The sequence below is a fragment of the Rana temporaria genome, chromosome 3 (genome assembly GCF_905171775.1).
Source record: "Rana temporaria chromosome 3, aRanTem1.1, whole genome shotgun sequence".
NCBI classification, from domain to species: Eukaryota; Metazoa; Chordata; class Amphibia; order Anura; family Ranidae; genus Rana; species Rana temporaria.
The window spans coordinates 455900974-456012742 of record NC_053491.1 but is presented as its reverse complement, the minus strand read 5'-3'; the positions used below and the strand labels follow the sequence as shown (position 1 = coordinate 456012742).

Genomic DNA, 111769 nt, shown 5'->3' with positions numbered 1-111769 from the left:
AGAGTCTCCGCTGGAGGCTCTTTACCGAGATCGGAGATGCAGGGTGTCAGACTGACACCCCGCATCACCGATCGCCGCGCTGCCCGCTCCCACGGGCGCGCGCGGCATGAAATCCTGCAGGACGTCCATGGACGTCCAGTCAGGATTTCAAAACCACTTCCCGGACGTAAATCAGCCATAGGCCGGGCGGTTAAGGACCCATTCACGCCGATATACGTCGGCAGAATGGCACGGCTGGGCATAATCACGTACCTTTAAGCCCAGCCGTGGGGTCGCGAGCGCAGTCCGAAGCTCTGTGACTGCGCCCGCGGGACCCGCGGACCTGATCGCCGCTGGTGTCTTGCGATCGGTCACCGGAGCTGAAGAATGGAGAGAGATGTGTGTAAACACACCTTCCCCGTTCTTCATTGTGGCAGTGTCAGCGATTGTCTGTTCCCTGATATAGGGAAAGACGATCACTGACGTCACACGTCCAGCCACGCCCCCTACAGTTAGAAACACATATGAGGTCACACTTAACCCCTACAGTGCATCTTTATAGCACTTTTTGCTGTAAAAAAGGCAATGGTCCCAAAAATGTGTCAAAATTGTCCGACGTGTCTGCCATAATGTCGCAGTCACGAAAAAAATCGCTGATCGCCGCCATAAACTAGTAAAAAAAAAATATTAATAAAAATGCAATAAAACTATCCCCTATTTTGTAAACACAATAAATTTTGTGCAAACCAACCGATAAACGCTTATTTTTTTTACCAAAAATAGGTAGAAGAATACGTATCGGCCTAAACTGAGGGAAAAAAAAAAGTTTTTATATATTTTTGGGGGATATTTATTATAGTAAAAAGTAAAAAATATTGATTTTTTTCAAAATTGTCGCTCTATTTTTGTTTATAGCGCAAAAAATAAAAACTGCAGAGGTGATCAAATACCACCAAAAGAAAGCTCTATTTGTGGGAGAAAAAGGACGCCAATTTTGTTTAGGAGCCACGTCGCACGACCGCGCAATTGTCAGTTAAAGCGACGCAGTGCTGTATCGCAAAAAGGGGCAAGGTCCTTAACCTGCATATTGGTTCGGGTCTTAAGTGGTTAAGGAGAATCACCTCCGTTATCTCAATCCTAAGGAGGGTCTGTGGCAGAGACTGTTCCACTAATTTCCGAGTGATACAGTGAGAGAGGCCTGTCCAGGTACGCTATACCCACTCTGCCTGGAGTGGCGCAAGAAGTGTTACACGTGGGAGCAGGACTTCCCTATTGCTACTCCTGAATCTGCTGTTCTCCTTCTACTTTCAACTCTACCTTTCACCACCAGTTTTATTGTTTTTCCCCAGCTGGGTAATAAAGAGCACAGAAAAGACACCTGTCGTGGACATTCCGTTACTACTACATTCCCCATACACCCCTAGACGGCAGAGGAGCCACGAGGTAACATGCCACCCAAAACAAACCAGCAGCTCCTCCGGTGGTGTAAGGCTACACAAGTTAACCACTTCCTTACCGTAGGATGTCATATGACGTCCTGGACTCTAGTGTAGGGTGCCCACGTGTCCCGGATTGCCCGGGACTGTACCGCAATTGACATGTCTGTCCCTGGTCCCGGGCACCTTTATTCCGGGACAATACAATGTCCCGGAATAAAATAGAGGACACAGTCACCCCCTAGTAACTAATAACTATATTTCTGGAACTGGTTGCTAGGGCCAGCGCTGTCTGGCATCTTGTAACCGGTGACAATTTACTCTCAGACAGTGAAACTGGGAGCGAGGCCTGCGCCTAGTGCAGCACTGCTGTCCCCACCCACCTCGGCACCTCCTCCTTTTCCGGCACCCAGCGGCAAGCAGCAGGGACTGGTGTGATCTTCACTCTCCAGATAGTGATGCCACTCCTTTCCTTCTACACACATGGCTCATGCAGAGGGAGCGACAGAAGCACTGCATCTGGTGGCAGGCTATGGGTGGCAAGCGTCACTGCATCTGGTGGCAAGTGGCACATTAACCTGACAAATAACCTGCCGCCAAATTCCCCATCAACCCCCGAGACTACATTTCCCCCCGCCCCCCCCTCATCTTTTATTGGGGAAGGTGAGAGAGGGGGTGTGTCCCTGAATGGCAGTTTGGAAATGTGGTAACCCTACTTTAGTGGGGGATATCTGAATGATCTGGATATTCCTCTCCCCTCCCAGCCATGGACCGTATCCCCGCCCAGCAGCGCTGACAAGCGGCAGTCCCATAAAACGCTCAGCCAGGAGATGATTTAACCTTTCAGTGGCCAGACCATCAGACACTACGAGATCTCTTTCTTCTCCTATACCCTTAAAGTTTACACAGGTCGCCCCACCATTCCAGAATTGTATAGAAAAAATAAACGTGAACCCGCGCTTAGGAAGTGAGAAAAAAGGCTGCAGCCCCCCCTAATAGATCCCCAGAAGCAGATTCTAGAAAGTGTGTCAAATAATGTGGGGGTGTTGGCGCTGCCTGATCCTGAAGAGTGACCTACAGGCCCCCAGGAGGGATGAGAGTCGTGAGACTCTGATCCCTAAACAGTATATATGTGATAAATGCAATAAATACAGTCATAAAGATTAGCTGTGCATGCCAAGTGACTGAGCTACGTGCTGAAAATAGTGCAGGATGTCTAGCAATAAAATTCAACAAGGAAAAATATATAAAATATAATAATAAGTGAAGAAACAATTGATGTATGAATAATGTGAACGGGTTCTGTAACCACACCACAAATGCGTATCCAAAAAGGTCCAAAAAGGTTAAATAAAACAGTTCAATAAAATTTGTGTCCAGGAATGGTCCAGTTGTATACCTCCAAAGGTGTAAGGAACCAAATCTGTGCGTAGTCCCTCAGTGATAGGTGCTCTGATACGACAAGGATCTTGAAGTGACTAAAGGTGCTCCCCCACAAGGGTCCCCACTCACCAGCTCCAATTACCCCTACAGGGGTTGTCATGCCTTCATTAATAAGGGACGTAATCTTCTCATTGACTTTTGGTTTTAATTAGATTAAATCTATGCTGCCATCTAATGGCCATTTTGTATAACTGCGCTATTTCTATTTCATTGCAGTCATTTAGAATAGTTTATTAGATTTGGTACATGCAAGCCTCCATACTTTCAATCCCATCAGGCCTTGCATCAGCCTTTTCAGTCATTCCTTTTCCCCTTTCACCCTTGAAGCAAGCACATGGGCTGCTGAGTTCTACGCTACCCATCCAGATTCATCTTCAGTATATCTATCATTTGTGTCTTCAGCTAGATAGACAGGGAGGCACTAATTGTATGATTGATTATTAATTGCATTTTGTTTGTATCTGTTACAGTTTTACTCTATCTTGTATCAATAAAAGTTCGAAAGGATTCTGCGCCTACAGGAATACATTTGTATGAGAGGAGTTAACAGTGTGCCCGAATACACCTCAGTCACGTGTAGTGAGGGGCATAACAGGGGTAGTCAACGTATAAGATCAGATCCAGTTGGTATCCAGCACTTAGTCCCACCGCTCACTGGGTCATCCAAATCCAGGCGTTTTCACAAAAATCAAAGAATAAAAAATGGCACCAGCAAGTATCCAGTATCCTCAAACAAAAAGAGAATTGGCTCCCATGGTGTAGTACCAAAAATACGTTTAATTAAAAAACACAACTTAAAACCGAATACAGATAATGCACAGCAGCTGACCAGTGGCGTTAAGGATAAAAAATAAATAATGGTATTGGCAGCCAGGCCACTAGACTAGCACTAGACCTCCTCTGTAACTCTAAACTGGTAACCTGTAAACAAATTTAAAGCGTTGCATATGGAGATTTTTAAGTACCGAAGTTTGGCACCATTCCATGAGTGTGCGCAATTTTAAAGCGTGACATGTTATCTGTTTACTCGGCATTACCGTATTTATCGGCGTATACCCGCACTTTTTTGCCCTAAAATCAGGGCAAAATCCTGGGTGCGCGATATACACCGATACTCGCTTCCTGCACTGTGTTTGAACGCAGCCGCCGACATATACCGAGCGCAGTACACTCGGCCATGCTCGGCTCCCCTCGCAGTTATGCGGGAGAAGCCCAGAGGAGCCGAGCGTGGCTGAGCGTGGCCGAGTGTACTGCGCTCTGTATATGTCGGCGGCGACGTTCAAACACAGCGCGGGAACCGGCGATCGGCTCAGAGACCAGCGCGGGAGAAGCGGGGAGGACACCACAAAGGCCGCAGACGGACGCCGGACCAGACAAGGCCGCCGATGGACGCCGGGCAAGACACCAAAACGGTAAGTAATAAAAAAAAAAATCAGGAATTTCAAGTCCGGAGCGCGCAATAGGCCGATAAATACGGTATATAAAAAAATTGGGCTAACTTTACTGTTTTGTTTTTTTAATTCATGAAAAATTATTGCGCACATACCGTGCGAGATAAAAAGTTGCAATGACCGCCACTTTATTCCCTAGGGTGTATGCTAAAAAATATATATTAATGTTTGGGGGTTCTGAGTAATTTTCTAGCAAAAAAAATAGATTTTTACATGAAGGAGCGAAGTGCCAGAATTAGCCCGGTAGGGAAGTGGTAAAATCCATATTTTTTGCTAGAAAATTACTTAGAACCCTCAAACATTATATATACATATATTTTTAGCAGAGAATCTATACAATAAAAATGTCAATTGTTGCAAGACACTGGGGCGGCTATTTTTAGTGGTGCTATACCGTTGGAATTGCGGCGGTATTTGGTCGCTAGCGGTGCGGTTTTAACCCCCCCAATAGTGTCCGAAAAAGGGTTAATACCTCTGCCAGTGTTGCCAACCTACCAGATTGAAATTTACTGGCATCACACCCAAAATATAGTGGCACAGACACATTTTTACTGGCATTTCACAAAAGTTACTAAATTAAATTTTTAGGTGCAAATTTCAGTATTTAGGCTACAAACAAGTACGCTAGGCGAATAGCAATGTAATTTAAGGTAGATATTAAGGTAAAAAAAAAATATTTTAGATATTTTCGTTATAATAAGGGCAAATTATTTGTCACATCACCCCCTGCCTCCATCCCTCTCTGCCACCAACACCCCCTGCCTTTCACCCCCTCTGCGGTGCCACAATCTCCCCCTGCCTCCAATCTCCCCCTAGGCCCCCTGCCTCCAATCACCACCTGAGGTGCCACCAACAACCCCTGTCTCCATCCCCACCCTCTGCGATGCCACCACCCCCCTCTACAGTGCCACCAACACCCCCTGCCTCCAATCACCCCCTGCCACTAACACCCCCTGCCTCCAATCTCCCCCTGCCACTAACACCCCCTTCCTCCAATCTCCCCCTGCCACTAACACCCCCCTGGCTCCAATCTCCCCCTGCCACTGACACCCCCCTGCCTCCAATCTCCCCCTGCCTCCAATCTCCCCCTGCCTCCAATCTCTCCCTGCCTCCAATCTCCCTCTGCCTCCAATCTAACCCTGCCTCCAATCAACCCTTGCCTCCAATCTCCATGCGCAGTTCCAAGCTGAACCCATTTGGCACATTTCCGCAACTGCAGACATTTACGAACGGGGGAAAAAAGTGCCTTTTTTTTTACGAAACTGTCCATAAAAATACGAACGGTTGGCAACACTGGCCTCTGCAGAGGCGCATTGCCGGCGGTATAGCTGCGGTTTGCCATTGCTATCAATGGGAAGGAGCGGTGGAGGAGCGGTAAACACACCGCTCCTCTCACCGTTCCAAAGATGCTGCTAGCAGGACTTTTGGAGCGGTCCTGCTAGCGCACCGCTCCAGTGTGAAAGCCCTTGTGCTTTCTGTGATAGATTTCTGTAATAATGCCTATTTTTGAATTAAGCTTATTCTTTTATTAGAACCATTAAAATGTTTCTTGGTTTATATTTCCATATTTCTTTTTATATATGCATATGTATGTATGAGAATGATCAATACTGCTTATTTTCCTTGATAAAGATTTTGTCAGATATCAGGAATTATATATGATGTTTTTTTTAAAGTCAAAAGAACACAGCATTGAAATTGAAGGACAAGCCTGTTCTCTCATCCCCCACTACATTTCCTGTATAGCTTTCCTCTAGCTTCAAGAGGAAACTGTGACTTTGCCCCCCCCCCATCTTCTCTTCAACCCCCACCAAAGGAATTCTATGTAAAAATGGCGAATGAGTCTGAAAAAGACACGAGGGAACTTTATGCCACATGACAAGAAGAGCTGAAATGGACGTGTAATAAGAAACCACCATGTATGGACTGACTTATCAAATGTGCTTGTGTGTGTGATGTCACATTGTTTATAAAAAGACCAATACATGGGTTTGGCCTTCCTGTTTTGGGATCGAAGCCGAGAGAGGTGAGCATGTGGTCTGTTCTCTCCATAGATTGCATTGTTTCACCATAGCAATTTGAAATCAGCCGGCAGAAATGGTTAGCCCTGAGTTTGTCAGGAAATTGATTAATGAGTCTCTGACAGTTGGCCGCCCAACGTGCCTTTGCTTTTATCTGACCAGTCACAACGGAAGCTTGAATGGAGAGACCCTGTTAAAATCTGCAGTAAAGCAGGCTCTCTCCCTTGATCCGCTTTTTGTTGCTCCTGGCCAGTCTAAAGATGGGAGAGTTCTTGAAGCAAAGTTTTTTTTTAACCCATCGTTCCTTTCTGCCAGTTTGACGTTTGTGTCTGTTTAATGTCTTTGTTTTGCGTTTGCCGTCTGTGTTTTTATGTTTAAGCGTTGTGTTAGTTTGAATGTGACTGTTTCAGGGGTCTATGTCTGTAGGCGGTGGGTGGACAGTATTTTTCTTTCAGGGGTCCTGAGCCGGTGACGCACGGTGGCGTGTCTTGGGGTGGAGATGTTTATGTGCGCATGCTGTCACTGGGCTCCTTCCTATATAAGCATCCGTGATTTACTGGTGTTGGGTTAAGTGAGGTTGGCAGTATGCACATGTCAATATGTCTGGTCTGAAAGAAGAGGATTTGGGAGTTTCCTTGACTAAGGTAGTTCAAGGCGGAGTTTTTTTTCAGGGGTTCTGGGATTAACTTGGGGGGTTGCTTTGGCCTAAGCGAGTAGCGCTGGGATTTGGCTTGACTCGGTATAGTCAGGATTTGGCGTAGCCACAGACTTAATGCTTGGCTAAGACGAGCTAAGAAATTGGGGTTGGTTGGAGGGCTAAATTGGGGTGTATCAGTCGCTAAGAAGAGAAGTTGACTGGGATTAAGGGGGGTTGCCCTGGCTGAGATCCTTATTTTGGGGGGCTCTGAGGGTTTTCTTTTTTCATTGTACATGGGTTTATGGAGACAAGATACATTTATGTATATTTTTATATATATATACATATATTTCTTGAGGTTAGGGGTTAAGAATTAGTGCCCTGCAGACAGGGGGGCTGAAACAGTCGTATTCTGTGTATTTTGTGTTTTGTTTTGTTTGTTTGTCCGTATCTTAAAGTGCCATGCATTTTTTTTTACATGCATATTTGTTCTGGAAGATGTACACTGCACACGCTACAGCCTGCTTTCCTTCCCTTGTGCTTTTAACCCCCCCCCCCCCCCTGGAGTATCAGATTTCTCTTAGTTAAACTTCGTCTAGTTTCCCTGCTCCACGTAAGTTTTTTTTTTTTTTTTTCTTCTCAAAGAATGCTGTGTCTGTCTGATGGCATAGTTAACCCTTCCTATTGACCAAATGTGTCAGCTGGCTATTAGCAGCCGAGCAAGAAGGTAAAAAGCAACCTAGAAGACATACACATAAACGCACAGCAATGTGTAAAGTAAGACCAGTGTATCCAATTAAACGTGTTCCACTCCTATTTCCTTATATCCCACCATACATCAACAACCATGATGTGCGGGATGGATAATGTGAAGATAATGGGATCCAAAATAGATGACTAGAAATTGTATTCTAGTCAATACAAAAATCCAAATAATATATGTGAAAAAATATTTGCAATAATAACGTGATAAAATCCAGTGCAAACAATAAATAGTTAATAGATTGGTGAAAAAGGTAACATCCAAAAAATGAATAATTAATAAAAAACACCTTAAACACCTTAAAAAATAATAGAAAAAATGTCAATATATGCAATATATTGTGCTGAGGAAAGAATAGTGTTCAAACAATTGGTGTTCAAAAAATATATAAATATGTGCTTCAATAAAATCTCCAAAGTGCACGGTGCTCCATAAAATAAAGTCCAAAATATCCAAGTGCTTGATTGAAAATTTCCCCAAAGGTGCAATAGTGCTTGAACAAAGATGATACTGCAATCCACCGCACGATCATTCAGTGTAGTTGTGCAGATCAAGCCTTATTAACCACTTAAGCCCCGGACCATTTTGCAGCTAAATGCCCAGGCCAGGTTTTGCGATTCGGCACTGCGTCGCTTTAACAGACAATTGCGCGGTCGTGCAACGTGGCTCCCAAACAAAATTGGCGTCCTTTTTTCCCCACAAATAGAGCTTTCTTTTGGTGGTATTTGATCACCTCTGCGGTTTTTATTTTTTGCGCTATAAACAAAAATAGAGCGACAATTTTGAAAAAAATGCAATATTTTTTACTTTTTGCTATAATAAATATCCCCCAAAAACATATATACATATTTTTTTCCTCAGTTTAGGCCAATACGTATTCTTCTACCTATTTTTGGTAAAAAAAATCGCAATAAGCGTTTATCGATTGGTTTGCGCAAAATTTATATCGTTTACAAAATAGGGGATAGTTTTATTGCATTTTTATTAATTTTTTTTTTTTTTACTACTAATGGCGGCGATCAGCGATTTTTTTCGTGACTGCGACATTATGGCGGACACTTCGGACAATTTTGACACATTTTTGGGACCATTGTCATTTTCACAGCAAAAAATGCATTTAAATTGCATTGTTTATTGTGAAAATGACAGTTGCAGTTTGGGAGTTAACCACAGGGGGCGCTGTAGGAGTTAGTGTTCACTTAGTGTGTGTTTACAACTGTATCGGGGTGTGGCTGTAGGACTGACGTCATCGATCGAGTCTCCCTTGTAAAAAGGATCACTCGATCGATACGCCGCCACAGTGAAGCACGGGGAAGCTGTGTTTACATACGGCTCTCCCCGTTCTTTAGCTCCGGGGAGCGATCGCGACGGAGCAGCTATAAACGAATAGCCGCGCCGTCGTCCCGGATTGCTCCCAGAGGTAATCCGCCCGCCGCACGCAGCGGAGGGGGTCCCGATCGGACCCCCCACCCGCTAGAAGGCAAGGACGTATATATACGTCCTTCTGCCTGTACGTGCCATTCTGTGGACGTAAATAGTCGTGCAGCGGGCGTTAAGGGGTTAAAGGAAATTCTAGCCTCTCACCTTAAATCAGGCTAGATATAGCCTATAATGATGTCAGTGTAGCCCAGCAGGTTCAGCTGTGGATGTGTATCTCCAGGTCAGCTCAGCTCACTCCAGACATCCAACCACAGATTTCCCAGAACGCTCTCAAACTGGCACTCAACAGAAGCACAATAGAATCCCCATAGTGTAGTAGGCAATAATGCGTTTAATAAAAAATAATATAGCACTCACATTTTAGATTCGCTGTGATCAGCATGCAAATGATGACAGAAAAAATATAGCAGCAGTTCTCCCTTCTCGGCCGCGAGCGGAGATGACGTCACAGACGGCACTCCTCCTCCTGACGCGTTGCGTGACAGATCGACGTCACTTAATCATAGGTTAAGTGACGTCATGGCGTGCAAAGCACGGTGGGAGTTAGGAAACGGAGCGCGCGCAGTAGGTCCGGCGCAGGAGCGCGCCTAATTTAAATGGCACACGCCCATTTGAATTGGCCCGCCTTGCGCCGGAGGCCGCCGGCGTAGTTTTCATCGCAAGTGCTTTGTGAATCAGGCACTTGCGATGAAAACTTGCGGCGGTGTAACGTATCTAGGATACGTTACGCCGCCGCGATTCTACGTGAATCTGGCCCTCTGGTCTTACTTTACACATTGCTGTGCGTTTATGTGTATTTTTTATTATTTATTATTTCGTTAATTCCTATTGGTAAGCGCCATTACACCCCCCATTTTTCAATTGATCTTCGGTGTGTGAGCACCTTTTAGTAGTGGCAGCTGCTTTTAATAGTATTTTACTTGGTATCTTACTTAATTTTATTATCTGATTATTTAATTTAGAGTTTTAGTGCCCTTGGTTAGTTTTGGTTTTGCGCATTAGTTCCCCCCTTTTACAACCTAGAAGACAGTTTTTTTTTTAACAAAAGGTTAAATTGGGATATTGCAACTGTTTCTTTAGTATTGATGTATGGAATGGGATGTGCGGAATGCTCATTCATTGAGTACAATTGAAGTTGGTCCGTCTATGTCTGTTAGATTGTACACCGATTTATCAGATAATTCGATTTCAGTTACTTTGTCGCAATTAAAAAACAGTAATCAGAAAATAATAGGCTATTTCTCCAGAGGTTTGACAAATATGGAAAATACATTTGATACACATAATAAGCAATTGTTAAGTCTTTATTTTGCAGTTAAAGTAACAGAAAAGATTGTGAGATCTAGTAAGATCATATTACCGACATCTGATCAATCACTAAAGCTTCTTCTACAGAGAATTAATTCAGGAGAATTATATGCCTCATGGTGCTGGTGGTGACCAGCCCGTCCTGTTTTTTTTATCCTTTTATCGGGTAGATTGTGTGTTCTGTGGGGACCCTGATGATGGTATCCATTGCATGACCGGTTACATAGAGGGCTTTTTGCCAGTTTGATTGTTGTAATGTGATACCCAGGGCCTGTTATTGTCCCTTCATTTCCCTCATGTTCTGCCCATGATGCCCCGACTGGTGGAGACATGGCCACGCCCGAATGCTGTTCCCTGCTGGAAGCATGGGCCCCGCCCGACTGTTTGAGGCCTTGCCCCTTCCTTCCCCTCAGGCTCTGCCCAAATGTATGCACGGCTGGAGGAAGCATGGGCCTGCCCGGATGCTCTTCCCTGCTGAAGGCTTTGCCCCGTCTTAAACGCAGATGGTGTCACCTCCTGCCCGCTGCCCATGCTGGCTTCTGTGCTCTGCGGGCTCACCGGCCCTCATTCTCTCCTTGTGTTTGTACGGGGGGGGGGGGGTAGATATGCCATTCCATTGTACAAACACTGAGGGGTGAGAATTATGCAGAGGCGCAGACTTACCTGACCTACCTGGTGGGTGGCTCAGGTGGTAGAGAGTGTATAAATCCTTGCGTTCATGGCTACAGTCATTGTGTTCACAAGTCACAAATTAAGTATGAGGAGACTCTGGGTATCACATTGGAACATTAGAATGTTTTGCATAGTACATTTAAACGGTTTTATTCCACATGCTGTGCCATGCCACCCTCAGGGTTAGTGGGTAAGTGGCGCCAAGGGGGGGAGCATTCATTATCTTTTTTTGAAATTTTGTTTGAGACAGTCTCTAGATTAGATTGTTATAAGCTATGATTATGTGACCGCTTTTGGAAAATAGTTAATTAATATCCGTGTACGAGTTTTTTCTCGCATTTCTGATGTAGGTACCGATAATTACCGATATCCCCTGGGTGATGATTAAGAGGTTCCTTCAAAAGCATTCTCTGGAGATGGGATATTATGGACTGTGCACCACCCGCATCTGAATGAAATTATATATCTTTTTTCAAATACATGGGATTGTGACCACTGGGGTTTGTGGGGTGGAATATGGTTGATATATGTAGATCTCAAAGGGGGGTCCCGGATCTGAGTCCAATAATCACTGTGAGATATTACATAGGGTAATTAGTTAATTAGTGTCAGAGTGTAAAGAAGTTCTTTAATGAGATAATTAAGTTTAATTCTGCCTGTAAATGGTTATGAATATGTTCTCCCCAACAACTGAAAATATATTATGACATGTCAAAGCATAAACATGGGATTAGAACAAAGGTTTAATAGGAAAATTGTTGATTGAGATTGTGTGAAGAATTGAATACAATTCAGATAATGGTAAACAACATGGTATTTTGTATTTAACTGAAATCCTACAGATCTGGTTGTAAGAAGTAATAAGTAGAGGTTTGAGTAATGTTTACAACAGATTCTAAACTTGGGTTTGGTTTATTATAAGGTTCCCCAGGGAAAATATTAAAATATGAAAGTTATGTTCAATCTAAAAAACTTTATAAAAAATATTATTATAAAAATTGTAAAAAATAAAATTAAAAAATAAACAAGTGTTAAAAGTTATTATAAAGTGACATTTCGGATAAAATATAAATTCTGAGTAATTTTCTCGGAAGAAAACAATGGTCGGTACATGCGCAGGGACTGGTCAGTGGATTTCGTGAGATTTGTCCTCTAAGTGATCTTTTGTCGCTGCTGTCATATTATAATGTAATGTACATGATTTTTGACAGATGTACAAACCAAATATGTTTTTAAATTTTTTGAAAAAGAGTTAAAAATTAGAAAAACGATACAATTCGATTGTATTGTATATGGTATAGATTGTGTACAATCTGTTCGAAGCAGTGGGGGGGGGGGGGACAGATGTTGGAGATCAGGTTACACAACCCGGTTAGCTCAGAGCAAAATTACCCTTCTGTCTGGAGTGCTAGCGTTGAAACCAGACACCAGTGTAAACATTCTCAACTGATGTGTTTTAAAATGGCTCTTTGCAATGTTTGAAGGCAAAAATATATATATATATATATATATTTGTCTGAAGCAAATATGTTATGAACTATAAAAGCATATTATAGGGTAAATCTTTCTTTAATAATAAAAGGTAATTTGTACACAATCATTTGAAGATCTGAAAGAAAGCCCTTATTAATAAAATATTTCTTTCTCTCTCTCTCTCTCTCTTTTTTTTTTCTCTCTCTCTCTTTTTCTCTCTCTCTCTCTCTCTCTCTTTCTTTCTTTCTTTCTTTCTTTCTTTCTTTCTTTCTTTCTTTCTCTCATATTTTACTAAACTGTGGGTTTTTGCACCATTTGTTTTGAAGAATACCTTACTTTAAGGCCGAGTACTCACGGCAGGACATGTCCGATGAAAACGGTCTGCAGACCGTTTCCATCGGACATGTCTGGCCGGGGACTGCCCGGGGACTTCTGTTCGATGGCTATACACACCATCGAACAGAAGCCCGCGCGTAAACATTACGCGGGGCATGTCCGCGGTGTCGCCGCGTCGATGACGCGGTGTCGCCGCGACAATGACGCGGCGACGTGGGCGGGCCGCCTTAAAAATGCTTCCACGCATGCGTCGAAGTCATTCGACGCATGCGAGGGATGCGGGCGGCAGGACATGTACGGTAGGTCTGTACAGACGACCGTACATGTCCGGGCGGACAGGTTTCCAGCGGACTGTTTTAAAACAAGTCCGGGAAACAGTTGTCCGCTGGAAACCTGTCCGATCCGTCCCAAAATGGTCCGCTCGGGCCAACACACGGCCAAACATGTCTGCTGAAACTGGTCTGCGGACCAGTTTCAGCAGACATGTTTGGTCGTGAGTACGGGGCCTAAGGGTGTCGTTTCAAAAAGGAATGAAATATGGTGTTAATCTGCATAGCTTAAGAAAGGTCAGATAAAATAGTGAAAAAATGAAGATACAACATGAATACATGATACAGCCATATTTTTAGTAAAAGGATTAAAAGGTCATCTTCCAGGTTTTGGAGTGACGAATGTGTTCAGTGGGAAAGGAGTGTTGTGTTTTTGTAGAAGGATCCCTATGGGACACAATGAATCTTTAAGACTGAACCAAAGGCTGCTATGTTTGTTTAAACAGTCATGTGACAATAGTATTCATGTTGTATGATCAGTTCTGAAAACTAGTGTAATGTAATAACTAAGTTCCTTTAGGAAATAAAATATTTAGGACAGAGCCCAATATAAAATTAAAATGCTTATGAAGGAAAATATAGTAATTAGGTGGGAACGGATGCTTTTATGAAATGTAACTTAGTAATAGGAATGTAGATTGGATAAATTATGTTTGCTATGGTCAACAGAGGTTTAACTGTAACACGGATGTATTCCAGCATATTACTGAACACCTAGAGGCCACTTCACAAATGACTTTGTATAAAATGATGGCCTTATACATGATATTAGGTGATAAGGGGGGTGCATTTAGAATGTCACCTGGGGACAGTATTTTGGGTGATAACACATTTGTGCTCAGGTATAGCAATTTTGTTTCTGTTTATATTGGTTACGATAATGTTTTGTTATATTGACCGTGTCCTCCATTACCATCCTTGTCTGTTAAGAATAACAAAGAGAATGTAGGGACATTACTTCTCAAATAGACATTTTAGGGGGGATTGTGATAAATTTCTGTAATAATGCCTATTTTTGAATTAAGCTTATTCTTTTATTAGAACCATTAAAATGTTTCTCGGTTTATATTTCCATATTTCTTTTTATATATGCATATGTATGTATGAGAATGATCAATACTGCTTATTTTCCTTGATAAAGATTTTGTCAGATATCAGGAATCATATATGATGTTTTTTAAGTAAAAAGAACACAGCATTGAAATTGAAGGACAAGCCTGTTCTCTCATCCCCCACTGCATTTCCTGTATAGCTTTCCTCTAGCTTCAAGAGGAAACTGTGACTTTGCCCCCCCCATCTTCTCTTCAACCCCCACCAAAGGAATTCTATGTAAAAATGGCGAATGAGTCTGAAAAAAGACACGAGGGAACTTTATGCCACATGACAAGAAGAGCTGAAATGGACGTGTAATAAGAAACCACCATGTATGGACTGACCTATCAAATGTGCTTGTGTGTGTGATGTCACATTGTTTATAAAAAGACCAATAAATGGGTTTGGCCTTCCTGTTTTGGGATCGAAGCCGAGAGAGGTGAGCATGTGGTCTGTTCTCTCCATAGATTGCATTCTTTCACCATAGCAATTTGAAATCAGCCGGCAGAAATGGTTAGCCCTGAGTTTGTCAGGAAATTGATTAATGAGTCTCTGACACTTTCACACTGGAGAAACAGCAGCCGCTGTTTAGGGTCAGTTTGCAGGCGCTATTTTTAGCGCAATAGCGCCTGCAAACCGCCCCAGTGTGAAGGGGGCCTAAAACCTCGTACACACGGCCGGGTTTCCCGACGGGAAAACTATGAGGAGAGCTTTTGGCCGGGAATGCCGGACGTGTGTATGCTCCTCGCAGTTTTTCTGACGGGAAAACTGCCCAAAAACCGCCAGGCAGTTTTTCCGGGGGGAAAACTGGCAGACTTTTGCCCGGCGGTTTTTGGCAGTTTTCCTATGGGAAAAACTGCGATGGAGCATACATATGGCCGGGATTCCCAACCATAGCTCCATTGCAGTTTTCCTGTCGGGAAAATCGGACGTGTGTAGGGGGAAAGACTGACCGAGCAGGTTCTCAGCTATCCCCTCGGGATTTCCGACGGGAACTTTTCCAGTCGTAAATCCTGCACGTGTGTATGGGGCATTACAGTATATGTAAACCGAAATCTGATCATTCTTATTTCTTTTTATAGAAATCCGAAGGATTTATACTCCTATTCATAGCATAAAAACTACATTTATGTCCACAAAGCAGGATTAGGGGTCCTGCTGTTTCCTTCAATAGAACTTTAAATAACGAGGGCCATTTTTGTGTTACTATAATGAGGCCTCTTGCTTCAATAGGGGATATCCTTAGGGGATTTCCAAAAGTGTCCGATGTGTCCGCCATAATGTCGCAGTCATGATAAAAATATAATAAAAATAATAATAAAAATGCCATAAATCTATCCCATATTTTGTCGACAATATAACTTTTGCGCGAACCAATCAATATACGCTTATTGCGATTTATTTTACCAAAAATATGTAGAAGAATACGTATCGGCCTAAAGAAAGAAATTTTTTTTTTATATATTTTTTGGGGATATTTATTATAGCAAAAAGTAAAAAATATAACTTTTGTTTTCAAAATTGTTGCAATTTGTTTGTTTACAGCGCAAAGAATAAAAACCGCAGAGGTGATCAAATACCCTCAAAATAAAGCTCTATTCGTGGGGGAAAAAAGAACGTAAATTTTGTTTGGGTGCAACGTCACACGACCACGCAATTGCCAGTTAAATTGACGCAGCGCCATATCGCAAAAAAGTGCTCTGGTCAGGAAGGGGGTAAATCCTTCCGGGGCTGAAGTGGTTAAGGAAATGGTGGATGAAATGTGATGGAATGTGATTGATTACTTTTTGTAATGGAACTTTAAATTCCCTTAAATTAAAAAAATGTAGCTTTCGTTTTATAAAAAAAAAACATGCATCTATCTCTTAAAGCGGAGGTCCACCATTTTTTTGTTTTTTTAAAAAGCCAGCAGCTACAAATACTGCAGCTGCTGACTTTTAAAAAATGGACACTTACCTGTCCAGCGCCCGTGCAATATCAGCAGCCGAGGCTGAGCAATCGCTCGGTCCTTGGCTGCTTCCGCCGCCATCCTTGGTGAGGGAATCAGGAAGTGAAGCCTTGCGACTTCACTGCCCGATTCCCTACTGCGCATGCAGTGTTTCCCAGAAGACAGCGGGGGGGTGACATCACGAGGCTGGACTCCCTGCGGGAGTCAGAACCTGGAAGTGGTGCAAATACCTGTCTCAGACAGGTATCTGCACCCCCCTCCCCCCTGAAAGGTGCCAAATGTGACACGGGAGGGGGGAGGGATCCAAAAAGCGGAGGTTCACTTTGCTTTAATACATTGTATCTGTTTGTTTCTAATGCCCCGTACACACGGTCTGGCTTTTGCCCAGCCAAATCACATCGGAATTCCAACGGAGTAAAAAAGAACACGTTCTATATCCAAACTCCGACGTAATTCCTCGGAATATCCGATGAAAAAACTCAGATGGGGCTACACACGATCGGAATATCCGATGGAAAAAGTCTGTCTGACTTTTTCCATCGGAAATTCCGATCGTGTGTACAAGGCATAAGTCAATGAAGAACATAAGACTGAATTATAAAAACTTAAGGTTTTTATTGTCAGTAACAGCCAACCAATAATCAAAATGAAACGGCTATATTTATAGTTCAGGTTAAGGCCCCTTTCACACAGGGCAGATCAGTAACAATCCGCCTCCGTATGCTCCGTATGCTCAGCGGGGTTCGCTCCGTTGATCCCCGCTGAGCCCTGTCTTTTCTCCGCTCTCCCCTATGGGGGGGGGGGATCATATGTCCGTGTTCATCCGATCCGCAGACGGAAGGAAAAATAGGGTTTTCTTCCGTCTGCAGAATCGGATCATTGCGGAGGCGGACGAGATCGGGTGTCAGCAAATGTTCATCCGCTGACACCCGCAATCTCATAGGGTCCAATGTATGTCCCCTTTTCATGCGCAAACGAAAGGGGCCTAACAAATATAAATATAAACAGTATTTTAGTTGGAAAATTGCTCTTTTTTTGTTGGTACTGTATTTAAAAATCATGGAGAGCATTGTTCTGCTTGTTTTTGTCATTGCCAATAAAAAAAAAAAAAAAATCTGATGTCACATTCCAAAAATCCAATAAAAAATATCTATATTAGATCTTAATGGCTTTTTTTAATTTGTACACAAAAAGTTTATGCTTTGCGCAAAATGTACATTACAAAACATGTACACAGAATATTCATTCCATTTCACATTCATTCATTGTCTCTTACAACCAAACACCACATGCACCCGTCTTTAATATAAAGAATAAAGAAATAAAACAATACTTTACAAATATATATAATAAATACATGAATACATGGGATAAAGTGACTTAAAATGGGGAAGATAGGATGGTGTGACGGGGAAAGTCTTTAACTTAAAGACTTTCAGTAAAGCTGACTGCTGAATCCAAATTCATTTAAAAAAGATGTATTTAACATTCAAGCAAGCAGATAACTACACGCTTGGAGAACAGCATGTAAATACATGGACATACATTCAAAATATGGAGGCACCTTAAATGCAACTGTTCTGAAATACTGACAATTTGTTAGTATTTTACATTCAAAGACAAATGGTAATTTAGGGCCAGATCCACATACATGTAGATCGGCGCAGCGTATCAGAGATACACTACGCCGCCATACCTTACCTGGTGCATTTTCGAATCCTCAGCGAGTTCGCGCCGTAAGGTACGGCGGCGTAGTGTATTTCTGGCGGCGGATTTCAAATTGGGCGGGTTGGGGGCGGGTTTCATTTAAATGAAGCGCGTCCCCGCGCCGAATGAAATGTGCATGCGTCGTCCTGAAATTTCCCGACGTGCATTGCGCTAAATGACATCGCTAGGACGTAATTTTTTTAACTTAGACGTGAGTTACGTCCATCCCTATTCACGGACGACTTACGCAAAAAAAAAAATTCAAATTCCGACGCGGGAACGACGGCCATACTTAACATGGCAAGTGTAGCTATACGCCGCAAAATACCAGCTTTACCTATACGCCGGAAAAAGCCGACTACAGACGACGTTAGAAAATGCGACGTCCGCACGTACGTTTGTGGATCGTCGTAAATCGCTAATTTGCATACCCGACACGGAAAACGCCACCCAGCGGGCGCCGAAGTATTGCATCTTAGATCCGAAGGCGTACGAAGATGTACACCTGTCAGATCTAACCCAGAAGCCGTCGTATCTTGTTTTGAGGATTTAAAACAAAGATACAACGCGGGAATTTTGAAATTACGCGGCGTATCGATAGATACGCCGACGTAATTTCTTTGTGGATCTAGCCCTTAGCATCTACATGTCATTTCCTAGATTCTCTGGGAAAATGCCAGATAAACCTCTTCACATGGGGAGGTGTGAATGACATTTGTTCAGGAAGAGAAAGTAAAGCCTCGTACACACGACCGAGTTTCTCGGCAAAAACCAGCAAGAAACTTGCTGTTTTTTTTTTTTTGCTGAGGAAACTGGTCGTGTGTACATTTTTCGACAAGGAAACTGTCGAGGATCCCGTCGAGCCAAAAAGAGAGCATGTCTTCTTTTTCCTCGACGGAATGGAGAAATTTGGCTCGCCGAGATCCTCGACAGCCTAACAAGGAACTTGACGAGCAAAACGATGTGTTTCGCCCGTCGAGTTTCTCGGTCATGTGTACGAGGCTTTACACTGGCCACATCCTATTACTTGCTTAATCAAAATATAGGCTTTTGAACACTGTCAAAATACATTGTTACACAATATATTTCCTAACAGATACAACCAACATACCTATATATATATATATATACACACACAATATTTATATATATATATATATATATATATATATATATATACACATACAGAGCAAATCAAACACGTGCTTTGATAATCGTGAATAAATGTTTGATAAATAAATGCCTATTCCATTTACCCGATCACATGGGATAAAGTGACTTAAAATGGGGAAGATAGGATGGTGTAAGATACGGGCAATAGGGAAAAATTAAGAGTAGACCATTTAATCAGATTTGCGTTTATATACTGAAAATGGAGCTTTGGATGGAAACTTTTGTTCTTATTGGCTACTTTGTCATCATCATCTTTACATGAAACCATTGAAGTTAAGTATTTAATCTGTTGGTGAAGAAGAATGGCCATTGGCAGGTTTGCTTTTTGAAGAACACTGTTGACGATCAGATTGTAGTTGGCCAATCACACTTTTCTGTGTAAGGTTTCTGTGATTGTGACCCCCATCTCTGCACTGTCCATGAAGTCAGATCACAACCTGGAGATCTCCGGTCTCTGTATCTTGATCTAAAGAGGAGAGGAGAATGACTTAATGTTGGATAGTAGCAATAAAGGCCCTTTGAACCTCTAGTAAAAGGGAGCCTAGACTAATGGAGTGGGTGTTAACATCAACACAAATAAGGTTAAAGAGGAGCCCCAGGCTTCCCCCCCCAAAAAAACTGTAGCTGCTGACTTTTTATATATGGACACTTACCTGTCCAGGGATCCAGCAATGTCCTCACCCGAGTCAATTCTTCAATCGGCTTCTGGTGCAGACTTCGGCATCTGTAGTAAGGGAAATAGGAAGTGAAGCCTTGCAGCTTTACAGCCTGTTTCCTACTGCACACGTGCGAGTCACGCTGCGCCTTGTGAATTGTCCTGTAATTTTCTGGGACCTGTGATGTGTCCCAGAAGGCTGCAGGGGAAGGAGGGTGGCCAAACTGTCAATTTAGATCGAGCCAGAAGTGGGAGTAGGTACCTGTCAAAACAAAGTACCCCCCCCCCAAAAATGTTTTACAAATGTGACGGGGGGGAGGGGGGGTACAAACAAGCAGAGCTTGCCCTCACTTTAAAATAGCTCCTTTGTGATTGGCTACCATGGCATTAGGTGAATTGGTTGGGCCTAAAACTCCAGTACGGGCTACAATGAGGTATGCATCACCAACACAAAGAACTTCAGCCCTTCAGAAGAGTTGCAGAATAATAAAAAGTTAAAGCAGAACCAAAGTATTTTTATTTTAACCCTGTTTCCTACTGCACATGTGCGAGTCGCGCTTCGCCTTGTGAATCGTCCCGTAGTCTTCTGGGACCTGTGATATGTTCCAGAAGGCTGCAGGGGAAGGAGGGTGGCCAAACTGTCGACTTAGATCGTCATAGCAATCTGAGCCAGAAGTGGGAGTAGGTACCTGTCAAAACAGAGTACCCCCCCCCCCCCAAAAAAAATAGCCAAATGGCTACCATGGCATTTGGTGAAGTGGTTGGGCTTAAATATCCAGTATGGGCTACAATGAGGTATGCATCACCAACATGAAGAACTTCAACCCTTCAGAAGAGTTGCAGAATAATTAAAAGTTAAAGCAGAAAAAAAGGCCCGGATTCTCGTAGCACTTACGCCGACGTATCTACAGATACGCCACGTAAGTGTCAATGTGAACCATAGAACTAGATATGCCTGAAAATAGGCTTCCTACGACCGACGTAAGTTTCCTACGCCGTCGTATGGTGGGCGCATATTTACGCTGGCCGCAAGGGGCGCTCTCATTGATTTACGATTCGAATATACAAATGAGTGAGATACGACGATTCACGAACGTACTTGCGCCCGGCGCATGAATATACGCGGTTTACGTAAGTCGTACGTCCGGCGTTAAGTTAAGCCTCATAAAGCAGGTGTAAGTCATGTTAAGGTATGGACCAGGGAACAGCCGTTGTGTTTTGCGTCGTTTACGTAGTAGTACGTGAATAGGGCTGGGCATAGGTTACGTTCACGTCGTAGGCAGTGATTGGACGTATCTTAGGCGTTCGTTCCGACGTGATTCTGAGCATGCGCATTGGGAAGCGTCCACGTCCATCATTTGCATGGGGTCACGGTTCATTTAAATGGATCACGCCCGCTTCCACCTACTTTGAATTAGGCCGGCTTACGCTGAAGAATTTACGTTACGCTTGCGCAACGTTGGGAGCAAGTGCTTTGTGAATACTCTGCTTGCCTCTCTGTGTTACGTCGGCATAGCGCATATGAGATGCGCTACGCCGGCAGAAATATGCGCCAATGTATCTGAATCCGACCCAAAGTATTTATATTTAAACCCAAATACACTGAAATTCCAAGCTAAAAATTGTAACTACAAACTTGCTAATCTGGGCTACTTCTTGAATTATAAATATATCTTAAGCTACCTTATCGAGTCTGTTCATCAACATTAGTGGGAGGTGAGGAAGGGGTGCTACCATCTTGAGGAAGTGATGTAACCATTCCTCACAGGATTTTCTTTATAGGAATTACATAGTTTTTTTTTTTTTTTTGCCAAGAACCCACAATGTAAAAAGGCAGTTCTATCCCCACCCAATCCTGTCTCTGCTCTATTATCAGCCACTTGCTGCTCATTTTACTCAATTCAGCTGTCAAAAAAGGAGAATGGAGAGCATGGGGCAGGACTTGAAGGAGCCACACTGTTTCATGCGGAGATGGCCTGTGTCCCTTCTGCAAATATCAAAGCATAGTGATACATTAGGAGTGAGGTGTGAAAAGACTAAAAACTCTGAGCTGTACAGCTAGACGAGCTGAAACCAAGAGGTCATAGAGATCCCAATGTTCTACACTGTGCCTGCATAGCAGCTGAAAGACCTCTTAAAAAAAAAAAAAACACACGATTTTGCAAGTGTGCACCCATGTACTGCATTATATTACCAAAAGTATTGGGACGCTTGCATTTACAGCACATGAACTTTAAAGGCATCCAAGTCTTAGTTCAATATTGAGTTGGCCACCCTTTGCAGCTATAGCAGCTTTAACTCCTCTTGGTAGGCTGTCCACAAGATCTAGGAGGGTGTCTATGGGAATGTTTGACCATTCTTCCAGAAGCACATTTGTGAGATCAGGCACTGATGTTGGACAAGAAGGCCTGGCTCGCAGTCTCCACTCTAAAGCCTCGTACACACGATCAGTCCATCCGATGAGAACGGTCTGAAGGACCGTTGTCATAGGTTAACCGATGAAGCTGACTGATGGTCCGTCACGCCTACACACCATCAGTTAAAAAAACGATTGTGTCAGAACGCGGTGACGTAAAACACGACGACGTGCTGAAAAAAACGAAGTTCAATGCTTCCAAGCATGCGTCGACTTGATTCTGAGCATGCGTGGATTTTTAACCGATGGTCGTGCCTACTAACGATCGGTTTTGACCTATCGGTTAGCAATCCATAGGTTAATTTTAAAGCAAGTTGGCTTTTTTTAACCTATGGTTAAATAACCTATAGGGCCTACACACGATTGGTTTTGACTGATGAAAACGGTCCATCAGACCGTTGTCCTCTGGTTAACCTATCGTGTGTACGAGGCCTAATTCATCCCAAAGGTGTTCTATCGGGTTGAGGTCAGTCAAGTTCCTCCACCCCAAATTTGCTCATCCATGTCTTTATAGACCTTGCCTTGTGTACTGGTCCAAATCATTTAGTGGAGGGGAGATTATGGTGTGGGGTTGTTTCTCAGGGGTTGGGCTTGGCCCCTTAGTTCCAGTGAAGGGAACTCTTAAGGCGTCGGCATACCAAGAAATTTTGGACAATTTCATGCTCTCAACTTTGTGGGAACAGTTTGGGGACGGCCCCTTCCTGTTCCAACATGACTGCACACCAGGGCACCAAGCAAGGTCCATAAAGACATGGATGAGTGAGTTTGAGGTGGAGGAACTTTACTGCCCTGCATACAGTCCTGACTTCAACCCTTCATATGAGAGCTATGCCTATCGCTCTTCCCATCAGATATATATGCGTTAACTTAGACCTCAGATTAACTGGACCCTCTTCCAAATACAAAAGCCTATCACAGTCAGTGTTTCAGCAGACCTTGTGGTTCTGTGAACACATATCTATCTCTGCCATTGAATACAGTTTGTAGACTCTGCTAGATGATTGTTTTAGGTAAGTAGATGGGGAAGTCAGTTAGATTGGGTCCTCCAATGAAAAGGCCACTTCCCTAAGATCATTAAAGAAGTCATGGCTACTGGTTAAGAGCAATAGCGTCACCAGCACATCACCAGCTCATATCCAAATGTCTGTCTGGAAAGAAGAAGTCTACAACTAGCTATGAAACTGGTAATTACCTCGGCCGTTGTGTTTATATTCTCCAGGACTGGTTTAAACCTCTCCCTTGAAGATGAGTAGCTATAATGGGATGAGTCTGTAAGTGAAAAAAAGTGACACAGAACTGATTATTCATCTAAAAATAATGATAGATAGAGTGAGTCAGGATGAAATGCTTTTTAGTGTAAGTTTGTGTACCTAGAGGGAAGATGTTCGCTCAAATTCTGTCCAAGATGACAACAGGATTGGCAGATGATATGAAATAAAAAGGGAGTCTGTCCTCCTCCTGCAGGGTGATACAGACAGAAGGCAACTATGAGTCTGTCCTCCTCCTGCAGGGTGATACAGACAGAATGGTGCTATGAGTCTGTCCTCCTCCTGTGGGGTGATACAGACAGAAGGAGCTATGAGTCTGTCCTCCTCCTGCAGGGTGATACAGACAGAAGGGAGCTATGAGTCTGTCCTCCTCCTGCGGTGTGATACATACAGAAGGGAGCTATGAGTCTGTCCTCCTCCTGCAGGGTGATACAGACAGAAGGGAGCTATGAGTCTGTCCTCCTCCTGCAGGGTGATACAGACAGAAGGGGGCTATGAGTCTGTCCTCCTCCTGCAGGGTGATACAGACAGAAGGGAGCTATGAGTCTGTCCTCCTCCTGCAGGGTGATACAGACAGAAGTAAGCTATGAGTCTGTCCTCCTCCTGCAGGGTAATACAGACAGAAGGGAGCTATGAGTCTGTCCTCCTCCTGCAGGGTGATACAGACAGAAGGAGCTATGAGTCTGTCCTCCTCCTGCAGGGTGATACAGACAGAAGGGAGCTATGAGTCTGTCCTCCTCCTGCAGGGTGATACAGACAGAAGGGAGCTATGAGTCTGTCCTCCTCCTGCAGGGTGATATAGACAGAAGGGAGCTATGAGTCTGTCCTCCTCCTGCAGGGTGATACAGACAGAAGGGAGCTATGAGTCTGTCCTCCTCCTGCAGGATGATACAGACAGAAGGGAGCTATGAGTCTGTCCTCCCCCTGCAGGGTGATACATACAGAAGGGAGCTATGAGTCTGTCCTCCTCCTGCAGGGTGATACAGACAGAAGGGAGCTATGAGTCTGTCCTCCTCCTGCAGGGTGATACATACAGAAGGGAGCTATGAGTCTGTCCTCCTCCTGCAGGATGATACAGACAGAAGGGAGCTATGAGTCTGTCCTCCTCCTGCAGGGTGATACAGACAGAAGGGAGCTATGAGTCTGTCCTCCTCCTGCAGGGTGATATAGACAGAAGGGAGCTATGAGTCTGTCCTCCTCCTGCAGGGTGATACAGACAGAAGGGAGCTATGAGTCTGTCCTCCTCCTGCAGGATGATACAGACAGAAGGGAGCTATGAGTCTGTCCTCCCCCTGCAGGGTGATACATACAGAAGGGAGCTATGAGTCTGTCCTCCTCCTGCAGGGTGATACAGACAGAAGGGAGCTATGAGTCTGTCCTCCTCCTGCAGGGTGATACATACAGAAGGGAGCTATGAGTCTGTCCTCCTCCTGCAGGATGATACAGACAGAAGGGAGCTATGAGTCTGTCCTCCTCCTGCAGGATGATACAGGCAGAAGGGAGCTATGATACAAACAGAAGGGGGCTATGAGTCTGTCCTCCTCCTGCAGGGTGATACAGACAGAAGGGGATATGAGTCTGTCCTCCTCCTGCAGGGTGATACAGACAGAAGGGGATATGAGTCTGTCCCCCTCCTGCAGGGTGATACAGACAGAAGGGCGCTATGAGTCTGTCCTCCTCCTGCAGGGTGATACAGACAGAAGGGAGCTATGAGTCTGTCCTCCTCCTGCAGGGTAATACAGAAAGAAGAGAATTCGTTTGCAACTACCTACCTCCATCTGTTTCAGACAGGTTGGTGATCCCGCGATCTACATGCCACTGGCTGTCATTTTCTTCAAACCAGCTATCTTCTTGCTCTTTACCAAAAGGTTCTCTGGTAACACAAAATATTTGAAAAGTTGTGGAAACTGTTTAACAGAAAACTGCATACAACACCTTAAAGCTGGGCAAGTATCATGATGGTATAATAAAAATGCAAAAAAATAGATTTTTTTCCAAACCGTGTGTTTTTTAACAGGAGAGTTTTCTTACAGGAGAGTCAGGACGCTCTCTACGTTGCAGATAGAGAAAGGAGCTGTGTGTTAGTGGGCGTCCTGACTCTCCTGTAGTCCAAGGGAGGGGGTGAGCATGACACTCCACACCAGGGAGAAAGCCTTGCATTACTGTGTGGAGTTACAGACAGAAGAACAGGAAGTGAGGATTTCTCAGAAGAAATAAGGACATTTAAATGCAAAATGGAAGGATGAGGTAAGTGAAGGAGGACTGCACTAAGGTAAAGGAAGCTATTTAGGAAAAAAAAAATTGCACCTTTACAACCCCTTTAAGCTATCACTGGTACCTCCTGCTGACCTCAACAGTACTACTGTCTCTTATGATGGGGAAGTTGCAAGGACCAGGAGATGGACACTTACAGAAGTTTTGGTTTACCTGCCGACTTTAGCATGGGATTTCTCAGGATGGGTTTAGCATTTAGTGGTAATGGCGGAAAAAAGGTAAGTATTTAGGGCCAGATTCAGGTACTTGCGCTGCGGCGTAACGTATCCCATTTACGTTACACCGCCGCAAGTTTTAAGCGCAAGTGCTTGATTCACAAAGCACTTGCCTGTAAACTTGCGGCGGCGTAGCGTAAATCCGTCCGGCGTAAGCCCGCCTAATTCAAATGGGGTGTGTATCATTTAAATTAGGCGCGTTCCCGCGCCGAACGTTCTGCGCATGCTTCGTTTGGAAATTTCCCGCCGTGCTTTGCGCGAAATTACGGCGCCCCAACGTGTTTTTTGAACGGCGACGTGCATTACGTCCTTTCGTATTCCCGGACGTCTTACCCAAAAAAAAATTAAAAATTAAACTTTTAATTAAACTTTAACATGGCTGTCTAATTTTACACCACCTAAATAGCAGCCGTAACTTTGCGACAGGAAAAGCCGACTAGCGACGACGTAAGAGAATGCGACGAACGCGCGTACCTTCGTGGATCGCCGTAAACAGCTAATTTGCATGCCCGACGCGGAAAACAACTAGAACTCCACCCAGCGGGCGCCGAAGAATTACACCTACGATCCGAAGGCGTACGAAGCTGTACGCCTGTCAGATCGATGCCAAAGCTGTCGTATCTTGGTTTGAGAATTCCAAATCAAGATACGACGCAGAAAAGTTGAAAGTACGCCGGAATATCAGCAGATACTCCGGCGTACTTTTTCTGTGAATCTGGCCCATAGTGTCTTCTATTACACAAACACCTTCCTTTAGTTAGCTTTGTATTGTTCTGCCTCATCTAGACGACCGGTTTTCCCATCTGGAAAACTGCCGTGACAGCTTTTGGTTGGGAAAACTGGTCCCGTGTATGCTCCATGGTAGTTTTCCCGGCGTGAAAAATTAGAACATGTTCTCTTTTTTCCTGCCACGATTCCCGGCGGTCTTTTTCCTGGCAGTTTTCCTGTCGGGAAACACAGCGGTGGAGCATACACACGGCCAGGGTTTCCTGGTCAAAGCTATCACGGCAGTTTTCCTGCCAGGAAAACCGAGTGTGTGTAGGGGGAAAAAGCTGCCGAGCCGGTTCTCGGCTTTCCCCTCGGTTTCCCGGCAGTAAAAAGTCCGCCGGCAAACCCATATGTGTGTACGAGGCATAACTCTTTAAATGGCAGCTAAAATTAATAAGGGGGCTACTGAGTTGTTGACTGTTCTTCCGCAACAAAAGTTTTGCTTTAGCTAAATTCCAGATATAGTTATTTTTGCATCATTTGCATAATTACATTTGTTAAACTGGGATCAATGTAACCATGCATGTGCCATACCTGTAGGGTTGCCACCTCATGCCTTTCAATTCGAACACATAATAATTACACAGGTTCTTAGGCCAATTTAATGTAGATAAGGCACCAAGTGAGTTTAATGACAACCTCAATCAGCCACAGAACCTGTGTAAATAATATGTGTTCGGTTTTAACCACTTCCTTACTGGGCACTTAAATCCCCTTCCTGCCCAGAGGACTTTTTGCGATTTGGCACTGCTTCACTTTAACTGACAATTGCGCGGTCGTGCGACCTGGCTCCCAAACAAAATTGACGTCCTTTTTTTCCCACAAATAGAGCTTTCTTTTGGTGGTATTTGATCACCTCTGCGGTTTTTATTTTTTGCGCTATAAACAAAAATAGAGCGACAATTTTGAAAAAAAATAAATAATATTTTTTACTTGTTGCTATAATAAATAGCTAAATTTTTTAAAAAATCGCAATAAGTGACTGGTTTGCGCAAAAGTTATAGCGCCTACAAAATAGGGGACACAATTATTATTATTATTATTTTTTTTTTTTACTAGTAATGGCGGCGATCTGCGATTTTTATTGGGACTGCGACATTATGGCGAACACATCGGACACTTTTGACACATTTTTGGCACCATTCACATTTATACTGCGATCAGTGCTATAAATATGCACTAATTACTGTATAAATGTGACTGGCATTGAAGGGGTTAACACTAGGGGGTGAGGGAGGGGTTAAATGTGTACCCTGCCTAGTGTTACTAACTGTGGGGGAGGGGACTGACTGGGGGAGGTGACCGATCTGTGTCCCTATGTACAAGGGACACAGATCGGTCTCCTCTCTCCCTGACAGGACGTGGATCTGTGTGTTTCACACAGATCCACGTCCTTGTCTCTGCAACTGCCGATCGCGGATGCCTGGTGGACTTCGCGGCCGCCAGGCACGCGCATCGGCATCTCAGTGATGCGGCGGGCGCGCGCGCCCCCCAGTGGCCAGGAGGAGCGGAGGCTGTAAAAACACGGCGAGTCAGAGAATTACAACCACCCTGTGGCCGTATAAAGCCGTACGGCCGTCGGGAAGTGGTTAAAGGGATGCAGTGGCAACCCCACATACCTGGCCAATCCCTGTGGAGCTGGAAATCACTGTTGTAGACAGCGGTACTACAGTGGTTGCCACTGGGTTTTGTATCCCCGTGCCCAGTGGTTGCTCTGCTGCTTAGAGGACAGGACAGACTCAACATGGGTGCCATTCAGAAAATGAAAAGCATTTTTTGTTTGGAAGAGGTGAGGAGACAGGGCGGTGATGCCACAATCTCCAACTCATCCAATCATTCATTTTAAAAAATGTAAAGAGTTCTCTAAGTATGGCCCATGCCGTTGAACGAACAACCTCCTGTGTTCACTAAGCAGCATTGCAGCTGCCAGTGACAATCACCGTAATAGTGGTGCAGTGCCTACTACTACAGTGATTTCCAGCTTCCATGGGGATCGGCTAGACATAGTAAATACAAACGTACATTAGTCCTATCCGGACCAATGTAACTATGAAAGAATAGCCATACCTGGAATTCAGTTTTAGGTAAAATACATGTAGGGTAGGGATTTTAAATCCTGGTTATTCATTCCTTTTTTTGTCCTGGTGACTATTGACACTAAGGGTTCTTTGACACAGGAGGCCCAGGGGCAGTAAAAACAAGTAGCTTATCCTTGGACAAAGACAGAAAGTGGTGGGAAATCCAAAATGTTAGAGTTGTCATCAGGGCCGTCTTTAATGTTGATTGAACCCTGGGCAAACATTTTCTTGGCCCCCGCCCCGCCCCCCCCCCCCCTGTGCAATTTTGCTCTCCACCTGCTCTGAGACATACAATAAATATCAGTTAGACTTAAAATCAGTTTACTGTATAAGATCAGGCAGTGATTGTGATTGGTTGCCAGAGGTTACAGCATATCATTACCACTTACTGACTGGTTGCTAGAGGTTACAGCACACATTACGTCTCACTAATTAGTTGCTAGAGGTTACAGCACATGATTTCTTCTTGTTGATTGGTTGCTAGAGATTACTGTACAGCAATACTGCTCACTGATTGGTTGCTAGAGGTTACAGCACATAATCTCTTCACCTCAGAGGGGCATGATATACATATGAATGCCGCCTTTATTTACATATGAATGTCGCCAGCGCCGCTATTTACATTTAAATGCTCCCCAGTTATTTACAGATGAATGACGGTTACTTACATGTAAACACAGGGTCTGCAGGTGAGTCATCTGTACACAACAATAGGGCAGAGCTGGGCAGCATTAGTAGCAGCACTTCACACTGAGATATCAGGACACAGCAAAGTATGAGGCAGCTGCGTTGGGCCCCACAACAAGCTGCCCCTTTTGCCCTGCCTTAAATACGGCCCTGGTTGTCATCAGAGCTAGAGGTGAGGGAAAATCTTCTGAATGGAACAGATGTTCCTTTGACAAGTCTCTAAAATGGGCATTCCCTTCACTTTAGACTTACACATTTCCAGTTGTGTCTTCGTGGGACACAGGCAGAAAAAAAATAACCTGATAGAGTTTAAACCTTATCTATTATATCTAAAAAACATTTTTGCCTATTAAGATACAGCAAAAGAGCAAAAACAAAACACAGTACTCACAGTAGTTTTTTGTCTTTACCACGTCTGAACAAGAAATAAGCCACAATGATTATGACAAGGAACAGGACAGCGATGGCAGCTCCAACTCCTCCGTACACACCAGCCTTCAGTATGGGCCCTTTACAGTCAGAGTACATATAGAGGTAGATCTCTGTCTGAGGACAGCTGTGCAAAGACAAAATAGGCCAATGTGATTAAACCAGGAACAGTGGTAGGACAAGGCCATCAAATGCCCAGGGCGAAGATGCCAAGCTGTGCCCCCCCCCCAATCCATGATGTGGGCACCCCTCATCATCTTCTTCAGCGGGATCCAAGATACTAGCACTACAGTGCCACTTCTTCATGTCTGACAGTTGTAAGGTGCACCCCCAATGTGCCAGTACCTGGGGAAAACTGCACCCTTGGATCCCCCTAGCAATGCCACTGGTGCAGACAATGAACCTCACCACTACATCACTGCTGCTCTGCACAGGCTCCTCCTCTCAGGTAGGGGAGCCCCCCAGACACTGGTCATAGTATGGAATTCCTAGCTATATAACTCCTATTCTCCAGATAGAATAATGACCATGGTTGTGCCAATCCTACTCCTTTGGATAATTTATACCCCCCCCCCCCCCAACAAAAAGAGCACAACCTTGAAGTGCTTTCAAATAAATACTTACAAGCACGCACGACCAGTTTTATTCTCGATTTTACAAGTGCCTGGGCCACAGTCTATGTATTTCTTAGATAAAGAATCACAGTCCGATATGCAGGTCAGTCCATCAGGGGAGAAGTACGGACTATAAAATTCTTTGAAATCAAGGGGAACTATGTCCATGCAGAGCTCTGTAAAGACAAGGTATACTCAGTCTACTACTGATGTAGAAAACATATACAGTGGCAAACTTAAATTGACCTGATGGAATATCTTACCATCGAGAGTTTGGAGTTTTCCTTCTGTGATGTTAAAATCTTCAGAGATACAGAATCCAGCTATAAGGTAAAATAAGGAAAGATAGTAAATAAAAGCACAACTGCAACCTCTTGTGGCTATTTAACATATTATAAGGCAGCATTTTTCTTATGTGGTTTCCATTTTGAAATCACAAGACCAGTCCATCTGTATGGAAGAGCACTGCAGCCAGGTATAGAAAAAAAGTCTTATAATTTTTAGATGATGTCTTAAAGTCCTCTGAGAAAAGAAACATAAGAATTATGATGAGATAATATGTCAAAATGATGGATAATTCCTGAGAAAACTAAGGAAAAAATCAAATAGTCCTCTAAGATAATACGTTTGAATTGTAACATTTAAATTATTTCAGAGTGCCCCCAGATAGTATCTCCGAATTCTGACATAGTCTACTAGGAATTTAGACATTTATTTGACATATTTTTACTTGCTTCTAGTGCCCTTCCATACATTACTTATGACATAAAGATATTCTGTGACAAAAAAAGTAAGGAAACCACCTCTGTTTTTAAAGGTGTAGGCTCCGGGAGTCGGGACCATCATAATTTGACACCCCTGTCTAATTTTGAAGAATTCCAACTATGGCATTTTTTTTTTTACCTAGTTACAGTAGTCTAGCTTGGACCAAGACAACTATGCATTTGCCATACCTGTGGGATCCCTATGGAAGCTGGAAATCACTGAAGTAGACACTGTTATTACTGTGATCTCCACTTGATTTTTGGATCCCAAGCCGAGTGGCTGCCCTGCTGCATTCTGAACATAGGAGATCAGCCACTAAGCATGAGCGACATTCAGAGAATGCTTTGCATTTTTTCAGTGAATGCAAGGCATTCTTTGATTGGACAAAGTAGAGAGTCTGATGTCATCACCTGCTTCTCCACTTCATCCAATCAGAGGTTGCTTTGCAATCATTGAGAAAATGTAAAGCATTCTCCTAAAGGTACCTGTGCTAAATGACCTACCTCCGGTGTTCAGAATACAGCTGGGCTCTGGAGTAGCAGTGTCTACTTCAGTGATTTCCAGCCTCTAGAAGGATCCCACAGGTATGGTATATACATAGTTACATTGGTCCAAGCCATCCTCTAGCAGGTAGATCACAGCAGCAATAAAAAAAATGAATTTGGAGATTTGGAGGAGGCTAAGAATAATAGAATCCTTATTTGAGTGAAGAATACATACTTAGGGATAGGGTTAACCCTAGGTTTAAACCAGAGTTTAGCGTAATTTTAAAGTGAAACTAAAGAAAAATGTTTCTTCATTATTGTATAGTGTGGAGAGGAATTAGAACCCCTGTCAGATTTTTTTTCTGTCTGTGCCTCTGTTGGGGAGATTCACCCTCTCTCCTGTTTACCGTTATCAGTATGAGTGAATGTAAAGAAAAATGCCAAATATTGTGTTGTCACCAGAACAGGAATGGAAAAAAAACTCTTCCAAAGAGGTCACTAGTTCTGGTGACATAAAGGGATCCCCTCACTTTGGAGGGATTTCCCCTCACCCCCTTCTTTGGCTATGTGTTAGCAGGTGTAGTGCCCCTTTAGAGATGCCACTCCCCTGGTGATGTTAGTGGGTGGGACTTGTGCCTTTTATTAATTGCTGTGGGTGGACCTGAGGCTGAAGGGAGCATGGTAACAGGTCACCCCTGACCAACACAAGGTAGATCTGTGATCTGTACCAGAATGAAAGAGTACGAAGAGATGGGACTGGGCCAACTACCAAGGAAGATGGCCACAAAGGCCAGTAGAAGGAGCTGTGAGCTCCGAGCGCACAGCCTTTCATTCCACAGAGACAGTCTTGACTCCTTCCTCCCGCCCCTTGCTGGTGACATAATTTCCTCTTCTGGTTGGAAGAGGAAAGCATGGAGCTGACTACCACCTAGATTTCCTGAATGTACAGCTATTCAGCACAACATCACACCAAAACCTTTCCCAGCTACCCAGATCATGCGAGGAGCCTGTGGGATGCAGTGGAACTGCCAAGACTACTTGCTTATGATGAGCATGACTCCCACTTATATCTTGTAAGTGTTTTTAATCTTGTGCAATAAATGTTACTGTTTTAATACTACACTTAGAGAGGCGCCTCCCCCCCCTTTTTTTTAGATGGCCACAAAAATGCTGTGCTCTGCACACTTGAGGCTTACATACCATGCACCAGTATCTCCCACTATAGAAAGGGTATGCAATTGAGGCAAGTATACGCACTTGCTGTCTCAACCATGAAATGTTTTCTAAAACACACCTCTGTGTTATACAGCCACCTCCGCTTGGCCTCCCTCCCTGACCTTTCTGCCCTCAGGCAGCGGTGGCTGTGGGACATCCCGTACTAGGACAGTGAAGACTGGAATTATATTTGGGGTCACCCTTTTCGACACCTGGTCTCCTTACGGGACAGGCTTATCCAATTTAAGAATGTCCACAGAGCCTATTTCACCCCAGGCTGCACAAATTTGATCCAGACACAATATCCGCACTTTACTATTATGCTAAGGGACAGGACTGAGAGAAAGTGTGAGAAGAGGGACGAAGTAGAGGGACTCACAAGGGAGAAGGAGCAGAAATCAACTACCCATGAACTACAGAATATCATGCTGGTCTGTAGCTTCGAGTCATAACCTCGGCCTGGCCTAGAGAGACACCTTGTGTGGGAACCCACTGCTGGGGGACTCATGAGAGTTACTAGGGAAGATGTCTGGACTCTATAGTTCTTATAGAACTGAAGTGCTCCACGATGAGGCTAATGTGAAGTGAGATGATGTACAGGTGTTCTGCCAAGAATTTTGTAAAGTAGAGCATTGAATAGCACTTTGTGTGTACAAATTCTTTATTCAAGGAAACAGGCCTTTGGCCAAGAGTATGTGAGTGCTATAGGAAGGGCTAGGCGTATCAGTGACACAATATGGAACAGTCATGCCAAAAGACAGGTATATGTATATCCTATCTGAAGAAGAAGTGGGGTGGGACCTGTGCCAGCTTGGAACTGCTGTCCAATCCAGGTCCCTTACATATGGAACAGGAAGTGAAGTGAAATCTCCTCAATGGAAAATAGGTGGCAAAAAAAACTGACATTGATTCTACTTAAAGTTAATAAAACCCCCTTCTTTGGAACACCAGATTTTCTACCAGCCTTACACTCAACTGTGTTTGGCCCTTGGTAGGAACAAGAAGAATTGCTCAAGTCCTTCAGTCGGATCCATTATTAACGGTAGCCTCTTCATCTACGATGCTCTCTTATAATCCTGCACAGTGGCTACAGAGGCATCAAGCTTTATGTTATATACGATCTATTCCATCAAAACAAGATATTTATGCTAAACCAACTGCCTTTGAATTTTTGCTCTTGCAAAGGGAGCCAATATCACACTCGGTTTCTGCATTATACTCTATTCTTTTGTTATCAACCCATTCAGATCTTCCCCCGTGTACACGGAAATGGGAAAACTACCTCCTTTAACTACATCGGATTGGCAAAAAAGCTTCATTTTGGACTCATACAATGTCAATAGCTACAAGAACTCAAGAGAAGGCATGTAAATTGGTGAGTAGATGGTACAGGTGCCCCTTTACCCTCCATCAATTTAACCAGGATATATCTGATATCTGTTGGCGTTGTCATGATTCAAAGGGAAATATGATCCATATATGATGGGACTGTCCCCCGGTGAGAAGGTTTTGGAAACATATCTTTGATTTATATGGAAAACTAGTGGATACAACTATCCACGCATCACCCAGAGTGGCTCTCTTAACTATGATCCCAGGATCTTTAAGGAAAGCAGAGTAGGACGTGCTTAGACACTTCCTCGCTGCAGCTTGAGCAGTCATCCCACGACACTGGAAATCAACGACAGTACCCTCCCTGGGGGAATGGGCAATTGGAAATGGACTTTATTAGAGATTTAGAAGGTCTGTTGGCGCGGGAAATGGGAAGAGAAGAACAGTTCTCTCATACGTGGTCCGTTTGGTCCAAGTTTCGACAGTCATCTGAGTTTCCAAATTGGGTTAAGGGAAATTCTACCATTGTTTAGCTACGTTAGAGTAAATATAATTGTTAATGTTTTCATAACTTCCCCCCTCTTTCCTTTTTTTTCTTTCTATTCCTTCTTACTTGGAATAACATCCGATTGGTTCTATAAGCTAAAGTGGAGCACCCTTTTTTTTTTTTGGATAGGGAAGATATGTACTGAAGATATGTAAGAATATATACTGTATCCTGAAAGTATATGTAGATGGTCTCCATATAGATACCTGTTTTGTATAGGGTAAATCCCTGTAATACCTATATAAACTAATAAAATAATATTGAACTAAAGTTAATGAAAGATCTTTTTTATTGTGAATTTCCCATTTGGAGTTTTTGAAGTTCATGCTTTTTTCAGCGTATGCAACAGTTTTAGCATAGAGTGGAGGCCTTGGAAGCTACATGAACTCTGGGCATTTCTCTGGGCTTGTACATCGCAAATAAATACCGTATTTGCCGGCGTATAAGACGACTAGGCGTATAAGACGACCCCCTAATTTTCCAGCCAAAATGTTGGTTTTGGGATATACTCGCCGTATAAGACTACCCCCTTCCTACTAGTAATGCCTCGCCTCACGATGCCACCATTACATGCCAGACTGTGTCACTACATGCCAGACTGTGCCCCATTACATGCCAGACTGTGCCCCATTACATGACAGATAATGCCCCATTACATGCCAGACAATGCCCCATTACATGCCAGACTGTGCCCCATTACATGCCAGACTGTGCCCCATTACATGCCAGACTGTGCCCCATTACTGTGCCCCATTACATGCCAGACTGTGCCCCATTACATGCCAGATGGGCCCTATTACATGCCAGACTGTGCCCCAGTACATGCCAGACTGTGCCCCAGTACATGCCAGACTGTGCCCCATTACATGCCAGACTGTGCCCCATTACATGCCAGACTGTGCCCTTACCTTATCCCAAGACATGCAGAATCGCGGCCGTACGATTTTTCAAAAGCCGCGCCTTCTACGTCTTCTGTTCCGTGATAGGCAGAAACACTCAGCTTCCCAGGAGGCACTGTGTTCAGTGTTCGTCTATCACGGAGGCCCTCTCGTCCGAGGATGAGAGGGCCTCCGTGATAGGCGGACACTAAACACAGGACGAGAGGGCCTCCGTGATAGGCGGAGACTGAACACAGTGCCTCCTGGGAAGCTGAGTGTTTCCGCCTATCACGGAACAGAAGACGTAGGAGGCGCGGCTTTTGAAAAATCGTACAGCTGCTATTCTGGGATAAGGTAAGGTTAGGTTACCGGCGTATAAGACGACCCCCGACTTTTAAGAATATTTTTAGGGGTTAGAAAGTCGTCTTACACGCCGGAAAATACGGTATTCCAAGATCAAATGCTCATAAAATTTTTTGCCTTGAATTACAACAGTAACCTGGGCAATGATGGACTCTGTAGAAATGCTGTGGAATTAAAAGACTTCCCTGTGCAAGAGTCATTGTCTGAAAAGATTGACTTATTTCACTCACAGATAGAAATACTTACAGTCTTCATTTGTGCAATTTTTTAGCATCTCTAATTGATCGTTTACTATCTTCAATGCTTCTTCATATTTTGCCTCGGCCACGTTCACGTTTTCCTGTAATGGTATCTCCATAGTGACATTATGATTCACAAACATATCGACACTCCTAGCAGACACATCAGCACTTCTTCTTTTCCTAGCTGAGCCACTTCCAGGCCTAACAGAGAAACACATAGAGCATTTGATAAAATCTGTATTTATATTATTCTGAATGCAGTGGAGCAGGGATGGACTGGCCATAGGGACTACAGGGAGTTTCCCGGTGGGCCGATGGCTCAGTGGGCCGTTTTTTAAAACAGAGATGCTGCTTGGAGGACTTTTTTTTTAACGCCCTGGCAGCGCTCCAGTGTGAAAGCACTCATGCTTTCACTCTGGGACTGCAGCGGAAGCATTTTTCAGTTGCTTTACAGGCGCCCAAAAGCGCCTAAAAAACGCCTCAGTGTAAAAAAGGGTCCTACACTCACCCCCTCTCTTTTACACTCACTCTCTTTTTCTTACACTCACCCCCTTTCCCTCAACCCTCCCTCTCTCTCTCTCATACCCCTCTCTCTCACCCTCTCATGATATATAATAATGGATGTAGGGGCCTTTTGGTGGGCGTGATTTTTTGGGGGGGTGGGGGCAGCATTTTATTGAATTAAAGTGGGCCGGTCTGGATGAAGTCCAGGGCCGAATTTTTGTCCCAGTCCAGCCCTGCAGTGGAGGTTTCTTCATATAGGGCAAATAGGCTGATGACTTTGCAAGGGAATTTTCCCCAGAGCTTAATGAATGAGGCAAAGCTCTACTGACTGCCATCATCCAACCACGTGCTGTTTTTTTATTTATTTATTTTCCCTGTACATAAGTGGGTATTTTTTGCAAAGTACAACTTTGCCACAATCACTAAACCCTGGTGCAACTTCCCTTACAAAGTGAATGGTCTATTTGACTTTAATAAATCAGCACCAATAGGAGACTGTTGGGGGGATGTCAGAAGGAGGGGAGCCCAGAATTGTCCTTTAGCCCTGGTTCACACTGGGCTGCGGGAGTGAAGCCGTGCGAGTTCAGCTGAACTCGCACAATTTCACTCCCGCTGCCAGTCCCGATTTTGGCCGTGATTTAAGAGACATCTGTGCAGGTTTCTGCACAAATGTCAATGTAAATCGCGGCCCGAAATCGCAAAAAGTAGTACAGGAACTACTTTTTGAAATCGGTGCAGCGCCGCAGATGCGGCGTCGCACCGATTAGGACGGTGTCATTGCCGACAATTGCCGGCAAATGCCGCCGATTTGAGATGCGATTTCACATGTGAAATCGCATCTCAAATTGAAGCAAATCGTACCCAGTGTGAACCTGGGCTTAATGTTTCATGATTTGCTTGAACACAAAACTTTTTTTTTATTTTTTTACTTTCAGCATCAAACATTTTAAATGCTATGGATTGGCAATAAAGGATACAGTCAGGTCCATAAATATTGGGACATCGACACAATTCTAATCTTTTTGGCTCTATACACCACCACAATGGATTTGAAATTAAATGAATAAGATGTGCTTTAACTTCAGACTTTCAGATTTAATTTGAGGGTATTTACATCCAAATCAGGTGAACGGTGTAGGGATTACAACAGTTTGTATATGTGCCTACCACTTTTTAAGGTACCAAAAGTCATGGGACAGATTAACAATCATAAATCAAACGTTCACTGTTTAATACTTTAATTACAGCCTGAAGTCTGGAACGCATAGACATCACCAGACGTCTGGTTTCATCCCTGGTGATGCTCTGCCAGGCCTCTACTGCAACTGGCTTCAGTTCCTGCTTGTTCTTGGGGCATTTTCCCTTCAGTTTTGTCTTCAGCAAGTGAAATGCATGCTCAATCGGATTCAGGTCAGGTGATTGACTTGACCATTGCATAACATTCAATTTTTTTCCTTTAAAAAACTCTTTCGTTGCTTTCGCAGTATGCTTCTGGTAATTGTCTATTGTGGTGGTGTATAGAGCCAAAAAGATTAGAATTGTGTAGATTTCCCATTATTTATGGACCTGACTGTATATATTCTACCTATAGATAGTAAATAGCCTGCTTGCACATTGCTCATGGTAACTCCTCCTGTTTTTGTATTTACCGTATTTATCGGCGTATACTGCGCACTTTTTTGCCCTGGGCAAAATCTTGGGTGCGCGGTATACGCCGATACCCGCTTTCCCGCGCCGAGTTTGAATACTGCGCCCACATATACCGAGCGCAGTACACTCGGGTATAGTCAGGCAGTCTCGGCTCCTTCCGCGCTCACGTCCTGGAAGTACAGGACGTCAGCGCGAGAGTTGCCGAGCCTGCCCGACAATACACGAGTGTACTGTGCTCTGTATATGTCGGCTCAGTATTCAAATTCGGCGCGGGAAACGAGCGGGGAGGACGCGAGGACACCGCAGAAGGACGCCGGACCCGACGAAGAGGACACCCGAAGCCGCAGACGGACGCCGGACCAGACGAGGCCGCCGATGGACGCCGCGCAAGACACCAAAACTGTAAGTTCAAAAAAACTTTTTTCCACAGGAATCCGCTGCAACTTTAGGGGTGCGCGCTATACGCGGGAGCGCGCGATACCCCAATAAATACGGTACTTGAAATTTCTTTGTAGCTCCTGCTAACCTGTTGGCCACAAGGTGACCCTCCACCACAAGGGGTAATAGATACAGTAAGTAGGGGAAAACGTTAAAAGTTCCCCCCACCGTGTGACTAAGCTTCAAGCCTAAATGGCCAATCAGCCACGTGTTCCTACATTGGGGCTTTTACACCCGAGGGATGGGAAGGCTTGCCTAATCATGTTGCCTCTGTGACTGGCTGTCAAAGTGGTCACTTGTTTGGGAGCCGTTCCTGCCAACTCCCAATCATTAGTAATGACCAAGAGCTGTCATTGACGTCTTAGTCTTTGTGCTGTGAACGCACAGTGAATGCACTCTTAGCACAAAAATTTCTGCTGCCAATTGGTGGCAACTGGCAATCAGCCATTCTCAACTTTTTTAACCTTTGGAAGAACCTTTGCAATAACTTTCCAGTCTAAAGGAACCCCTGATAATAATTACTATACAGTATCTACAGTTCAATGCACATTAGCTTAATAGTTAGTGGGAAGAATGTGCCTTACACCTGTGGTCAGTGCCGGCCCAAGACATTGTGCTGCCTGGGACCAAGAATGAAATGCTGCCCCCCCCCCAGAAAAAAAATCACGCCAACCAAAAGTCCTCCACATTCATTATTTTATATCATGATAACTAAAGGGGACCCGTCATGGCTCTATACATGTATATAGAGGACCTGTCATTACTCTTTACATGTAAAGGAATATCAAGAGGACCTGTCATGGCTCTATAAATGTATATAGGACTATAAAGAGGACCTGTCATGGCTCTATACATGTATAAAGGAGTATAACGAGGGCCTGTCATGGCTCTATACATGCATATAGGCGTATAAAAGGACCTGCCATGGGCTCTATACATGTATCCAGGAGTATAAAGGGGCCTGTGAATTGCCGGAGGCCACAATGTACGCTAATTGTGTTTTTTTTTTTTGGTACCAAAAATATGTAGAAGAATACATATTGGCCTAAACTGAAGAAAAATGTTTATTTTTCAAAATTTTGGGGATATTTATTATAGCAAAAAATTAAAAAATATATATATTTATAGCACAAAAAATAAAAACCGCAGAGGTGATCAAATATCACCAATAGAAAGCTCTATTTGTGGGGAAAAAAGGACATCAATTTTATTTGGGTAGCGGAGCTGGCGGAACGGGCTGGCAGGCATCAGTATGCTGCCCCCTAAAAGTGCTGCCTGGTACCCATGGTACCACCCGGTCCCATCATAGGGCCGGCCCTGCCTGTGGTCAGTGGGAAGACTCCCCCCTTAAAGATAGCTAAAAATATTACTGTCCTTAGTGTTTAGTTATCTGAGAGGCAGAAATTGCTCATTGCTTAAGGAACCCTTATGCCCCGTACACACGATTGGAATTTCCGACAACAAATGTTCGGTGTGAGGCCGCATACACACGATCGGTCAAAACCGATGAAAACGGACTGAAGGTCCGTTTCATCGGTCCAAACCGATCGTGTGTGGGCCCCATCGGTCAGTTATCCTTTGGTCAAAAAAAGAGAACTTGCTTTAAAATTGAACCGATGGACGCCTGACCGATGGGTCAAAACCGATCGTTAGTATGCAAAGACATCGGTCAAGGGGCCGCGCATGCTCAGAATCAAGTCGACGCATGCTTGGAAGCGTTGAACTTCATTTTTTTCAGCACGTCATGTGTTTTACGTCACCGCGTTCTGACAGGATCGGTTATTTAACCGATGGTGTGTAGGCACATCAGACCATCAGTCAGCTTCCCTTCCCGAGCCTGTCCTTGTCTGGTGCCTATAAAATTCTGATCAGGGTGGAACCAACCGTTTATTTATGCTCAAAACTACCCTTGTACCATTTTTATGAGTATAATACTATGTCACTTTCTAAGAGCATCTAGATAGATAATTTGTGGTAACCCTCACCTTATATTTATAATCTTTACTCCGCTATACCCTTCAATGTTCTCATAATGGGGGTCCATCTATAAAGGGAAACAGAGAGAAATGGTAAAATCTTTATATGTATACAACATTGAAGTTATATGATTCTGTGATTCTGAGCAGTAACCAATTGAATTACAGCCATCCTTAGCAACCTCAAATGAAAGCTGTTTTCTGACTCACAACGTTTGTCTCTTTGCATGAATTAAATATGGAGGATAGGGCTTAATTTATCATTTTAAATTTAATTCCATTGGGAATATTTAAAGAAGAAGTAAACATTTAGCTATCAATGGAAACATTTGGTAACCAACCTATGGCCAATTAGAACATTCAGTGACCAAAGAGAATCATTCAGTTAACAAAGGCAACATTTATGGACCAATATGAAACTTTTAATGCTCTATGGCAGGGATATGCAATTAGCGGACCTCCAGCTGTTGAAGAACTATCAAATCCATGAGGCATAGCAAGACTCTGACACCAGGAGGCAGAGGCATGATGGGACTTGTAGTTTTGTAACAGCTGGAGGTCCGCTAATTGCATATGCCTGCGTCTATGGCAACATCTTTGATTTATGGTAACATTAAGCAACATTTAATGATCAATTGTTACATTAAGCAACATTTAATGATCAATCGTAACATTAAGCAACATGCTTAACCAATAGGAACCATTTAATTATTTAAAGGTTAGAGTTTGTGTTAAGGGCTATTGGATAAGCCCGTCCCCTTATTATAAAAGAAGGGCATATGGCATGATGTTACATGAGGCTAGTAGGGATCAATGCTATTACCCTATCAGGCCCTGTACACACGAGAGGATATCCGCTGGAAACGGTTCGCCGGATTTTGATCTGATGGCTGTACACACCATCCGATCAAAATCCCTGCGGAAAAAATATGCGGTGACGTGGCCGCGCCGTCGCCGTGACGATGACGCGGCGACGTGAGCGACCCTGGAAGGTAAATACTTCCACGCATGCGTCGAATCACTTCGACGCATGCGAGGGATGGGGATCACTTGGACTTATCCGGTGAGTCTGTACAGACGACCGGATCAGTCCAACGCACAGGTTTCCAGCAAATAGATTACTTAGCATGCTAAGAAATTTTTATCCGCTTGAAAACCGTTGGCTGGAAAAATGTCCGCCGAAAAATGTCCGCTAGGCCGTACACACGACCGGATCTATCTGCTGGAACTGATCCGCGGATAAATCCCAACGGACAGATCCGGTCGTGTGTACGAGGCCTCAGTGTTCCCACTACAGACTGCTAAGGTCTGAAGGTCGCGCATCATACCCTGAATGGCCTCATGCGGCCCTCAGACTGCAGGTTGGGCACCAGGGCTGTATGGTGTTCAGCCTTGTTCCTATGATCCAATCCCGATATACATAATCCTGTAACTGTATGATTTTGCTCTTGGATTACCCTTGCCTGCTCATGTTTGCTGTCTGCCTTTGCTACTGACTCCAGCCGGGACTACTGACCACACATATGTATAGTGACTCTATACTTTGCTGCCTGATTGTTGCTGACTTCTGCCTGTTCCTGACTCTAAATCTGCTTATGTCCTGGTGTCAGTCCATTTGGTTGTCACTTAACCAGGTGCGTGACCTGACTCCCCCATCAACTGAACTTGGTGCATCCCCAGCTGTACCTGTGCTTATCAGATGCCAGCACTTCCAAGTTCCTGCTCAGTGTCTACACCCTGGCACTCGTGCCTTCCCTTCACCCCTGCAGTACCTGTCTCAAGATCCAGGGGTGCTCAGACAGGAACTTGTCATCTCAGGGTCTGCATACAGGTATGTAACAGTCAGTTAATGTTATTTTAGCCCAGGGCTCAAAATTTCAAGTCCTGAACTACTAGCCAGGCCTCAAGAGTTACTCGCCACCAGTTGCCCCACCTAATTCATACACTGCCCTGCGCCTAATTGCACCCGTAAACACGCCCTCGTAGATTATCTCATGGAATGACAATGTTTTATGCAGAATCAAGTTACAAAATTAAATATTACCAACAACAACTTTAACAAAATGGGACACGGCACTGGGGGCAGACCAGAGGGACAGGGCACTGGGGGCAGACCAGAGGGACAGGGCACTAGAACTGGGTCTCTTCCCCATTCTCTTGCTATCTCCTCTGCAACTCCCATCCATCCTCTCTCTCTCTCCCATTCATCTCATCATCAGGAGTCTGTGTGTGCGGCTCCACGCTTGCATGTCCCTACTTCCCCCTTTTATTCAGGCTGGCAGAGAGGAGAGGAGCTGCAGCACAGCGGGAGGGAGTACAATCCAGCGCTGAGATACACACAACTGCACAGCCATTGACACCATAGCACAGCGCACACTGACAGCGCACAGCACACATTGAGACCAGTCTGTTCACAGTGCTCAGGCTAAACTGTTGGACCCTTACATAGAGCACAAGGAGAAGAAAACTGCACAAACTAGAAGGCTGCCGCTCTCATGTCAAGGCAACTTTCAGTGAGCGCTGCACCGGAGTGGTAATTTTTGCAATCAGAGAGGTCATACTGTTGGGTCCCATGGCTTAATGAGAATTGTAAGTAGAGCACCTGTGTACTGCTCTGCCTGTGCCCGGCTCACCAGACTACTTTTCCCGGGCATGCACCTTTCCTCTTCGCCGCCAATCTCATCGGGACTCTAAGTGTAGGCACAGATTGGAGGGAGATTGGTCATGCAGCCCTGTCATCACTCGCCCCCAGCTTAAATCCACTCGCCAAATGCTAGTAGGCTAGTGGAAATTTTGAGGGCTGTTTAAGCCTATACCTGTCAAGCCCCAGTTTCCCTTCCAAATGGCCTTCATACCAGGGGGGCAGGAAGCACTACCTGATCATGTAATCACTGTGATTGGCTGCCACAGTGTTCATATGACAGGGAGACGATCCTGATGGCTCCTGATTATTAATAGATACCGGGAATCGTCTATAACAGTGCTAACAGTCACTGTGCTGGGAGTGCACTTACAGCATAGAAACTTTGGACACATATGGGAAACAGTCATTAAATACCATTGGCTACTGAATAACAGCATTATTCCCTTAGCAAAAAATACCTCCAAAATATGTAGATATATTTGCATTAAAAAAAAGAGGAGATTTACAGAGAACATTTAGAACCAATGCGAAAAATCCAGTGATGGTAGTAACATATAGAAAACGGTGGAAATATTCCGCAAACCAATTTGCAACATTTCAGTGAACAATAAGACCATACAGAGACCAACTCATTTTATTGTTCTGACTGTTCCACACAGCTGAAGAGGGACATCTACCATAATTATACTATAATATATATAATTGCTCTTTAAATTGCCTTTCGCAAATAAATCTAATGAGGTATTAAATATAAATAAAATCTCACCTCTTTTTTAAATTCACCCTCAAACTGTTTATATTCAGTAGATGTGCGATCCTGGTACTCAGGCAGATAAACTCGGTTAGTGATTTTCATTTCCACCGATACTGTTGCTGTAACTGTTGTGCCTATAGGAAAGATAAACATTGGGTTTACAATATACATACATGTCCAAACATACCCATAGATATATATATATAGGTATGTTTAAAAGTGCTCTCTATGTATAATTTGTAATTAAAAATGTACACTGCAGGAGCCATATTTGATTTATTACATATGCAGGCATTGACGTTAGCTTAGTAGAGCTAAAAGATGCTTATGCTATGAAACGGCAACTATGTAAACTATGCAGGTCACATAAAGATTTTCTACCAGGTTAGGGTTGCCAAAAAAAATTGCTCAACACAGATAGTCACTAAAAATGCAATGTAGTTTCCCCTAAAGTATACATGAACGAATAAGGAGTGAGCGGAGGAAATACATTTACACACATTTATTTCTGCAAAATTTAAATCAAATTCAGCCCAGGTTCACACTGGGTACGATTTGGTACGATTTGAGATGCGATTTCACATGTCAAATCGCATCTCAAATCGGCGGCAATGGCACCGTCCTAATCGGTGCGACGCCGCATCTGCGGCACTGCACCGATTTCAAAAAGTAGTTCCTGTACTACTTTTTGCGATTTTGGGCTGCGATTTACATTGAACCCTGCACAGATGTCTCTTAAATCGCGGCCGAAATCACGGCAAAATCGCGGCAAAACCGCAGCCGCGAAATCACGGTAAAATCGCGATTTTACCGCAATTTTGAATTCGCAGCAGTGTGAACCTAGCCTTAGATATATTTTCAGACAAAATATCCAGGAAAAAAATTATAAATTGTTCATCCTTGCTTAACAAAGTGATTTGTGGTTTTACTAATTTATTATTGTGTATTTTTTTTTTTTTTTTTTTTTTTTTTACAGCAAAAATAAATATCTATCTATCTATCTATCTATCTATCTATCTATCTATCTATCTATCTATCTATCTATCTATCTATCTATCTATCTATCTATCTATCTATCTATCTTTCTATCTATATATAGAGAGAGAGAGTGAGATCTCTCTCTCTCTCTCTCTCTCTCTCTCTCTCTCTCTCTCTCTCTCTCTCTCTCTATATATATATATATATATATATATATATATACTGTATAGATATCTCTCTCTCTCTCTCTCTCTATATATATATATATATATATATATATATATATATATAGAGAGAGAGAGAGAGAGAGAGATCTATATATATATATATATATATATATATATATATATATCAGATAGATAGATATATATATATATATATATATATATATATATATATATATATATATATATATATATATATAGTGTATATGTATATAGATAGATATAGATCTATTTCTATCTATATATTTATATGTATTTATTTATTTATGTATTTATTTATTTTTGCTGTTAAAAAAACAAAACAAACAAAAACAAACTGCAAAAATATACACAATAATAAATTAGTAAAATTAGTAAAACCACAAATCACTTTGTTAAAGTGGAGTTCCACCCAAAAATGGAACTTACACTTTTTGGTTTCCTCCCCCCTCCGGTGTCACATTTGCCACCTTTCAGGGGGGGAGGAGGGAGCAGATACCTGTGTAATGCAGGTATTTGCTCCCACTTCCTGGCATAGATCACTGCGGTGATCGCGGTGATCTACTCCACGTCCGGCGCCTACTCTGTCCTCCCTTCGCTGTCTTCTGGGAGACACACAGGTCCCAGAAAACAGCAGGGACCAGTGAGGACGCGCAGCGCGACTCGCGCTTGTGCAGTAGGGAAACAGGAAGTGAAGCCTCAAGGCTTGGCAGTGAAGATGGCGGTGGCAGCACCCGAGAGCCGACGGACAGATCGGCTTTGGCTGCCGGCATCGCGGGCGCCCTGGACAGGTAAGAGTCAATTTATTAAAAGTCAGCAGCTGCAGCTGTAGCTGTTGACTTTTAATGTATTTATTTTTTGGCGGAACACCGCTTTAAGCAAGAGGGGAACAATTTATATATTTTTTTCTGTTATCATTATGATTTAAAAAAGGATCCACAAAACTATGTGATAATAAATAGCTTCATGTGATCACTATACTGTAAAAAAAAAAAAAAACATCAAATGATAACAAAATAATCAATGCACATATAATAAAAGAGAAAAGAGAGGAAATGGTCACTGATTATATTGCATGTGTATTTTTTTACTGTATTTTATTTATTTACACAGAAATAGGAACAAAAAAAAATGAAAATTTTAAAGAGATATTCAAATTATAATAATTAAAACAGTATCTGTGTGATTGTTGTTTACGTGCCAATAGGAAGGACTTACCAACAATAACTCTGTCACCGATGAAAGTCTCACAAAATTGTCCAAAGTAATCTTGTGAACAATTACATTTCATTCCATCAAAGTTACCTCCATTTAGACAATTGACTGAGGGGGGAAAAAATAAAAATTATTAAATGGGCATGATTCAGTAAGGTATAATTAAGATGTGAAATGCATAAATATTTTACTACTAAGGTTACAAAATATTAGAGCACTAATTCATACTGGGTTTACACATATGCGATGTCAGACATTCGCACCACATTGCTGTGCAGATCACATGCGATGTCTCTACGAGTTCAGCCGTAACACTTGAATGGATGAATTCGAATTGGATTTTCACGAAAATAGTGCAGGAACATTTTTTCCCCTGCACTGGAATCGGACCGACTGGTTCCCACATTGCGAACCGGGGCTCAGTGTTAACATTATGCCTGGAATGTTCTTGCAGTCTGGGTCTCATTTGGGGACATTCTCCTTGTTTCCTGTCTTGGTGATTATCTGTCTGTGACAGTAATTATTTATTTTTATTTTAACGTTTTGACTAGAATTAGGCTTTTTATTTCTAGCATGTGATTCAATTGTTCATCTTTTCTCATAGAGATGGGTAGATAATCCCACAATTTTACCTTGTGCCCAGTAGTGTATTTAGGTTTTGTGCTTCCCTAGGCTTGACTAAACTCGTGTACCCCTAATTTAAATATGACCCACCCCTTCCTGTCAAGGCCACACCCCTTTCTGATTAAGACTCACCTTGAAATTTTCGAGTGAGGACACTAGTTCTGGGGGGGATGGATTCCCTTAATTTGCAAAGATTTCCTCTCACTTCCTGTTTGGCTATGGGGCAGGAAGTGAAGGGAAATCTCTGCAATTGGACAGGGATGGTAAAAAAATAAACCAACAGGGGCTATAACCCTCCTTACTCTATCCAGAAAAAAAAAAAAGTGCCTATAGTTCTACTCTAAGCACAAAATTCTGAGAATTTTATGGAGAGGACTAAGAAGATATAACCATGCCAATGGTGCAGCAGAAAACATATAGTACAGTGAGGAAGGTTTGTGGATGATAGGACAGTCAAAATTAGAAGCAGTGCCCCCCCCACAGTTGCAAAATTCAGGCCGCCTGCATACCGGAAGCAGTGTGATCGCTTTATGGGGGAGCTAAACTATTTTGCCTCTAAGCCCAGTGTAACCCATAAGACTGGCGCTACACTAACAGGGACTCTTTCCGTGGCTGTCCCCCTGCAAAGCGCTGCCCTAGGCCTGGGCCTTGTTGGCCTAGGCCAGGATACAGAATTGCTTGTGCCTGATCCATATGTAGGAAAGCCAGAACAATAGATGTGTGCTTGGATTGATTTAAACATGCAATTTTTGTATTTGTGAAGACATATAGAAATTATTTAAAGAGGGGGTTCACCCTATAATTTTTTTTTTCTAGCATTAAATTAAGCATAGTAACGCGAGCTACAGTATGCCTTTATTTATTTTTTTAGCCCCGTACTCACTGTTTAATCCTATAGTGAAGATTCCGACTCCCCGCGGGGAATGGGCGTTCCTATCCAGAGGGAAGATGATTGACGGCCGGCTCTGGCGCGTCAAGCTTCTCCGGAAATAGCCGAAATAGGACTTGGCTCTTCACGGCGCCTGCACATAGTCTGTGCGCAGGCGCCGTATAACGCCGTGAAGCGCCGAGACCTACTCCGGCTATCTTCGGGAAGCGTGACGTGCCATAGCCGGCCGTCAATCATCTTCCCTCTGGATAGGAACGCCCATTCCCCGCGGGGAGTCGTAATCTTCACTATAGGATTAAACAGTGAGTACGGGGCTAAAAAAATAAATACAGGCATACTGTAGCTCGCGCTACTATGCTTAATTTAATGCTAGAATGTTGGTAATGAGGGTGAACCACCACTTTAAAGAATAATTCTGGGAATATATATATATATATATATATATATATATATACATATATATATATATATATATATATATATATAATATATATATATATATATTATAGTGTATAGCTTGGACCAGTTTAACTATGTATGTACCATACCTGGCCATTACCCTTATGCCCTGTACACACGATCGGATATCTGATGGAATCTAATCCGATGGATTTTTTCGTCAGATATCCTATGAAGCTGACTTTCATCAGTCTTGCCTACACACCATCGGTTAAAAATCAGACCGTGTCCAAACGCAGTGACGTAAAACACTATGATGTGCTGATAAAAATGAAGTTCAATGCTTCCGAGCATTCGTCGACTTGATTCTGAGCATGCGTGGATATTTGACCGATGGACTTCCACACAGACGATCGTTTTTTTTTCTATCGTTTTTTTATGCATAGAAAAAATGTAAAACATATTCTATTTTTTTCACCGATGGAAAACAAACCAATGGGGCCCACACATGATCGGTTTGTCCGGTCCATTGGTCTGTTTTCACCGGACAAACCGATCGTGTGTACAGGGCTTAAAGCGGGAGTTCACCCGAAAAACAATTTTTAACATTAGATTGTGAAGGGGAATCGGGTGTTTTTTTTTTTTTAAATCGAAGCAGTACTCCGTTTTAGAGATAGATGTTCTCCGCCGCTTCCGGGTATGGTCTTCGGGACTGGGCGTTCCTATTTGATTGACAGGCTTCCGATGGTCGCATACATCGCGTCACAAATACCCGAAGAAGCCGAACGTCGGTGTGGCTCTATACGGCGCCTGCGCACCGACGTTCGGCTACTTTCGGAAAATCTTGACGTGATGTATGCGACCGTCGGAAGCCTGTCGGAAGACTGTCAATCAAATAGGAACGCCCAGTCCCGCAGCCCATACCCGGAAGCGGCGGAGAAGATCTCTCTCTAAAACGGTAAGTACTGCTTCGATTTAAAAAAAAACACCCGATTCCCCTACACAAAACGAGCCTCAATCTAATGTTAAAAATTTAGTTTTTGGGTGAACCTCCACTTTAAGAAGCTGTAAATCAATGAAGTGTGCCCTGCTCTGCACCTCGTCCAATAGAGCACTTTGCATTCATTCAAAAAATGCAAAGCATTCTCTGAACGGCAACCGTGTTGAGTGACTGACCTCCTATATTCAGTAAGTAGAGGTGCAGTCACTTGACACAGGACCATGAAGCAAGTGGATATCACTGAAGTAGCAGTGTCTACTTTGGTGGTTTCCAGTTTCCAAGGGCATGGGCCAGGTTTGGAATATACATAAATATAAAGGAAAACAGTGCAGCGCAAAACCAATAAGAACATATTCAATTGAATATATATTATGTGAAATAAATTATAAATCAATGAGTATAAAATTATGTGATAAAGTCCAAATAATAAATAGAAAATCCAGATAATCAAATCTTGGAATTCTTCACCAGGTGACGATGACAAAGCCAAACTTAAAGTGATCCCTCCACCCATTCTTATTGGTGGAGGGATCACTTTGAGTTTGGCTTTGTCATCGTCACCTTGTGAAGAATTCCAAGATTTGATTATCTGGATTTTCTATTTATTATTTGGACTTCATCACATAATTTTATACTCATTGATTTATAATTTATTTCACATAATATAAATTCAATTGAATATGTTCTTATTGGTTTTGCGCTGCACTGTTTTCCTTTATATTTTTGTCACTTTTGGATTTTTGTGAATATCCTGTTTGGTGTTCAGCCAGCATTACCGGTGTAATTAATCTTTATGGTTTTTTACTTTATTTTAGCAATTGCTTTAACTTTTATTAATAGTTTATATTTTTGCGCTGATTGCACCCCTGTTTTTTTGTATATTGGAATATACATAGTTACATCAGCCCAAGCTAGATCAATGTAAGCATGTATAAAATATCCATGCCTGGAATTATTCTTTAAGAAGGCTCAATAATGCCACAGTAAAGGAAAAAACTAATTGTGTGCCTGGGTGTAGTAGTATTCATACATAAGAAGAAAGTAAGCCTTCTTCTATCCAGGAGTATATTAATGCAGTACCTGTACAGGACTCGTTATTTGAAAAATTATAAATCAGACCATATATAACTACCATAGGGATTTTCACAAATGCTTAGCTGCTGCAGAAGCGGCATGAAAATATACTTAGGAGCCTTCATTAATTTCATCCTATCCTGATGAACCTATACTGATCATCTGTACTATAATAGAAATCTATAATTCCGACTACATGATGAGGAAAGCACCTTCTTTACTCTCTTCTTGTTTCTTGGTGCATAACAATTTGGTAATACAACAAGACTAAATATAAATTGCTTACGTGTTGTGAGGACAACGGGTCTTCTTGTGGTTGTTGGAGATTGAGTTGTCGGAGATGTTATTATTGGAGATATTGTTTCTGGAGATGTTGTGGTATCACTGACAGTGGTTACTACAATACTGGTGAGTGGAATCGAACTGGGAGGATCAGTGGTTGATGGCCTAGAACTAGGAGTAGTGACCAGAAACCCTGGGGTTAAGGTCTTACTTGTTAGATGGGTGACCTCTACAGTTGTGGTTATGACTGGATCCGTTTTTTGTTGTGTTCCACTTTCCAAAGTAGGATATGTTGCCGGTGAACTTTTTTCAAAATCTTTTGTGGTGTTAACATCAGGTTCCCCAGATCCACCTGTTGTGAATTGTTTTGTTATAGTGATCTTATGGGTGGTACCAGTCTCTGCAGACACTTTAGCTGTTGAAACTTCTGGAGGAGATATACCGCTAGAAATTGTTGAAGATGTAGTATAGGTATCTAAAGCTTCCTTAGGGGTTGTGTATGCTACAGTTGTGATTTCAGGTGTTCTATCAACTACTCCAGAACTTTCTGGTGTTATGGGTATTCTTGTAGTAAGGGTTTGAGACGTATCAGTGTTGACAGATCCTCCAGGCTTTGAGTTAGTTTCAGGTGTTGTCATGTCATCTTTAGAGGTTGTCAATCTATTCCCAGATGTTGTCAATCTATCAGACGATGACTCTCCAGTCAAGAGATCTGGTGTTGTATAATCTCTTGATGTTTCTGCTGTTGTGTATTTGTCAGTTACTTTTTCTGATGTTTGAATCTCTCCAGATTCTTTAGAAGTGGTGATCACAGCTGTAAATGATGCTGCAGTGGCTGAGGATGCAACTGTATGTGGTGTTGTCTCTTGACCTTCGGACCCTTCTTGCGTTGTAAACTTTTCAGTAGTTGTTTGTGAGGTTTTCTCAATGTCTCCAGATCCTTCAGGTGTTGTTAAAACCTGAGTACCCAATGGAGATGTTGTTTCACTGGAGCCTAGTGGTGTTGTGAAAACTTCAGTTACTGACGCTGGTGTCGTTTTGATTTCACCTTCTGGTGTTGTAAATATTGGCGTCGCTGTTTTTGGAGTCGTCTCAATGCCTCCAGAACCTTCTCCGCAACCTTCTCCAGAGCATTCTGATGTTGGGGAAACTTCTCGTGAGGTGAATATTCCTGTTGCAGTTTGAGATGTTGTCTGAATTTCACCCGAACTTCCAGGTGTTGTGATTATTTCTGTCACGGTCTGTGGTGTAGTCTCAATGTCTCCAGACCCTTCTGGTGTTGTGAATCCTTCAGTAACAGTCTGTGGTGTTGTTTCTACTGCTCCAGATCCTTCTGGTGTTGTAAGTATATCTGTCACTGTTTGGGGTGTAGTCGCAATGTCTCCTGAGCCTTCTGGTGTTGTGACCATATCTGTTACTGATTGTGATGTAGTTGCAATGTCTCCAGAGCCTTCTCCAGGGCCTTCCAGTGTTGTGTATATTTCTGTAACTGTTTGTAAAGTTGTGTCTACATTTCCAGAGCTCTCTGGAGTATTGAATACATCAGTTGTTGGTTGGGATGTTGTTTCTACAGCTCCAGAGCCTTCTGGTGTTGTAAATATTTCTGTCACTGTTTGTGTGGTTGTCTCAATGTCTCCAGAGCCTTCTCCAGATCCTTCTGGTGTAGTGAATATTTCTGTCACTGTTTGCGTGGTTGTCTCAATGTCTCCAGAGCCTTCTCCAGGTCCTTCTGGTGTAGTGAATATTTCTGTCACTGTTTGCGTGGTTGTTACTGGTTGTGATGTAGTTTCAATGTCTCCAGATCCTTCTGGTGTTGTGTATATTTCTGTAAGAGTTTGTAAAGTTGTGTCTACATTTCCAGAGCTCTCTGGAGTATTGAATACTTCAGTTGTTGGTTGGGATGTTGTTTCTACAGCTTCAGAGCCTTCTGGTGTTGTAAATATTTCTGTCACTGTTTGTGTGGTTGTCTCAATGTCTCCAGAGCCTTCTGGTGTAGTGACCATTTCTGTCACTGTTTGTGTTGTTGTCTCAATGTCTCCAGAGCCTTCTCCAGATCCTTCTGGTGTAGTGAATGTTTCTGTCACTGTTTGTGTGGTTGTCTCAATGTCTCCAGAGCCTTCTCCAGGTCCTTCTGGTGTAGTGAATATTTCTGTCACTGTTTGTGTGGTTGTCTCAATGTCTCCAGATCCTTCTTCCGATCCTTCAGGTGTAGTGAATGTTTCTGTCACTGTTTGCACGGTCGTCTCAATGTCTCCAGAGCCTTCTCCAGATCCTTCTGGTGTAGTGAATATTTCTGTCACTGTTTGTGTTGTTGTCTCAATGTCTCCAGAGCCTTCTCCAGGTCCTTCTGGTGTAGGGAATATTCCTGTCACTGTTTGTGTTGTTGTCTCAATGTCTCCAGAGCCTTCTCCAGATCCTTCTGGCGTAGTGAATATTTCTGTCACTGTTTGCGCGGTCGTCTCAATGTCTCCAGAGCCTTCCCCAGGACCTTCTGGTGTAGTGAGTATTTCTGTCACTGTTTGCGTGGTTGTCTCAATGTCTCCAGAGCCTTCTCCAGATCCTTCTGGTGTAGTGAATATATCTGTCACTGTTTGTGTGGTTGTCTCAATGTCTCCAGAGCCTTCTCCAGATCCTTCTGGTGTAGTGAATATTTCTGTCACTGTTTGTGTGGTTGTCTCAATGTCTCCAGAGCCTTCTCCAGATCCTTCTGGTGTAGGGAATATTCCTGTCACTGTTTGTGTTGTTGTCTCAATGTCTCCAGAGCCTTCTCCAGATCCTTCTGGTGTAGTGAATATTTCTGTCACTGTTTGCGCGGTCGTCTCAATGTCTCCAGAGCCTTCCCCAGGACCTTCTGGTGTAGTGAGTATTTCTGTCACTGTTTGCGTGGTTGTCTCAATGTCTCCAGAGCCTTCTCCAGATCCTTCTGGTGTAGTGAATATATCTGTCACTGTTTGTGTGGTTGTCTCAATGTCTCCAGAGCCTTCTCCAGATCCTTCTGGTGTAGTGAATATTTCTGTCACTGTTTGTGTGGTTGTCTCAATGTCTCCAGAGCCTTCTCCAGATCCTTCTGGTGTAGTGAATATTTCTGTCACTGTTTGTGTGGTTGTCTCAATGTCTCCAGAGCCTTCTCCAGATCCTTCTGGTGTAGTGAATGTTTCTGTCACTGTTTGTGTTGTTGTCTCAATGTCTCCAGAGCCTTCTCCAGATCCTTCTGGTGTAGTGAATATTTCTGTCACTGTTTGTGTGGTCGTTTCGATGTCTCCAGAGCCTTCTCCAGATCCTTCTGGTGTAGTGAATATATCTGTCACTGTTTGTGTGGTTGTCTCGATGTCTCCAGAGCCTTCTCCAGATCCTTCTGGTGTAGTGAATATTTCTGTCACTGTTTGTGTGGTTGTCTCAATGTCTCCAGAGCCTTCTCCAGATCCTTCTGGTGTAGTGAATATTTCTGTCACTGTTTGTGTGGTCGTCTCAATGTCTCCAGAGCCTTCTCCAGATCCTTCTGGTGTAGTAAATATTTCTGTCACTGTTTGAGTGGTTGTCTCAATGTCTCCAGAGCCTTCTCCAGATCCTTCTGGTGTAGTGAATATTTCTGTCACTGTTTGCGCGGTGGTCTCAATGTCTCCAGAGCCTTCTCCAGATCCTTCTGGTGTAGTGGATATTTCTGTCACTGTTTGTGTTGTTGTCTCAATGTCTCCAGAGCCTTCTCCAGATCCTTCTGGTGTAGTGAATATTTCTGTCACTGTTTGTGTGGTTGTCTCAATGTCTCCAGAGCCTTCTCCAGATCCTTCTGGTGTAGTGAATATTTCTGTCACTGTTTGTGTTGTTGTCTCAATGTCTCCAGAGCCGTCTCCAGAACCTTCTGGTGTAGTGAATATTTCTGTCACTGTTTGTGTTGTTGTTTCAATCTCTCCAGAGCCTTCTCCAGATCCTTCTGGTGTAGTGAATATTTCTGTCACTGTTTGTGTTGTTGTCTCAATGTCTCCAGAGCCTTCTCCAGATCCTTCTGGTGTAGTGAATATTTCAGTCACTGTTTGTGTGGTTGTCTCAATGTCTCCAGAACCTTCTCCAGATCCTTCTGGTGTAGTGAATATTTCTGTCACTGTTTGTGTGGTTGTCTCAATGTCTCCAGAACCTTCTCCAGATCCTTCTGGTGTAGTGAATATTTCTGTCACTGTTTGTGTGGTTGTCTCAATGTCTCCAGAGCCTTCTCCAGATCCTTCTGGTGTAGTGAATATTTCTGTCACTGTTTGTGTGGTCGTCTCAATTTCTCCAGAGCCTTCTCCAGATCCTTCTGGTGTAGTGAATATTTCTGTCACTGTTTGTGTGGTTGTCTCAATGTCTCCAGATCCTTCTGGTGTAGTGAATATTTCTGTCACTGTTTGTGTTGTTGTCTCAATGTCTCCAGAGCCTTCTCCAGATCCTTCTGGTGTAGTGAATATGACAGTAGGTGTTTGTGTGGTTGTCTCAATGTCTCCAGAGCCTTCTCCAGATCCTTCTGGTGTAGTGAATGTTTCTGTCACTGTTTGTGTGGTTGTCTCAATGTCTCCAGAGCCTTCTCCAGATCCTTCTGGTGTTGTGAATATGACAGTAGGTGTTTGTGTTGTTGTGTCTCCAGACCCTTCAGGAGATCCTGAACCAGATCCTGACATGTGTTCATCAGAATGTAAAGACCAGGGAGGAGGTGGTTTTCCTTTATATTTGGCATTAATTACCTTCTTTTTTAAGTGAGAATGTAAGATAGAATACTTTTTTCTTCTCGCCAAAAGGTTTTCTGTGTTTCTTGATTGCTCCTGTTTCTTTGGTAAAGAAAAACGTTTGTCTTTTTTTGTTTTTTCCTGTTCTTGTTGGTTCAGCACGTGTTTTGGTTCTTTCTCATTTTCTATAACTTTAGTTAGATCTCTGGGCTCTAAACGTTGCTTTGCTTGAACATTCCACGTCCATTCCGCCACTGAGGAAGGAAATAGCGACATGTTATTATTTATATACATTTAAAATGAGAAAACAACGAAAAAGGATATCAAGTTTAAGACTGCAAAGATTGTAGCCTTGATACTGTATGTAGACAAAACCTGCCAGCTTCAGTTTTTCCACACAGGGAGAAAACATTCCCCCTAACTTCAACAATGACACTCAAATACAAGAACAATATACCCTAAACTGTTATTTTAATTATGGGAGAAATCTAAAAAGAAGACATGTTAGTAATAAATGTAACATTTAATTAAAGTCATTAAAGTAATTTAATTTAAGTATTTCAATAAATAAATCAAATGATTCCCTCAACAAGTAAAATAGAATTTATCATAAATGAAATTAAATTTGTTGGAGGAAAAATGTGCTTAATTTATTGGTTTGTCCCCAGCCAAACAGAGTGATAATAGTTTCCTCCCCTATAAAACTTTCTTGGGAAAAATGCATGCTCTATCTTTAAAAGAGATTTTGTTGCTTTAGTCACAGAAGCTGACAATCTGTTTGCAAGCTTAATACACTAAAGCTTTTATTTTTGAGAAGACAATATTTTTTTTCAACAATAGATGTTTATTGAATTATAATGGTATACGTGTTGTACAAATAACAAGGGACATGTAGCCACATATTAACAATAGACCAGCCTTTCAGTATATAAAAAGTGGACTTTTTATTGTACCTGTGACACATCTTTTAAAATGAATAAAAAAAAAAAAAAAAAAAAAAACGGGCCATAAGTGATCAACATAAACTTTGTCCTGAATATCGGCATTGTGTTAAACTTATAGGGTACATCAAACAGTAGTGGAAGATATCAGAGAAGACAATTGCACACGGTTACCACATTTACCGTAGAGAACCCCTTTGCATTGTATGAAGCGCTAATATAACAAGATGTCTGATATTTGCTGGGCAGTTCTGGAGGAAATTCCAAACTTTTTTCAAAAGTAGTCCCAGTTTGAATATGCATTTAAAATGATTTTCCTGATGTATGGTGGACATGCCCCAAGGTTAGAAGGTTTTGAATTAGAGTTTATAATTTTCTCTACTCGCTCACTCAGATTAATTTGCAGAAATCAGCAAAGCAAGCGTTACTGGGGGGCAGAGTTGTTGAGGCCTCAAGATCTTGTAGGTGGCTCCTAACATTCATATTTATTTCTGCAAAGATAACAATTGCCAGAAATTGGAGGTCTGCTGCTCTCCCATTCGAACAGTTTAAAGGTAAACTCACCTGGTTGATGTTGAACGAAAGATTAACAGCATTAATGCAGGACAAAATGAAATTATTTCATAGAGTGTGGGACCCATGGATTAAATACCTAACGAACGATCCCAAGAGGATCACTATTTAGCTTATTTGCAGTGGATACGCTTGGGTGCTGAGCCGGGGCTCCTTTGTCCCCCCCCCCCTCTCTCTGTTCCTCTCTATTCTTTTCTCTGCCTTTCTTCGACTTTCATTTCATCCCTCTGCTCTTTTTCTTATACTTCTCTATCTTTATTTTGTATAATTCTGTATGATCGTTGTTAGTTTGTGCTGGCCGGTTGGGGGCCTGTGCGGCCTGGGGGCCCTGCTCCCTCCTTTTTTTTTTGATGGGGGGGTGGCCCTTGGGGGCAGACGGGCCTCCTGCGGGAACTGAGACTCTTATGTCGCGTACACACGATCGGTCCATCCGATGAGAACGGTCTGATGGACGGTTTTTCATCGGTTAACCGATGAAGCTGACTGATGGTCAGTCGGGCCTACACACCATCGGTTAAAAAAACGATCGTGTCAGAACGCGGTGACGTAAAACACAACGACGTGCTGAAAAAAACGAAGTTCAATGCTTTCAAGCATAGTTACATAGTTAGCATGCGTCGACTTGATTCTGAACATGCATGGATTTTTAACCGATGGTCGTGCCTACTAACGATCGTTTTTTTCTATTGGTTAGGTATCCATCGGTTGAAATTAAAACAAGATTGCTTTTTTTTAACCTATGGATAAATAATCGATGGGGCCCACACACGATCGGTTTGGTCCGATGAAAACGGTCCATCAGACCATTCTCATCGGTTTGAACGATCGTGTGTTTGCGGCTTAGTGGGATGTGGGTCCTCGAAATAATAGGACAGATTAAGCCCTATTAGCGCACTGATGGGCCTTGGCCCGATTTTGCACTTGTTTTCTTAATGCACTTAACAGGATTGTGATGTTATGTTCCCACTGTGTTGGATTACTATTTTACAACGAAATGTTGAGATTATTTTTCTGTATCCTTGTATGGAAAATTCTTTAATAAATACTATTGAAACATAAAATGATTTGCCTACAAATGGCAATTACTGCTACTTCCTCTAGATGTCCTTTCCATACACATTAATGCGTTACAGTATACCTGTCCTATCTTTGTATTTAAAAAGAAACCTGTCATGTGGACTCTGTCTCAAATGCCTTAGATAAAAACATGCATTCTCTGATTACTTGGCTACATATAAAGATAAGCTTAAAGTCCAACTCCAGCCACATTTTTTATATCTTGTTTCAGAAATAACATGAAAGGATTAGAGCCCCTGTTGTTTTTTTTGTTTTGTTTTTTTTTGCCATTCATATACCTACTCAGGACATATCTGTCAGTGTCCCCAGACCACCATCCACATCTGTCAGTGTCCCCAGACCACCATCCACATCTGTCAGTGTCCCCAGACCACCATCCACATCTGTCAGTGTCCCAAAGCACCACCCTCTCTCACAATGTCTCCAGCGCACCATCAACACCTGTCAATGTCCCAGTGCACCGTCCACATCTGTCAGTGTCCCAACTCACTACCCTCGCTTACAACGTCTCCAGTACACCACCAACATCTGTCAGTGTCCCCAGTGCACCATTCACATCTGTCAGTGTCCCAATGCACTACCCTCGCTTACAACGTCTCCAGTACACCACCAACATCTGTCAGTGTCCCCAGTACACCATCAACATCTGTCAGTGTCCCATTTCACCATCAACATCTATCGGTGTCCCCAGTGCGCCATCAACATCTGTCATTGGGTCAGCAACGCACCATCAACACCGTCATAGTGTGTCACTGACACATCAGTACCTGATCACCATCAAACCAGTACAGTGTCATCAGAGCCAGCAAAACCAGGAAGTCATGTCCAAAAAATTGTACACCAGTTATTAGGCATTTCAGATCCTTAGCATGATAGATGAGAGTAGCTTAAGACAAAAAGAAAAAACAAGGGGAAACTTTCTCACTGATGTTTGTTTTTACCATAAAATTTTGAAATGAATGGTCTTTCTTAAATGAAAAACAAATTTCCTGGTAGAAACTCATTTGAGAAAAAAATGTATATCCCGTTCCTTCAAATTTTCTCATCACTACCGTTGAAAAAACAACGTTGATTTGATCCCATTAACCATTAGAAAATTGAACAAGCGTTCGTAACATTACAGAAAACGATGTTGATACAACCACATTGTATGAGATTTAAAAACGAAATTAAAAACATGCCATTCAACTGGTTTCTTGCCAAGCTAAGGATTTCTTGAAAGTTGTGGAGCCATTGTATATCATCCTTTAGTGGATCCAAATCATAAATTTCCCTATGTGAAACAATGGGAATGGGATCTCAAATTAACATTAGACTTATCTGACTGGCAAGATACAGCTAGTACTTGTTCTAAAATATCTATCAATACGACCTTGGTTGAGTCTACTTATAAAACATTGCTATAGAGGTTTCTAGTAAGGTAGCCAAAACTTGCCCTTTAGCTACATTTGCCCTTTAGCTAACATATTGACCTAACTAAGCATTTAAAAAGGTTGGTATCTCGGTCCAATCAGCCAGAATCGCTATCGCATGGACTTTGAACCAATTGGCGGTGTCTCAACATGTCAATTTTTTTATTTTTATTGGATTATCATTAATGATAAACGCTCAAGTATACTTAACAATACCTAACCTAAGTTTGATAAAGCGTTGGGACCCTTGAACTTGATACATGATAACATACCAGCATGGTTTCGCAGAAACCTTGTCTACTCCTTCTCTTTCCTTTTTATCCTTTTCTTTTCTTTCTTTTTCCTTTTCATGTCATAGCAACAAATCTATACAGACACCTAATGCCGTGTACACACGGTCAGAATTTCCAACAACAAATGTTCGATGTGAGCTTGTTGTCGGAAAATCCGACCGTGTATATGCTCCATCGGACATTTGCTGTCGGAATTTCCTGGTTCTCAATTTTTCCCTTAACAAGAGTTCTTGCCGGAAATTCTTATCGTCTGTAGCCAATTCCGACGCACAAAAACCCTATGCATGCTCGGAATCAATTTGACGCATGCTCGGAATCATTGAACTTAATTTTTCTCGGCTCATCGTAGTGTTGTACGACACCACGTTCTTGACGTTCGGAATTTCCGACGTTCAGAAGGTCCGATCATGTGTACGCGCCATTACATGTATTATTAGGCTTGAGTTTACTATTTTATAATGTTTGGAAAATGTGAATAAAACCCTTTATTTCAACATGACTCCGCATATTGCTGGTATGATTTATTGACAAATTGGTGTCTTATTGTTATATGATCCCTATTATTGGTGGATATTTTTGTGAAAAAAATGTAATAAAAAGATTGTAATTATCAAAATTAATTAATGCATTTGCTAGTGTTTAAGCCAGCCTTTCTCAACCTTTTTACCCACTAGAGGAACCTCATATATACTTTTCTGAAGTTGGGACTTTCGGCCAACAAACTTCAAAATCAACAAGTTTTCAAATTTTTCCGATCGTGTGTACGCTCCATCAGACCAACTTTTTCGGGTTTCATCGGACAAAAAGTTTGGTCTGCAAACGGACAAACTTTATGACAACAAAAGTCCGATGGTGCCTAGTCCGACCGTGTGTACAGCAAGCCATCGGACTTTTGTACAAAGTGCAAATACGCATGGTCAGAACCAATGTTAAAATCAACCAACAATAGCAGAAGTTAACCAAAGGGTGGCGGTAAAGAGCAGAAAAACCACGTGATGTTGGGAAAGTTTTAGAAAAGTTTTCAGAAAAGTCAGAGCGTGTATATGCCATGGGTGTGACCGGACAAATCACTCCGGACAAAAATCCAAAGGAAAGTTTGTCGACCGTGTCCGACCGGATGTCCGACAGCTTTATAGACAACTGTTTTGCAGCTGGTTCTGCCAAGTGCTGTTGGCCTTGGAACTATACAAGCTCCATTCACTGGAAGGTCAATCAGCCACAACTCAAAGAACCCTTAGCAACCTCTGGAGGAACCCCAGGGTTTGATGGAACCCTGGTTTGCGCATGACTGGTTTAAGCCCTTAATCTGAACTTCTTTGTCAGTTAAGTACTGATTAAAAAAGAGAGAGAGAGAGAGAGAGAGAGAGAGAGAGAGCATTGTAGATATTCCTTCCATACATCATTACTGATACACCAAACAGATGTTTTTTGAAATTTTGCGATATCCATACAGTAAAACATTGGTTTGAGAGTAACTTGGTTTGAGAGCGTTTTGCAAGACAAGCAAAATGTTTTAATACATTTTGACTTGATCTACAAGTAGCGTCATGTCACAACTGAATATAAAAGAAAAGAGAGACGACTCTATTGCCGCGTACACATGACCGTTTTTCATGTCATGGAAAAAAACGAAGTTTTTCTCAACGTGATTCCTCTCATGCTCGAGCAAAGCGCGGTGACGTACAACACGTACGAAGTATAAAGTGGAATGGTGCCACCCTTTGGGCTGATTATGCAAATTTTCCTTCTAATAACTTGCTTCTGAGCATGTGCGTTTTTTCCCCGTCGTTAAAGCCACGAACGACCGGTTTTCACGACAAGAAAAACGACGACGTGAAAAACAACTAGAAAAAATAGAGCAGGTTCTAAATTTTTAATGGCCATTTTTCTCGTCGAGAAAAATGCTCTGGAGCCTACACACAACCGTTTTTAACGACTAATTTAAAAAATTGCACTTTTCTCGTAATGAAAAACAGTCGTGTTTACACGGCATAAGTGTAGCAATATTGTTACATTTGTTGAAGGTACAACATTTAGCAACATATTTCTAAACTTAGAAGCGCTTCTTTTCTCTTTTATACTCTGTAGCTCCTGCTGGATTTTGCTTCTAATCCCCTTGTGGAGGCTTCCATTTGTGGATGGACATTTTATGGTTCCACAACCCGGTCACGTTGCTATAATCTTTTTATATGGACTATACACTAAAAGGACTTATGAATAAATGGTTGTGGGACAAATCATTTGAGTTTCCATTATTTCTTATGGGGAAATTTGCTTTGATATACAAGTGCTTTGGATTACAAGCATGTTTCTGGAACGAATTATGCTCGCAAAGGTTTTACTGTACAGGTTAGTAAAAAAAAAAAACTATAAGTAAGTTAAAAAAAAATGTTGAAATTGAAAAGAATAAATATATCTAAACAATACAGGACAAAAAATGTAGAGATTTACCTACCGGCTACTAGTAGTGTTACCCCAAGGATTATTGTTATGAGTGTTTTGACTTCCATTGTAAGTACTTGCTCAAGTCTTGCTGCTCATCAATTAGTAGATCCCTCCAGGTCCAGTCTAACATCAGCGACTGTCAAGCCCCAAGTGAGAGAGTTAAGATAGTGATCCTGATTAAATCCAAGTGATCTTTGTCTCAAGCTTGGCACATTTCCCAAGGTAATGCATATATATATAGAGCTTTAAAAAGAGGCGTTGTGTAGATGCTCAAATCTGTGTATCGTAATAAGAAAATTTCATGGCCATGGGTGGGGTGACTCGACTCAGAAACTTCTATTAGAAGCTGATACAAGTTATTACAGCTTTTGTTAATCATTAACAGAAGGATATATCCACTTTGCCTCTCCTCATGAAAATGTTGAGAATTTTGGTTGCCTCTCCCTCTGTTCTCTGAACAAACATCCTACTCTACCAATGTTAGGGGGTGCTACACGGTTATCAATGCTGGTCATATTTTGGCAATTGGTATTTCCATGGCAGATTCAGCTCAGATTATCCCAAAATTTTATATATACACTATAATTTTTCAATTAGTGACTGGGTGAAGGTCAAATCACAAATTTCAGCACAAAGTTCAGCTACTAACGTCACAGAATAAAATTACATTGGTTATAGTTTACATGAAATCAAGATACGATACGTATTCCAGATCTTTAAGTGCCCTTTATTATTATTTTCATGTGTAAGAAGAACATCAGTTGGTTTACTGCTTTCCAGTTTTATGAGTAAGTTAAAAAAAATAGTTGAAATTGAAAAGAATAAATATATCTAAACAATACAGGACAAAAAATGTAGAGATTTACCTACCGGCTACTATAATTTTTCAATTAGTGACTGGGTGAAGGTCAAATCACACATTTCAGCAGGAAGTTCAGCTACTAACGTCACAGAATAAAATTACATTGGTTATAGTTTACATGAAATCAAGATACGATACGTATTCCAGATCTTTAAGTGCCCTTTATTATTATTTTCATGTGTAAGAAGAACATCAGTTGGTTTACTGCTTTCCAGTTTTATGAGAGTTCTTGCAGACTTCAGACCTATGGAACAGTTTACACTAGAAGATAAGGCTAATACTACTATTCATAAGATGTGAGAAAGTGGTCTTGTTTTTTTTTACCAGGAATACAGAAAATGTCAGAACGGGCAAATGTCTGTAACACAACAGAAATTGGTAGTGCTTCTCAAATCTCTGAGGTTCGCAGCAATAACGAAAACTATCACAAAAAAAAAACATTTTACACATACATTGTATGAGTCATATACTAGCAAAAAATGGGCAAAAATCCTCTTCCTCACTTCATTCAACAGCCACGTTTTGGCTGGATTTAAAGTATGCCCAAACATTATGTCAAGAAGAAATTGGATAAAGTGTCCTCAAATGAATGGGACAAAAAGGGTTCTTTACTGATTAACCACTTAACCCCCGGACCATATTGCTGGTCAAAGACCAGAGCACTTTTTGCGATTCGGCACTGAGTCGCTTTAACTGACAATTGCGCGGTCATGCGACGTGGCTCCCAAACAAAATTGGCGTCCTTTTTTCCCCACAAATAGAGCTTTATTTTGGTGGTATTTGATCACCTCTGTGGTTTTTAGTTTTTGCGCTATAAACAAAAATAGAGCGACAATTTTGAAAAAAATGAATATTTTTTACTTTTTACCATAATAAATATTACCCAAATATATATATATATATATATATATATATATATATATATATAAAAATTTCCTCAGTTTAGGTCGATACGTATTCTTCTACATATTTCTCGTAAAAAAATTGCAATAAACGTTTGTTGATTGGTTTGCGCAAAAGTTATAGCGTTTACAAAATAGGGGGTAGTTTTATGGCATTTTTATTAATATTTTTTTTTTTACTAGTACTCGGTACTGCGACATTATGGCGGACACTTCTGCCACTTTTGACACATTTTTGGGATCATTGTCATTTTTCTAGCGATCAGTGCTATAAAAATGCATTGATTACTATAAAAATGCCACTGGCAGTGAAGGGGTTAACCACTAGGGGGCGGGGAAGGGGTTAAGTATGTTCCCTGGGTGTGTTCTAACTGTAGGGGGGGTGGCCTCACTAGGGGAAATGACTGATCGCTGTTCATACATTGTATGAACAGACGGTCAGGCATTTCTCCCCTGACAGGACCGGGAGCTGTGTATTTACACACACAGCTCCCGGTCCCCCCTCTGTAACGAGCAATCGCGGGTGCCCGGCGGCGATCACGCCCGCCGGGCAAGCACACGGCAGTCAGTGACGAGCGGGGGGCGCGCGCCCCTCCGGCGGCGCGCACGCCCCTCCGGCAGCGCGCACGTGCCCCTAGTGGCCACTTCAGGGAGCGACGTATAGCTACGGGCTCTCGCGCAGGGGAGCCGACCTGCCACCGTAAAACGATGGCGGCTGGTCGGCAACCAGTTAACTGTGCTCTGAAAAAAATTATAAACAATAAAATAATGTTTTTTTTAGGGAAGACATGTCAATAATGCAGATGGTGTGTTGGTGCAGGCCGGAAACTGGCTAGGCAGATGTGCATAGTCGTGGGGACAGGCAAAAGCAAGCGCATGCACACCTCTCACTAATGCTGGCGTCAAGCGGGCTATTTAATCAGGCGTCAGTATGGGCTCATTGCTGTTTGGTCTGCAGCTTCTGTACATTGTTCCCGATTCCTGTATTGCCCTCTACTCACTGGCTGGAGGGCCTTCCCATTGTATTACATAATGGTCACTTTTCACTCTCCTCTCCACTTCCTTCCCCTCTACTTTCTTTTATTTAAGACCCATGTTTTGTCACTATTTTTATGTTTGTACATGGTTTTTGCACGTGTGACTTGTAGGGTGCCCTGAAAGTCTTGGGAGGGGGTGGACATGGCCTTCTGGCTTAGTTGGCCCTCTCTCATGGGGTCTTCCTTCGGGGGAGCCCCACCTAGTACATGGGTGGGTCTGTTTCGGAAGACCCTCCAAAGAATTGGGTCCATCTGGTTTCGGCCCGATGCACCAAGTGTAAGTACCCCAGTTCCCGCCTGGAGCATAACCCCTCTGGGGGATCAGGGCAAGGTCCTCTGATTTTGGAGGACTTGTGTACACCCGTTGCACATTTTTGTGTTTCACGCTTTATGTGTGTGCATATTTTTTTTGCACGGGTGACGTTCACACACCATGGGCTTTAAAAAATAAATAAAAAAATTGACCTCTACTCACTCTACTCACTGATGTATTTAGGTTTTGTGCTGCCCTAGGCCTGACTAAACTCTTATGCCGAGTACACACGATCATTTTTCAGCATTAAAAAAAACAAAGTTTTTCGACATGTAGAAAAAACTACGTTTTTCCAACTTCATCATTAAAACGATGTTGCCCACACACCATCGTTTTTAAAAAAAATTCTAGCAAATCGCGGTGACGTACAACATGTACAACGGCACTATAAAGGGAAAGTTCCATGCGGATGACGCCACCCTTGGGGCTGCTTTAGCTGATTCCGTGTTAGTAAAATACGATTCACTCTTTTCTGTCTGTTACAGCGTGATGAATGTGCTTACTCCATTATGAACGGTAGTTTTACCAGAACGAGCGCTCCCGTCTCATAACTTGCTTCTGAGCATGCGCGGGTTTTTAACGTCGTTTTAGCCCACACACGATCATTTTTTACAACCCGAAAAACGTCATAGTTTAAAACGTCGTTAAAAAATGCAGCATGCTCGAAAAACATTTTGGCCATTTTTCAGAAGCCGAAAAATGATGTGAAGCCCACACACGATCATTTTAAATTACATTTTTTTAAAACAACGTTTTTTTCATGCCGAAAAATGATCGTGTGTACGCGGCATTACACCCCCTATTTTAAAAATGTCCCACCCCTTCCTGTCAGGACCACACTCATTCCTGTTTAAGACCCACTCTGTTATCTGTAAATCACTGTGTTCTCCCGGCAGGGATGTCTCTCCGTGCCCCCCCAGCCTGGTTAACATGATAGCTCCACAGTTAGTTGATAGGGAAATCAAGCAAAAATTGCATAATTTACAGCCTGCTTAAAAGTCCTTTTACACCAAGTGCAGTGGGACTGTGTTTTGTGGCTATTTCCATGTAGCTCCACAGCACCCCAACACAAGGCAAGGAAAAATGATGGCCTGCATTGCGGTGGTGTACAGGTGGTGTGCACTGAAACAAGTATTGTGTGCAGCACTTTTTCCAGTGCAACACATGGCAGCTGATAGAACTCTATAAATGTGACAATTCAATAAAGTTTGTTTGTTAATAAAAAAGAACAGTGCACTGCACTGGTATCAGGGCATCAACACTGTGCTGGTCCTGTTGGACCTCACCACACCACACACATTGCAACACAGCGGCTGATGTAAATGTACCCTAAGCTCCTGTGTTGAGAGGCTTTTGCTTGCTTCAAATAGGTTTTCCATGCCTGTGCAAGTCTATTGGAATGCAAAATCTGCATGAAGCATAGGTAAATGCAGGTCAGAAGGTGAAGAAGGAGAAGGAGAGGTCACGTGCACCTGTCAATGAATTCTGAATGATCACTGAAACATCTCAAACTGATGTCAGAACAAATTCCATTGCTCAGTTATAACAAAGGCACTTCCAGTGGTGGAAGTGCTCTAGGTCACCTGCTAAAATAACCCCTAAATGACATCACATTGGACCATCTTTGTCCAATAATCCATCTTTGTGGATTATTGGACATACAATGCTGATCTGACCACACAGGTACCGCTCTTGACTTTCGGTGCCAGGAGAAACACCGGGGATGGGGACCTGCCCAACTAATGTTCCATGTGATGGTGGTCATGTGACATTCACAAACCAGTTTTATGGTCAAAGAATTAGGCCTCAGTCAGGCCAAAAATTACTGTATTTATCGGCGTATACCGCGCACTTTTTTCCCCTTAAAATAAGGGGAACAATGTGGATGCGCGATATACGCCGATACCCGCTTCCCGCGCTGAGTTTGAACTGCGCCGCCGACAAATACCGAGAGCAGAACACTCGGGTACATTCAACCAGGCTTGGCTTCGCTCACGGTCACGCTCTGTGACAAAGCCGAGCGTGCCCGAGTGTACTGCGCTCGGTATATGTCAGCGGCGGCATTCAAACACAGCGCGGGAAGCGGGGATTCGACTCAGAGACATCGTGGGAGGACACCACCGAGGCCGCAGACGGACGCCGGACCGGACAAGGCCGCTGGTGGACGCCGGGCAAGACACTGACGAGGGGCATTCAAACTGTAAGTATTTTTTTTTTGTCTGAAATTTCCCTTCCAGGTTGGGGGTGCGCGCTATACACGGGTGCGAGCAAAATCCCCCGATAAATACGGTACCCGAAAATATGTCAATACACAGACTGAAAAATCTTGCAAAAAGTGAAAACCCTGATAGAGAAATCTCCTCAAACCTCCTTTTTACAGTAAATGATTGCTGTCACTGAAGGGTGATTCTGGGCAGGCTGTTCTTGGACATCAGGGAGTGAAAGGTTCGTCCCACTGATCATTCAGTTAGTTCTACTGGAACAAAGGCTGTGTAAACTGTGTTGATAACAAGTGTAATAAAAAGGATAAAGGTACATTTAAAATATCAACCACAAGTCAATACTCATTTGTGTCTTGGAACAATTACATGAGTTTATTGACATAAAACCAAAACTTACAGTGCATTGAAATCCTATGTTAGGACTCGAAACAAGTTATCTAAAAAAACACAGTGTTAACTGTATAAGTGTAACTCTTTTTTAGTACCAGTGGCCAAAGACTATTGTTGGCAAGGGTAGCTTCCTCTTTAGCAGTCCCTGTTCCCTTAAGGAAAGCAGGCAAGCAGTACTTATTACACAATGCTATATAGTGTCTGTCCAGTGGAACTAGAGGCTGAGCAATGATTTATTGAAGGAGCACCTGTTGGCCTTAGAAACTTCAGGCATGGACAGATGATGCAGCAGGTGTATCACCAGTAGCAAAGCCCAGAGGCTGGAAGAAGTCATGGTTAATGATAAACAATATTGTAATCCAGGGACAGACAGAGGTCAGGGTAGGCAGCAGAAAATAGTGTAGTCAAAGGACAGGCAGAGGTCAGTGCATGTGCCAGACATAATGTAATCCAAAGACAGGCAAAGGTCAGGGCAGGTGGCACAAAGTAAGCTTGACACAAAAACAGGGAAAGCTCAGGGCAGGCAGCAGACAGATGAAGAATCCAAAGACAGACTAGCAAGACCCTTGCCTTGCTAGTCTGTCTTTGGATTCCCTATTTGTCTGCTGCCTTCCCTGACCTTTCCCTGTTTCTGTGTCAAGCTTACTTTGTGCCACCTGCCCTGACCTTTGCCTGTCTTTGGATTACATTATGTCTGGATTGAAATACAAATGAGCACCAGTGTAATTAGACCTATCACAAGACCATGCATGTATTTGTAATATGCATGGTAATGATTTAACCCCCCTGGCGGTGTTCCCGAGTCTGACTCTGGGTTAAGTTTCTGTGCTGCGATCGGTAACCCCGAGTCAGACTGGATCCACAGGCATGGTTTACTTACCTTGTCCCTGGATCCAGTGATGCCACCGCGCTGTGTGAGCAAGCGGGACCTCGCTCGATTCACAGTGCCTCTGTGTGCCGCCGATCTTCGTTCCCTGCGACGTTACGACGCACGGGAGCGGAGAACGGCGCCAAATTCAAAAACGTAAACAAACACATTACATACAGTATACTGTAATCTTATAGATTACAGTACTGTATGTAAAAAATACACACACCCCTTGTCCCTAGTGGTCTGCCCAGTGCCCTACATGTACTTTTATATAATAAAAAATGTTCTTTCTGACTGCAAACTGTAGATTGTCCATAGCAACCAAAAGTGTCCCTTTATGTCAAAAATGGTTTTAGAGCAGCTAGAAAACAGCGATAATAAATTATAATCACTTGCAGAATTGTGCGATAGCGATTTGTGGGGAAATTCGTCATAAAAAAAATAAAAGTAATGACAGCAACAATTCTGCAACTGAGCAAATTTCAGTGATTTTGAGTTTATTACATTATTGAATAATTCTTATTATAATTATATTATTATTTGTTATAATTATTTATGATTATTTATTATATTATAATTTATAATTTTGTTTTTTAAAAAATGTCATACCCGGGATGCCTACTAGACTCTTGCTTGGTCAGATTTAAGTGAGTTATTCCTAAGAATTACAGGCCTACAGTATAAAACGCCAAATTTCCTTGCAAATAATGGTACCGCTTTCAGCACCTTTTTTCTGAAAGAATCATACCGCCAGGGAGGTTAAATAGTTTATCCTGCTCCTCCGGGTTAATTGGTTTATAAATACTGGCCTCAAAACAGTTTATTTTATTTTTTTCTAAATATATTGTTTAAGTCCAATATGGAGGACTGTGCTCTTAGTATTTTAAATATTTTTTTTTTTGCAATTATTAAAGGGCAAGTTTTACATTTTGTGTAGTATTTTGGTGGTACAGTAAACTCCAACTAAATACATAAGGAAGTATAAAACATATTTTTGGCATCTGTTTTATGAATTTTAATCTTTCTTTATTTTATCAAAAATACAGGAACAAATATCAACCAACATGTTATCACATCCATCATTTATAAAACCATTCACATCCACTTTTCCTTCTATCTTAGTACATTTCGTTCATATCCTGATTATACCTATACATTCAATTTTGGTTAATTATATATATCTTACTTTCCGTAATTACTCTGCACTTTTGGTCTGAAGGAATATTAATTAATCTCATTATTTTCCTTTTTTTCTTTTCCTTCTCATTCCCTCCCTCTTGTGACCAACCCCCCCACAAAACAAAACAGCCACAACAGAAAAAAAAAAAAAAAACATTTGTATTTATCCTCATTGGCCCGGATTCACAGACATCGGCGCATATTTATGCCGGCGTAGCGTATATCTTTTACGCTATGCCGGCGCAGCGCACAGCACTGGATATACAAAGCACTCGCTGCCAAATCTACGCTGGGTTTCCTAGGCGTAAGCCAGCGTAGGTGGAAGTGGGCGTGAGCCATGCTAATGAGGCGTGACCCCATGCAAATGATGGACTGAGTGTCATAAAGATGCAAATAACGTACAGCGCATGCGCCGTCCCCTGGACGCATCCCAGTGTGCATGCTCAGAATCACGTCGGAACTACTCCCTAAGATACGCCGGATCACTGCCTACGCCGTGAACGTAACCTACGCCCAGCCCTATTCACGTACTATGCAAACAACGTAAAATATGACGGCTGTGTTCCCTGGTCCATACCTTTGCATGACTTGCGCCTCCTATATGGGGAATAACTTTACGCCGGACGTACGACTTACGCAAAGCGTGTATATTATGCGCCGGGCGCAACTACGTTTGTGAATCGGCGTATTTCCCTCATTTGCATATGTGCATAGAAAATCAATGGGAGCGCCCCTTGCGGCCAGCATAAATATGCGCCCACGATACGCCGGCGTAGGAAAGTTACGTCGGTCGGATGAAGCCTATTTTCAGGCGTATCTAGTTTTGTGGGCACGGCGCATAGATACGACGGCGCATATTTACACTTACGCGGCGTATCTCGAGATACGTCGGCGTAAGTGCTTTGTGAATCCGGGCCTATGTGTCCTGAGAATTAGACCGACTTGTCAGACATTAGAGCCAACTAATGACTTGCATTTTCCCTAATGCAGAAAACTCACATCCTGCCCTCAGCTTTTGATTGAATATTGAAGGAGTAGCAGCAGACTGATGAGTTCCTCCCTCTACTCACTTTTCTCTCTCTTCCTGTCAGCATGTTTCCTGTCAGCAAATGAGCACTTTAGAACAGCTACAGTAATTGTGCTGGCTCACACTCCCCCACTGCTGCTGTACAGGGGGTAATATGATGTTGATATGATGTAGAATTTGGATACCTTTAAAAGTTAGTTTCAAAAATGTATTTTACATTTAAAATTAATTAAATAATGAATTACCTGATTACTTAAAAAAAATGAATTTAATACATTTTAACCACTTGCCTACTGGGCACATTCATCCCATTCCTGCCCAGGCTAATTTCCAGCTTTCAGTGCTGTTGCACTTCGAATGACAACTGCATGGTCATGCAACACTGTACCCATATCAAATTTGTATATTTTTTTTGAGACATATAGAACTTTCTTTTGGTGGTTTCTTGATCACCACCGGGTTTTTTATTTTTTGCAAATTTTTTTTTAAAAGACAGAAAATGTTAAAGAAAAAACATATTTTTTGTAAAAAAAACTCATTGGGGCAGATTCAGGAGCGATTTACGCCAGCGTATCCATAGATACGCCGAGTAAATTCAAAAGTTGCGCCGGCGTATCTACTTTCTGTATTCAGAAAGCTAGATACGCCGACATTAGCCTAAGATCCGACTGGCGTAATTCTATTACGCCGTCGTATCTTAGGGTGCATTCTCACGCTGGCCGCTAGGTGGCGCTTCCGTTGTAGAGTATGCAAATTACCTAGTTAGGCCGATTCACAAACATACGTGCGCCCGGCGGTAGTTTTTTTGGTCGTTTGCGTAAGACTTTTTCGGTGTAACGTTGCTCCTGCTATTAGGTGGCGCAGCCAATTTTAAGTATGGACGTCGTTACCGCCTTGACATTTTAATTTGTTACGTCGTTTGCGTAAGTCGGTCGCGAATAGGGCTGGACGTAATTTACGTTCACGTCGAAAGCAATGACGATTTGCGTCGGAATTTAGAGCATGCGCACTGGGATGCGCCGTTCGTTAAAAACGTAAAAACCCCGGGGTCACCATAATTGGAGAGAAAAAAACACGCATGCTCGGAAACAATTCGACGCATGCTCGGAAACATTTTTCTAGGCTCATCGTAGTGTTGTACGTCACCGCGTTTTTGACGGTCGGAATTTGGTGCGTCTGTGTGTATGCAAGACAGCTTGAGCGGAATTCTGTCGGAAAAACCCATCGGGGTTTATACCGACGTAAAAAACGATCGTGTGTATGAGGCATAAGACAGTTAACCTCACTGCATGGGAAAACCTTTTTTTTGGGGCTTTAAAAAAATAAATGACCCCATTTACTGGTGTTTTCTTTGGAGTTCAACTTTAGTTTGGGCAAAGGAAAGGGAAAAATCCCTGATAGCAACCTAAATACTACAATATTTCCTGATAGGTAATGAAACCTAAGGGGGGGTCATCCAGTTAGATTTTAGACTTTTATTTTGATTTTAGAGTGTTTAGATTTATAGGGGCAGATCCACAAAGATCTGCACCCCCGCAGCGTATCAGAGATACGCTACGCCGCCGTACCTTACCTGGCTTTAGTTTGAATCCAGGAAGATTCCGTGCCGTAAGTTACGGCAGCGTAGTGTATCTCTGGCGGCGGAATTCAAATCGGCGATTAGGGGACGTGTTTCATTTAAATGAAGCGCGTCCCCGCGCCGAATGAACTGCGCATGCGTCGTCCCGAAATTTCCCGCCGCGCATTGCGCTAAATGACGTCGCTAGGACGTCATTTTTTTTAACTTAGACGTGAATTACGTCCATCCCGATTCACGGACGACTTACGGAAAAAAAAAAAAAAATTCTAATTAAACGCGGGAACGACGGCCATACTTAACATGGCAAGTCTAACTATACGCCGCAAAATACCAGCTTTAACTATACGCCGGAAAAAGCCGACTACAGATGACGTAAGAGAATGCGACGGCCGCACGTACGTTCGTGGATCGTCGGAAATAGCTAATTTGCATACCCGAAGCGTAAAACGACGCAAACTCCACCCAGCGGACGCCGAAGTATTGCATCTACGATCTGAAGGCGTACGAAGCTATACGCCTGTCGGATCTAACCCAGATGCCGTCGTATCTTGGTTTATGGGCATCCATGGGCAATAAGTTTAAAAGGCTAAAAATAAAACCTATGTGGCTCACGGTCAAAGTTAAAAAAGCTATAAACAATAAGAAAGTAGCTTTTAAAAAATATAAAAATGAAGGAACACTAGTGTTGTTTAAATGTTACAAAGAATATAACAGGATATGCAAAAAGGAAATCAAGGATGCAAAAATTCAAAACGAACGACAGATTGCAAAAGATAGTAGGACAAACCCCAAAAAATTCTTTAAATATATTAATAGTAAAAAGGTGAAGTCTGAGCATGTAGGCCCCTTACAAAATAATCTAGAGTGGGTGACTGGGGACAAAGAGAAGGCAAATTTACTAAATGTTTTCTTCAGCTCTGTGTATACAATGGAGCATGGGGGAGCTCATGTCCAAAATGGGGGTGGGAGTGACACAGCCCCAAATCCACAATGGCTCAAAAGTGATATGGTCCAGAAATATTTAGACAGAATAAAGGTGGATAAAGCACCTGGACCTGATGGCATCCACCCACGGATCCTAGGTGAGTTGAGCTCTGTCATTTCAAAGCCACTGTATCTAATATTTAGGGACTCATTAAAGACAGGAATAGTACCACTGGATTGGCGCAGGGCCAATGTGGTGCCCATATTTAAAAAGGGAACAAAGTCTTTACCAAGTAACTATAGACCTGTTAGTTTAACTTCTATAGTTGGGAAGATACTGGAACGTTTAATAAAAGACCACATGGATGAGTTCTTGCAGGAAAAAAACTATTTAAGCAGCAGACAACATGGATTCATGAAAGACAGAAGTTGTCAGACAAACCTGATTTCCTTTTATGAAGAGGTAAGTAAAACCCTGGACAGAGGCGTGGCTGTGGACGTGATATATTTGGATTTTGCAAAAGCGTTCGATACAGTTCCGCACACACGGCTCATGTGTAAGGTAAGGTCTACAGGATTGGATATATCAGTTTGTAAATGGATAGAAAACTGGCTGAAAGACAGAATTCAGAGAGTCGTGGTTAATGATTCTTACTCTGAATGGTCCAATGTTATCAGTGGTGTACCCCAAGGTTCAGTGCTGGGACCCTTACTTTTCAATATATTTATAAATGATATTGGGTTTGAGATCAAAAGTAACATTTCTGTCTTTGCAGATGACACCAAGCAATGCAGTGGAATAACGTCCTTACAGGATGTCTCCAATTTACAAGCCGACCTCAATGCTCTGTCTAATTGGGCGACTAAGTGGCAGATGAGGTTTAATGTAGATAAATGTAAAGTTATGCACTTGGGGGCTAAGAATATGCATGCATCATACATACTAGGGGGAGTACAACTGGGGGGGTCTGTAGTGGAGAAGGATCTGGGGGTTTTAGTTGATCATAAGCTCAATAATGGCATGCAATGCCAAGCTGCGGTTTCCAAAGCGAGCAAAGTCCTTTCTTGTATTAAGAGAGGTATGGACTCCAGAGACAGAGATATAATTTTGCCCCTGTACAAATCATTAGTAAGACCTCATCTGGAATATGCAGTTCAGTTTTGGGCACCAGTTCTCAAAAAGGATATAGGAGAACTGGAGAAAGTGCAGAGAAGAGCAACCAAACTGATAAGAGGCATGGAGGAGCTCAGCTATGAGGAAAGATTAGAGGAACTAAATTTATTCACTCTTGAGAAGAGGAGAATAAGGGGGGATATGATCAACATGTACAAATATATAAGAGGTCCATACAGTGAACTTGGTGTTGAGTTATTCACTTTACGGTCATCACTGAGGACAAGGGGGCACTCTTTACGTCTAGAGGAAAAGAGATTTCACCTCCAAATACGGAAAGGTTTTTTCACAGTAAGAGCTGTGAAAATGTGGAACAGACTCCCTCCAGAGGTGGTTCTGGCCAGCTCAGTAGATTGCTTTAAGAAAGGTCTGGATTCTTTCCTAAATGTACAGAATATAACTGAGTACTAAGATTTGTAGGTATAGTTGATCCAGGGTAAATCCGATTGCCTCTCGGGGGATCAGGAAGGAATTTTTTCCCCTGCTGTAGCAAATTGGATCATGCTCCGCTGGGGTTTTTTGCCTTCCTCTGGATCAACTGTGGGTATGGAGTTGGGTGTATAGGATTTTACTGTGTTTTTTTATTTTGTTTTTTGTGGTTGAACTGGATGGACTTGTGTCTTTTTTCAACCTGACTAACTATGTAACTATGTAAAACTAAAGATACGACGCGGGAAATTTGGAAGTACACCGGCGTATCAGTAGATACGCCGGCGTACTCTCTGCGGATCTGCCCCATAGTATTTAATTGTTTTGTTTTAAACATATAGACCATTATTTCAGTTTTTCTATTTTTCCTGCGCAATATTTCTATATTTTTATGCTTACACTGCAGAATAATATTCTTAATCTGAGAGTTTATAAAAGCACTTTGAATATAATTATGAGTTCGAAACCTTTGAAGTAACCTTTATGTCTTTTCAGCTTCGTCTCTGTTTTATTGTAATTATCATTTTGTATTGTCAGATCTTTTGCGCTGTTATCTGATGAATTGCCTGCAATTATTGCTTAGTTGCTTAAGCAAACATGCTAAAGACGTCAATGTATTACTGTCATGCTATTTTAAGGCCGGTTTTGAAACAGTTTCGGTTTAATGATCTGCACACGATACATTGGATTTGGCACATTCAGTGTATTGGTGATGTTTTAATCTTGGATGTTGACACCAATTTTCTTTCCTTGATACGTTACATTATAGTATATTAGACTTACAGTAAAACCTTGGATTGAGAGTAACTTGGTCTGAGAGCGTTTTGCAAGACAAGCAAATTTGTTTTATAAATTTTGACTTGATAAACGAGCGATGTCTTGATATACAAGTAGCGTCATGTCACAACTGAGTATAAAAGAGAAGAGAGGAGCCTCTAAGGCCGGGTACTCACGACCAAACATGTCCGCTGGAAAGTGTCCGACGGGCAGTTTCCGACGTACAAGGCTGTTTTGTCTTTTGGTCCGCTGGCTTGTACACACCAGCGGACCATATTTCCCGGCGGACCAGAACGCGTGCACGTAATCCACGTTTGACGTCACTATAAAGGGAAAGGCCAAAGTCAATGGCGACGCCCTCTGTTCCGCTTTTGCTAGTTACGGCTTTGCTCGTGTTAGTGAAGGTTTGGTTAGAGCTGATTCGCGCTTCTCGGTCTCCTTGCTTTATCAGGTAGTATTTTCTGGTTCAGTGCGTGTGCTTGTGGGTACGTAGTTGGCATTCGGGTACAGGCGTGCAGTTCATTCTGCTTTGCAGCTTCGTACTGTGCGATCGTATCTGTGTGTCGTGCGTTCTTTGCAGGTACCGCTGGATTTGATTGTGCTTTCTGTTGGAGTGTGTTCTTGACTGACCAGCCGGCCGGTTTGAAGCCATGATGGAGCAGCAGCGTCAATTTTCGCGAGTTGGTGCTGTTTATGGGATGGCTGCTGGATATGTTCATTATTCCAGTACTTTGGCCAGAAACAGGGGGCGGAGGCGTTTCTGGACCAAGAATTGGTTGCGCCAGCGTGACCAGTTCTCACATATGCCTCTGCTTAGGGAAATCCAGGAGAATAATCCTAATGACTATAGGAACTTTCTCCGCATGACGGACCCCGTATTCAACAGTCTGCTGGATCTTCTGTCCCCCTATATCACGAGGCAGGACACTGTGATGCGCCAAGCCATCACGGCCGAGCAGAGGCTTATTGCCACGTTGCGGTACCTGGCGACTGGGAGGAGCCTGCAGGACCTCAAGTTCTCGACAGGCATCTCTCCGCAGGCGCTTGCGGTCATCATACCGGACACGTGTGCTGCCATCATCAAAGTTCTGCAGGAGGAGTATATTAAGGTAAGTTCCCTCATTTTAACCTCACAATGTGTCTTTAATAATGTGGCCAACTAACTTTTTAGTTTATGTCCCAGATATGCTGTGTTTTTAACTAACGTTCCCTTTTCTCCCTATGCATGTTGATATCAGCTTTACATGTTCTTTTTAATTTGGCCTACCTGCATATTTGTACCTTACCCAATATTAACCTGTCCAGCATGCTATCTTAGGGCCAACCCCCACCTTGCCACTTTTTAATTTTTTTTTAACAGTTTAAACACCCCCCACCCCCCCCTTCAAAGTGTTTTTGTCCCCATCAGAGGGCTGTGGAGTCTCTTATTAATTAAGTGGGCGTATCTATTTGTGCCCCGAAATTCTCCCTTCATAATTTGAAAATGCTATTTGAAAAATGTAAAGTTGCACAAGGATGCTTGTAGGATTATGTTTGCAATTTTTATGTGCCAAAGTACTAAATCTCTTTTTTTGTTTGTCCCCACAGCTACCCTCCACACCACAGGAATGGCAGTCTGTGGCTTCCCAATTTGCCGAGCGGTGGGATTTTCCTAACTGCGGTGGAGCAATAGATGGGAAACACGTCCGCATTGTGCCCCCACCCCACTCGGGGTCCTACTATTATAATTACAAGGGTTATCATAGTATTGTGTTGATGGCGGTGGTGTCGGCACAGTATGAGTTTCTATATGTGGACGTGGGGAAGAACGGCCGGATGTCAGATGGGGGAGTGTTCTCACGGACTGATTTCTATGATCGTCTCCAAACTGGTGGTCTGGCATTGCCACCAGATGAAGATAATGTGGAAGGACTTCCGTTTGTGTTCCTAGCGGACGAGGCTTTCGGGCTTGGACCTCACCTAATGCGGCCTTTTCCCCAGAGGACCCTCACCTTAGAGAGGAAGGTGTTCAATTTTCGGTTGTCCAGGGCTCGGAGGGTAGTCGATAATGCCTTTGGGATCCTCTCCAACCGGTTCCGCCTGTTCCTGACATCGATACATTTGGCGGAATATAAATTGAACACCATTATATTTGCCTGCTGCATTTTGCACAATTTTCTACGCAGGCACTGCCAGTCGTACCTACTACCCCCCATGGGCTCTGAGGCAGGACTACTCTCAGATAACATTCCTGGGCTGGACACTGGTCGCGCTGGCTTGGCCCCCCAATCTGCTCGTGAGGTACGCGACAAATATGTTGAGTACTTCATGGGTGGGGGGGGCCATTGCTATGCCAGATCATATTTCTTTCTAATTCGGCCCCCAAAAGAAAGGAATATTCTCAGAACTAATAAATAATTAGACCATTGGACTTTATACAGTTGTTTGTCATTACTGCTTTTTCTCTTTTTTTCTGTCTTCCAGGTTCTCGCCAAAAATAGTGCACTTCTAGTGCCAAATTTACTTACTCAGATGTATTAACTAACCACATTTGCACATTATTCACTCATCTACAAACTGGGTATTCAGTCTATAAATAAGAAGCCACTCATTTTTCTGCTTTTGATGTCACAAATGTTTTTTTTTTTTTTTTTTATTCCTTATTCCCCAAAAAATGCTTCATTTTTGGATTCCAACATTTTTTCGTAATTTTGTTTTGTAAATATTTGGTTTGAATTTTTTCTTTGTTTTTCTTTATTGACAGTGATTAGCAAGAATACTGATCGAAACACAATGTAATAATTATTTCAGTGAAAATCTACACAATAATTTTCTGGCTTGTCTCATATATATATATATATATATATATATATATATATATATATATATATATACACACTTCAAAACGTATATTTTTACTAGTTTTGCCTAAAATTCAAGGTTTAATTTTGTTTGGTTTTCAGTAACCCAGATGTATTTTTTAATTATAAATTTTTGGGGTGTTTTTCTAAATATTTTTCCCATTTTTTTTTAAAGATTTGCATGTTATTTTCTAAAAAATTATTTACAGTTAAACATTTTTGGGTAGTGTTTTTCTCCCCAACATTTTTATGCTTTGGATTATTTTTTGTCTAATTTTATTTTTAAAATTTTAACACAACCAAATTTTTTTTATTTTTTTATTAAAAATATAGCTATTTATATATATTTTTTGGGGTCCTTATTTTAATTCTTGGAGTAAATTTTTTTTTGGTATTCTGCGATTTATTGTACTTATTTATTTAGGTGATATTTATTGTTCGTTTTGTGATCTGAAACTGTAAACATTTACAACCAAAACAAGATCAACACCACAAATAACTATTTTTTAAAAACAGCAGTCAGTCATGGATGGTGTGCTTTCACACTGGAACACGCCAAAATTTCAAAATGCACACATTCAGTGTGAATTCGCCAAATGTCATTGGTTAAACAGACAAATGGCCACATGTGCTATCTGACATCATGGGTGATCAATGTCTGTGTTTTGTGGGAGCAAACCCTTCCTCTCAACTACTTGAGGATCGAGGAGGGGTTTGTACCCACAAAGCACAGACAATAGATATTCTGTGATGGCAGATAGCACATATTGGCACACTGTGTGTGCATTTTGAAATTTTGGCGTATTGTAAAGTACAAAAATTAAAAATGGTTTTGGGGGCGGGGGATGGGCGGGGGGTGTTTCAGTCTTTGACACGGCCCATCATGTCAATGATATTTTTGAAATTCTGTTCGATGACTATCATCCTTTGGCGCATGTTGTCCATTTCCGTGCTGCACTCTGAAATGACATTTCGAACATTCTGCTCCATGACGACCATCCTTTCCCGCATATTGTCCATTTCCGTGCTGCACTCCATTACCTGCTGTACAATGATTGAAGCACTTGCACGTGAAAAATGTGCTACACCATCTTCATCCCCTAAAAACAAACAAATTGGCATTCAAAATATGTAAAGAGTTTCCGGCCTATCTGCATATCTTTGGCCCTATTAATGTTGGGGTGACACTGACCTGATGGCCTGCTAATTTCCACATCCACAATTTCACAATCTTCTATGAGTCCTCCTTCTTCCACCTCCTCAGCCTCATCCTCCACGACTCCTCCTTCTTCCACCACCTCCCCCTCATCATCCACGACTCCTCCATCTTCTTCCAGAACTCCTTCTTTATCCATCACTACCCCTTCAAAATCACGCAATTCTGCTTCGTCCAGTTCCGCCTCATCTTCACCGAATTCTAAATCCAGAGTTAAGTCTTCCTCCTCTCTTCCTTCCACATCCTCCTCTCTTCCTTCCACATCCTCCTCTCTTCCTTCCACAGCCTCCTCCTCCTCCACATGTGGAGGTGTTTGATTTTGTGGGTGTCTGGCCCTCTCTGCCTCCTCCAATTGCTGGCGTCTTCTTTGCCCTATAAGAAATAATCAAAAACAAAAGGTATACTCATCAGCACACAGATATTGTAGAGCAGAAATCGCACACATTGCTTAGACGAGACATTTTGTATGATCTTTGTTAGTTTCTTCTTTCAGCAATCCTACATTTTTGGCGTAGTTCTAGGCCAAGCTCTGATCCTGCCCCTTTTTTGCTAAGAAGTGACACACATGGATGTCCCCCCAAAACATTAATTCTCGTCGACCCTCCAAATAAATATCCTTTGATTGTTGAGACACAGGTGCTTTGCATTTCCAGATGTTAAAACATCAGCTTTCTTTGCATTTTTGAGAATGAATCTTGTTTGCCTGTCACATTCACTCAATTTAATTTCTGTGATTTTGCTATTCAACAATGTTTGCAAACAAAGTTTGGGGCCAGTCAGCCATGTCCAGGTGTGTTGTTCCTGGACTAACCTTGCATTTCTGCGAAACAATGGCATATTACGCATGTTACTATTTCACAATATTTGGTAAAGGTTGTTTTTTGACATAAACACAATACAGTATCTACACGTGTTCAAAAGTACAAGCAGGCCAAGGAGGCAGATGTCAAAAACTACATGTCAACACATTCTTGCAGACATTTCCCCCCCCCCCTTAAATAATATGGACTTACTTTTACGCAGAATTTTGAGGATCTTCTTCATGTGATGTGGCTCCCTCAATTTCAAATCGGACCAACGCTTCCGGAGTTGCTCCTTGGACCTGGTGACACCAAACATTCTCCTCATTCTCCTTGCCACCTTGTCCATTATGTGTGACTTTCTACGGTTCGGTGTTTTGTAGGGTCCACATTCACCATCATAATCCTTCCTCCTCATGATGTAAACCAACTCCACCATTTCTTCAAACGCCATATTAGTGGCTTTATATCTTTTAGGCCTGGATCGGACGGTCCTGCCTCTGTCCCTTCACTTGCGCCATGAGAGCTCCGTGCCCGCTCGTGTGACATCGCCATCTTTCCTTCCCACAGAGATTAGGGGCGTGGAAACGAGGAAATGTCCCGTCATGGGCGGAGATGAGGGCGGGGATTCATGCATATGCGGAGTGTCGCGAATGCCAACAACGTGTTGACGTAGGTTACGCGGAGAATATTCGTGCGATTCCAGAACCTACACAGTTAACGCCATATTTACATTTTCAATTGATTAGGGGCATGGCAAAGGTGACGAGGGCGGCGTTTCATACATACGCGGAGTGGATAAAAGGCGCATGACGTGATTACGTAGATTACGTGGTAATTCATTGAGCGTGACAAACGAGGATTTAGAGAGAGGAAGGTAAGAATTTTAAACATGGGATCAGCAGCGGGCTATAAAATGGAGAGCCATGGGATGGGGGTTTGGTCTGTTGGTTGCACCCTTTTATTAAGCTATTATGTCTCTTGGATACCAGAATGTGATTTTCGTACCCAAATGCTTTTGTAGACATCACAAAATATAGATGTCAAAAATGCTGTAACTCATTACAATTTATGTAGGGTGTATTCAGATCAGGCCAAGTATTGTTCTGTGTTGGTTGGACAGAGGTCATTAGGAAGTTTCTTTCATGTAATCAATGCTGAGGGGCAGGATATCTACACATGCAATAGTGCCTTGATGAATGCTGTCATTTTTAATGATTGTGTATGGTTCTAGATTTCACTTATTTATTGCAATGGAACCAAAGGGGCGGCATCTATTAAAACAATGTTAGCTACAACCAATGGGGCAGAGCTGGCCAGCATTTTGTAAACAAGAGACACTGTGTTTTTATTTCTATATAGGTCCTACTTTTTTCGCGACATATTCGATCAATGTAAATGCTGAGCCTTTTTTTAAGCGTAATTTTTGTTTCTTTTTCTTTTTGTAATCTAGAATAAAATTACAACACTTAACAAATTTACTATGGATCTACTGCAGACCCAAGAGATTATCCAGCACTTGCTGGATAAATTTAGAGAAATGCCCATCCTGTGGGATTCCAAGCAGGACCATTACCACAACAAGGACATACGAGCGGCAGCACTTGAACAGCTAGCAGCATACATGAGAACATGGGTGCCAGAATGCAGTGCCAACATGGTGAAGGATAAACTTGCCAACCTCAGGGGCACATATAGGAGAGCGTACAAAGCTCACCAAAAGCAGCTAAGATCTGGAGCAGCAGCAAGACCACCAAAGGAACCCAAGCTATGGTATTTCAGCCAGATGTCTTTTTTGCGGGATCAACTGGAAGGCAGGCCATCAATGTCAAGTCTGACTCCCAGCCTTCCCTCCACGCTACCTTCCAGCGGGACTTCCCCAGATCACCACAGCCCTGCAGAGTCGGATGAAGAGGGCCTGGCTGACAGAGAGGCAGATCTGCGCCTCTACGATGATGTGGTATAGTAGTTTCATAACTATTTATGGAATAATATTAATTATTGTTTGAATCTTGACTTGATATTGTTTAATAAAATACAAGCTGGGAATAAAAAATCAAAAGTCGTGGGCAAACAAATAGGTGTCAGGGATGACAACTGCAGGGGTCAGAGGGTGAGTCTGTTTTCAAGTTTAAATTAGCCCCAAAAAAGGAGATTCAAGCATGAAAATGTGAGTGATTATATTTCTAAATATATTACAACATGTCCCTTTTTTTACACAGGAAGAAGAGACCAGCCAGGAGGTGGCAGATCCTCTCCTCACTGACAGCCAGGCCGAAGGGGTCAGTGGCAGCCAGGAGGAGGCCGGGCCCAGTGGCGTTCAGCAGCTCCCCAGGACAACCACCACCAGCCAGGCTCCTCCCCTCCATATTAGGCCACCAGGCCGAAAGAAGAAATTGGGGGCAGTGGAGGAAGCCAGCCTCCAAATGATTAGGGAGGCGAGTGCCATCATGAGGGCCCCCCTCAACCCCACTGAGGCCTACAGTGCCTCCCTGGCACACGATCTTAACAAAGGCACGGAGGAGCAGAGGCAACTGGCAAAGGGCGTGATCAACCAGGCCCTTTGGTGGATGGAGAGGGAGCTGCTGACCAAAGACACTGGGCTATGTGACCCGGCCCGGCTTGCTGAACACCATACTCCTGCTGTCACATCATCCCCACCTGCAAGGGGCCAGAGAAGACCCGCTGGAAGGCAGCCTGGAAGGAAGGTTGCAAGGAAGAGGAGACGTTGATGCCCTGCCTTCCATTTGATCCCCCACAAATGGCATCTTGTTTGGACTACCACAGCTTGGGTTCCTTTGGTTATGTGCTGCTGCTTCAGATTTTAGTTTGTGTGCCTCCTGAGGTTTGCTAGTTTATCCTTCACCATGTTTGAAATGCAAGTTTGCATGTATTTTGCTAGCTGTTCAAGTGCTGCCATTCTGTTTTTGTTCCTTTTTAACATTTGCCTAAATAAAAGGCTTTTTGTTTAATTTAAAAACGTGCCTATTGTTTGTAATACTGTGGGGATTATTTTAGGCATCAAACATTACAAACAAATCAAATGTTTCATATAAAAAATTAACTAACTCATGTGGGGGGGGGGGGGGCATTTGGTGTGCCAACATGGTAGACAATTTAAACAACCTTCAAAATAATCCAGTAAAATATACAAACAAAAGCAAACTCCTAACAATTTGCTAGGGAAAAATTCTAAATGGTGACATAACTATAAACACATAAAAAAAGTGGCAAAGATAAATATTAAACCAAAAAAAAAAAATATATACATGTGGAGGACCACAAAAATATGATACGTCGGGCCTATAAAATATTGCTAAAATCTTACTACATCCCAGGCAACAAATGTCACTTTTCAGTATGGAACAACTCAGTTGAAATAACATGAGCTAAATAACTGATTATTTCTAGCAAGAGAAGAATGAATAAAACGACGGCATCAACTGTTGTTTATTGTGTAGTTTGCTTCAGTGTTCTATTGCTAGAATTAATCTTTCTATTGACGAATGTGCCATATCCCAAACAAACGTGAGTTTTACCTGAACGAGCGCTCCCGTGGCCTCATTTAGTCTGAGCATGCGCGGGGTTTTTGTACGTTACTTTTGTGTACTCACCACCAAACATGTCCGTTCGGACAGGATTTCAGCGGACGGTTTTAAAACAAGTTTGGAAATAAATGTCTGCTGAAAAACGGCCCGGCGTGCAAATGTACGGTGAAATTCTGTACGCTCGTAACTACACACGACCAAACATGTCTGCTGAAACTGGCCCGCGGACCAGTTTCAGCAGACATGTTTGGTCGTGTGTACGGGGCCTAAGTGTAGCAATATGGTTACATTTAATGAAGGTACAACTAGGGTTGTCCCGAGTACAAGCACCGATACTTTTTTCATGTACACGCCGATAACGATTACCGATACTTTTTTTAATTCGAAGTGTGAGTTCGACTGATGGGCACTGATAGGTGGCACCGACTTATGGGGACTGATAGATGGCACTGACTGATGGGCACTGATAGGTGGCACCTATGAGCACTGGCACTGATAGGCGGCAGTTATGGGCACTGATGGCACTGACAGGTGGCTGGCACTGATAGGTGGCAGTTATGGGCACTGATAGCACTGACAGGTGGCTGGCACTGATAGGCGGCAGTTATGGGCACTGATAGGTGGCTGGCACTGTTAGATGGCACTGATAGGTGGCACTTATAGGCACTGACAGGTGACTGGCACAGGTGTACAACTGTGTACTAGTGACAGTATTCATTCAGCGTTGTTCACACAATCTATTTTACTTGCCGAGGGCTGCTATGATGTCCGTCCTGCTCGTCCTGCTCTTCGCCCGCTCTTTGCCCACTCTCCGCCCGCTCTCCGCCCACTCTCAGCCCGCTCTCCGCCCGCTCTACGCCCCTCTCAGCCCACTCTCCGCCCCTCTTAGCAGTTAGCACGATCTCAGCTAGTTCTCCGCCCCTTCTCAATACCCGCTCTCCGCCTCCTCTCTGCCCCCACTCTCCGCCCCCTCTCATCCCGCCCATCACCTAAAAAAAAAAAAAAAAAGTATCGGCAGAAGCATCGGGAGTATTTGCGGGAGTACAAGTACTCGCGCAAATGCTCAGTATCGGTCTCGATACCGGTACTAGTATACTAGTATCGGTATCGGGACAACCCTAGGTACAACATTTGCAACTCACATGGTTGATGATTAAAACTAGTGTTGCTCACGAATATTCGCATTGCGAATATTCGTTACGAATATGGCATATTCGAATATTCGCGAATAACTCGAATTTCGCGGCCAATATTCGCTATTCCGAATATTCGTGTTTTTTCAATTTTATTTTTAAAACAGATCACATCCTAGTGATCTCCATCGACGTCTAAAAGCATTGCTGGTATGATTAGAGACCCTGGGCCGAGTAGCTAAGCTGAGGCGATCCTTTTATGTTGCCGAATATTCGCAATCGCGAATATTCGATTTCCGAATATTCGCGAATACTTTCTCCGCCCTTCTTTTGCATCAGAGCCAATCAGAGTTCTCCTACCACAGTTGTCATAGGAGAGAGTGGAGTGTTTCTGTGCGTTTTTCCAGTGTATCACATCTTCAAAGAATTTTCCATCTTTTGTCCCGTGTCAGGCCTCGTACACACGACCAGTTTCCTCGGCAGAATTCAGCTTCCGACCGAGTTTCTGGCTGAATTCTGCCGAGGAAACTGGTCGTGTGTACACTTTCGGCCGAGGAAGCCGACGAGGAGCTCGGCGAGGAAATAGAGAACATGTTCTCTATTTCCTCGTTGTTCTATGGGAGCTCTCGTCCCGCCGAGCTCCTCGGCGGCTTCAGTGCTGAACTGGCCGAGGAACTCGATGTGTTTGGCACGTCGAGTTCCTCGGCCGTGTGTACGAGGCTTCATCATCATTTGCATTTCACCTCTTTAATGAGAATAATAACTGTTTAACATAAAGACATTTAAGAGATGTCAACGTAAACGGTTTACTTGTATTTTCCAAATCTATGGTTATTCAATATTTATTAAACTAATCAATATACAAATTGGTCAAAGTAAACCCTCAAATCTATATAATAATGTATTTATTTTATTAATACCTTGTTAGTTGCAGGGTCCATTACGTAAAACCACACTTTTTCCAAAGGGCAGGTGAAATTGAATGTTTCAAAATTTCGCAATCAATTTCGCATTCGCATTAGCGAAATTTCGCAATCAGTTTCGCATTAGCGAAATTTTCGCCACATTTTTTTTTTTATAAAATATCACGAATATTCGATTTTAGCGAATATTTCACGAATATTCGGCTATATATTCGTGATATATTGCGAAATCGAATATGGCGTATTCCGCTCAACACTAATTAAAACATCTAAATATGGAGGCATCTGTGGTAATACGGTCCACATAAACCGTCCTCCACATCGCCATTAACATCATCCCTTCCATGCTGTGCCCCACGAGTACTTCAAGCCTCACTTTCAGATCGCTCCACTGGAGGGTAGTCTTCCCGGTCAAGATTGCAGACTGACAGCGGTGAGATCCGGTGGTTCGGAGGACGGTCTATGTGGACAGCTTTACCCGGATGCCTCCATACTTAGATATGCCTGTTTTAATCATCAACCATGTGAGTTGCTAAATGTCGACATTAACCACATGTCGACCGCCGCACGCAGATATACGTCGGCAGAATGGCACGGGCAGGCAAAAGGACGTATATATACGTCCCCTTTAAGAAGCGGCATTGTGGACCCTCCGCAAGCTCCGTGATTCCGACCGCGGCTCCCGCAGACTCGATATCCACGGTGAGCAAGAAGGGGGAAATGCCGATGTAAACAAGCATTTCCCCAGTCTTCCTAGTGACAGGACAGTGTACACTGCTTCCTGTAATCGGAAGTTGTGATCAGTGTCATGTCACACACAGCCCATCCCCCCTACAGTTAGAACACATCCCAAGGCACACTTAACCCCTTCAGCGCCACCTAGTGATTAACCCATTCACTGCCAGTGTGATTTTCACAGTAATCAGTGCATTTTTATAGCACTGATCGCTGTAAAAATGACAATGGTCCCAAAAAATGTGTCAAAAGTGTCAATGTGTCTGCCATAATGTCGCAGTCATAATAAAAATCGCAAATCGCCTCCATTACTAGTAAAAAAAAAAATATTAATGAAAATGCCATAAAACTATTCCCTATTTTGTAGACGCTATAACTTTTGCGCAAACCGATCAATAAACGCTTATTGCATTTTTTTTTTACCAAAAATATGTAGAAATATACATATCGGCCTAAACTGAGAAAAAAATATTTTTTTTATATATTGTTTGGGGATATTTATTATAGCAAAAAGTAAAAAATATTGAATTTTTCAAAATTGTCGCTCTATTTTTGTTTATAGCGCAAAAAATAAAAACCGCAGAGGTGATCAAATACCACCAAAGGAAAGCTCTATTTGTGGGAAAAAAAGGACGTCAATTTTGTTTGGGAGCCACGTCGCACAAAATCGTAATTGTCAGTTAAAGCGACGCGGTGCCGAATCACAAAAAGTGGAATAGTCTTTGACCAGCAAAATGGTCTGGGGCTTAAGTGGTTAAATGTAACCATATTGCTACACTAATGCCTCGTTTCCACTGAGCGGATCGGTTCGGTATGGTACGGTACGCTATTTTGGGTGTTTCCATTATGAAAGTGTGCCATAAAACCGAGCCGTACTGCACCATTCTGGGTCCTGCTTCAGATGGGGGGCCATACAAAATGGAACGGTTCGCTTAGGGACCACCCAGGGCCGGATTTGCTCTCCCTGCCGCCCCAAGGCCAGGTTCCGCAATGCAGACCCTCCCCTCCAACCGAACTACCCCCCCTCCCTCCCCAAATCAATGGAGAATGGCAACCGGATGGCAGGGGCGGCACGGTTAGTTCAAATATTTATTTTTTACTTTTTTATCACTTTTTTTATTTTTATTTATTTGTAGCTTGTCGCTTACTTTTATTTTAACTGTATGTTATGGGCGTCGGAGGAATCCATGCCACTGCCGCCCTAAGGCCTGGCCTCAGTGGCCTTGTGGGAAATCCGGGCCTGGGCGGACCTACAATACATGTAAATCGACCGGCGTAAGCCCGCCTAATTCAAATTTGGATCAGGGGGGAGTGTTTTATGTAAAACTACTGTGACCCGACATGATTGACGTTTTTGCGAAACGGTGCATGCGCCGTCCGTGGAATTTCCCAGTGTGCATTGCTCCAAAGTATGCCGCAAGGACGTCATTGGTTTCGACGTGAACGTAAATGACATCCAGCCCCATTCACGGACGACTTACGCAAACTACGTAACTTTTTCAAATTTCGACGCGGGAACGACGGCCATACTTAACATTGGTACGCCGCACTTATGCCTCATATAGCAGGGGCAACTATACGCCGGGAAAAGCCTAACGTAAACGTCGTAACTTTACTGCGTCGGCCGCGCGTACGTTCGGGAATTCGCGTATCGAGCTAATTTGCATACTCAACGCGGAATTCGACTGAAGCACCACCTAGCGGTCAGAAAAAATATGCAGTTACGATCCGACGGTGTAAGAGACTTACGCCTGTCGGATCTAATGGATATCTATGCGTAACTGATTCTATGAATCAGGCGCATAGATACGATGGGTCGGATTAGGACTTACGACGGCGTACATGGCGCTGCGCCGTCGTAAGTCCTTTCTGAATCTGGGCCGGAGAGTCTAGAGCAGTGATGGTGAACCTTGGCACCCCAAATGTTTTGGAACTACATTTCCCATGATGCTCATGCACTCTGCAGTGTAGTGGAGCATCATGGGAAATGTAGTTCAAAAACATCTGGAGTGCCAAGGTTCGCCAACACTGGTCTAGAGGGAGGAGGTGGGTTGTATCAAATAAAAAAAAAAGGTCAGCCATTTTACCCTGTGGTGGTTGGGGAAGCAATGGGGAAAGGCGCACTTTAAATTCACAAATCTACGTGAATAAATTCCTGACATGTCACAACATACGTCAACAGTATAATATACTGTAATATACAGTATAATATTCAATAAAATAAGTCACTGAACTCCTGTTTATGACTTTGCCTATGTCATCGGCCTGCTGCATGGAGGAGGGATCATTTCCCCAGTCTCCTCTATCCCAGCGATCAGACTGAAACATTGTAACAATTCACAAGGAAGTAGGCTGCAAAAGAAGCAGGAGACGTTTGCGAACACAACCAAGATATATACAGGAACCAGGACTTACTTGACTGCATACTTTCTATACCTCCATTTCAGATTAGATAGTAGATGGTGACCCTGGATGAAGTCTGAACAAACATGGCTCTGTCCTTCTGGAGAATAAAGAAGATGTACGAATTGTCAGGGAGTTATGTGATATAGAATTCATCAGATGAAAAAGTAATAACTTTAAAAAAATATATAAATATATATATATTTACTTCAATACCCGGCATTTTCACCCCCTTTCTGCCCAGGACAATTTTCAGCTTTCAGCAATGTCACGCTTTGAATGACAATTGCGAGGCCGTGCGACGTGGCTCCCAAACAAAATTGATGTCTTTTTTTCCCACAAATAGTGCCTGATTCACCAAGCACTTGCGGAAGCCATTTAAATTAGGCGCGCTCCCGCGCCGGACCTACTGCACATGCTCCGTTTCAAAATTCCCACCGTGCTTTGCGCGCAGTGACGTCATTTTTTCGAACGGCGACGCGCGTATCGTAATTTCGTAGTCCCGGACGGCTTACGCAAATGACATGAATTTTTAAATTTCGACGCGGGAACGACGGTCATACTTTATACAGCAATACGTGTGCTGTGTAAAGTTAAGGCACCCAAAACGACGACTAACTTTGCGACGGGAAACTAGACTAGCGGCGACGTAGGAAACGCGAAAAACCGTCATGGATCGCCGTAACTCCTAATTTGCATACCCGACGCTGGTTTACGACGCAAACTCCCCCCAGCGGCGGGCGCGGTACTGCATCCTAAGATCCGACAGTGTAAAACAATTACACCTGTCGGATCTTAGGGCTATCTATGCGTAACTGATTCTATGAATCAGTCGCATAGATACTCTGAGAGATACGACGGAGTATCTGAGATACTCGGTCGTATCTCCGCTGTGAATCTGGCCCATAGTAGGTGAGGTTGAAAAAAGACACAAGTCCATCAAGTCCAACCTATGTGTGTGATTATATGTCAGTATTACTTCATATATCCCTGTATGTTGTGGTCGTTCAGGTGCTTAACTAATAGTTTCTTGAAACCATAAATGCCCCCCGCTGAGACCACCACCTGTGGAAGGGAATTCCACATCCTTGCCGCTCTTACAGTAAAGAACCCTCTAGGCAGTTTAATTATTATGACAATAAAAAAACAATATTAACGAACATTCTTACTTTGTCCAATTCTTAATCTCCCATCGACTACCAGTACCAGTCTGAGCAGTCTCCCACTCCCGAATTGAAATTTGTCAACGAAATTTCGTATAAAATTCATAAAAATAGAAATTAGTATTTCGGATGCTTCCGAATGTAAGAATTTTTCAGAAATTCGTACAAATTTTTGATTCGTACAAAGCAAATCACACATGTCTACCACCCTTTGCAATGTCCATCATTTTCTTCTTGACAGGTTCAGATGTGACTGCACTCCATCAACTTTTTTATCTCCTGAGCAATCAGGAGAATTTACACCTTTCTGACGTAGATCAGGTGAAAAACACTGTTTTAGGATTATTTATTTTCAGACAATATCTAACCAACCTCATAAAGGAGATTAGTTATGTTGATGTACATGAGCAAAGTCTATACCATATAGTGGTATTTGAGAATCAAAACCATACTCCAATCCATCAGATGTAATTGGCAGTTTAAGCCAACATTTCGTTGGGAAAAAAAATCCACCGTTTTGTTGTCGGAATGTCCGATCGTGTGTACACGGCATAAATCTACTCTAAATTGGTACCAACTGCATGTTGAGGGAATATGGCCTGGTATGGTTCAGGAGGAGGATTGCATATGCTTGTACCCCCTATCCTGAAAAGCCAATCTGCATGCTTAAACAAGGGTTTGGTAAAGATTCTTTTAGGTGGAGCATGTCATTTTTTTTTTGCATGGGGTTCACTCCTAAAATTTAAACCAGGCCCCATGGGGTCATATATGAATTTTGGAAAAAAAAACTCACTGTTTTCTTTTTTTTTTTTTATAGGGTTGGGAATGCAATAGGCTGGGCGCATTGGGTGTCTTCTTCCCAGAAGCAGCCCAGTGGGCCTGGTCAACCCACTGTACATTCTGGGAGAGTGTACTTAAGGGGCAGATACCCTTCTGGCTGGGTCTTGCGATCCTGACCTGATGGCCCTCCTGGCCTCAGGGATGCACTGACAGTATTTTTCCGGTTTCTGGGCCTGCTGGCCCGAGGCTCCGCAACTGAGAGTAGGCCCAGAAGTTTCTGGGGCCTACTGGTCCAGGGGTGGTCCTGTGCTGTCTTGCCTGCGGGAAGAAGCTGAGCAATTGGGGACTCAATTGAAGGACGCACCCGGATAAACTTGCCTCACTGTGCTGCCGGCCTGGCTGAAAGATCCTGGCACCGTGAGCTGTGTACTTTCTTTGAAATTTCGCTAAGTGTGTGCGTGGTTACACGATCCTGTGGCAGAGGGCTGTGTAACAACCCAACGACACTCATCAAGTCTGTGGCAGAGACTTTGAAGGAGCTTTGCACCGGCTGCTAGGTCAGTGAGGGTGGGCCTATCCGGTGGTTGCTAAATTCAGCGTGGAACCGATTTGTCTTCTGGTTCTAAGACTGTACCCGTGATCCGCAAAGCAAGGTACCTGAATCTTCCCTATTCCTCTACCCCCTCTGTTGGAGAACCCTTTTAATAAAACTCTTGAAGAAAAAGAAACCAAAGTGTTGGTGCGGACATTCTTTTGAACAACTCTTCAGGAGGGACCCCTAGATCGAGTGTGGTGAACAGTAAGGTAACGGCAGGCCCAAAATTAAACCAACAGCTCCTTCAGGGGTAGTGCTACATATCTAAATATTTATTTCCTATAATGGACAGCTTCATTTAGTGGCCACAATGCAGTATTTTCCTGATCAAAGTTTTTTTTAATTTTTTATTAATAGACCCCTAAAATTTGTCTGGCGACTTTTTTTTTTACATTGTAGCAAAAAAATTGCATGGGGACTCGGCAAAATGCATAGCAGACCATTAAGGTCTATCAATTTTCAGAGAATGGTAACGTTCAACATCTCCTAAATTTGTATTTTAAGTTGTAGTTTTGACTCTTTTGCAGTGTTGTCTAAAAACACAAGCTTTTCACTTAGAACAGGGTTAGGCAACCTGGGCCCTTCAGCTGTTGTGGAACTACATTTCCCATGAGGCATTGCAAGGCTGGCAGTTAGAATTACTAACAGAGGCATGATGGGACTTGTAGTTCTGTATCAGCTGGAGAGCCCCAGGTTGCCTACCCCTGCCTAATGCCGTGTACACGCGATCGGAATTTCCGATGGAAAAAGTCTAATGGGAGCTTTTTATCGGATATTCCGACTGTGTGTATGCCCAATCGAACTTTTTCTGTCCGAAATTCCGACGGACTTAGATGTTCTCAATTTTTGAGACGGAAAAAATTCCTATCAGAAAATCCGTTCCTCTGTATGGAATTCCAACGCACTAAAGAACAAACAATCAAGTATGAGACGAGAGCGTTAACTGAATCGTGGAAATTGGTAAATCTTGCGCCAATGTAAGTGTATATAGAAACTACAGTGATTACGAATAACTAAAATAGTAAGCTGCTCCCCTATGAGGAGAGAGCACTTGGTCTGGTAAAACTAGCATTCGTAATGGAGATAGCACATTCGTCACGCTGTAATGAACTTAAAGTGGAGGTTCACCCGGAAATGTAAATTTTTAACATTAGATTCATGCTCATTTTGTCTAGGGGAATCGGCTATTTTTTTTTAAAAACGAAGCAGTACTTACCGTTTTAGAGATTGATCTTCTCCGCCTCTTCCGGGTATGGGCTGCAGGACTGGGCGTTCCTATTTGATTGACAGTCTTCCGACAGGCTTCCGACGGTCGCATCTATCGCGTCACGATTTTCTGAAAGTAGCCCAACGTCGGTGCGCAGGCGCCGTATAGAGCCGCACCGACGTTCGGCTTCTTTCAGCTACTCGTGACGCGATGTATGCGGTATGCGACCGTCGGAAGCCTTTCGGAAGACTGTCAATCAAAAAGGAACGCCCAGTCCCGAAGACCATACCCGGAAGCGGCGGAGAAGATCGCTCTCTAAAACGGTAAGTACTGCTTCGTTTTTAAAAAAAATAGCCGATTGCCCTAGACAAAATGAGCATGAATTTAATGTTAAAAAAAAAAAATTCGGGTGAACTCCCGCTTTAAAAGCACGAGGCTGAAAAGCGTGAATCGTCTCTCACCAAACTTCTACTAACACGAGATCAGTAAAAGCAGCCCATAGGGTGGCGCCATTGAAATTGAACTTCTGTTTTATACTGCCGTTGTGTATATGCTGTATATCACTGGGTTTTTGACGGTCGGAATTTGGTGTGACTGTGTGTATGCAAGACAGCTTGAGCGGAATTCCGTCTGAAAAACCATCAGAGTTTATTCCGACGGAAAAAACAGTCGTGTGTACAGGGCATTAGAATGTGCTCCTTCTACATCCCGGGGACCGCCCTTCCTCTCCACTTGTCCACTACCCAACTGTTATGAATATGCTCACTGGATGCTTTGTAAGTTTCTATGTGTGTTTTTATGTGCTTTTGATCATATGTTTGTATACTATATTCTTTTTTGAAAATTTAATAAAAAGATTTGAAAGGAAAACACAAACTAAACGGCCCCAAAACATTTTTATACATGTTTTACTGTTTTTTGTTTTCACCATGGCATGCATGGTCATGTTCACACATGATGTAATAAAAAAGTGACATAAAATAATTCCAACAAATGGGAGAATGCAGAAATAAAAATACACAAAAAAGGAAGGGAATAATATTGTTATTAAATACATTTTATTTCTACTGTGCAAAATGGTAACATGGGTGAGTGGCCATGTCCTCAATTCACTTTCTCAGAGTATAATCAATATCCTAGAAGACTATTAAACTTCAGCACATCAAAGATGTCTTTTGAAAAAACTCTGTTATCAATAGAAATTGATATACATGAGCTGGAATTTGCATTGGTTTGCCCAACTAGTCTTACCTTATTTACCTAAAAAAAAGTTTGTTCCTTACTGGGCTTAAAGCGGCCGGACAATGGGGCCCCAGGGGGACCTCCCACCCCCCTGTAGGGGCCCACACAGGAAGAGGAAGAGAAAGAGCTTTGCTGCAGCACGGGAGGGTGATCGAGGAAGACCCATGAAGTTGTAAGTTGGTAAAAAGACAGCTTCCCCTTCTGCTTGTCAAGTATTTTTGTCATACCGCGGCAGAGAACTCTGACATTCTCGTGGTCCATCGCCATCAAATTCCCCCCCCTCCCCGCACAACAACTCTGACATCCGCATGGTCCGTCGGCAGCATGACCCCCCCACTCAACAACTTAAAAATTCCTGATGGCGGCCCTGCATGCTAAGACTGTGTTGCCTATTTCTGTTTTTTTTTTTTGATCAAGGGATTTCACCTAAAAAACCTGCTCTGTCTTGAGAGCTCACTAAAGAGTGCCCAGTGGAAGTTGGAAAGATCTAGCTGTCCTGTGGCATTGTGTGCATTGAGTTCCCACTCACTGAATAGTGTCTGGTGGATACTGGAAGGAGACATCTGGTTATCCTGTAGCATTGTAAGAACTGACCTGACCTTAAAGTGGAGTTCCAACCACAATTAGCATTTTTTATCCTGCGTTTTTATAATATAAATCCTGTCACTTACTATTTTACAATCCACCACCGATCCGCATAGATATTAAAAAAAGATAGTTTATAAAACTATGTCTTCACCGTTGTCATTTTACTTGTGGGCATTGTGAAGCCTACAAGCACTTACTTCCTGGAAGTCTTGGATGGGGAGTGATAATTGGACAGCGCACTGCATCCTGGGAAATGATGACACACATTTCCCAGGAGCATTAGGCCGTGTACACACGGGCAAACATGTACGATGAAACCGGGCGCTCGGACATGTACGGTAGGTCTGTAAAGACTACCGAACATGTCCGAGCGGGCAGGATTCCAGCGGACTGTTTTTAAACAAGTCCAGGAATATTTGCCCGCTGGGAAAAGGCCCGGCGGGCAAATGTTTGCTGGAATCCTGCACGCTCGGGCCTACACACGACCGAACATGTCTGCTGAAACTGGCCCGGGGACCAGTTTCAGCAGACATGTTTGGTCGTGTGTACGGGGCCTTAGAGGCAGAATCCTAGGTGCTTTCAAAGGCATATTTTGTGGGACCGCATAGCAACAGGCATTTCCAGATGAGTAAAAAAAATATATATATATTTTTTTTTACTTTTTTTTAGGTCTAATGAGCACAATAATGAAAAGAACAATTGGGATGGAAACTCCACTTTAAGACCCTGGTGACTGTGTGCTGTTTTCCCTTGGGTGAACATACCATTGGTAGCCGCAGCTGAGACAACCACTACAAGATCTCAGTCCTGGACATTTTCCATTGCTCCGGACATGAGGACTGTTCGGAGAAGTTTGGCTTAGTAAAGTGTATCCTCCTGTTATTATTCACTGTTCTAGAGTATCCCATATCACCATACACACTCACCAAGTTTTTTCATTAATAAATTATTAAAAGACAATTCACTAGACTCTTCATTTGAGCTGGAGTGATGGAATTACTGCTGTGTGCCTGTCTGCCTTGGCTCCTTTGGGCAGGGACGATCCTAGGTAGGGTGCACAGGGTGCTTTGCACCCAGGCACCTGCAGAGGTGGGGGCGCCGAAGTGGCAGAGTTCTCCCCTCCCTCCTTCTCTCCTTGTTTGTGTCCGTCCAGAACTAGTGTTCTAAGCATAGGTGTGTGTCCCTCTCTGACCATCTCCTTTACTATGTCTGTAGTCTCCGACCATCTCCTTTACTATGTCTGCAGTCTCTGACCATCTCCTGTATTGTGTCTGCAGTCTCTGACCATCTCCTGTACTGTGTCTGCAGTCTCTGACCATCTCCTGTATTATGTCTGCAGTCTCGGATCGTCTCCTGTACTAAGTCTGCAGTCTCTGACCGTCTCCTGTACTATGTCTGCAGTCTCTGACCGTCTCCTGTACTATGTCTGCAGTCTCTGACCATCTCTTGTATCATGCCTGTAGTATGTCTGGGGGCTCTTTCTAACAGACTCTCTAACAGAAGCCCTTTCTGTGTCCATCACAGAGGCCCCCCTCCAGGTTCCAATAAAGTACTCTGCTTCTCTTCCTGTATTTTGTTTATTGTAAAGATCCCAGGGCAATGAAGACTTTGTTGGGGAGCATCTCTGTAGTTGAGTCATTGCCATAGAAACATTTGTAGTGGAGGGGTTAGTAAAATGACCGCACGCATGTGGGGGTGTCAGAAATATTTCTGCACTCAGGCACCTGTGACCCTAAGATCGGCCCTGCCTTTGGGGATAGCTCTACATAAATGAGAACCTAAATCCATCCAATTCTTCCTAGAGCTTGTAAATTATCCATGCATCTTATCGACTCAAATAACCAAATAATTCTGGTAACTAGAAACAAAGAAAATTTAAGTGGTTTCTACAGAAAGCCAAAACTGCTTAATATCTGATGAAAAGTCCAAGGATGTTACAACATTCTATTCCTGTTTAGCAGGTGTCAACATGTGACTGAATGATAGCTTATCATAAATGGACTTGGATCAGTTTGCTTTAAAAGCATAATAGGTTGCAAATTCAATATTACAATTCTTTTTTTTTATGACCCTTAATTTGACAAAGAATCATAAAGCACAAATCAAAAGCAACATTCATAAATGTAATTGAGCTGTGTTATTTGCTTTCTCTGGCTTAAAGGGGTGTTCCAGCCTGTTTTTAAGTTTATTAAAAGTCAGCAGCTACAAAAAGTGTAGCTGCTGGCTTTTAATAAAAAGACACTTACCTGCTCCACGGTTCCAGCTCCTCGCCGGCCAGGGCTCCGCTCCTCGCCCCCCCTCTTCATTCCTAGTGTGGACACCCGGCAGTGACAGCTTTCGGCTTCACGGCTGGCCACTGCGCATGCGCGAGCGGCGCGGTGCCGTCCGATTGGACAGGCGCTCACCTACAGGGAGGGGCTGCAATAAGGCGATTAAGCTATTCGCCTTACCAGCCCCTCGGTGGAAGGAGGAAGTGGGACAGGAAGTCCCACTCCTCCTGAAGCCCCCACTCCCCCCCCCAAAAAAATGACATGCCAAATGTGGCATGTAAGGGGGCAGGGAGTGGATTAAGCGGAAGTTCCATTTTTAGGTGGAACTCCGCTTTAAGCAATAAGATTGAGGGTTTTAGGAATAAAGTCAAATTCATTATCTTTCTTTAACGCACCTTTGCAGCTCTTGTAATCCCAGTTGTAACTACATGAGGCCACCCAACATTTAAAGGGTTTTCTATGTGTCACCACTGGTAGAGCCTCTCATAGCTCCACTGAAATCATCAATTTGTCAATGCTTCACACTGAGTACGGGAATGAAATTGTGCAAGCTGAACTCGCACACTTTAATTCCTGCATGTCAGTCCCGATTTCAGGGACGATTGTCAGCTTTCTTGGGATAACAACCGATGTGGCTAAGAAGCCTTCCGCAGCTCACCCGGGCTCTCCCGTCCCACCGGGAGGCTCGGGCAACCAGCCGGTACGTCCGCCGGCTGGCCAGAGACCTGAACAAAGCCAAGCAAGAATCTAGTAACCTGGAAACATGACATCATTTCCGAGTTTACAGAAGACTTAAAGGCATCAAATTTAAAAAAAATTACAGCATTCAAAACTGCCAAACTTGGTGTTCTGAATGCTTTTAAGTGCAAAGGAAGGACTTGGGATCTTATAGACCCCAGATCTCTCCATAAAGAGTACCTGTGACTGACTATTACTGTCAAAAGGGATGTTTACATTCCTTGTGACAGCAATAAAAGCGATCCAAATTTTTTAAAGGGGCAGTGTAAAAAATAAATTAAGTAAATGAAAAAAAAACAAATTATATCATGTGAGTAATAATTCTAGCACAAGACCTCCTCTGTAACTCTAAACTGGTAACATGTGCGCAATTTTAAAGCATAACATGGGGGGCTGTGTAATATGTGGGGGGGCTGTGTGATGTTCAGGGGGCTGTGTAATGTAAAGGGTTCCAGAGGTGCGGGGGCTGTGTAATGTAAAGGGGTCCAGAGGTGCGGGGGCTGTGTAGTGTAAATGGGTCCAGAGGTGCGGGGGCTGTGTAATGTAAAGGGGTCCAGAGGTGCGGGGGCTGTGTAATGTAAAGGGTTCCAGAGGTGCGGGGGCTGTGTAATGTAAAGGGGTCCAGAGGTGCGGGGGCTGTGTAGTGTAAATGGGTCCAGAGGTGCGGGGGCTGTGTAATGTAAAGGGGTCCAGAGGTGCGGGGGCTGTGTAGTGTAAATGGGTCCAGAGGTGCGGGGGCTGTGTAATGTAAAGGGTTCCAGAGGTGCGGGGGCTGTGTAATGTAAAGTGGTCCAGAGGTGCGGGGGCTGTGTAGTGTAAATGGGTCCAGAGGTGCGGGGGCTGTGTAATGTAAAGGGTTCCAGAGGTGCGGGGGCTGTGTAATGTAAAGGGGTCCAGAGGTGCGGGGGCTGTGTAGTGTAAATGGGTCCAGAGGTGCGGGGGCTGTATAATGTAAAGGGGTCCAGAGGTGCGGGGGCTGTGTAATGTAAAGGGGTTCGGATTATTATCTTCATTTATTAGCAGGTGAATGCGGCTCAAATTAGATTGTAAATATCAAATAACTGTTTTACAGCTCCCAATAAATCTTTATTGAACATCAAATGTGTATTGTTGTGCATTAATTTGGTATAGATGGAGTCAAACAGGATTCAGATTGTTCAGACAACATCTGCTTTTAACAAGAACCTCTGTGACCAAGCCATGATTAGCGGGGCGAAACCTGTCAGGGGGGCATGGCTGGAGTGTTGCTGGCTGAGGCCCATTCATCTACGTACTAATGCACTGGGTTGGTAAGTGGCACCTTTTCTTCTCTTTGATAACGCTCTTACACCTCTGAATGCCAGCTCCCTTTGCTACAACCAAGCGGCACTGCAAGTTTAATTTGGATCTCTGTATTCATGTGGGCTGCACACAAAGGAAAAAGGTGGAAATGAGGAGCTTAGAAGGGAACTGTAACTGAGCATGCTCAGTTGAGAACACCATCTGGTCTACACAATCTCAGCCTGCAGTGGGGACACAGAGAAGATGGGGGGGGGGGGACAGCTGAAGGCAGGATTGGCCACACATTAAATAAAAAAAAAACCTTTTGTGTACAGCTGTCCCCCTCAGCCCCCTTAAAACTTACCTGAGCCCCATCTTGATCCAGTGATGTTGCACAAGAGACTCAGCTGTCCAGGACTCTCCCTTCTGATTGGATGAGACACAGCAGTGGGCACTATTGGCTCCTGCTGCTGTCAATCAAAGTCAGTGAGCCAATAAGGAGATAGAGAGGGGGCAAGGCTCAGCCAGGTTTCATGTCTAAATGGACACACAGAGCCGCAGCTCGGCTTGGTCGGCCCACAGCAAGCTTTGGGGGCACTCGGGAAGGAGGGAGGGGCCAGGAGAAGAGGAGGATCTGGGCTGCTCTGTGCAAAACCACTACACAGAGTAGGTAAGTAAAACAAGTTTGTTATATTTAACAAAAAAAAAAAATTAGATGTTACATTCACTTTAAATATGGCAATTTGTAATGAAGATGAACAGTAGAGACGGTTAATTATGGCAAACACAGCTGCCCAACTTCCTCATAGATATGTGCATGACAAAAAAATGTATTCTGTTTCATTTCATTTAGATTTGGTAATCTAGTTTAATTCGTTTGGTTACATTCGCTTGATTTGTTCAATTTGTATTCGGGATTCATATTAGGAATTCATAGGCCCCGTACACACGAGAGGATCGATCCGCTGAAATTGATCCGCGGATCGGTTTCAGCGGATAGATCCGCTGGTGTGTACGATCCAGCGGATATTTATCCGCGGATATATTTCGGGCCGACCGATTTCCAGCGGATAAAAATTTCTTAGCATGCTAAGAAATCTATCCGCTGGAATCGGCTCCAGCGGATCGATCCGGTGGTCTGTACAGACTCACCGGATCGATCCGTCCGAACCCATCCCTCGCATGCGTCGTAATGATTCGACGCATGCGCGGATATCCTTATATGACAGCGTTGCGCACGTCGCCGCGTCATCATCGCGGCGACGGCGCGACACGTCACCGCGGACAGAATTCCGCGGGGATTTTGATCTCCTGGTTAGTACAACCAGGAGATCAAAATCCGCCAGAGGATTTATCCGCGGATACGGTCCGGAGGACCGTTTCCCGCGGATAAATCCTCTCGTGTGTACCCGGCATTATTCAGAATTCGTTTTAGGTCCTTTTCAAATTCACATTTTTTTTTTTTCATTTTGAAGCGGTCAAATTAATACATTTTTATTCGGTCGAACCAAAACGTTTTTTCGGATTCGAATGTGGCAAAGTGAACAAACAAAAGAAAAATCTTCATCAGATGATTACAATGACTCTTTAAATCACCTTTGGCTTAAAGCGGAGTTCCGGACACAATTTCACTTTTTATATATAAATACCCCTGTAATACACAAGCTTAATGTATTCTAGTAAAGTTAGTCTGTAAACTAAGGTCCGTTTTGTTAGGTTGTTACAGCATTTAGACATTTTATAAAATAGAAATTGAATGGGGCCATCTTAAGTGTGGGCATCATGAAGCCAGACTGTATGACTTCCTGGATTTCAGCCTTTCAAATCTCGCACATGCTCAGTGCTGCACAAGCAGTGTCAGATCAGGTTTCAGCACCTGTGCTGTCCAAGTCACATGATTCTTTGAGACTGGGGAGTGCACAGACTCCTGGAAAGTTACACCCACTACATTCCCAGGAATCTGTGTGGTGTAGGTTAGGAAGCTTAAGCACCTAGGTGCAGGAAGAGGGAAGATTAACTATTCTGCCTAGCAACAACACTTTGAAGGCATCTAAAAAAAATGTTTTTTTTTTCGTAAAGGACTAATGACATTTTTTTAAAACTACTGATGTAATGTTATATTTATGGGTGGAACTCCACTTTAACAAAAACAACATTATTTTGAAATGACACTCTTATAACTCACACAGTCTCGGATTTTCAAAAATATGTTTACAGTTCAAATTCGACTGGAGCTCGATGTAAAATTCAATTTGAATTAGAATTTTGGAAATTCTGACATCATTATTCGGAGCATTTGATACATTTTGTTTATACTGTAATTTGGGTATTCGAATATATCTGAATCTCAGAATAACGAAAAATTTGTCTGAATATTGATTCGGAACTAAACGAACCGCGCATGTCTACCTCCTAAACAATGAGAACTGAGGCACTGAAAATGAATGCATAGTACCAGCTACTAAACTTGGCCACTAAAAATTATGGGCCAGCTTCACGTAGAGCCGCATATCTTTTGGCCGGCATAGCGCATCCCATTTGCACTACACCGACGTAACATACTGAGGCAAGGCCTGTATTCACCAAGCACTTGCTCCCTAAGTTACGTTGGTGTAGCGCAAATGGGCTGGCGTAACCCTGCCTAATTCAAAGTAGGCATGTATTGGGCGGGCTACATTTAAATTAACCGTGACCCCATGTAAATAAAGGCCGTTCGTACGGTGCATGCGCGCGCATGCTCAGAATCACGTCGCAAATACTCAATGATTTCGACGTGAACGTCACCTACGCCCAGCCCCATTCACGTACGACTTACGTAAACAACGAAAAATCCGACAGCAGTTCCGACGTCCATACTTTGCATGGGCTGCGCCACCTACAGAGGTGTTTTATCTTTACGCCGGCGTATGTCTTACGTAAACGGCGTAGCTTACTGCGACGGGCGTACGTACATTCTTGAATCGGCGTATCTTGCTCATTTACATATTCAACGCGTAAATGAACTTAAACGCCCCTAGCGGCCAGCGTAAATCTGCAGCCAAGATACGAGGGCGTAGGAGTCTTACGTCGGTCGTATCTTGCCCAAATTTAAGCGTATCTGGTTTCCAGAATACGCTTAAAGATACGACGGCGCTCATTCGGACTTACGGCGGCGTATCTACTGATACGCTGTCATAAGTCTCTATGAATCCGGCCCAATGTTTTTACAACTAGCAATCATTCATTGGATGCTTACTGTACAGTAAGCATACAATCAATTCAAAAAGATTTAAAAAGTGGGGGGGGGGGGGGGCAGAGCATTCCCGAGGTTGGGACCTAGAGAGTGGAATCTCCTGCCGTTGGCTCTTAGGCAGACCTCAAACCTGCTCCAGTTCAGGAGGGGACTGAAAACCCTTCTGTGGACTGAGGCTGGGTAGATGGCTGTGTGACAGGGGGTGGAAACTGACGGGCTAATAGGGGTTCTTTTTCTTCTCTGGGCTTTTTTATTCTTTTACTGTTTTTTTTTTCTATTTTTATTTGATTTATGTTATTGTTTTAATGTTTTTTTTTTGTTTTAACGGTTTTGATGTTTGTGATTTTATTGTTGTTGTTGTTGTATGTACGGCGAATGGCGCCTGGTCCCGTCGCCGGGTAGCGTTTTGATACTTATGTGATTTAACGCTTAACAAAAATATTCAATAAACAATAAACAATAATCAATTGGACTCTCTCTAAGTTCCCTATAATTAGAACAGCTGATCCATTTACAGGTTTTCTTGGATCTGCTAATTTATCGACTTATAATAAAAGAGTAGCTGATAAAATGACAGTTTTAGATGAATGTATCGTAATAGGAGGAAGTTCAAGGTTCACCTATTTTCACATTACGCAAACAAAGATGGTGAAATGATGTCATAAACATATTGAGCAATCCTTGATTGCAAGGATGTAAGGTCAGCAATTAGTTCTCCTGCCTGTGCAGCAAGGTGCTGCAATGAAGGCTGATTGAGCCAAGTGACCAACTGAAGTTGGGAGAGAGAGGTCTGAGAGACCAGAGCCAATGGCAGCAGTGCTGCTGACAAGAGAGTCAGGCGGTTTAGCATTTTTGCAGATTGTTTGCTTTGTGAATCTGAAACCCTTATGTGGGAATCTTTATGTGAACTTTCTTTTTATTTTTCAATAAATGTGGGTCATAAAGCCCATAAAGTGGTTTTAAAGGCTCAAGATTTTTACGCACCCGCATTATAGCTGAAAGACGTGCTGGCCAGCGCTCTGACCTTAATTGCCGGGAGGGCCTTCATAGATGTCCTCCCGAGCATGCGCTGTTAGCATGTCCCTGCGGGCCAGCGCGCTCCGCGGTAAGCGAGTCTATGAGACTCGGCTGATCAGAGTAAGGAGCAGATCCCGATCCCTTACCACGTGATCATCTGTCAGTCAATAATAGCTGATCATGTGATGTAAACAGAAGATTGGTATTTTCTTTCCCCTCATATTGTCAGCGTGAAGGAAGAAAAAAGACAATCAGACTCCTGTCAGAAGGGACATCAGTCCTTGGCTGCCTCATCTGTGCCCACCAATTCCACCTATCAGTACCCACCAGTGCCATCTACCAGTGCCCACAGTGCCACCTACCTTTGCCAACCTGTGTCACCCATCAATTCACACCAGTGCTGCCAATCAATGCCCATCAGTCCCTCTTAATCAGTGCCATTGATCAGTGCTGCCTATCAGTGTCACCTACCAGTGCTCATCAGTGTCACCCATCAGTGCCGCTTATCAGTGGCACCTATCAGTGCCCTTCAGAGCCACCTATCAGTGCCCATCAGTGCTGCCTCATCAGTACCTACCAGTGCCACCTATCAGTGCTGCCATATTCCAGTAGGTAGTATTGGGGGCATTAGTGGTAGGTTGACTAAAGCACCTAAACCCGAGGAAAGTATAGTAACAAGTCCTATTTACAACCCCAGAGCACTCAATAAGGAGATAGTATGTGACCGTTCTAAACTATGTGGCATGTTCACCAATGCCAGGAGTCTGGTGGACAAGTTTGGAGAACTAGAGCTACTGTTGTACGAGGAGGATTTAGATTTTGTAGAAATTACAGAAACTTGGTTTGACAGCTCTCATGATTGGCTGGCAACCATTCAGGGGTATTGCCTAAGTTACAGGGATAGAGAGGGTAAAAAGGAGGGGTATGCCTGTATATCAAGAATGATGTACAAGTGAATGTGAGAGATGACATCACTAAGGGAGCTAGGGAGGAGGTGGAATCCTTATGGGTAGAGTTACAAAGGGAAGAAAATAAAGGGGAAAGTAATACTGGGCGTTTGCTATAGTCCCCCTAACTAGAGGGAGGCAGCGGTGGCAGACCTCCTATCACAATTTGTGAATGGGCCAAGAACGGGAAGTGTCTTTATAATGGGGATTTTAATTATCCAGACATAGACTGGAAAAAAAGGAACTGCGCATTCATCTAAGTTCCTAAATGTCTTGCAGGACAATTTTATGGGTCAGTTGGTAAATTCACCAACTAGATACTGATTACCAACAATACAAACCTGATCACGGATGTGGCAATTTAGGAAACAGTGATGACAAGTAAATTTGTTTTAGTATAAATCGCACAAACAGAAAACATACGGGGAATACAAAGACACTGAATTGCAAAAGAGCCAACTTCCCTAAACTATCCTTTCTAGAACATAATAATTGGGATAAAATCTTTGGAACAAAGAACACAGAGGAAAACCGAGTATGCTTTAAGAGCATATTAAATAAGGGCATTAGCCAGTTCTTCACAATGGGAAATAAATTTAAAAGAGCGAATAAAAGTCCTGGGTGGCTTAACTCCAACGTAAAAATCCATATTAAAGCAAAGGAGAAGGCCTTCAAAAAATACAAGGCTGAGGGATCGTCATCAGCATTCCAACTTTACAAAGAATGCAACAAGAAATGTAAGGGTGCAATCAGGGTGGCTAAGAGAGAACATGAAAGGCACATAGCGGAAGAGAGTAAAAGAAATCCCAAGAAATTCTTTAACCGCTTCCCGACTGGCTCCTGTATATATACGGCGGCAGAATGGCTCTCCTGCACGAATCGCCATATATATATATATATATATAAGGCGGCCCCTTTAAGAGCCATAGCAGGTGCACGCACGCACCCGCTTCACGGCTGGGGACCTGATGTGCGTGGAAGGACGTAAATTTTGTTTGGGTACAACCACGCAATTGTCAGTTAAAGTGGTTGTAAACCCTCCACTTTGACTTCAGCTCATTCTAATCTCTATAAAACAGGCAACTGATTGCTGCCTGTCAAAGTTCACTCACTGTTTTTGTTGCCGTAGAAACCGCCGTGCATTATTTAGTGACGTCTGCTGCCGTTTCCGTATCCTCAGCATGCTGTGTCATTTATTTCCCTTGTAAATGTCACAGCACTGAAGGATCGCTATATGTGCCCTTCTCTTCCTGGTTCTCCCCTTGTAACTGTACTGGACGTCACACAGGGGGAGTGAACCAGGGAAGCTGCAGAGCAAACAGAGCAAGCAGCTGCAGTCCTTCTAAGAGCCATAGTCAAGCCACATTAGTAATTGTTTTTTAGAAAGAGTAAAGCAATGCTTTTTCTATGAAAATAATGCAAAAGTTTAGGCGCGATCGCGCATGCGTGAGATTTAGGCAGGGGGTCAAAGGAAGGGCGGAAATAACATCCACAAAAGAGACATAGATCAACAGTAAAGATGGAGCTGCTTATTCCCGGAAGAAGAGATCTTTATGAAAGTAAAAAAAGGTATTTGCAAAGCGGATTTTAATCATGTTTAAAGGTGCAAGGCATGTACACATATAGTAAAATTATAGGCCCAGATTCAGAAAGCCTGGCATAACTTTGTGCGGGCGTAGCGTTTCTCAGATACGCTACGCCGCCGTAACTTAGTGAGGCAGGTTCTGTATTCAGAAAGAACCTGCGCCCTAAGTTACGGCGGCGTAGTGTATGTGGTCCAGCGTAAGCCCGCAAAATACAAATTATCCAGGCAGTGGGCGTGTTGTATGTTAATGAATGGTGACCCCACGTAAATGACGTTTTTTACTAACGGCGCATGCGCCGTCCGTGGACGTATCCCAGTGCGCATGCTCCAAATTACGCCGCAAAGCCTCATTGATTTCGACGTGAACGTAACTTACGCAAAGCCCTATTCGTGAATGACTTACGCAAACGACGCAAAATTCGACGCTGGCCCGACGTCCATACTTAACATTGGCTACGCCTCATATAGCAGGGGTAACTTTACGCCGGAAAAAGCCTTACGTAAACGACGGGCGGACGTACGTTTCTGAATCGGCGTATCTACCTAATTTACATATTCTACGCGTAAATCTCCGGAACTGCCACCTAGCAGCCAGCGTAAATATGCAACTAAGATACGACGGTGTAAGAGACTTACGTCAGTCGTATCTTAGCCAAATTTCGGCGTATCTTGCTTTCTGAAAACAGAAAGAAGATACGCCAACGCATCCTAGAATTTACGCGGCGTATCAATAGATACGCCGACGTAAACTCTTTCTGAATCCGGGCCATAATATTTAAAAAAAACAAAAAACAAAAAAAAACAGGGTTTACTTCCTCTTTAAATCGATGCAGTGCCGTATCGCAAAAAATGGCCTGGTCACGAAGGAGGTAAACTCTTCAGTGGCTGAAGTGGTTAAAGTAGTTGTAAAGATTATTTTTTTTCACCTTAATGCAATCTATGCATTAAGGTGAAAAACATCGGATGCTGTCCCCCCCCGAGCCACCGTTATACTTACCTGACCCCTCGAAAGTCCCGCGCGGTCCCGAGATCCTCTTTGCCGCTCAGCCTGGCCGCTGATTTGCTAGAGCGGATGGATTGAGAACAGCGCAGCCATTGGCTGGCGCTGCTGTCAATCACATCCAGTGACGCGGCGCGCCGAGGGGCGGGGCTGAGTGATACAGTGAGCGGCTATGGCCGCTCGCTGTATCACGGGAACGCGCCCGCAATTACTGACCACCATGCGAGCTCTCGCATGACTGTGGTGAGTAATTGCGGGGAGGACAGGGACAGCCGCCGAGGGACCAGAAGACGTGGATCGGGGCCACTCTGTGCAAAACGAACGGCACAGTGGAGGTAAATATAACGGGGTAGATTCAGGTAGATTTGGGCTAGATTTGGGTAGATTCAGGTAGATACACTATGCCGCCGTAAGTTAGAGCAGCAGGTCCTGTATTCACAAAGAACTTGCGCTGTAACTTACGGCGGCACAGTGTAACTGGGCTGGCGTAAGCCCGCCTAATTCAAAATAGGCTGGTTGGGGGCGTGTTCTATGCAAAATACTAGTACGCATTTGACGTTTCTAACGAACGGCGCATGCGCCGTCTGTGGACGTATCCCAGTGCGCATGCTCCAAATGATGTTGGCAAATCGTCAATGCTTCAACGTGAACGTAAATTACGGCCAGCCCCATTCACGAACGAGTTACGCAAAAGACATAAAATTTGACGCGGTTCCGACGTCCATACTTAACATTGGCTGCGCCATCTTTTTAGTGGTTTATCATTACGCCTGAAAACCCCTTACGTAAACGGTGTATCTTTACTGCGACGGCCGGGCGTATGTTCGTGAATAGGCGTATCTAGCTGATTTACATATTCTAGGCGTAAATCAGCGTACACGCCCCTAGCGGCCAGCGTAAATATGCAGTTAAGATACAACGGCGGAGGAGACTTACGCCGGTTGTATGTTAGCAACATTTAAGCGTATCTCAGTTTGAGCATACGCTTAAAGTTGCGACGGCGTGGATTCGGACTTACGACGGCGTATCTACTGATACGCCCGTCGTAAGTCTTTCTGAATCTGGCCCAACATGTTTATTATTTTAAATGAAAAAAAAAAATTCCGTTACTAATACTTTAATTCCATAAATTGTAAGAAATGGAGGTCAGATCATATTGGTCCCATAAAGAATGATGAAGGGAATCTGGTTACTAAGGATGGAAAGATGGCGAAGGTATTGACTTTATTCTTCTCCTTAGTCTTCATGGGGGAAACGGGGGGCTTCAGTAATCAAAGCTGCAATTTTTATCCTCATGACACATCACAGAAAGCCCCCTCATGGCTAAAAGAGGACAGAATTAGAAATATACTTGAAAAACGTAACATTAATAAGTCACCAGGCTTCTGCTGCACTTCGTTTTTAGTGCACCATGCTTTACTCCTATTTGTACCTGAACCTTTGCTAGTTATTGAATGTTTCCATTAGGACTATTAATGTTCCCTTTGGTAACTAAATGTTTCCCATTGGTTGCTTTAAGTGGTTCTAAAGGCTCAAGGCTTTATACCTTCAAGCATTCTATGCATGAAGGTAAAAAACCTTCAATGAGCAGCGCCCCCCCCCCCCCCAGCCCCTCCTAATACTTACTTGGGCTCCCTCTTGATCCAACAATATGCACAAGAGCTAAACTTTTTCTGGGTCTCTCATTCCTCATTGACTGAGACCATAGGCATGCCCAGGCTCACCCTTTACAGCACAGATTCCCCTTACTGCCCTTGCTCCCCCCTTCCCCCTGCAGTGCTACCAGCTTCTCTCCTCTCCCATCAGCTGTTGCTGCAAGGATGTTTTAGGATGAGTGGAGGAAGGGGCCAGTAAATATGTAATTGACCATCCCCTTCCCTTTCTCAATGAACATCGTGAGTGATAAGCAGTGTGTGTTTGAGCTTTGGGGTGCACACCTTAATGCAATATGCTGCACACACCTATGGCTGAGACATCAGCTGGAGCCGATGGCTCCTGCTACTGTCAATCACAGGCAGTGAGCCATAAGTAGTAGAAAGTGGGGGCAGGGCCAAACCGTGGCTCTATGTGGCTTATGGTCACATAGAGCGGGGCTCAAGAGTGAGCATGCACCAGTGCCCCCAGAGCAGGCGGCTTGCTATTGTGAGCACTGGCTGAAGAAGAGGAACCAGGAACGCTGGCGGGGCACCTAAAAAAAGGAGAGGATTGGGCTGCTCTTGCACAGAGCAGTTAAGTATAACATGTTTTTTTGTTTCTTTTTAAATTAACTTTTAATTTCTCTTTAAATAAAGTTCTGAATGGAACAACTTGAAACACATCTACCATATGAGCAATTAATCCCCATATCACACTAAACAACAACAACAACAACAAATTTAACTACCACTATTTTATTCTCCTGGGTGTTTGTTTTTAAAAATATTAATTAATTTCCTTGAATTAAATGTAATTGAGCAAAAGAGGTTTTACATGTTACACTTTAAAATGTAAGTCAAGTCAAAGTTAATAATTCCCTTTTGAATGGGTAGTGTCATCAACCTGATTTATTATATTCCTATTGTTTGTTCTTTGAGATAATGAAGAATATTGAAAATTCCAATCATAAAGATAAGCCCGAAGCAAAAAATAAATAAAATAAAAAAAAGCGTAGGGCTGGCATGACTAGGAAACAGGATAACAGGCACATACAGGAATAACGTAATACTAAGTACAGGAAGTCACCTACCAGGATTGGTGGGCTTTAAAAGTTAGGAGGGGCTTCTTTGGGCTATAGGTGGGATCAGGTTTTATCCAGGCAGTTGGAACCCATCGGATGAAGAAGAAACTTCCCACCCTCTTGCCCGGTTTCTCAGATTGGGTCCTGCGGTTGTCGTAGTGGCCTGGTGGTTGGGATCTTTAGAGGCCTTTTAAAGTAACAGTGATATGGCATAGTGGGGAACCATATATGGTATGAGGTCCTCTGTAAAATTCCAGTCGGTGTGTTGTGGCTGGGGACCTGTATGTAATTACACAGATACAAAAACGATAGATTTTGGTTCTTCAGTGCCTTTTTTGGCAACCTGGCTTATTATTTATCATTGTTTCTCATTGAGATTTTTATGTTTGTGTTTTTTTTCTTTTTGGTTATATGCAGGGGCAGATCATCATTCGGGCACTCGGGCACTGCCCAAGGGCCCCATGCCACTAGGGGGCCCCATCAGGGCTGTCAGCCTCAGTAAAACCAGGGACAGTATATAAAAATCTGTGTTTTATTACATCTGTCCCTGAAATGTCCCTTTACCGACATCCTTTTGGTCTAAAAATCCCAAGATTATAGCTGCCCTGCCTCTCCAGTACCTTTTCAGTGTGTCTATACTGTGTATTCTGTGTGTGTATATTGTGTATGTATACTGTATGTGTATGTGTGTGTGTATACTGTGTGGCCCCCATAATCCATTGAAAAATAGAAAGTGGGATGGGGTAGTGGCGCTGCCCTACTTATAAACTGTGTAAATATTATAATATAATAAACAGTGACCCTAAGAGGTGCGTGAATAAGTAAATGAATATAATATATGTAAACCGTGGAAACCAACAAATGTGGACCTGCTGGGTACTAAGTGTAATAACAGTGACCAGAAACTGGCATATAAAGACTGAACTTAACCAGAAGGTGATACACTATACGGGTAGACCAAGCTGTGCTGTCACTGATAGGCTATGCGCTAGCCTGTGTGTGTGTTTCCACTGAGTGGGTGCAATACGCTCATAAGACCCATAAACATATGGGGGTTGTAATATGATAAATGCAAACAATAACTCAATTAATATAGTACAGTGAGACAATCAATCTTCATAGGTATTGAATATATAAAAAATGAAAAATGAAAATAAAAATAGTCCAAAACTGTGATGCAATATGGAAGACAGTCTTCATAAAAAATAATAATTAAATGAATTAACAAGGGATAAAGTCCATCCAAGAGTTGAAGGGATCCGTGCTTGTAAAGGTGCACCTAAAAAGGTGAGTGCTCAAATGAACATTGGTGACAATTCCACGCAGTGATCACGGTGCTCCCCCTTTGGGTCCCCACTCACCAGAGGCACTAACCCCTACAGGGGTACAGTGCAAGAAGTATGCCTCCAACGGTTCTGGGATCTCCCACGGTTCCTCTGTTGTCCTTGGTGTCTCCTTTCCTCCTTATTGGTGGAATTCCGGGTTCAGGAGTGGAGGTAGTGTTTATTGGTCCGCAGTCTGTGCCTGCAGTGTGACCGGTCCTTGGCTTATAGTAAATGCCAAGGACCGGTCACACTGCAGGCACAGACTGCGGACCAATAAACACTACCTCCACTCCTGAACCCGGAATTCCACCAATAA

At 43.1% G+C, this 111769-nt stretch overlaps 1 protein-coding gene across 5 annotated transcripts; it reads right to left on the bottom strand.

Moving 5' to 3' along the window:
• Positions 1–18989: 18989 nt before the first annotated feature.
• On the bottom strand, positions 18990–62801 carry LOC120933462 (mucin-2-like). Of its 5 annotated transcripts, none has more exons than XM_040346693.1 (13): positions 62515–62801; positions 55437–56017; positions 51074–54728; positions 46805–46909; positions 44418–44539; positions 41017–41075; positions 36444–36640; positions 30876–30935; positions 30623–30788; positions 29961–30125; positions 25320–25420; positions 23472–23548; positions 18990–19674 (listed from the first exon to the last, which is right to left on the bottom strand). In XM_040346693.1, the coding sequence occupies exons 1-13, from the start codon at positions 62567–62569 to the stop codon at positions 19639–19641; spliced, it is 5379 nt and encodes a 1792-aa protein (XP_040202627.1). In that variant the 5' UTR covers positions 62570–62801; the 3' UTR covers positions 18990–19638. The 5 variants fall into 5 exon arrangements, with proteins under 5 accessions (XP_040202627.1, XP_040202625.1, XP_040202626.1 ...); XM_040346691.1 differs by having other exon boundaries at positions 51074–54830; positions 55467–56017; XM_040346692.1 differs by having other exon boundaries at positions 51074–54841; positions 55478–56017.
• Between the last annotated feature and the right edge of the window lie 48968 nt (positions 62802–111769).

What these genes read in the sequence shown, in the direction of transcription:
- LOC120933462 (XM_040346688.1), bottom strand. Translation starts at nt 62,569, where the DNA reads ATGGAAGTCAAAACACTCATAACAATAATCCTTGGGGTAACACTACTA. An exon ending in GGTAACACTACTAGTAGCCG is followed by an intron (nt 56,018 to 62,514) that starts GTAGGTAAATCT and finishes TTCCTTCCTCAG; the next exon opens with TGGCGGAATGGACGTGGAAT. An exon ending in AAAACTGGTCGTGCGTGCTT is followed by an intron (nt 30,126 to 30,622) that starts GTAAGTATTTAT and finishes GTCTTTGCACAG; the next exon opens with CTGTCCTCAGACAGAGATCT.